The sequence below is a fragment of the Corvus moneduloides genome, chromosome 2, assembly GCF_009650955.1.
Source record: "Corvus moneduloides isolate bCorMon1 chromosome 2, bCorMon1.pri, whole genome shotgun sequence".
In the NCBI taxonomy this organism is placed as follows: Eukaryota; Metazoa; Chordata; class Aves; order Passeriformes; family Corvidae; genus Corvus; species Corvus moneduloides.
The window spans coordinates 71,311,903-71,429,525 of NC_045477.1; the positions used below are offsets into that span (position 1 = coordinate 71,311,903).

Here is a 117,623-nt window from a genome sequence, read left to right on the forward strand (position 1 = left end):
GAAAGTGGGTTTGCAGCATAGATAAGCTTCACTGAAGAAGACAGACTGCCTATGATCTCAGACCAAGAGACTTAAACTAGATTTTTATCTATTTCTGGACTTAGAAGTCTGATCTTATGAAAGCTGTCATGTATTTAAATGTCAGGCCCCTGCTACCATAAGCATTTTTACTCCTTGTGTTGATGTTCTAGTGAGATTTCTTCCTCGAAAAATTAGATTATTCCACCATGAGTCACTCAAGAACCTGGAGAGTGTAAAATATTTAGTATGAGCATGATTAGCTCTGTATACAACAATGGAAACATGAAGGTGAACTGCACACAAATTATTTAAATTGTTTTAAGGTAAGTATAAGGTATCAGCATTTTCTTAGTTAGAAACTAACAGAGACTGTATTTACATAATTTGTCTTGATTATAAATCTTCCTACAAGGCTCTGGGAAATGGTACTGAACCATCTTTAGAGATGTTTTCACTGTCTTAGTATTGGGAGGTATAGTAGACAGTGTGAGGGTGTTCAGACAAGGTATAGCCTAGATAAGGACTATACTTTGTTTTAGCCTTTATTGAGGCTTTTAAAGATCTATTATCAAGAACTATCAAGACTAGCATATCCAAATAATTAACTATTTCTTCATTTCATATTCACAGTTAATCCAAATGGAACAATACTGAATTGTGATGGTATGAAGTATATGCATTTGTAACTAGGATTGAATGGCACCTGTGAAGCCTGTTTTGTTCTACTGATTTTCTTTGTAAACATGTTTTGGCTAAATTCCAATGGCAGATTTTTAAATAAACAAGATCTTTCCTTAAATAATGACATCATAATTAGGATCTTATGCAGAACATGGTAGTGTTTCAATTCTGATATTCTTTTTGCACCTAACATCTATGTAGAGTTACTAATATTTTTTTGGTGTTGACCCTTGCCTGTGAAGTAGAAACTAGTAAAATAAAATGCAAAACCTGACAAATTATCTACAGACTACTTTCATTAGTAAAGTTTCAAGCTTAACATTTGACAGATCACTGACTTTTCTGATTTTTAGAATATGACATAAAGAAAATGATGGTCAATTTTCTATTGTTTGTTTGGTTTTTTTTTGTTCTGTATCAACTCTCTGCCACTGCATTTTGTGAAAGATCTGAAGAGAAAATAAGTTTTGTTTCTTTACAAGGAAAATATTCTATATATATTCTAAATATAAGCATAACTATTATGTGTGTAGAAATAATACTTGTAAGTAATAGTCAGTGCCATGGACAATTGAGACCATGTATTGTCCCAAGACTTTCCCAGCTCCTAACAAGAACTGAGTGAAATTTGATGATACAAGAGCTCTTTAAAAATCATGCTACCCAGAACTTACATGATGTCTCTGTCTTTAAGCTCCCTAATTGAGATACTAGACTGTGAGATCACTAAACTCTTAGAGAAACCTAAACATTCAAGCATTTTAGTCAGACTTAATCTATGCAAATTGTACTGGGACATGCACAAAGCTCAGAGTTTTCATTCTCAAAAAACACAATGGGCACAGCAGTGCCTTTTTTTTCACTGTAGGCTCATCACAGCAACACATACAAAAGAAATGGGAAACCTGAGCTTGTATCTTCTCTAGCCTGAGGTGATTCATATGCACATATGTCCTTTCATGAGGACACCTTCACCCCTGTCAGAATGTCTTCGTTTGTCTGGGGAGTGGGGCCTCCATTCTTCTTGAAACCAGGATATATTGCAGCCAAAAATGCGAAAGGTGTAGAAGATGACAACTCAGTAATCCAGGGGCTGGGGTTTTCAACTGAGCGGATGTGGAGGGACCCGTGCAGTTTTTTAATCAAGGACCTATCTAAAGGAAACAGCACTGGTTGTTAAGTTCTTATGAAAAAGACAAGTTTCCTATCTAGTTAGCTGCTTACTCTGTAAGAAGAGTCAGATTTTCTAGGTCCCTAGTGGCCATAGCTGTCTAATCTGCAGTATGGAAGACATCTTTTTTGTGTGTCTTTATATGTCTTTTCACTTCTATGAAAGCTGCTTATTCCCATCAGCTGCACAGCACCCATCACACCCCTGGCACCCTGAGTAATTCCAGTTGATCAAGGTACTTAATTGCTAGGCAGTGTCATGCCAAAGCATCTCTGATCTCAGTCACACAAGGGAAAAAACATGGGCCTTCTACATCTTAAAGGCTCCATCTGAAAGGTTAATACACAGAGTAGAGACACACATTGTTAGTAGAAAGATCTGGACTGTGAATCCCATATAGACGCATGGGATTTCATGCACAAAAGAGCAGGGTTTAAAATATGCAGCTTTTTTTAGGGTAGCTGTTCACTGCTCTAAATTCAGGCAACTCTTCCTGCACTCTGCATGGAGGTCTGAGCTCTGTTCTACTTAAGGGTGACCTACTGCACTGAAGCCCTGCCCCTGAATCTAACCCTATTCCCCTTTCCCCTACGTAGTATAATCGTCCTTTAAAAGGAGGTAGTAGAAGCACAGAATCAGCCAGGCCTGTCCGCTGCCCGAAACTATTTCTAACTGCCTTTTAAAAGTCAACAGGAGTTTCCATTGGCAGTTATCAATTTCTCAGATGTTACTATTTTTAAAAAATCTCAGATGAGATAAAAAAAGGACAGGGAATCTTAAAACATTTCATAGAATTTACCAGTGAAGGGTTTCTAGCTGTTTAGAGTTAGACAACAGGCTTAAATGGAACTGAGCACTAGGAAAACTACAAAACAAAAATCTGTAAGGTTGAATACATGAAACTTTTCAAGTGCACTGCTATTTGCAGTAATATTATTACTACTAATAATGCAGTATGTGTGCACTGTATTTGGTGATGGATGAAAAAAAAACCCCCATGAATAAGTTAAAATTATTACCTAGGAAATTAATTTGTGCCACACTATGGATAACTTGTAAATTAGCAGCAAAATGAAGACATCTTTTATCTCTCTAAATTTTTATCTAGTAGTTGGATTTCACAAGTTTAGTCTGGTTCTGGCACCTCTCTCAATGCAGCCAATTCTGTCCCTATTCCTTAGATTGAAAGAAGTGGTTGATTGTGTTATCCCTATGAGCAGTAGGCTGAATAACAAAGATTAAAGGGCACATGATTGTGTTCTTGCCAATGATAACAAAAGAATAGTGGCATGTTGCCACCTTCTATCGTTATAAGCCTGCCTGTGATTCTCCCATCTGTGGCTTTGAAAGAGGAATTTTACCTTTAGTTAATGCACAAGGTAACTTTTCGTGGACTCATTCAGTAGTACCAAACAATAATGATTAATGTATTCCAGAAGTTGCTTTATTTTCTTTCCTTAAAATTACTGGTATTTTCTTAGAATTTTAATCAGTTTAAATACAACATCCTGTTGATAAGAGATTGAGCTGCTTTAACTGGAATGTAGTGCAAAGGAGACGTGATTGGCTGCTGTAATCTGATCAAAGCAGGTGGAATTTTCTAAGATCCTGTGGAGACTACAGCAGGTAAAAGACTGTAAGACTGTATGTATAAAATATGTTGATACTTGCAATAATTCTGCCTCTATCCAGCTTGAATTAATTTGAATTCTCTCATGCCGTACCTAGAGAATAATTTCCACATTTTATGAGATGGGACACAGGAGATTAGGGTGCTCTTGGCATGAAATGATACACACATTCCTGGTGTGATATGTACTTTGTAAAGTTCATTAGGAGAAAGGTGCCATGTTGATATCAAATTAACATCTGATGATCCAAGTATCACCCTGTGAAATGAGTTGATATTTCTGTCTGCTATAAATAAAGGTTTGTGTGTTCAGTTAAACATTTTTGTTGCATAAAAAACCGGTTTTTTTTCTTTCTAATAGTTTTATTTTATTAATATATTCTTGGTGATATTGATTTATATTTATATTTATATTTATCTATATTTATATTTATATTTACTGTCTTAAGCAATTAAATTTCAGATGAAATTACTTTTTTTCTGTTGTTTATTTATAAGTGTCAAAACTTTCATAAGTGTATCAGTCAAGGTTAGCCAAGCTACTGCCAAATTTTCTGACTTGCAATTCATGATTGTCTATGATGTTGGCAACTCAAATCATAAGATGTCATTTTTGTTTCCTAATTAAAGTCTCAGAAGTAACAAGTAGTTGCTGCCCACAAATTAGTTTGCTCACACATGCTTTACTGCACTTGTGACGAGAGGACATGTCATACATACAAATATCCATTCTAACAAGAAATCCTTCATGAAAAGCATCATGAACAGTGAACCATGAGATGAAAGCTTGACTGAGCAAAACATCTGTTGGTGAGTGCCTTCTAAGTGCTTGAAAATTATTTGACAGAGCCAAGCATCCACTGTGAGAGCTAATTTGCAAGAAATGTGGTAAAATGTAAATAAGATTGCAGTTTAATATGGAACTTGCAAAGAGACTGCTCTTCAGTAAACAATGAGAGTGAGCAGAATAAATAGGCCTATCTTCAGGAACCCGAGCAAAGCAAGAACTTTGGTTAAATATTTACTTTTCTATGTAATTTTTTGAATGAGTTACCATTTACCTGTTAAAGTCTCAAATTGTAAAACGTGTCTATCCATCGGGATTTGAGCTCTTTGCTACCATTTTCTGATTAGATAAGGGAGTCATCCCTAAATCTAAAAAATTTGTTGTGCTAATATTACTAAATAATTCCCTTTCACCTTTTATTTACGGAGCTCCTAGCTACAAGGAGATTTTAAAGAAAACTAGAATCCAACAACGTTAAGATAAATTATTTCCTATTACATCTTGTAGTTGAATGGACCAGAAAATACAGTTACTAAGTATCACTCTACAACTTATGTCTGTTTTGTTATTCTATGTACAGGGCATATTCCTGCTAGGCTGGGAACATCAATATTTAAGTAACAACTTCAATAATTCTCTTGGAACAATCATTGCATGAGCAGTTAGAAGCACAAGGTGTGGGAGGCAGTTCTTAAGTACCCAACTGGGGTGAGAAAATGTCAAAGAGCTCAGCTGGGAGATTTGTGGGGTCCCTTAGGCAGTTCAAACCTGTACCTCCCCTCTTAGGATAAGACTCACAACACCCATCTAGAAGAGTGAGCAGACCTGTATCCCATCATAATCCCTGATGCTGGGCCAGAATTACCTTGCTGGTTAAGGACTTGCATTAGGAATCCTTGTATTAGGAGTTTAGTGACAACGCTGAAGTTTAGGAAGAGAGCATGTTTCAGAGTACATCTTTACAGCATCACCATTCCCATAGCTGCTTCCTCTGATTAATTAGATAGCAGGACTTCATTAATGACTTAGCAGCAGGGTACCTTGTACCTTTCTCTAGGAACCACATTAATAATGAAAAAAATGCAGAAGTTACATATATAAAATGATACGTATTTCTATTTTACGTTTCAAATCTCTGAAAATCTGATGCCAAGTTTCAGGAGAGAAGCTGAATCATGTTATTGAAATAAGACTTGCTGCATGTGGCCTCCCCATATCAAATAAAACAAACCCAAATGAAAATATAAAAATAGTAGCTTATATTAATGAATCTTATTTATGTTCATTTATGTTTAGTGAGAGTTTTGCATGAAGTGCAGCTAAAAAGCTGATCTTCTTGAATGGAAATCATTAGTCCTACAGAGGAGAAAAAGAGGAAGGAGGATCTTTTAAAGTGACAGCTGATTTCTGCAATCTGTTAATGATTCCCTTGGAGAGTTTTTGAAAGCATCCTGGAGACAAATTAATAAAAATTACAGCATCAATAGTTTTCTCTGGAAAGGCACTGTTGCTGCAAAATTCCTTGTTCCAGGCAGAGTGGGAGGTGTAATTTGCAAGCACTGTTACTCCCTGCAACCTGAGACCACATAATGTGGACCACATTAGCTGAGAGAGAATGCCCACATCCCTGTGTACAGAGCTCATATGTCAGCAATTACTTCATTGCCAGTCCATTCAAGTTTGGAACATAAATAAATAAGCAGCTGTGATATCTGTGCTTTATTCAAGCTTCCAACTAGAGGCCACCCTGCTAAGCATCCTTGATGGAGCTGAGTGAACCAGCGTGAGGGTAACAAAATGAAAATTCTGATATAATGAAAAAGTAAGATTATTTTTCATGCTCAGATTTATTACAAAGCATTTGTAAGATGTTTCAAAGACCACTGCTTAAATCTAATTAATAAAAAACTATAAGAATACAAAGACTGAGGTCTTTGGGTAAAAAGTGAGGGAAAAAAAAAAAGGCGTATCTTTGTTGAATACATTCTGGGATATTTAACTTCTGGAAGTTTAATGAATAGATAATTGTCACATCTTGTTCTTATCCATCTTCCTGAAAGGTACTGTAGTCTAAAAACTCATCTGCCCATCACTTGGGGAAATGAATTTTCATCTTTATTTCATCTAGTTTGTCAGAATTTGCCCTGTGGGTTTGTTACAAAGTTTTCCACCATTAATAATGAAACAATTGCATGATATTTTTTTTTCTGGGAAGTTTCTGACATGATGTTTATGCAACAAAATCACCTTGAATTATTATAGCGTGTGGGCAAGGTAACCTAAATAATTTCCTATTTATTTTCAGCATCTTCTTCAATACTTGCAGATGCCTTTCTGTCAGTGCTCTGCATTCTGTTCCACAGCAAAAATTTAAGACATTTGAGTGCCCAATTTAAAATATTTTCATGTCGAGCCTGACAAACCTAGTTTTAAAGCTCAGCTGAAATGTTCTGCATAGACCTAAAGATCTGTTTGGGTTGTGAGATCATGTTGAACTGCATAGTTGAAGCAGACGTTCTTACAAAAATGGTCATTTGTGCACTTGTATTTTGTACCATAACTGGTCCATGTAGCTTAACCTGTCTTTCCCATTTTCAGCGGGCCTTGATGAAACCCATGTAAAGATTCCTCCTCATTTTCAGCTAGCAATTTGCATTTAAAACTTATGTAAAATATAATAACTATTTTTCTTTTTTTCATCAATTCAACGCAGACAGTAAGTAAGACAGAGAACTTTGTGATTGTAAGTGGGAGACAAGAACATCCATAGGATTAATCTATAAACCAACTAACCATCTATCCATAATTTCTCTCCTAACATGTAGGTCATACTATTAAACACTTTGCTTATGTTTTCAGTTCCAAGCTCTAATTCAACAGATTACTGCACTTTTAAGAAGTTATCAGTAAATTTGAAATATATTTTAAATATGCAAGTTCTGAGTTGCCTTGGGATTTCAATATTCATATTGAGACTCAAAATGGAAATTATTTCAAATACTTAATTTAGCTCTATGAATATTTTAAAGACTGATTTAATGCGTCGGTTGTAACACAGTGCCTAAAGACTGTTTACAAATGAGTGAAGTTAAATAAGATGGTCTCTGTATTTTCATTCAAAGTTATTTTAAAACATAGGTAATTTCTGTGGAGTACCACATGGAGCTTTTTAGCTTATGTTTTGTTAATTATAGCATATATATATATATATATATATATATATATATATGTTTTTAAGGAATACAAATTACTTAGCGTTTATTATTTTCTTAACAGAGTAAACCAATGAATCATGGCCTGTATCTACATGAGGCTCTTGTGTGCTGTTTCAACCAAAAATGAGCACAGAAGCACAGACAGTAGCCATATAAAATATTATAAATAATCATCCATACAAAAATATTTAAATACTTTTTGACATTAACATGTTAGTAAAAGACACAGGAATTGGGGAAATTATTTTACAGTTTTTACTATGAAGGCCTCAATCATTCTCCCAGGTTGCTACTCATGCTGTCAATAAACTCATGTTTATCTGTCACAGAAATTGTTAAAATTACAGTCCCAAGACTTTCTTTCAGAACTGAAATAATGGCATATAATTACTGTGATTGATAGACTTATATAATGAAATAAGAAACAGAAATCTAAAGCAAGAGTTCTGAATTGTAAATATCATATAAATTATTATGAATTACAATTATAATAAATAATAATCCAAGTATTTGACTTTTTTATCTGCACAGCTGTAAATGCTATCAATCATGATGGCATTCACGTACAGCTGTGAACGCAAGGAAGGAAATTATGATCAACCACAAAACATGGGCTCTTCCAGCTGCTGAGCAGAGAAATGGCTGTATGGTACTTCTATGAACTTGACCCTGCATGTGACAGCACTGTACTGAGTACGGCTCTGGTACTGCCTGGCTTTCCTCTCTTGGGCCAGCAAATGCTCTCCCAGAAAACACATGGGAATAAAATGGTTTGTTTTAGGTTGTGAAAACTGTCACCATGCCTGTCAACAAGGAGGATGCTCTCAGCTAACTCGCCCTACCCTAGCACCTCCTTTGAGTCCCATGGGATTCTCCTTTCTTTGCTCATAAAATAAACCTGATAATTTTCCATGCTGTTTATTTTGTTCTTAGTTGAAAAGTTCTGAAACCATGAGAGTACTGCATTTTTAAAGTGTGAAAGTAAAAGCATGAATCCAAGCAGTCCTACAGCAGGCATTTCAAAATGAACCAGACTTCCAAAAGTTTTGTGTCATACCTACCAACCTGACGTGGATGCAGCATGTGCTATAAAGCATCTAAAATGGCAGTACATGTTAATGATTGCAGGTTCAGTACCAAATTCTCTTTTTCTGAGGGAAAGCATGTCTTCAAAACTGGGTTCTAAAAACTGGCATACATAGTGCAAATGCATATTCTTGCTGCAATTGAAAGAAAAAAAGAAAACAAGACATAGCCAGTAAACTTCGTCTTTTAAAGTAACAATGATAACACACTTACTTGCTTAATTAACCTTGAGACATAAAAAAGGGAGAACTAATAGCTATAACACAAGATTTGTTTTTAGAAAATCATTCTGATTAATATCCCATTTCCAAATTCTGACCAACTCTTCATCTTTTCTGACCAAAATTCAGTCATATAGTAGGTTAAAAATAGTAATGGAGATTTTCAAACCTACAAACCATTTCAAACATGAGTGATTTAAACCTTGATAGTCTCATATCAAACTCTGATTTCCTCTGCCTTTTTATTTGTACTCCAATGAGAGAAAACATGGAGTGTAGCAAAATTAATTGAACCAGTATTGAATATTTTCTTGGTATTAACTGGAGAGCATACCTAAGTACAAATATGGTATTTTTTTACTCTAATTTAGATAAATACTAGGACAGTATCGTTGCAAGTAAGCCATACATATAATAAATCATAGATGATGAGCAGATCTGTGTGTCTGCCTTTTTCTTCTTTTCATTTGCATCAAATTTTCTTGTACCTCATCATATTCAGGATGCCCCGTTCTGAAATTAATACAATTGAAATCTTGTCAGCTTTTTCAGAGATAAGTATGTATCATGCCCCTCCACCATAAAGCAATTTCAAAGAAAATCTTCCCAATTTTTTTAAACGCAGGTGTACTATTGCATATATCTAAATGCCTACACATTTCTTCTTACTCTGTACACTTTTCTCAAACCATCTGATTAGAAATGGTTTCCATTTAAGATGCATTACATCTAGCAGAATTTATTACCTTACTTAGAGGCCCTAAAAAATGGGTTCTCCTGTCCTTTGCATATCTGCTAACATACGACTCATATATCAAAAGAGCTTTAGGAGTAGTTCCAACAAACATAATGAATCAGGCTTCTCTTAAAATTTAGTTGAAAATATCTCCTTTCCTACTGCAGAGGGCTAGAAGAAGGAAAGGAAATCATTCTTTTTGCAGTAACCCAGAAGGTTTGCCATCCACCCAACCTGTGTGACTCTGATTCAATGGTGCATTTGAAGGAGGTAAAATCTACTAGTTTCACGGCAATGTCTTAACAGCAGGCTCTATCCTGCCCCATGTGAAACCTGAAAGCAGTTCAAAGCTTTAGGAAGCAAGAAAATAGCAGAGAAAGTAACACTACAACACAGAAATGCCAAGAATAATCACTGAAGGTTCGAAATCTGGTATTGTGCTCTAAGGCTGACATGATTTTACTTTTAGCAGTCAGGTAAGTCTGAGTCTTGCTGAGTAGTGACAGTGGTGTCACTAAAAGTGCCATCACTTTGAAAAGTCATTTGCAGTCATGCAGAGTTCATTGAAATAAATAATGTGAACCTATATTTTTGAGAAAACCTTATGCAGATCAAAAGACCCTGAGCTTGACCAGTGGGATTTTAGATCTCTTTTAGTTAAGTCTAGACACTTGCCTGCTTAGCATGCTGGCTGTTTTCAGTTCCATTCTGAGATATCTCCCTTTACTGTGACAATGCAGATCATTCTCAGGAGACATTTTATTACATCACATCACTTCATCACATGACTTTTAGGCCTCTAAGTTCCTTCTATGGATTAGTCTTAAACCTGATCTGATCTTCTCTGACCTTTTTATGTGAATTATTTTATGCAAAACGGAAGTTAAGCATCATTCTAAGAGGAACAAAATTGCTTTTTGCTATTATATTTCAAATATATTCTGTCATTGTATCGACAATCACTTAAAGCAACAAAATCCAAGCTCTTTCTAAAAACATATGCATATATTTCAATATAAGGCAAGACAGGCTGTGCTGAACAGATGTGCCATGATATTGCTGTCAGAGATTCTGAGCTATGGGCTAAATGAAGCCTCATCGAAGGACCTCAGTAATGAAACTTTTTCCTGCTTCATTTTCTACTGAAAATGCATTTGTGAGGAGGGGAAACTCTGTACCTTTATTCACAAATATTTGGTTTTTGAACTTGTGAGTTATGGGATTTCTGAAATTATCATTAAGGGTTTGAGAGCATGACCTGTGTGCTCTCCACAGCTCTGTCAGATGTGCTTTATGTTGGTCATTCAACAACCAATGGAGAGAATTCTACTTCACAGGATCATAAAATGGTTTGGGTTGGAAGGGACCTTAAATCCAAGCCCTCTGCTACAGAGAGGGACAACTTTCACTAGACCAGGTTGCTCGGAGTCCCATCCAACCTGGCCTTGAATAACTCCGGGGATGGGGCATTCATAACTTCTCTGAGGAATCTGTTCCAGTGCCTCACCACCCACACAGCAAAAAATTTCTTCCTCTTATCTACTCTAAACCTACTCTCTTTCAGTTTAAAGCCATTTTCCCTTGCTCTGTCACAGCAAGCCCTTGTAAAAAGTCTCTCTCCATCTTTCTCATAGGCTCTCTTCAGGTACTGATAGGCCTCAGTTAAGTCACCCTGAAGCCTTCTCTTCTCCAGGCTGAACAATCCAAATTGTCTCAGCCTCTCCTCATAGGAGAGGTGCTCCATCTCGCTAAACATCTTGGTGGCCCTCCCCTGGACCCACTCCATCAGGTCCATGTCCTTCCTGTGCTGGGGACTTTGCTGGATCATGTCAAACCTCTAACCCACCAGCCCCCTCCCAAGTCCTTCTCAGCAGGGCTGCTCTCCATCTGTTCATCCCCCAGCCTGTGTTGGTACTGGGGGTTGCCCCAGCCCAGGTGCAGCACCTTGCACTTGTTCTTATTGAACCTCATGAGATCCCCATGGGCTCAGTTCTGGAGTTTGTCCAGGTCCCTCTGAATGCCATCCCATCCCATCCCTCAGGTGTGCCAACTGCACTGCTCAGCCTGGCGTCATCTGCAAATTTGCTGAGGGTGCACTTGAACTCCTTGTCTATGTCATTAATGAAGATATTAAACAGGTTTAAACAGTATGGCACCACTTTTCACTGACATCCATCAGGACACTGAGCAGTTCACCACCACCCTCTAAATGCAATGTATTACTATCCAAGATCCTTACAATCTAGTTACTATCAAATGCAGTGCAGGTTGGCCATACATTTGTAAAGTCAATTGCTTGGGCCTATACTGAATATTAGTTAAGTTCAGCACTTTTTTAATCCTCTCAGCCATTCCAGACCTCTAGCAATCCTATGATTAAAGAACGAATACATTGAAATTAATGTTTCATTTGCATTCCATTTTACCTGCAAAACATTTATTGCAATACAGTAAAGACTTGCTTGGGTATCTTACAGAGTTAAGCATGTCTTTGTTCTAGCAAGTAATTTGTGACATTGTAATATTTCTTTGAAATATCACCAGGCAAATAATTTATTTTTCAGTTAACTCTATTACCTCATTTATAAGCCTTTGTCTGTACCATGACCTTGTAGTAAGTGTGGTTGACTGCTGTCTGTTGTCAATCCAAACAGTTCTCTGAAGAGTAAAAGCAAGTGTCTAATTTGCACCTCACTATTTATTAATCTGCTGTATTATTGTGTCGTACGTCTTTCTGAAGTTTGTTATGTGTTGTGGTCTAACCCCAGCTGGCAGCTCACCCCCATACAGCTGCTCACTCACTGCCCCACCAGCAGGATGGGGGAGAGAACTGAAGGAGTAAAAGTGAGAAAACTCATGGGTTGAGATAAAGACAGTTTAACAGGTAAAGCAGAAGCTGCACAGGCAAGGAAAGCAAAGCAAGGAATTCATTCACCCCCTCCCATGGGCAGGCAGGTGTTCAGCCCTCCCCAGGGAAGCTGGGCTCCACCACACGAAATGGTGACTTGGGAAGACAAATGCCATCACTCCAAATGCCCCCCTTTTTCTTCTTTTCCCCCAGCTTTATATGCTGAACATGACACCAGACAGTAAGGGATATCCCTTGGGTCAGTTGGGATCAGCTGTCCCAGCTCTGTCCCCTCCCAACATCTCATGCACCCCCAGCCTCCTCCCTGATGGTGAGGAGCAGAGGCAGCCTTGGCTCTGTGTAAGCACTGCCCAGCACCAACTAAAACATCACGTTATCAATTTTGTTTCCATTAGAAATCCAAAATATAGCCCCATACCAGCTGCTATGAAGAAAATGAACTCTATCCCATCCAAAACCAGCACAATATATTAAACACAAAACTGAAATCCCAATTTCACCATATTTGTTATGCCTCCCTTAAGGAGCTTCTGACTTTTTAAAGCCAGATCACATTTTTGATTTTGCAATTGAAATATAAATTCATCCAGGGTATTTCTTGCTGCAAAATCAGAATTGCCGAATAATTTATTGTTTCTTCCTACCTTTTTTACTAAATTTGATCAGGATTTGGCATCCTAGATTCCTATCTTCTAAGGCACCTCTCCCTCAAATGAGTCTTACTGCCAATATAGGACAATGCAATGGTAAAGCCAAAGCCAGAATGTTTGTACTGGCAAGACATTAAACAAATCAACAACATTAAAGCCTCAAGAAATAAGACCTGAAGTATTTACTCAGAAAAATGTGCCAACTTTTGAGCTTTTACTCCTCAATCAGAATTGCGTAGGTGTAGGTGGCACATATCCAGGAGTACTGACTTCTGTAGAATCAGAGTAGGCAAAGGCAGCTGTAAGCCTGCTGTCCAAACACTCAGTAAAGCACCTGCAGTTTCTGAGGGCTACATAAATATGCTGCTTCTAATGAGCTCCATTTTTCAAAAAAAATTTAGTTTCAGAAGGCTGAACATTTTCATATAAGCAGCAAAGACTCACACAGTGATCCTTGCTACAGAGTTAGAAGTGCTTAAAATAGACCATGGGGGTTTTTTTAAATAGAATTTTGAGACACTATAAATGCAGACAAATGGATCATATTTTCTTAAAATCAGTTTCAACATTTACTTGTGCTCTGCTAAGCTGTATCTTTTTCCTGGTTTTCCTCATTTTTTAGTTTCTCTTTGCAACTCAACACCTTGGCATGACATATAACTTCATGATATATTACTGTTTTCCTTTCATAATAATTTTCAGAGATACATAATGTCAATTTTAATATTTGTAAAATAAAAATAAAGAAATAATAACATTGACTTAATGGGGTTTATTTGGGTATGGTTTTTTTTTGTAGAAAGGTAAAACATAGGTTTGTGACAGATCAAATAAATAATCAAAGAGAAGCTCTGGAAAGATTCAGCATAGTTGTGAAGGTAAAGGTATGCACTGTACAACTAGGAATAATTTGGTTCAAGATAAGGTGAGGCTACTGATAAACACAGGAACAGTCTCCTATACTGGATTTTTCAAATAATTTAAATAAAAGCAACAGTAATCTCTCAGCAATGCCCCATCCAAAATAACTAATATATATATATTAAAATGACAGGTTGCAGATTAAAATTAAATTTCAGATCAAAAATGTTCTTGGTTACAGATGTATTGTTATTGAGTAATTTATTTAACTTGCTGAAGACATTCTACTGAAAGCAGCTATAAAGTGGTTTCACAGGATAGTTGCATCAGCTGTAAGATAATGTGAAACTTCCCATGTTACCTGTTAAATACCAGTGTCTCTCCCTCAGCATGACAGTGGGGTTGAGATGTGAGAAAAAGCTTGTCCACATGAGGTAAAATAGACATAAAACCACATTGCAAACAGAAAGCTCAGGGATTCAACTAATGGAACAGATTCTCTATGAGAAAGTTTTTCTGTCTAGTTTGAGATATAATTATGCATCAATATATATTGGTATATTAAAAATTGCAGAGCACTTGCTGTTCCACTTCCATCCCAATTATTCTATGGAAGCTGAGTATGTTTGTGGTAGAGAGCAGCCTAGGAGACACAATCAGGGAGTAAAATTAGAGCCTCATTGTGCTAAACAACCAACAGATGAATCAAGCTGACAATTGAGAGGCGACTATTTGCATTTGAAAACAGAGTGAAATGAATTTGCTACACTGAGGTCTTAATCTTTCTACTTCTAATCCTGCAGGTAACTTAATTCAAGTCAATGGCATCACTTGCCTGAGTAAAACAAGCAGTATTGAGTTCCTCCTCAGTGCTGTGCATTAATTAAATGAGAGGCAGAGAGCATTAAACAGACATACAACAGGCTTGCCTTCAACTCCTTTGTGTTTGCCTGAGAGGAAGATGGACACTCAGAATTGCTGTTTTTCCTTTCAAAGGGCAGATTGTGCATGCTGTTCTTTTTATATTTTAGTCTTTCATTAGGGAATAATGAAAGACACTGCACTTTCCTCTACAAGGCTTGTTTGCACAGGAAAATTCACTAGTGCATTTATGGTGGGATATAATCAGACCAGCGTAACAACCCATTGTTAATACTGCTATGCCAGAATAGTTACCCCAGAAATGTCTCCATTTTAGACAGCACCTTTGTTCTGAAAGTATGAACATATGATATGTGGCTGCACTGCTACGCCTACAGAAGTCTTTACCCACTGCCTGGGATTATTTCCTATGTATTTTAAGTGTCTTCCTGCATACTGGTTGATGATCTTGTTGAAATACTCAATTCTGTATTTACACAAAGAGCTTCAACAATTGCCATGAAATACCCTCTAGTTGAACTTATCACAGGCACCCAAAATGCCTCCTGCCAATATAATTCAAGGATTAATCCCCATCCAACAGGGAATTTGGAGTTGCATATGCCCACCATATAATCAGGGCAATTATATGACCAGCCTTGACTTCTCTCCACAGTGATGCTTGTTAGACCTTTGCTCCCTTATCTCCAAAGCCACCACTTCACTTCTGGCTAAGGACCAGAACTAACTCAAATCTTGTGGCAGTGACAAGTTTTTCCAGAGAAGCAGGTTCCGAGGAAGGTGGTAGGATCCCGTGGGGATAAGAGAGGAGAAAGAAAGGTCTGTAAGGCTCTAAGGAAATGACACGCAGGACCAATAGACAGCAAGAGAAAAGGGGTATGAGATGCTGTGAAAAGGAAACTCCCTCATTCCTCTCTATGGCCACTGCTCTCTTTCAGACTTTTTTCATTCCTGTGGTGGTCTGGACAACCATGTTGCTTGCCTTTTTTTACCCTCCAGGGTTTCTCAAATTGTAGAAAAAAAGCAAAAGAGGCAAAGTTATTCCATGGAAGAAGGAAAGGATGTAAAGCACAGCAAAGCCAGAATGACAGCATATGGTTGCAGGCATATATTCCTCAGGTGGAACAGAAGACTGTATGGGAAGAGACAAAATTTTTCAGGGTAAAACAGCTCCATAATCATCTCAGGAACAGACAAAACAACCCATCTTGCCATAAAATAGCTGCAGGATAACATATCCTGGAAAGCAGCTTGGTGGAGAAGGACCTGGGGGCCCTGGTGGACAGCAAGCTGTCCATGAGCCAGCACTGTGCTCTTGTGGCCAAGAAGGCCAAAGGTATCCTGGGGTGCATTAGGAAGAGCTTTGCCAGAAGGATGACGGAGGTGATCCTGCCCCTCTACTCAGTCCTGGTGAGGCACATCTGGAGTGCTGTCTCCATTTTGTGGCTCCCTGGTACAAGAAAGACAAGGAATGAGGAGAGGATCCAGTGGAGGGTTATTTTAGAGGATTGGAGTATCTCTGTTGTGAGAGATCTGGGCCTGTTTAGCCTGAAGAGATGACTGAGGGGGGGATCTTATCAATGCATACAAATATCTTAAGGGCAAGGCTTGAAAAGACGGGGCCAGGTTCTTTTCAGTGGTACCATGACAGGACAAGGGGCAAGGGGTGAAACTGAAACACAGGAAGTTCCATCTGAATATGAGGAAAAATTTCTTTACTTTGAGGGTGACAGAGCAGTGGAACAGACTGCCCAGAGAGGTTATGGAGTCTCTTTCTCTGGAGACATATAAACCAACTCCTGGTCACAATTGTGTTCAGCCTGCTCTAGGTAAACCTGCTTTAGCAGGGAGTTGGACCAGATGAACTCCAGAGGTCCCTTCAGCCCCAACCAGGGCTTGAAGTATTCTGAGATACAGGAGAGCCAGTACCCGACCCTACTTGAAACCACAGGGCAAGAACTTCAAATGCAATGATAACAAGTGAAAAGGGAAAAGAAGAAGAAAAGAGCAGCACCTTACCTCACCCTTTTTTATCTTCCCTACTCAATAATTTTCTCCATGTTAATTTTTCCACTACATCTGCAAAGCCAACAGAATATCTCCAAGGCAAGGTTCACACCTGCCATCACCATGATTCTCCCTTTTACTAGCTCCCATTAAATCTCAGGTTAGGCACAAGGGGAAGAGGAAATCAGAACCGTCAGTAACTGTTTCTGGGCTGTTTCCTTATCAGAGATGTAAATTTCATCATATGAGCCTACATGTAATATTTTTTATTAATTTTCAATGTTATAGTAATTAGGTTTAAAACAGCAAGCTGGGACACTCAGTGCTGTTATCCAATGCGATGTCTCAGCAATGTAATTCTAACAAAAGGCAAAGCGAGAGGTATTGTGAGTCATTTTAAGTTGTCCTTGAATAGGAGAGGAAATAAACCACAGATTTTTTTTGTCTTGCCTTTTTTGTAGTAAACAGCAGAGCAAATGTTCTTCTAACCTAAATGGGAATATAAAACGAGTGCTGTATCATAGCAACAGCCAAAGGTTTGTCTCAATATTTGAATGATTATGAACATCCTTGTTAAGTGTGTAGTATACTGCTATGTCATAAGGAAAACCTAGTAAATTACTGCTATAAAAGTGAGCTGTTGAAGCTGAGTATCTTAGATTCCTTAATGATGGTATTTATTTAGCTCTGCAAGAGTGAATTCTTATTCCCAGGCATCCTTTTTAATGACAAGACAGATCATAAGAAGACAAATAATAAGTCCTGATATACTGGGAGTAAAAACTCTCAGATGTATTTTGAAATCATGCTTCACAGTTTTCAAATCAATGTACAAAGTAACCTTTTTCAGGAATAAGTTTTCATGTCTGCTGTTCAAACTGGGTGAATTGTTAACATGCTGTAATGGGGAAAGCTTGTTTTATTGAAGTTTGTGGCAAAAATAGCATTTTTTTAGTGTTTCATCTGCATTTGTGCAGAGCAGGGGTTCTGTGGTAGGTTGGATTTTGTTTTTTGGATGATTTTTTGCATCAGGTTACTTAAGTCTATTTTGTCCAGTTCTTAAATATTGTGTGTTGTAACCAAGCAACGCAACTAATGTTTTGAAAATCACCTAACTAGGCACTTACACCAGGGCTGCATTCACAGAAAAATGTGCTGTTACAAAATGTGCCTTGCAAAGACACTGCTGGCCAGGGAAATCATTCCCTAGCACCATGGGATGAGAGCACCATGCACACCAGGAGAGGTATTTCTGTGCTGATGTGTCTGTGTGTGCATGTGTGTACAGAATCAGGGCTTTTGAGAGGGAAGCATAAAACCTCATCAAGTCAGATAAAGAGCTACTACAGCTGGTCTATAAGACACACGGGGGAAAGACATCTTAAAAAAGACAGTACTGTGACCCTGGGTTGCGTGAAGTACTTGCATTAATCTAGGATCCAGAATAAGGAACCTAACTGGACAGCAGGCTTCATTTGTGTACTGACAATCCCTGTCACAAGTTAGTTGTTTTATTCAAGGTAAAAAATATTCAGCAGGAAGAATTGAGAGTATTCCCTCTTTCCAGGACAACCTTCTCACTGCCTGAAAAATGGAAATGGTTATGAGGGACACGGAGAGTGCTGCTGAAATCACCTAACATGGCTCATTACCCTCCAGGTATATTTTAAAAAACAGGAATGATTTTTGAGATGTGCCTTTAGTCTGTAGGAACCAGTAAATATTTCCCAGTGATGAATCCTGACTGGAAACAGCCACTTGTTCCAGCTGTGACCACACCTCTGCTTGTTCAACTCGAAGAACTGCCAAACAAGGGTATTGTTCTTCAGTGGGAAGTGTGGAAGAAGAAGAAGCACCCTCATTCTTTAGCAACCTAACCAATTTTTCCCTAAGACTTCATGACAAGTGGTACTCTGACTAGTTAGGGCTTGGCAGCACCCCCATGGTTAGCCCATGAACACCAGCGTAGGAAGGAAACATCATCGCACTTTGGCGCAGCGTGCCAGTCTCTAAATTCTCATCTATGAATGTGTCTGTTTTGTGAAATACTGATTGCTGGCTTTGGGGATTTATTGGCCTTGGCATGAACGGGCTGCTCAGGGTTGGCTTTCTCTGTGGCAAAACATTTTGGGCTAAATCTGTCCCATGTAGAGCATGCGGAATAGGCACTGCTCAGGCAGCATGGACAGCGGGGGTCCATGGGTGTGCAGTAGGACTTCAATAGAACTTTGGTCCTTCTGTCTTTTTAAAATATAGTACTGGGGCTCCTAAAGTGCTTTGAAAATTGTATAACTTCCCCTAAGAAAGGAAAGACTTTAAATAAGGCTCCAGATTTCTGATTTTTTTTTTTTGAGCTACATTATTTTGATCTGATTCTAAACTAAAACATATTGATTTTGCTAATGATGTGGGCCAAAGTCATCTACTATGCTCCTTTATAGAAGCTCTGACAAATACAGAGAAAATGTAGGGAAAGATAATAGAAAGGCTAAATAGGATATGCATGGCATATCTTAATTTTACTACAAGCTGGGCTAATTAACACTAATTCCTTTTAATGAAAGGATGATAAATAAAGTGATATTCAAGCTCTTGTCTCTTATCCTTTCCTTGCTTCAATGCTGGTATTACTCTATTGTCTTTCTCCCCTAATTTCCATAAGTGTAAGAGAAGAATCTGGCCCTTTCATTTTAAGGAAGAAATCCTTGAAATCAGAACTCTGCTCTGGCACTGAAAACCAGTGTAGAATACGAAAGACAACAACTTCCCTGAGCTGGCTTCTGGAGGTACCTGAAGGTGTCATTCCCCTTGGAAACAGCTTGTCTGCACTGCAACATTACTTCTTTTGGAAAAATGGGCATGTTCATTTTTCCTGAACATGAAAATTTGACATGTTTGTGTCAAGTTTCTTCTTCCTGTAACCATCCTCTCCCCTCCAATTGCTATTGTAGAGGTAGACTTTTCTTTAAATTAAAATGAGACTTTCAGAGTGCCCTTCTATTGTATAGTAGCAATGGATTATGGCCTGTAGTCCTTTGTTGTTGAAACACATGCTTTCAGCTGAGAAGATGCATTTTTCTTATCCTTGGTCACTCTTCCCAGCCACTTTGAAATCTAAGAAATGATGCAGCAGATGCTGAGCTGAAAACTAGAAGACATATATAATTTAAGTGTCAGCCGCCTGGTATTTATTGTTCTTTTAGTTCACTATGATAGAAGACTGCAGCTGTGCAAATTAAAATAGAAATCTTAAAAAGATCACAATTTTTATTTCTTTTTTTTCCCAGCTATTTAAAAAAAAAATCAAAACTATATATTCTTTGTCAATTAAAATCAATATATATTTTACTATACCTTTTTACGTGTTAATTTTGTTGTTGCCAGGGGCAACTACAGAAGAAATAAACACAAATAGCCAGTGCGTTCCATGCTTCTTTTCTATTTGTTACTGTGTCATGGGCAAAACAATTGGGAGGATAAACTCATCATCATAATTTTGCTCTGTTAAATTGGCCAATTTCTGGTTCTATTCACAACAGCCTCAACAGATTCCAGGGAGACAAAAGGGCTGGGCTACATTCTACCTTGTCTCCACACGGGAATTTTGGAATGAGGTGGGGTTTTGTAGTTGATGACATCAACTATATACCAACACAATAATCACCTGTATTGTTTAGCCATTAGCTATTGCTTAGGAATGTTTTAAAAATTAAAATACTGGACACCATTGCTATGAGGGTTTTCTTGGAACTCACCCTTCTGTATAAGGAGTCAAACATAAAGGAGTCAAAATAAATAATTTGGCTGTGCTACAGCTAAACAGTCTGTATGTTGTCTAAGGGAAGCTTCCTATATTGTTATGTACTTTGGTGATTGCATTTCTTTCAATCTGTTCTCCTAAAACTGTTACAATCACTACCCCATTTGGTTTCAGTGTCACAACTCAGTGTTACAGCTCGAGAGAGACAGTCCAAGAAATGATGGTTTACAAAGCTGAAAATTCATTTGAATGTTCACCAAAAATTACTTTGTAGCCTTTTCACTTGCTGCTTTCCTGTTTCAGATTCTGTTTTAGGGTACAATCCAACCTGAATGCATTAAGGACAGACTATTTTCCCCACTCAATTCACCTTTTCAAATTTTGAGCACAGACTCCACTCCAGAAATGAGCAGCCCAACAGTATTTTTTACTAATCTAAGAAAAGGCAATGCCTGAAGCAGCTGCAAAGATCAATGAGGGAGCTTTGGAGAGATAACTAACATAAAAATTTCAACTATGGAAAGGAATGAAGCTATTGAAGAGGGAAAAACTCAGACTAAGGAACCAGAGACCTCTAAAACAAAGGTTCAGCTCCAATTCCATTGAAAATACATTAAAGTAATCATGATTTTTCTGTAGGCTACAAAGAAAGCTTAGGTTTCAGTCTGCTACTTTGTAGATAAAAGTCACTCCTCCATATATAAATAATCAAATATCTTAAGAAAGGTGAATATTTTGCAATATTTTGGCATTCTCCCTCCTCCATGTGTAGATTGATTTTTCCCACCTTTTTTTGACCCATCACCTGATAGTGTCTCGTTTTATCCATTGGATGGATAAGAGATAATACTGCTGTGATGGTTAATCACTTGCAGTCAAGGATAAAAATATTACAGTGGAGCTGGATGAGTTAAATTTAATGGGTGTGTAACTGACAGGCATGTACAGGACAAGCACTTTTATTACGAACTTCTCAGTGCCACTCAGTTCACAGTGTGCTCCACAAATATTGGCAAGGAAATATGTCATGTGCCAGGGAATGAGTAATAGAGATTTGTGTGAAATATGGATGCCAGAGAATGTCTAATTATAGCTCATGAAAGACAAAACAATAACCAATAACAAACCCCAACAGACTCATTCCCTCAAACCAAAAGTGGATTAATGATTTTTGCAGACAACTGACAATACTAATAGTCACCGCAATTCCTATGTGGTCAAGAACCCATGGGTAAAGAAGTGGCCTAAATCTGTGGAAAAGAGGTTCTTGTCATGACAGAATGCAGGATGAAATCATCTTTACTTGTGCAAAAGGCATTCCAGCATCTTAAATATAAAACTGTGTGTTAAGCTATGTTGGAATCCGGGAAGGAGCAGCTTTTCCCCAACTAAAAAAAAAAAATCTGACTTGTACTTCCAACGTTCAAAATAAGGCAGCAGATGGAGTTGCTAGGAGACAGAAGGCAAAGAACAAGAGCCTGAATGTGCTCTAGTGTCTCTACACAATAGCAAAGAGTATATGAAATGAGCTGGAGCTTTAGATCTCACCATCAGCTAGGACTGTTACAAGTGATGAAATGCAGTCGTTGCACTAACCAGGTAAATGTTAAATCTGAACAATTTTAATAAGAGGATCTATGAGAATTATATTATGTGATATTTAATGCTGCTCTGCAGGCAATCCTTGTAACCACCGAATTACAGTATAATTCAGGTAGGAGGGACCTTGGGAGATCTAGCTCAACCTCCTGCTTAAATCATGACCAGCTCTGAGGTCAGACCAGGATGCTCAGGGATTTATCCAGTCATCTCTTCCATGAATGGAGATGGCATAACCCCTCTGCACAACCTGCTCCTCCTGACAGCACTCATGGGAGGAAAGGCTTTCCTCATATCCTCTCTGAACCACTCTGGTATTAATTTGTGCCTGCTGCCTCTCAGCCTCACACCTCTCACCATGGCTCCCTCTCTTTACCGACAACCCTGCAGATACTGGCAGCTTCTGTCATGTCCCTCCAGAGACATCTCTTCTCCTCACTGAACAAGCCCCAATCCCACAGACTCTCTTCATGGGACAAATGGCCCAGTCACAATCATCCTGGCTGCCTCTGCTGAACTTATCCCTGTTTTACTGCTGCTTCCTGTGATGCCATGAAGATTTTTTGCCTTTTCTTCTATAACCCTGTTATACCTTTTTACAACTTCTGTATTCCTAGTGCTTTTTCCCTACATTCTTGGACTTGTTTGTCAAGCTGAGAGACTAAACATTTTAGAAGCTTCGTAGCTAGGGATCAGTGTGCCCCAGACACCAAGGTCCTCTCCAGAACACATTCTGTAAACTAAGATAGAACCATCCAGGGGAAGGCTCCCTGGGGAGGGGGGCTCACTTGAGCCTCTAATTGGGGAATCTTTGATAGATATGCTAATTAGTAAAACCTGTAAGGTTATAACCGATGTTGGGGGGGGGACACACAGAGATAGACTCGGCGGGGTGCATCTCGATGCATATGACCTGGACGTGTACACCTAAGGATCCTTAAAATAAATACCAAGGTAAAATCCCTTGTCCCCTTCTAACCATGTATGACTCTTGATTTTAAGACCAGGAAAAGGCATCACCTCTACTGAAGGCCTGAAACAGGACACTATTATTCATGTGACCTAAGAAGTGCTGGCTCTTCTCTTGTTAATACAATTTCGGATGATGTCAGCCATCTTTGGCATCTTTTGCCAAGGTGCACCACTGGCTTGTGTGTGACTCATGCCTAATTTTGAACCCACCAATACAGGAGGTCAGCAATAGCCTTCTGCCACTCCAAGGATTTTTGTTGACTAGACAATATAGGTGCAAGGTAATAGTGCAAGGTAGAAAGAGTAATAGGGTCATGTGCAGTGTTGAAGAAATGTGAAGTGAAAGTAAGGGCTGGCTGAGAAGTTGTCTCGGGAAAGATGAAATGGATGAGGAATGAAAGAAGTGTCAGTAGACTTTGATTGTAGGACACTTCAAGCAAGAAAGATTTAGTAATAAATAATTTTCTTGTAGAAGAATCCCAGGCAGTTTGACCACCACTGGATAAGAAACCGTCATGAAATGGGCTTTGTAAAATAGATTAGAGAACGAGTTTAGAACAAAGATATTAAAATATCCATTGAATGCTTGAGTTCTTCATCTACTTCTTTATGATAATTATAATAATTGTTGAAAAAAAAGAAAAAAATCTATCCAGTTATAGAAAAATACTTATATTTAATAATATAAGAAGAAAAGAGTTTATCAATTATAGTATTATGAGGTCATCAGATTTTGAGACAGATGTCTGTAGAACAAAGAAATATGGTGAGCAATACCTAAGTCAGTACTTAATTGGTTCTATGAGTGGAGAAAAATTGCTAAAGAAAAATGTTTGCTGGAAAAAAACACTGGGTAAAAGGAATAAAGTAGTATAGTTCTATGTGAATTTCAATAAACTACTTGAATAACTATCATTTATTGCTTTAAATATTTATTCCAAAAACAATTTGCAATGAATTGTCACTTAACTTGGAAAATAACTCATGAAACTACAAAGACCGCCACTTTTGAGCAATTTATTGAATGTAGATGTCTACTAGTCCTCCATAGAGTTCAGAGTTATCATCTAATCATAGTTGTTAACAATCAAAAAAATTTCCCAAACCTTAAACTATATGTTTGTGTTCTTATGCAATAGGGTGTTGCACATAATCACAGAGCTGACATAAAGAAGGGCAAAAACCCCACCCTAATTAAAAATAAAAGCAGATAAAAATAACAGAATTGTTTACAGATCCTAAAAAATGCAGGTAATAAGGCATTTGGACAGAACCACAAGAAGGACAGAAAATAGAAACAGGCACTGGGGTGAAAGTACACAATGAATCAGGGAGGAGTCACCAAACAAGAAAAAGTTGGCTGTACATGCAGGAGTCTGTACAGAGCATGAAGCCCTGGGGCAATGCTGGTTAACCAAACCTGATCTACAGCATTCAGCACAGGCTCTATCAGTGGTTAAAATAAAAGAAACAGACAACACCTCCCACAAAAAATAGGCAAGTAAGTAAAGTAAGTAGGGCATTCAGTGCATGATTGGCTGATACTAATTCTCAAGCTGAGACTTAGCAGGAAATGAGCTTCAAATAAGCTTCAGTAGTTGGCATAATCAGACTTTTATCAGTTGCAACTTCTCTGGGTTTGGCTTGCACACAACCGCTGTCTGAAAGGATCCAACAGGGAAAGGATGATTGTATCTGTTCTGGTCCCACCACCTGCTCTAAGGATGGATTCCCACTTCTCCAGTCAGCGAATTGTGTTCTACAACTTGATGCATGCCCCCTCGAGCAGCCTGGCCCTATCTATAGCACTTGGATATCACAGATGCAGCAATTATCCCTTGCAGCCACTTACTCCCAGGCATCTTAAACACTGGTGTATTTGTGCAGGATGCCAAGGGTGTGTTTGCATAAGGAGTTATGTATTATGACAGCTCGCTGCCTGCTAGGAAGGAGTTTGAAGGCTGAGCCAGGTGTAGGTGATGGGAACTGGCTTGCTTCTGCCCATAATGCTTATTGGAGCAGGCCATGAGATGGTTTTATCATTGAGTCAGTTCCAGGTTTTAGCTGGGTGGATACTAAGTCGCTCCATGAAGGATCCAGCATGTGCACGTGGGCAATAGGAGCAGGCCCAACTGACAGCTCAGATGTACCCAGAACTCATATTTGCCAGGTACTTTAACTCAGTCTTACCACCTGGCAACCCTTCAGAGTGAAAACAGGCACATCTCATCAAGGAAAACAAATGTTCACAGTCTTCACTGCAGTATGGAAACCTTCTTTCTCCTAATTTTCAAGTCTCCTCATCTCATCCAGAGTACTATAAATATTTACAAGGTTTTCCCATGTGCCTACAGAATGTAAATACCGAACTCGCAGAGAAATAATTTAACAAGATTCAGACCCAGGACATGCCTTTTTAATATCAGTATAAAAATAGCTGATAATATTCCCAATCTTACTATCCAGGGACATTATACCTGTGGCAAAATTTCTAGGATGAAATTATATAAGAAAAAACATGAACTGAGTGGTGAGACCACTCTGCAGTGTCAGTGTGCTTTGTGGACAGAACAAGCTCCCTGAGTGCTCAACACTCAGGTTGAAGGTTCACCAAGTTAGATCTGAGGGGAAGAACAAGGCTCTGCACCTTCTTTGTGTCTTGGCTGAAGGAAAGGAAGGAGGGAGCAGAATGCAAAGGATGGACTAAAACTTCCCTCAGTGCACTGCGGTTCAAGAGTTCCTTGATGCCTTTGCAGCTGTGCAAAGGTGGTGTAGGTTTTCCATTACTCTCCTGAGGGTAACAGTGGTTCTCTGCAGTGAGCTGGCATTTAAAGCCAGACTGACTGGCACTTCATGGTATGGCACCACCAAGCCAAGTACAGCATCTGAATTGGCACAGTGTGTGCTCTGTGAGACTTTCTGTGCCTTGCTTCTTTTTACAAAGCCTTTTTCTACTTGTGATGCACTGCTAAAAGTCTCTTCCTGAAGACAGTTCTTTTCCTTCAGAGTGGGACACTCTTCATTTTAAAGGTTGAAATCATAACATGGAGTTGTTCTGTTTGCTTTTTTTTTAATAATTTCAGCACATGCACATGCATTAAAAAACTAAGACTCAGATCACTATGCTGAGGGAGAGCTCAACCCCACCTTCTCAACATCCTGGATAAATCCTTTCTCTACCAGGCTACTTCGGGTTCAAATGCTCCTTGCTTCTGTTTCTGGAGCCGTGCCACTATACGATGCTGCCAGTTGTTCGTTTCTCTGTGTGACTCGTAGCCTCATGGTTAGATTACCTTTTCAGAGAAGGCAGATGTGGATTCGAGCCTCCATCAGGTTCAGGAGAAAAGGAGGAATACATCCCAGGTCCTGGTGAGTGTCCTATTATTTGTATAATTTGACACAGAGTGGGTAACACCTTCATCATGTTTGCCTTTGGAAGTACATAAAAAAAATTACAAAGTTCATTTGCTGTTTTTATGGAACCTCACTTTATTGCAGTTTGTCTTATTTTTAGATCAAGTACTGAATTGGGGTCTTTGTGGAGGTGAAGCAGATGGAAGGAATCAGGTTGGTGTGATGCTTGGGATATGTATGGGAAGTCAATCCTCATAAAGCAAATTAAAACCAAACAAGGTGATTGGTGAGTCTATGTGATTTTGGGGGTAGGGAGCATAAAGCAGACTTGCTCTTGCAGCATTGGATACAGAGCCACAAATTTGTTCCCAATACTGCTTCCAGCCCGGGCCCTCTTAGGTAGAAAGAAAACGGATCAGTTCTGAAGGATGTCTCTGTTCGCCTTTCATTTCATATGCACATCTCTGGTGTGTCTGTGGCACTTGGCACACTGTAGTCTTTCATCATTCCACAACTTGGCTTCCTGTGGTGTGAAATCATTAGCTGACAAACTTGCCAGGATTAGCTCTGCTCTGCGATGCAGTGGGGAGACGTCCCTGTAGAGTTGAGTTCAAAAGCAGTGCTGCCACCTAGACAGCAGATGCCATGTCAAGCGGCACTGGCAAACTAGGATATGGACTTTTCTCTCCTCTGACCATCTTAGCACAACACTCAAGATATCTCTATTATATTGTCCATTTCTTGTGATCTTGCTGGAAACAAAATCTACATTCCTTAAATTTGTGTATTGTATATGTTGTTGTCATGAGTTGTTATATGGGTGTGGCAGTTTAATGAAGATGTGGTGAGGAGGTAATGGGTGAAACAACTATTTCATAAGGCAGTAAGAAATGCTGTAAGATGATCTTCTGTCTTTCATTGGAATCTAGTGTGTTATTTATCAGTGAAAATACCATTGCAGAACAGGTTCATACAGGAAATGAAACTTCAGTGAAAGTAGATGTCAGATAAAATCAACATTCAATTTAGCTCACTCTGTGTAAAAGGAAAATATCCACAGGCTCAGGGACATGCAAAATCTTTTCTGGTTTGGGGCTTAAATTAACACCTAACTGAAATGGCTGTCAATATGCTTTAGTGATTCAGTGTACCAAAACTAAATTTATCTTCTAATTAAATGAAATAGTCAAAACCTAGCATTTAACTTGTCTTAATGAATTCCTAAAGAAGGGGCAGTGTTTAATAGCCTCTTCTGACTTAGTTGTGGTAAGAATGATAAAGGAAAGGAATTTAAAACTAGTGACTCTAAATGAGGGTTTTTTTTCATTTATAAGTGCAATTGAAGTAATCCTTATTTGTTTCAAAGTAATTTTGAAGGTGATGGAAACAGGTTTTTAACCATGCCAATTGGATAATCTCAAAAAGGGGTAATGATATAAAATTACCACTCCCTCCTCCAACACAAAGCAATTATTAAAATTTGTTAGCCTGACTGCTTGGGATTTCATGTGACTTCTTACTGCAGAGGCAGTGAACCTTACCAGCAAATTCCAATTAATAAAGAGGGCTTATTTTTGCTGCTGTACTTGATGGTCAGCTTTGTCTAAAGATAGAAAATCCATTTGAAAAGATTATAAAGCATGGTGGTTCAGTAGATGTGCACTTGCTCCTTTCCACTGAGCTTGATTAGCCTTTTATACCTCACAATAGTTTGTCTAAAAAAATTGGCAAATTTGAGGGAGTTTAGCATTTTGCATTTACAACAAAAGCCCTTGATATGGAAAGCCCATCTTGATTTGCTGTAATGCCAATAGCTCCCAAAGCCATGAAATATAGTTGACCAAGATACAAAGGAACACAAAAATTCTTGAAAATATTGAACACACCTGCAAACACTGAGGAATAATAAAAAAAAAAACCATTGGACATTTAATGTCAAAAATGTGCTGGGAGGAGCCTATTTCTCCCCTCTTCTCTGAACAGCACATCCATTCATTCCATCTGCTTTCCTCCCTACTCAAATCAACATTATTGCCCTACAGGATATAAGCTGTTTTTTCACCTCTCTAGGTCTCTTGGCCATTCCACAAGTGATACTAGTGTTAGGAGTCATACTGATTTCATCCCAGTCCTAGTAGTAAACACCACAGCTTTTGTCTCATCAACATATGGAATACAAAGGGTTTCCCTGTGCTTACATATTCAGCATTGCCAGGATCCATGCTTCAATCGTCTCTGGCCAGCTGGCATGGACTAGTCTTGTTCTTACGACTGAAGGCTCATAAACAAGCTTGCTACACCCCAGCTATTTATTGGGAAATAGTGCATGGCTTTTTTAAACTCTGGGCCTATGTTTAGGATTTGTTTGGGAACTGGTCAGGGCCTGAACCATACCAGGGATTGTTTCACTTCTTTAACAAGAGAAGGCAAAATCACAATGTCAGCATCGGTCAGCCAACAGAGACATAACCAGGTGGACATTTTAAGATCTTCCTGGATCTCTTTCTGGATCCACAGTCTCCTCTGGAGCTGGTGGGGCACCTACTTGTGGGGAATCTTAATTTCTCTCCTCCCAGCACAGGCAGTGGCAGTACAAGTGCAGAGGGGACCCCTCAAAAAATACTTCTTCAGTATCCTTGTCCTGTCTGTGAAAAAGGGAGCCTGGCTTTTGTTGTACAGGTACAGTGTTGCTTCTTTTGTACAGACAGTGGCTTTATTGTCTGTCCCTTTTGGGAAATCAAAAATTTCCCAGGGGTCAGAGACTGAAAATTTTTATTCAGCAGGGAAAACAGCACAGCAGAGGGGTTAAATTTTAGAAGATTCATTTCAACTAACACCTTTGAAAATCTGGCAAAATCGTATGTGTTTTCTAGTAAAAGATACTATTTCCTTTATTTCAGAAAGAGCAGGTTAACAGCCTGATATTTCCAACCCAATGCAAAGAGACCCTTAAGAGAGCTGAGGTGGCACTTTACTTAAGTCCCACGCAAATCTGACTCTCTGAGATTTATTTCTGTCAACTGACAGCCACAAACTCCAAATCGTGAAACTGAAGTGTAAAAAAAAATCTCTTTCCTGTATTGCAGAATAGATTGCATAATATTAAGCTTTCAAGATTTCTATTCCTAATTTTATTGTAGCCTTTTTTTTTTTTTAAGTTTTTGTCACACAGCAAGAAGGGCAGAGTTGCCACATCCTTGCATCTTGTGATGAGGTATGTAGGTCAGCTGAGTCCTAGTGTGAAAAAGAAAACAAAGCATTTCTAGTTTATGCCAAACACTTCTCCTAATTGTAGTACATTTAATTCATCATGGGCCTGTCAGATTTCAGGCAATAGAATAAACGGGCTTTCAGAGATGCTGATGGCTCCAAGTGCGACCCTTTTTTTATTGAAACAGTTTTTAGTTCTGTTTGTTTGTTACAGAGTATTTTCCTCAGTGTTGTTTTTATGCTGAACTGAGACTTGGCTATGTTCTCCTTTGGAATGTTACACTGTCATGTAAGGTCAAAAGGGAAAATGCCAGTCGGTGTTTCCCAGTGATTGTACACATGTAACATTATGTCCTTTCACTGAACTCAGTTTTTATTTCTGAGAAATAACTGTTATTTTAGCTTGCACCACCGCAGATATTATTAGTCATAAACATATGCAGCTGCTTATGTCTTATGCTCCATAGTCAAAGAAAAATACCTATTAACCTTGTCATAAAATATTATCAATTCTAACTTTTCAGAACCAATCTTCCTTCCTTCCTTCCTTCCTTCCTTCCTGCCTTCCTTCCTGCCTTCCTGCCTTCCTCCCTGCCTGCCTGCCTTTCTTCCTGCCTTCCTCCCTCCCTTCCTCCTCTCATATCGGATTTTTTCTGGGGGGATGGGCAGATAGGGAGGAGTGTAATAGCAAGGCCTAGACCTTGGACAAAGCTTTGGCAGTGACTGCCTGTATAACTGGTTCAAGTAGAGCTCTCTCATGCCTTTTGCTTCTAAAATAGAGATGAAAAATTTTACTTTTATCTGTAAATTCTTTAAGGAGTATCTGTATACAAATCTATTATTGCCTCTGCTAGAATGCCTCCAAGTAGTGTTTAGAAGCTTTTAGAAGAGAGGATTGGATCAATTCATTCTTTGACTTATTTTGAATCTCAGCCTTTTGAATGACAGAAATGCAATGCCCATTACCTTGGAGATGGACACATCTGCAAATCTGTTAAGTAACAGAGTACTGCTTGCACAAGCTGTAATTTAAAGGTTGAAAAACCTTGCATCATCCCTGAAATATAAAACCACAGATACTCAGTTTTCCAACACTGCATTTTACAAAGATCTGAGCCAACTCCTTAAGCAAGCCCTTATGTAGTCCTGCTCAGTCCTTTTGAAGGGAAACTCAGTGTATCTTCTTTATTTCAGTATTAATTTGTCTGAATAGAGACAAATTAAAAACTAAGAATATATCTCTCTTGTTCTGTTTGATTACTGGAATGTCAGTAGGAAAGGAATCTTCTTCATTACAAAATAATCTCCCTTTCACACATGACCTAGTCTGAGCACATTTTTAACCACTTTGCACTTTCCTGGTGCTATATTGCCATAGGTCTCTAGCTGCAACAGCCTGTTGGTTTATATCAGAGGTGAGATGTCATAGGACTCTAACTCCCTATGATAATTGTGAGGGTTTTAATTCTTTCTGAAATGTCCTTTAAATCCTATTAGAGAGGGAGGTCCAGCTACAAAATCGAATCACACATCTCAATTCTTGACAAATGATCTTGGCGTGATTACTCTTGGCATTCATTTACTGTAGGAATGTCATTAACCACAAATACAGGAGGCTTATTTTTTTTATTATGTTAAGGTACTATGTTTATACCAAGCAAACCCACCAGTGAGTTTCAGTGAAGCGCAATGCACTCGGGATGGGCAGGTATGGCCCAGTAAATAGCCCTGTATACACGCCAGCTCTGGTCCTACAAGCAATAGGTCTGTGTTAGCATGGCAATGGCCCAGGGTAAGTACTGCTACCTCTGAGGAAGGGCTAATTCCCCTAAGTGTAGTGCTACATTGACACTGCATTATATTGCAATTAGTCTAAACCAAGCTGAAATACATTTACACAGTGATGCATTTCAGATACATGCACACCCAGATACATGCAGTAGATAGAAACTGCTCATCTCCAAAAGTGTAGTTACACTACAGTGTTGGTGAGCCTTGTGTTTATCCCAGGTTCCAACACCTTGTATTGCAGACAGACTTGTCTGATGTGGAGTAGAGTGGTTCTTGCTGGGGGTGGGGGATATAACTGAGAACTGCTTTGCACTGGAGTACACATTATATAAAATGGATATAGTCCTGTCTATACCCCAGCCCTGCAATACAGGAGCCTTCATGCTTTGGCTGGGGTAAGGAAGACAGATAAACCATGTCCACCCCACATTATAAAAACACTATCCTTTGTTTGAAAGATTCCTGGATCAAACACCCATTTCTGCATGATGTGGCCATTTCAATTTTCCCTCCTTTGCTAAAAATAATCAATTTTTTATTTAGGTACCAGTGCGAGGTGGGTGGTTAGAAATATCTTGATTATTGAACAACTTGCAAATGGAATACAAATAACTTTCATTGATTTGGATGGCAAAAGCTAGGCCTCTGACTTCCGAAATTTAGCTTAAAACTGGAAATCAGCTCCCTTGTTGCTACATTTTGCAGTGAAGTCATAATTGTGCGTTTGACATTAGTCTGTTGCCATGGATAGTAGGAATCAGGGTAGGATGTGATGACATTAAAAGGTCACTTCAATCTCTAATAGCTGTGGTTCTGGAAATGACTAATGGCATTGTGCAGCTACAAATGTAGAGCTGGAGCAACATGATGAACTGTAACTGACTTGTATAAGCATAAATACCTCTGAGACTTAGAAGAAAGGATGACAGAACCCTATTAAAAAGCGAATGGACTTTTTTATTTTGTTCCTTTCTGAGAGAGATTGCATACCTGGTCATTGGAGAGCGTCATTTCATTGGTACAAAAATGTAACAGCAAAATGGGTGTATCAATAAATGTTATTTCTGGTATAAATCTATGATTGTATTTAAACAATTAACTCTAGGTAATTATTTACAGGGGATTTACTTGGACTTGGATTCTCAGCTGATCACAGGAAATAAGGGAAAATGTTTATTTTCAGAAGGAGATATTTGAAGTGTCTAACTGAAACCACGGAGTTCCTGCTTGATTTGGAACAGTTGGGCTTGATCTGGCAGAAGAACATGACCGAGTAATTCTGAATTGTTAACACAGTCCTGGCGGTTATGTCAGAAAATCTTTAGGGGAGGGGAAGGAGATGGAGCACAGATTTCTACTACAGCAAAAACTATTAAAACCAAAAGAAACAGAATATGAAAATCCTAAAGGCTATTTTGTAGAACTTCTGTGATGCTCTAATATAAACTTTTTATTTACTCATGCAGTTCATCAGGAAATAAAAAAAAAATTATTTAAAAAAACCCCCAAATACAAAGTCTTCCCACCATCCCTCTCCCTTATGTTTTATATTTTCTTCTACTTCCTTTCCCTTCCCTTCTCTTCCCTTTCTCCCTCCTTTGCTTCCTCCCTTCTTTCCTTTCTTCCCTAAATTTTAAAAGTGAGGGCATTCTAGATCTGTCTTTCTATTAAGCTGGCTGTTTCAGCACTTAGTTGTGTAACCATTTTCTATCTGTGATGTGTTTATTAACTATCCAGTGTTGCCACATGTTTCATTGCACATTTTGCATTCCTGAGAACTGTTTGTAGATGGTTTCCTGTGTTTGCAAATCTGGGCAGTCCAGCACAAGCTGCCATTCACTGCTGCTGAGAAAATGTGGTATCTCCTGGCCATTTGCAGAGGCAGTTGCTCTTTGCCTGCAGCAGGAGAATAACCAAAGGAAGTAAATCCTTTCTTTAATCTCAAGTGCAGAGGTAACTTTTCTCCAATAAAAAGTTTCCTTCTGAGGGTGCAGAACTGCACCACTGGAGCATCTGTCTTGTGTCTTGGCACATGCTAGACATGATCAAAGCAGCAGCTTTTGTTTAAAGAAATAGAAAAGTAGGGTTGCAGAACATCCAGAGATGGGTATATCACCACAAAGCAAGGAAGAATTGCAAGAGCCAAACTATATTAAATGGGCTTTTTTTGGCAGTTTGCTAGTGTGCAAAATAACAAGTTATATCAGGGGACACGGTTGTGGAACAGTTTAGTCAACAGATATTCTCCCCATTTTTCTCCTCCCACAAATTCCTTGTATAGATTTTGGGCATGTCGATTTTTTTTTTGGCATCCATTTTTCAGTTCTGTAGATAATCAGTCCAGACCTTAAAATAATGTTGCTATTTTCCATGACAATGAGAAGAAGCATTTTTTTACCAATATTTTTTGTTACTCGTGAGACAAATTTAAACTCTGCTATTAAATGACAATGAATAAACCTAGGCATCTGTTCATAAGAAAAAAACTCTCAAAATGAAGCAGATTTCATTCATACTAGTTCTACTTTTATGCAAACATAACATTGAATCAAGCAAAGCATTTCCATAGTATTTCTTTAAACCATTAATTAATTTTATATCATCAGTACAGAGAAGGCAGACATTCTTTCTCAATACACAAATAATCATTGAAATACATATTTTAGGCACCTGTTTTTTTTCTGGAACTTGAGCTCTCAAGTGTTGCATGTGAGTAATTATCAGTATCGGTGATCTCCACATGATTTTTTAATGCCTTGCTAAAAAGCGCTGATGTAACTGCCCAGAACCGTTTTCCTTTTTATACAGGGAGAAGAAAATCCCAAGCACTGTCATCATCAGCTGGCTTGTGTCCAGTAATTCCAATAATTTAAGTGATCAAGAACTGGGCATTAACTTCTCTTATATGTCAGGAGAGCAGGTAATAAAACACAACCAATCAGTCAAAGTGTAGCAGCTCTTTACTCTGTACTCGTGGGAGGAGAGGGTGAGATCACTGGCTCTGCGAAGCTGAAGTAAGTGACCAGCTGACTTCTTTGTTTGCTCGCCTGCGTGCTCTCCTCTGGCAAAGCAAGAGACAGGCACTGCTCCCCGCTACTTCAGGAATAAGGGGCTTTCCCATGGAGCCCCTCTGCACAATGAAGCTCAGAGATCTGGTGACAGTTTGTGTCTCCATAATTTCATTTTTTCTTACACCACACCTGAAGAAAGAAACAGGTTAATTAATGAGAAGAGTGATGCACAGCTTTAATTCTCATTGTTATGACTCTGAGCAAGGCCCCACGAGAACACTGAAGTAATTATGTTACATTTCCTTCTGGTTTAGCTACCAGGCCTGGATTTGTTCATAGAAGATTTTACAAGAATTTTTTTGCCGTCTTTAAGACTGGCATTCACCCTTTATGTCTTGGAATAGTTTAGAATGTGTCATTTCAATTCTGAAGAACAGATTCAGGCATTTATTGCTAAGAGACCTCTTATGAAAGAAACGATCGTACCTCCTGGGAGTTTTAAAATTTTTTCTCTTCAAGTTTAATGTGTCCATACTGCATTGTAATGGGCTACTTGATTTTGTGATTTCTTATTCAGGACCCAAAGCAGTCTATTTCAATTTATACATAATATGCATCTTTATAATTTGAGTTCAGTCTTCTTTAGAGCCATAGAAGGCACAGTACAGTAGGTTAACACAAAATGCGATGAACTGAATTCTTAAAATACAAGCCACACTTCTATATATTGTGTGTAATAAGACAGGATTTCCTTTTTCTTGTGCCAAATACGCTCTCATTTAAAGCACAGCTATGAGAAGATGTGTTATCAGTCAAAATTCAGCTTGGTTTTGGATTGTTAATCTAAAAAGAATCAAAATGAATTAATCTAAATAAAACAATGAAAGAGGAGTTGTGTCTACTTGTAACTGGAAGTCTGTTGTGATTTCCTCAGTACTTTGAGGAAAACACCAGTCAAGGAGGATTCCTCAATTGCTCCCTTCATTTCAGATAGAAAGGAAAATATGTTAAAGTATGTCCAGATAGAAACTGCAGAGAGGGGCTTAATACACTGTGGTTACTCAGAATTAAGATTAAAATGCTGCTTGATAGCCCCTGGCTTTTTTTAGTAGCAATTATTCTGAGTGCATGATAATACTTGTAAGTGACTGTGTGTGCTTTAAGCTCTTCACTCCTTGATATGCTCTTGAACTTGTGCCATTTTGGAAGGGCACTAAATCAAAGGTTTTGATGTGGTGAGACAGGACTGACGTTATAAAATTAACATGTCCTGATTACTACCCAAGAAACACAGACTCCCAGACAGTGTACGCTTTTAGAGTTACACTCATCGTTAACCGACATTAAATACACGCTTGTCTTATTAAAATGCTATTAGGGCTGTGACTTAATGATTCACTGTGATTTTACGATAGCCTGTGCTAAATATTTTAAGAAATTTTTAGTTATTAACTAGTTCAGTAGAAAAGGATTGTATTGGCCTAATATATTATTGTATAAGCGGTGTTTTCAGTACTGTTCACTGAGTATTGTCAGATACTGGTCTATTTGGTTGTATAATATCACTATGGTTTATCATATCCAAGACTCATTAATAATAAAGTCATTCAGTCCATTAATCCATTTAAATAACCTAAGAGAAATTTGATGTAGAGACTGAATTAAACACAAGTATGGTCATGCACATGCACACCTGTGTATACAGAGCTCATAATGAATTACTTTCAGAACATTTTAGTTACAAAGATGGAGACCAGCATCCAAAAGCTAAGCAAGACATATAGATAAACTATTTTGCTTTAGGTAAGTCTTCAACTTCTAAAAGTGTCTTACAAGCAGCTCTGCATCTAAGATGCTTACATTTTAATCAAGTGCTGTCAAACTTTTTGATGACTAAGAGAGAGATTACACTATAGCTGTTTACTCAAAGAATCCAATGGCAAATAAATTTTACAGTGTTAAAGGATGATGGAAATGATCTGAGAACCATTTGAGAATTCTTTCATGCGCTGCCAGTTTGATGGCCTAATTTGAGTAATGAGCAAATTTTGCTATGCCTTGTATATGGATTCTGCAAATACCTGGGTTTCAGATTTAGCATCACTGCAAGAATCCAGGTTTCTATTATCTGTGATAAATGTATATTACACTGTCAGATAAATTATATTATCCACTTTATCTTAAAAAAATGCATTCTAATACAAACAAAATTCAGAGTGGTTATTGGCTTTTATAGGATGCCAGTGGCCTTTATAGAATGCCAGAGCAAAGATCAAAAGGTTCTTTTGTGATCCTAAAATATTATAGGAAAAAATGCACAGATTCATAAATGGATAAGTAGATGATATAAGTAGCCACTTATGGAGGAATCCTGACATTGCTGGAGTCAGTCTTCTTCTTTCTTTCCGTCTTCATTTATCTTTGAACTTTCTTAACAAAAATTTTGAAAACTGTGTTTATGTCTGTGTGTTCAGCTTACTGGAGACAGCGGGATAAGGCAGAGACTGCAAAGAATATAGCCAGGTATGTCTGCTTCTGTCTGTGACCAGCTTACTTCTAAACATTTGAAATACAAATTCCCGATGTCCTCTCCTGCAAAAGCACAGTAGCAGTTTGTCTGTTGAACGTGTTCCTTTAACATTTCATATATGCAATTCCATTTTCACTGTGTCAATTAGCTTCAGTGAATGAATACAGCATAGTGCTGGTCAGCTGCTGTGAGGAATGACACAACTCTTGGTTCTTAATTAAAATAATTAAGAACAATTTATTAGAAGGACAATCAGTAAAAAAAAATTGCAAGTACAAAATAATTAGGGATCCAAGAGAATTAAAGCCAAAAAACTGTGTCCGCAGAGATTAAAGACTGGTCGGCCGAACCAGCTCAAAGTCCTCAATGCAGAGAACCTGCAATGCTGGGGTGAGTTCAGTTAATCAGAAGTCAAGGTAATTAACATTGTCTCTGCAGAGAAATAAAGGCCTGTGCTCCCAGCATTGGGCTTCCCCAGCACCTAGTCTGAGGTGAATGGCACCTCTGATCTGGTTTCCAGCAGTTTTATAGAGTCTGAGTCCCGCCCATGACTGCCCACTGCCCAGCCTCCATGGTCTTGGATGATTGGTGGAGTCTTGAGGTGAGGTAATCTCAGTCTGCCAATGGCTCGCTGTTGTCTAGGGGAAAGATGTTATCGGCTCCAAAGGTGGGAAAAGCCCTCATTAAAATTCCAGGTTGCCATGATGCTGAGTTGTAGGCCAACGGCCAGGTTCTAAAAATAGCTCTCTGTCAGTTAGAAGATCTGCTTTTTGGCAAAGTTCAAAACTCACTTAAAACTTACAAAGGTTAAGAACACTTGGTAAAAGGTCTAAAACTGGGTTATAAATATTTCAGAGAACTCTTAAAAACGGGCTAATTAACTTGGACACATACAGGAATTAAGACATTGTGGGTTTTTACACTTTTTAGGGACTAAAGAGGGAAACAAACTTGTGGAACTTTTATTAACAAGGGATTTTTAAGGAGGAATCATGTAAAACACTAATCAGGGGAATAACTTGGGAACTTAATAACTCTCAGCTGGGTTGAGGGTAATTTGAATAAGCAATAACTAAACAATTAACAATTAAAAGTTAAAACACTTAATATGCAAAGACTAACACTCAATCTGATATATGACACCTGGTTAAAATCCAGTCTGTCTGCAGAAGATATTCTACGCTGCCAAGACTTGTGTGATATGTGTGATATTAAACGCAGGAAAGCAATTGCTATCCTCCTGATGTGTATCATAAAGACATACTTGAAAGAACTCAGCTGAATAACTCTTGCTTTACAGCAGTTATTCACCCAGAAAAAAAAATTAAATGTGTGAATATTCCAGATTACAGTATTAGTTGGAATTTTACTTGATCAAAACAAAGTAGAATATAAAGGCAGCCTATTTGAGGAAAGAGTGGAAACAAGACAGGGAAATTTATCATGAGGGGTTTTCTGGTAGAGGAGACTGGCTCTAGATGGAGAAGATTTAAAGAAGTGGACAGAACAGCACAATGGAGAGGAAAAAAATGGGTTCTGTGGGAAGTCTCCTCCAAAATCTGCACTGTCTTGAGGTAATGCCATTATTCTGTTGAGATTGATGAGATTTTTCTCTTGGCTTTACAGCAGCCAGGATCTCACTCCTGATGCTTATCACTCATGCTTGACCTTTCAGGCAAGGAAGTCATTGCAATTTACAGTACCTCAAAAAAGAACCTTTGCCATATGACTATTGGGCTGAGTATGAAGACAGTCTTTATGTGTCAGAAAGGCAGAGATATACTTAATTCACCTGAAGTGCATCAAAGTCAGATTTCTGTATCAGATCACTCTGTTTACAGAGCAGGAGGAAAGCTGGGCATGTCTGGATTTATCCCACATGTTGACTCACAGCTATCCTATTGAGAGCCAAAACCACTCCTAGTAACACTTCCAGTCACTAACAGCAACTGCCAGCCAGCAAAAGTAGATAACAAGAGGTAAACTTTCAGTCTGCTTTAGCCTGAAACTTGAATCTTGGTGGAAAAGGGATTTTATCTGTTGGAAGTAGTAACTGGAGGCACATCAGGCATCCTCTATTCAGTGGTCAAGTCTTCAAAGGATTTGAGAGCAGTGGAAGTTCTTGCATCTGGAAAGCTCTCCTGAGCTACACTCTTCAGTGCCAAAATTGGTAAGTCCATGTTGTAGCAATAAGCTTACCTGAGGAACTTGAAATGGGAATTAAATTGAAATTAAAAAAAGAAACATCTGTGCTTGACTTGCAGTGTTTTCCATATAATCTCTGTTTAATTTACAAGTAGAATTTCTCCTGTACTCCTGCCATGTGTAATGTGGGCTCTGATTATCCTGAAAAGTCTTTCTTCTTATTTCAGCACCATCAAGAAACTCTTCAGTCATGTAGCTAGACTACTAAAAAGTTCCATTGACACAAAATCCAGTGCCTAAATACTTAGCAGAGTTGGAATAATAGGATAAATTGAATGCATGCCAGTATCTTCTGACACAATTTCAAGCAGAGATGTTATTGAACCTCTTAAGGATGTGTTTAACAATACCTGTATTCATCACCTTTTAATTGTAAATGAAGTATGAGTGACACTGTTTTATTATATTGCAAGGAGATTTTCATGCTATTTAACATGTGTCTTCTCCTCTAAAAGATGACCATAATTATAAGGATTGGGATGACCACCTCATAAGGGAAAAAGGACTAAGCTAGACACTACTTGTCCTATGGAATTTATTTATTTTTTAAACAATTTTCAAAAATCTTTGCAGAAATATATAGTATCCCACTGATAGGTTTAATTTATTGGCAACTGGCACTGAATTCCTCAAAACCTTTCCACCACCAAAGGTTTTACTTTACAATTGCATTTATATCTTGGCCTATCTAACCTTCATCGTACATATCATGCACAAACTTCCTTCAGGAATGTGGACAGTAGGTTTATGCACCTATCTGATACTGGGTCTTTGAGCTGAGCTTAGCATATGTTCCTACTGAATTTAGAAATTGTGCTTGTAGTCATTAATTCTAACTAATTGAATATATTTACCCAGTAGATAGAAAGTTATATTTTCTTGGATCTGGAACAATAGTCTAAGTTACCCCCAAGCTTCAACAGGTTTCAAGTTTGGTTCAGATTTTGACTTGCATTCCACCAGAATGAATACTTGCTCTGGCATCTGAGCTGATTGACTAAATCACCTCAGGCAGTTGAAATCTACTTCAATTCGTAAAATTGGCCTGAGATATGAATGTCTGTCCTCTCCTCGGTTACAAAGTGGGCATAGATGTGAACTTGGGCAAACATGCATAATGAAATTGAACAACTTATTGGTAATCAACAATGTTTTAGCTAAAAAAAAAAAATAGAAGAATTTAGAAGAAATGAAAATGTTGCAGGAAACAGGGTAGCAGTCACAAATGAAACAGCATGCCATGAGCTCTAAATAAAACTAAAGACGTCCCTTGATATTGTATCAGCTTCTTAACCCAGACCTTTCAAGCTCTGCAGACAGTACTGAAAGGGTGAGGGATGCCTAGGTCAGACTCTTTTGAAGCTGCATAAATCATGACTATATCCTATCAAATGGATGGTCTTACACCATTGATCATTTCTTGGAAGTAAGATGAGAAGGCCTGGATGTCCCACCCTGACCATGAATGCTTGGACCAGCACTGCTGTTGTGTGTCTCACTTCTGCTTTGTGATTTCCAATGTAATGCCACATAATTCCTCCTCATTTCTGTGGGCTTTTGCTGGAGTTGCATTCTGCATATGGACTTTTCTGGAGCAAATTTTTCCACAAGCAACATAATATGGCTACCATCCAAAGCTAAATATCATTCCAGTTCTCTTTCCTGAGATGAAAAAAAAAAAAAAAAAAAAAAAAAAGAATTATGATAAACAGGCTCCTAGTACTGGGTGATGAAAGGAGCAAAATTAGGGTAACTTTTCTAGCTCTGATTTTCTTTTTGCATAAGCAAGTGAAAGAAAAACATTACATTTCTATTTTCACTATTTTATTTGCTTAGAATCTGTAACAAGGAAATGGCAGCAGACAAAAGCAGCATTATATGTTCAACATAAAATTTTGCAAAACTGCAATAGAAATAGAGGGAAGATTGCTATGTGTCTAATTCAGGTACTAATTTTCATGGAAATATTTGAAGAATAGCCAACAGAAATGTATCCAAGCACTCTGAATAAAGGTATCCCAAAATTTAAATCAAGAAAATTAAAAATCAATTTTAAGAAGACTAAGGATAAAATTTTCTCTTATTCTTGTGTGAAAGAAGTGAGAATGATAGAAGTCCCCCAACAAAATGAAGTGTATTTTAGCTGCCATTCCTCCTTTCTGGGATCTCAGTCGTGTGTGTTGAGAAAAGCTCTTCCATTTGTTGTGCTGAAGGGTTGCTAACTGTCTTATTTTCATTGCTCTGTTTCCACCTAGTGCTCAAAGTGCACATTGCACCAAGCTGTACGTATGTTCTAGAATCCAGAACTGCAAATCGGTGTCGCTCTCTGTTTTCAGGGAATCTGCAGTACAAATAAGCAAGTGTAAGATTAATTATCACTTTCATAAAAAGCACCAGTTCCCAGAATAAAGCGTATCAGGTGTCTCCATGGTCTTTGCTGCACGATCTGTTCAGAAACAAGAGTGTCGGTTATTTGGTTTTACTCTTAGAATCCCTCTTGTGGATGCATTTTTTGTGGTAGTTCTCTTGTTAACTGAAGACAAATGAATGCATGTGAATAAAAAGGAACACCCATAGTAACTGAGAGACACTCATTACTCTCACAGGCACAAGTGTGTGCTCAGGATGAAGTGTAGAAAGGGATAGCTAAGACACCTGGAAGCTCTGAGGTGGACTATCATCCAGATACTTTCCTCATATAGCTCAGGTTATAAAATACCTTTCACATTTTATAACAATCATAGCATTTTGGTAACACAACTGGAGGATTCAAAAACTTGATTGTACCGCAGGATGAAAAAAAGGAGAGATTTTGTAATGGACTATGAAATTTGTATTTTTTTCAGGAGGTTGAAAAGAGCTAAAGACACAACTTGTGGATTTACCTTGCCAAATGTAGCAAGAGGCTTATGGACAGATACAGGCATACACAGACAGGACAAGTGATGTTTTTAATTGCTTTCAGCTTCTGAGACAAAATTTTTATGGTATATAGACTTATAAATATCAAAATAGCTAAATAACACTCAGTTGTACCACAGGCGCCATCTGAAAAACACAGTATGGTTATTTCTCCTGGTGTCTGATGTGTAGGAAGATGGAACCTCCTGTTCCACAATTTGTAGTTTGAACATTTTCTTTAGGAAAATGATGTGAGCTCCTGCTTTTCCCTTGTGCTTTCTCTTTGAGCGTGTGCAAAATATGAACAAGTTAATGCCCAGACTAAGAAACTGCAATGTCCTTGGCTTAGGAGAGTGTAATAATCGCTGGTCTACCAGGTAGGAGCAGCACAACTGTGGCCACCTTTTCCTGGATAAAAGCAGGGTAGCAATCACAAATGAAGCAACTTGTCATAAACTCTGAATAAAACAAGACAGACCTCTTTGAACTACACCACCTGTGATAACATTTATTTTATAATAAAGCTTCTGCAGCTTCTCTGGTTTATTAAGTGCCCCGCACTGACTGCTGCATTAGGCCACCCTGAAAACCTGTATTGGACCAAACTCCACCCGGATATTGGTCACCCAGTTTAGATGTGAGGCAGATACCAAGCCATGCAGATACCTCTACAGAGGCATATGTGTATGTCAGTAGGGAACCCCGAATACAATGGCCTGCCTATGGAATTTACATTTTTCTAGGTAGAGGCAACAGGTGGGCTGAAGTTTTTTTACAGTTCTAGTTTTAGATTTAAATTTCATTTTACAGATCAATTTTTTTAACCTTTCAAGAGACTAAGAGCATAGGACTGTATAGGTCAGCATTTTCTAGCAGAACCTCCTTGTTAAAATACTGTATTTTTTTTACCACTTTGAACATTGCTATGAACTCTGAGCTACAGAATGGCTCAAGCCTACACCAGTTTTTGTTATGCAACCTTCTTGCTTGAATAGTAAAATCAAAATTTATTTACAGTCAAATTCTCCTTATTCGTGAAATAATATTAATTAAATGGTGCTTTTGATGGATAATGAATGGGTAGGTGTAAGTGAACAGCATTATTTTATTATACTATCTGTTGCTACCTGAGCTCCCCATTCCTGAAAGAGAGTTTCCTGCATTGAAGCATAGATTTGGTTTGATTTGAGTCCATAAATCAGCTGGCAGGAAATGTAAACTAGGGAAGGGATTGCTGTGGATCTAACTCTACAGTACAGAAAGCAGTCCTTGAAGAGGGCAGGGTCTGTCTGTGGGGTCTGTGAGAAAGTCCCACCCATCTGGAAACAGCTGCTCTTGTCTTGGATCATGGTAAGGTGAGAGGCTGTTTTATTCTCTACGGTTGCCCAGACAGGTGAAGACTATCTGAGTCTTTGTATTATTTCAGACAGTGTGCCTTTCCAAGGGGATGGAACATAGGACTTTGTTACAAGAGAAAAAAGTACTGCCTGTGTCTGAAAGCAACTATAAACTGTTGCAAGCAGAATAATTTTTTTTTTTAAAGTATGGGAAGCCTCAGTATTATCCAATATAATTAAAATTAGTACATTTACTTCTAAATAATTATTTTTAATAATATGTTTAGTATTTCTTGTCTTATCATCCTTCAAGGAACTGCTCTTGGCAAAATAAAAACTTATTTCCTTGGAGGACTGTATTTATGTAAATACTTAATAGATTGTGATGAAATTAAATTAGTACTGTGTATCCTCTTCAGACTTGTCTATATAGTCCTGTCCTGTGATCTTTGCACTAATGAGTGTTTGGATGAGAATATGTGGGGGTTTTTTTGGGAGAGAGTGTGGAAAATTAAATCAACTAAATAAATTATCACACTTAAAAGTGAGGGGTAACTCTGCTTCAATATTTGTAACGTTTCACTGGCAATATCATAGTTTGAATCACTCTTTTTTCTTGCAAAGGCTGTCAGGAAGAAGGGCACTTCTGCTTTTAATGTTTTCCTTTATAGAGGCATGGACACACTAGATTAGACCCACACACCATCCAGGCCAGTAATTTGTTTCTGACAGAGCCCAGAGGGAGATGCCTCAGAGGAAGGTGCAAGGACCTGCAGTCAGAAGCAAGGGCACTGCTGTCCTTCTAATATTAAAGTAGTAAATCTGTCCATGCAGCTTGAGCAGCCTCCTGAAGATTCTAGTGGTGCCAGAAATAATGAATAAACCCTTCACAGATTTTTCTGTCTATTGCACTGAGTGATTCTGAACTATGGCAGTGGTTCTCAAGTCTGATCCTTCTTTGAAGCTCCAGTGTAACAAAATGGAATGGCTGCTGTGACTTGGAGGCACTGCATGGGGCTGGGAGGCAGGGGCTACAACAGCAGGGGCAGATACCAATCCAAGACCTATAACCATTCACAGCTGAACATGCCTAAGCATGTTTACTGAAAATCCCTATCTGCTGAGAGAGGTGAGCGGATATTTCCTTGTGACTGTTACAAGGGAGTAATCTAACCTCTTGTGTTGGTGCTGCTTTGTCACAATTTCAGAACTTGCAGTTGTCTTGGTCTTACTCTCAAGTTACTCCCTGAATATATGGGTAGGACTTTCAAAGGTCTCAACGATAAAATTAAAGAAGTTTGAGGGAGGTCAGACATAACCAGAGGATATGTGACCTCACCACGCCAGTGACGTGTCTGCCACTTACACTCAAAGCTGAGTCAGGCCATCTCTGCCTGCTTTAAATAATGCATGGAGCCAGAGATCCCTGATTATGGAGCCACCTGAAATTCCCTTTCCCTTTGTGCAGTCACCTAGGAGTGGTCAGTGCAGAATTACTGAGGGCAGGGATTGTCTTACATCTGGCTTGCAGGTGCCTTATTCTGAGCTCTGTCCATCTGGAACCTGAGACAGGTGTGTGTTCACCACTGTTTCCTCAAAGTACTGACTGAGGACCACTCCATTAATTACAAATTGATGAGAAAGTAATACAGGGGACATGTGGCCACCTTGGGATCAGAGACTCTGCATGAATAACCCAGGGGCCAGAACTGGGACTCCTCCTGGTTGTATGATGGCACACTTTTCAGGACAACGATAGAGAAAGCTTGCCATGTGGAACTGTAATTTTGTACATGACCATATTTAAGCTCAGTAAACTAATATTTATATTACACATACATTAAATTTACTGTAGAATTAAAACACATAAAGTAGTGCTTCAAGTTTCACTCATCTGCATACTATCTATGAAGTCTGCTTCTACTGTGTGGTCATATATTTACCTGAATGCATATTCTGTACCTTGTTGATAAATCAAAGCAGTTGAGTATTTTACCTTCCATAGTACTACTGCTAATGAGATACAGTACATCTGTACTCAGATTAGCTTGGATGTTCATCACTGAGCAACATCTCTAGTATTTACACAAAACTACAAGTGATTAAATACCTCAGTGGAAATATTGCAATATAACATGCCTATTTATTATGTTCCTCTCCTTTGCTTCTAATACATATTTATGCTTATATTTAAACATCTTCCTGTATATGAATTTTGGAATTTGGGCTTCTAATATACTTTCTTTCTGCAAACTTTTTAGTAGTAATTTCTGTCACAACAGAAGAATGAAAATAAATCAGTACATTTTAGTAATTACAAGAAATTATTTAGAAGGCAGAAATGGAGATGGTTTACATTTCATTGACTTTATAATTATAGAGTTGCCAATGTATGGGTGATCACCTCCTTCCTTCTTGTTTGTTATTAAATGAAGGGTTCAAGGAAGCCCTTAATTTTTTTCTACATGGTTGTCAGAGGTGGGATGTGGCAAGAATAGGAGAAAATGAGGAAGGAAACAGGTTAATGCTGTCACATGAAAAGAAATGTATATAATTAAAGAGAGAAAGCACGGGCTTCTTTTCAAAGTTATTAATTCTGTCTTGGTCTTCCCTCTGGGGTAGTAGCAATTTATATGGTGTACATGCAGCTTAGGGAGAAGAGAAATTGTCTTTCATCACAAGAAGCAGGACGGTCTGTGCTTTAGATGGTTGAATCTAATCTAGTAAAGCCACTAGTGCTGTGTGCCAGGGCTTAGTACTGGGGCTAAAGCTGTTCTCCATATTCATTAGTGATCTGGGCAAAGGAGCACAGTGCACCTTCAGCAGGTTCGCAGATGATACAAACTGGGCAGACTGGCTGGTGTGCCATGTGGTTGTGCCCCATTCAGAGTGACTGTGACAAGCTGGAGAACAGGGCAGGGAGGAATCTCCTCAACTTCAACTGTAAAGGCAAACCCTTATATCTGTGGAGGAAGAACCCCAAGCACCAGTACATGCTGGGGGCCCACTGGCTGAAAAGTTGCTTTGCTTAAAAGGTCCTTGGAGTGAAAGTTGTCAGGAAATGGAAAACCAGATGACCGTGAGCTACTAACACACCTTTCATGGCAAAAAAGGGCAGCAGCTTCCTGGGCTACATTAGTAAGAGCATTGCCAGCAAGATGAAGAGGATCCTTTCTCTCTCAGCACGGGTGAGGCCACATCTGGAATACTGTGTCCGGTTCTGGATTACCCAGTAAAAAAATGATACGGTTTACTGCAGCAAGTCCAGTGCAGTGATGATTAAAGTACTGAAGCACATCTGAAGACTTTGGAGGTCAGATGGCTTCTTTAAAACCTAAAGCGATAATAGTTCCTGTCATTCAAATCCTCAAATTTTACCCTTCTCAGCAGTGTCTGAAAGATATCAAAGACCATTGATATGAAAACAAATGTTGATATCAGAAAAAGTTACTCCATATGGAAAAGGACATGAATTGGTAATAATTAGCAAATTACCCATATATACCAAATGATGTTTTTACTAACCTTTCCCATATGTATGCATGCAGAGATCTGAACAACGTGTGATTTGTAGATGAGAGAAAAGCTAATGCAGTACTTCAAGAAACTTTGGAGACCTTCAGAAGGGCCATAGATGGTTTCTTCTAAGTGTTAGAAAGTCCTTTTAATTGAAATCCTGTGGGAGACCTCTTGTGTTAAAAACACTGTAGCTGTTAGGGCAGTGAAATTACTAATAACTATCACGAATAACAATATGACTGAATTTACAGAGAGGTTAAAATACTGGTTTTAAGGTGTTAATTGTCCTTTTGTTTCAATAGTTGTTAAATTAAGGTGTTAACTTGAAAGAGCTGGTTTCCTGTCTGATATAAACCACCCAAACACACTGTGGCAATGGAATGTTCTTGGCCTACCTTGAATATTTTTTTTCTCCACATGCTTTACTTCATTTCTTTTGATTATGAGAGTTGCAGTTAATTAAATCTTGATGTTTGGTGATCTGACCAAGGCTAAGGGATTGGAGAGCATGGCCAAGGGCAGGACAGGCCAGGAACAACTGTTACTTTTGGTGGAAATGTAGTACTAGATTAGTTTAAACTGATAAAGAAACCGCACCCTTGCTGTTCACTGCAAAACCTATTGTCAACACCCATTTACTGGATCACTGCACTGTACAGTTAGATAAATGACAGAGATACTGATTCAGGACAATCTCTGTGGTGTTCCCTGAACATGTAGTCCCTGCAGTGAGGAGGCTGACCTTGCAAAACCCTGAGAAACAATTGTATTGAGAGGCTATAACTGCACTTACCCCCATGCATGAACTTCTGAGTGTTGCTTGTTTGTGGCATTGTCTTCAAATCACTTGGTTCCCTTGTTTGCAACTCAGCAACCCTCTTTTCTTATCCTCTGTGTTTGCCTTTATTTGCTCCTTCTGCAGCATAATTCAGATGTTAATCTGAGTGTTTTTCTGTCCAAACACAAGCCATGTGGATGGAATAGCTGACATGCCATGCATTGTTCATGGCATAGTTCTCATGCAACATCACTGCTCATCCTGTCTCTCTTCATTTGATTGCAGTTTTTCTAAAGAGTACAATTTCCAGGCAAAGAATTTTCTATTTTTTACACAAACATGTCTACCACTGCTTAAAACCAGTGGGATACATTAACCTTCATTTACAAGGATACTGTTCTTGAAACCCTTTGTGAACACTGCCATGGAGGATTTGCTTTGTCAGTATATGAAATCAGACTGATTTTTGACTTTTGAGATCCTTTCCTGCTTACTTCCATTTTCTCTTTGACATATTTTTCCTTCATTCTTATTTCAAAATGCCTTCAGTTACTTTGATACCTGCTTCCAAGTATCAGTGTCTCTCTGCTCTCTGTCTTCCAAAGAGCAGCACTTGCATGTCTGAACTCCACTCTGCCTTTTCATAGACTAAATGTTGTTCTGGCAAACAGTGATCTGTGTGCATGTCATGGCGCTCCCTTATTACCTTTGGAAGGGGGAATTTAAAAGATATATTTACTCAAATAACTAAATACTGAAGAGGCTTCCTGGGAAGAGGTCATGACATGAGGCCTGCCAGAGTTCAAGAAATGTTTGGACAATGCACTCAGGCGCAGGGTGTGGTTCTTGAGGATGTCCCATGCAGGGCCAGGAGCTGGACTCAATGATCCTGTTGTTCCCCTCCCAGTCAGGATATTCTATGATTCTACTGGACCTTTTGGCATTGAATGTTTTTATTTTACAAAATTTTGAATAGCACTGTAAGTACTATAGCATAATGCCACAGGAGAGATAAATAAAATTAACAGATTTACCAGATTTAGGAAGAAAAATTGTTTTCAAAATGTTGCCTAGAGAATAAGGTTGAATCCTTCCAAACAAAGACTTCAGTGTTGTTTGCAATAATGGCAAATAGTTGTTCATATATACAGAATTTTGTATATATATTCCTCTCAGCTATACTAATCAAGGTATTGAAATGGATATTCCAGACATCTCTTGTGAAATCTGTTCAAGAAATTTTGCTCTCATTTTCAGCTAGAATTATCTGTAGTTCCAGTAGGATATGCAGAAAAAGGAAATACCTACTAGGTCTCCCAGGCTCAAAACCAGTGCTATGTGTATAAAAGATTTAAAATTACATCCATGCTCCATGCAAAACTTCTGAGAAAAAAAAAAGATTCGGGTTCAAAATCATGTGACTTTTCCAAGGTTCCTGGGAACTTCCAGCCCGGACTTTATACTGGGGAGTGAGTTTCAGACCTTGAAGTGGTGGTCCCAGCAACACTAGCAAATAACTATTGTACAACTCTGAGAAGAGAAATTGTTTGATCCAGAAGCTGCTTGTCCTCACCACAGCTATTTTTTGCAGAAACCCACAAGATTTTACTGGCTGAATTCAATGGCTTGTGTATTGAGCTCTCCAAGGAGTGCAAAGAACAGCAGTTCTGGCAGTTTCATTTCCCCTCTGATGGCAAAAATAAATAAAAAAGAGAGAGCAACACTGTGACACATAACTGCTACACTGGATTTTGTGGTATTGTTTAAACAGAGAGTCAGTGTGCAGCTCAGCTGTTTGTAACCACAGAAACAGAAAATGTTATTTGGAAGGAGGGGGGATGTACACCAAACCTATTATGTCTCAAACCTGACAGTGTTTCTTTAAAATGTTCTTAAACCTGTTTAACACACCCCGACTTTTCACCACTCCCTGGGAACATGCACCACTTACAGCAACTTGTAAATCAAGAAAAACCAAACCCAGCAATTTATTCTCCAGTGTGCACTGGATATTTTCACACACCCAGCTTGGCCATATAATTAAGTTACAACAAAGCTCACTAGCTCGGATCTTTCTGCTTCAACCTAAAATGAGTTCAGCACTGTGAGTTTAGAAGTCTCAAATATTCTGGAGCAGAATTGCATACTTAAAAATTGTATTAAGAAAACTAAGAAAATATTTAGAATTCGAAGGTTGTGATTTATGCACAACGCTATGAGGTTCTGTTCACAGATTCATAGAAGATGCCAAAACTCATTTATATTGTTTTATCTGAAGGTCAGGGATCTGAACAGAGTGAATATAGCACCTACAAGTAAAGCAGTTAAACCCCAAAATTCAAGACTTGCTGTTGCTATAGCTAGAGGGTTCAAATACAGAAAAACATGACATATTCTTTCTAAGAATAAAAGGAATATTTCATTTGTACCCATAAGTGAAAGGGATGGAACTGTCAGGAAAGCACTGTTTTTTTGGTTTTTTTTTTCTCTCTTCTCTCATCTTATAATTTCTCTGTGTGGCAGACTCCTACATGGCCAGATTATAGTTTTCTAGTCACATTTTTTGTGTAAGTGGCCACAGTGCAGCAGGGGAGCACATTTTTATAGATGTAGTACTGTTGAGGCTGCAGAATGAGCTTTGCAGCTTGAATTTTGTCCAGACAGAGGGGAAAAAAATCTGTATCCTCGTTTCCTTTTCCTTTTAATTTGACAAGAAGCCATTGCTTTCCGCAAGAGGAAAAAATTATTTGAAATCCTGCCATTACATGGAATTCATCTGACATGTATAGGTATCTACACTGTAGATGCCTAGATCTGACTTGTCATTTTTAGACTTCCTTTCATAACAGTGGAGAGAAATAGCAACTTCCACAGCCCAAGCCTCTGACCTACTTTAATCTGTATTTGTGTGAGATTACATTAGGGGTGTTTTGAGTGATAAATTTAGAGATAAGAGCCTAGCTTTTGATGTAGCCTAGCTTTTTTTTGCTAAATAGGACCTATGATGGAAAGTCTCACCCACCTCTGAGGAAACAAGTGTTTGAAAATAGATGTCACTGGTTTGGCGTCTCCTTCATTGAGTAGAATTCAAATTATTTACTTACACATTAATTGGCGTTTAGCTCTCTCAGGCTAATAGCCTGCATGGAGACCCAGAGCAGCCTACACCTGAAATTACTGGGTTCTTCACATTATGCTCTTACTGCACCATGGCAGGATCTGGTACCTGAGGAACTTATTTGGGCCTCTGTGATTACATCCAGATAATTATAATACTTCTGTTCTGATCCTTTCCCTTGTAATATCATCCAAATTTTTTAAAAATCATCCCGTTTCAAAGCCCAGCCTTGTTTTCATTTCACTTAAAAACAGCAACAAAAAGAAATGAAAAAAACTTCAGTTAAATTCTTCTTCATGTACTGAACATTAAAACTCATGTAAAAGTTTTTTCTGCCAACATTCTTTCCAAAGTACTCACAATTTGGAAAACAATTTTTAGAAGAATGTAATTTATTCAAAATAAAATGGAAGGAGAAGTTGATATTTAAAATGTACTAACTTCCACACCATTGCAACTGTCTATTGGCCAGTTTATAATAAGGGAAAAGTATTTTGAAAAGGCAAGAAGAAAGCTCAGTGGTTTCTTCAGCTTCTCAGCTCATAAGGCCCTGTTTGCAGATGTGTTAATTTAGGAAATGTATTCTCCTTTCCTTCACATAGTTTGTGATTGAAATATGCACCTGAATTTTATTCCTTGGAAGATGCTTGGAAATGCACTAAACCTTCTACTTCTGTGGATAAAGGAGAACAACAAGACAGCTGAATTCTTTTCCAGGGAAGCTGGAAGGGGAATGTGGAGGGCTGATGCCATTTCTGTGATACCATTTTCAATTTTACTCCTGCAGATGACATACATTTCAACACATATCATAAATCTGCTTTGCTATTTTTTCTGTTATTTGAACAGGTGAGCAATTTTATTGGATTGCAAAGGTATTTATTAGTAAGGAAAGGGTCTTAAACATGTACTAACAAAGTAAAATTCTCTCCATGTTTACATATATGCATACTCTCCACATTTGTCCTGTAAATAGAGAAGAAAGTCATTCTGAAGAAAGTGACAATGCTGAATGACTCTCAGCTCAGGGGCTGAATGAAAACCCCTTCACTAAGGCTTATTTCAATACCTAACAAATCAACATTCCACAGAAAAATGGTATCACTTTGATTGTATTGCTAATTGTTTGCATTATCATCAAAGAATTAGGAAATAATTTTAATGCAATTTTAGTTATGTGCCTTATACAAATTTTGTTCATAGGGTCATAACATGACAGTGGCAGTCCTTGGTCAGCCCAGTACTCTGTCTCCAACTCTCTGTTGCCAAAAGCGAATCTTCAGGAAAGAGTGGAAGAGCAGGGAAAGCGTTTAAGTTGCTTTCCCTAAGTGTCCTTACAGTCTCTATCAATTTGCTTGTCAGGCTCTTCTTTAGCCCAATGGAGTTTCTGCTTGTTTAGTAGCTATCAACATATTTCTTTTCCACAAGCTTGTGTCTCACTGAGTTATTTGATGTATGGGTACACACACATGCCTATGTAAGTACGTACATGCCTACACATACACACACGTACACATTTTTAAGTTCAACCCCATCCTTTCTGATTCCCATTTTTGGTCTTTGTCTTATTTTTGCAGTTATTGATTTTAGAACACATTTTCTAACAACTCTTCTAAAATAAGCTGTTTTGTGCTAATTATACCACAGCCAGCATCTTCCAGGAACAGGGAAAACCCTTCCTTTCTTCCATGCCATATTCAGCTTTGATGTGGATAGAGAACAGGATCTGGATAGAGAATAGGATCACAATCTGTAATGTTTGGCTAGCATGCACAGCAGTTAAGTGTGCTGATAACAACAGTATGGAATGTACGTGTCAAAGGAAGATTTAATTAAATAGGTAGGATATTGTTTCATTGGGTTGTTTTGATTGGTATGAAATTTCCATGTAGGTTTTCAAATGACAATCAAGTTCTCAGACAACTAATTTGATCCAAATAATAAAAGAAAGAATTTCAAGAGAAGACTGCTTAGCCCTAGCGGAAAATCCAAGCACAATACCAGGGCAAGGAGAAGAAAACCAGTCTATCAGATAAGTGTAATGTGAACTTCCTCACATGGATATCATTCTGTGGGGCAGATAAACCTCCTTATGTCTGCCATAAAAAAGTACAGCCTGTGGGGGTTGTCTCCTATGTATTTACAGCGCCCAAGACCAATTAAATGCTGTAAGAAAATTTCTGACAAGGAGCAGGAAAAAACTTTCCTCCTTTTAACATTGCCTCTTCTAATGTCTTTTAAAGACAGGGTTTTTCCTGAGATCAGCACTGTTTGTTCTTTCCCAGAGCTCTCTCACTGGGGATTTGATAGAAATATTACAAAGTTATTCTTTAATGAAGAAAGCACATCTAGTCATAATTCTCACACTCCCTCTACTACTATTGGGCGTAATTTGATTGTCATTTCTTTAGCCACCTGTGTGAATGTTCTTTGTCAATTCAGATACTGGTAACAAATTAACTATTTGTCAACAAATAGTTGTTTTTTTAAGCTATTTGTCAATAACATAATCTACAAAACTGGCTACAGCCATTCAGCTGGTACCACACAGATGTCATTTGACTTAGATTTTCAGCACAATTTTCCTTAAATAACTGATTTCATCAGTAACCAATAAAACTAGTAACTGTGTTCTTTAGCTAGGGCAGTAATGGCAGTGGTGTAAGACCAAAACCCTAAAGTTTAGCATGTTATTGGCCAGACTTTCAGGGACTTCTGAAATGTATTTCACTTATTTGCAGACTAAAGAGCTATTCAAATTGTGGGAAAATCAGGCCCGCTAACATTGAAGACTGTGTATCTCCATGAAATGTATTGGCACCTGCTATGAACAGAAGACACTGCTCAGACATCTTCTGTGGCAACTAGATGATGTGAAAAGGTTTAGACATTTTGCATACTATTTATGGCATTTTTTCTTCCTCCTTTAGTTTATGAACTTTGCCACACCCTTCAGGAGAACAATGGGCTGCAAATATGTCTGCATTGTGACTAAGGTTTTCTTAGCATTCAAAAAATGCATATGAAAAAGCTCTGACAGTGCTCCTTCCTGTATTCAGAAAGGTGTGGTTAAAAGATTGCATGCCTTACTTTAACCAGTCGAATGGTCTTCCCCAGTAACAGCAACCTACAATAACTAAAGGAAATGGCTTGGCTGGCAAAAGTTAATCCATAAAACACAACATTATCTCTGGTACATTGCTGTACTCACTCTGACAGTAACTTAATCTAGTGAAAGTGTTTTTAAGTTCTTCTGCCTCTGCACAAAAGCTGTTGCTACATAGTATTAAAAAATAACTCTCATGCCTGCCTATTTTAATCATCCAAGTGATGAAATACTGAGAAGTTACAACATAAAAAGAAAAATGAGAACTCCATACATAATATCTAAATATTAATTTCGCCAATGGTGAGGCCAGTATTTGTATACCATAGTAGAAGGACTGTAGCATTATTTTCTCTCTAGTGAATATTTAAACTGTCAGGAGGTAGAAAACTCCAGGTAATTGTGTTCCCTCACCCAAAAAATGATAGCTCAGTGGTTAGGGTAGCCTGCTGGTAAAAGTAGGCTGTTGTCAAAAGGAGGAATGATTTGAACTTGGGTTTAGTCTTAGCCTAAGTGACCTTTCCAACTGGCAAGGTATTGCTTTCTTGTTCTGTTCTTTGAATGAGTGAAGTGTGTTTAAGGAGTTAAAAGAGCACAGCTGCCTGTCTCAGCATTGTAAGACCACCGAAGAAACTTGCCATAAGATAAGCCACCACAGTGGGCACAGAAGGGAGGAATTTGAGACAGGAAGGCCCTAATTCCAGGCCTGGCAGAGGCAGTATCTGGTTAGCACATCCTGGTTAATGGATCTGGACAAAAATTCTCACCATGGCAAACTGTGTGAAAAAAGCAATAGTTCATATGCATATCACTGGTCAAACAAAAGTCACCCCAATTATGGGACAGATGGCATCTGCAACCAACAATGGCCACCAAGGCCCCCCAGATATGTCTCCGTAGATACCTGGAACTTGGGCTGTATAAAGGTGGCACTATTGTCTGAGTATTGAAGGATAAATTACTTGTCTGTAGAACTTGCTAAAGTTTAGGGCTTGACATACTTCAGTGATCTCAGGCCTCGGGGGAGCTTAACAAAGCTTGTGAAGAAAAATGTATCACTGATCGTGGACAAAAAGAATGCAGAGTTTACAGGCTACAAGGACATTTGGCAGAACTTCCAAGATAAGAAGGAACTAATAAATGCAATTCATGTGGGGCGATCACGACCACCGACTCACAATCCACTGACCCAAGAAACCCACCACATGAAAAGAAGAGAAAGACTGAGTATGCAGACTAAATAGCTCTAGAGTTGAGGGAATCATTTAACCAACAGAAGATAGAATACTAACTAATAAGAGATGTATAAATGAAAATTTTGAACAAGCCCGGGACGCCCATCTCTCTCTCTCTCTCTATCTCTCTCTCTCTCTCTATCTCTTCCCTCTTTTCTATTTCTTTCTATCTTTCTACCTCACACTCAGTTTAAAAATAAATCTGTATTATTGACCTGGGCATATGGTCTCTCTCATTTGTACCTAAACTTGGGCAGAGGCATCTCTTAATCATCGAATTTTAACAGCATGAGCCTTGCATGTGGATTAAGCAGAGGAATCATTTTTGAGCATGAAGGAAAGAACAAAGTTGTTACAAAGGACGCCAGGCACTTGGCACTGCCAGTAGTTGCCCTTTGCAAGGCAGCCCAGGACATTGCTTATCTACCTTTAAAACCCATATCCTAGTAGGAGCAAGGAAGCCCATGAAGAAAGGGGCTTTCCATCTCACATTAGGTCATTAGTATATTTTATTTTGAGGTGTCTATCTAGGAGCAGGAGGACTAGAATCTTCAGGGAAAATTATAATGTTATAATAACCTGCCCATGGAAAAAAGGCATACTTCTATTTCTCCCTCTGCTCTGTGTTGCAGTCATGAATGCTGCTAGGATTCCTACAGCCATTTTTAACCTGGTTCTGAGTCACATATACCTCTTGGTAAGGGTGTACCCACAGGCAATATATTCTCTTGGTTAATTATTTTGACCAGAGTGAAAAGCAACCCTGTATAAAGAGGTAGCACAGGTCCCAACCATCAGCTTATTTTATGTAGGGCTGGACTGGGAATTTAGGGAGGAGCAGGCCTTGTGTTAGTCACCTTCAAGAGGAAGGTGTCACCCTATGCATGAGCATCACTTCCTTTTCTATTCGCTGCAATGGGTTCTTTTTTTGCACAAGAGGCCCCTTCCCTTTTGACTTAATGTATTAGAACTGCTGCCTACATATATAGGTGATCTTAGACTAAGCTTAAGCGAGAAAAATGTACAGGTGGCATAGATGTGCAACGCACCTCCCAGATAAAGATTACATTAACTAGCTGTGTTGGTCTGCTAAATGCTGCCTTGAAGCTGGACACTATCCACTGCCAGCACCTATCTATATGTTTCAGTGTTTATTTGTAGTCATTTTTGACACGAGATCTATTGAACATAATTAACTTTGGAGAAATCAGGGCCAATGAAAAGGACCATATTGGTGAACTAAGTAGGAGTAGGATATGGGCCTAAGCAACATCCTCTGTTTGTCCATATTATTATCATGCACAGTCCTTGACAAAGTATTGTTCATGCCAATTATCTGTCTCTGAAAAAAGACTTGGGCATGAACAGATCCCTCTGTTACAAGCTCTGGACTGCTTTCAGTAGGAGTGTGGATGAGGCCACACAGGTTTTTTTGAAAAGCAGCTTTAGTGATATAGGTACAGAACATGATGTGCTGCTTGTCCTCAGGCCAGATACTGGGTTTTGGTATGTTTCATTTAATAGCATAAATGTAGCTGCTTTATCCTGTCTTGAATGAAAAAAAATTGAACATTACTTGCTAGACTGCCTTCAATCTTCTGGACATACCAGTTATTGAATCTTATAACCCATAACACTGTAGTTAACCAATCCTACCTGGAAAGTCTGAAGTATTACAGGACTTCTCTTTTGGAGGACTGAGTGTATGAAAAAATGTATTCAGTAATGTATTCCTCCCTTTTTGGGAGGAGTCACAGAATCATATTTGTCCAAAAAGTTGTCTTGTGAGTCACTGCTCATTCCCAACTCTCTGTTGTGAATCTATGTGAAAGCTTGATAGAGCTAGGCTACATTATTTTATTTTCATGATGCCGTCTTAGAAACCTTAATAAAGATGTGGAGGTAGCACAATATTTTGCGGTATGTTTTGTACTGAAAAATGGAAAACCAACAAAAATTGACAAGAAAATCATGTAGAGGAAAATGCATTTTACTAGCAATCAAGGGACATAGACTTTTTAGAAAAGTGTATGAGCTGAAGCTAAGAACACTGAACACAATCATCTTGTTCAGAAAACGATGTGAGTTGGGGAGTATGATAATTTATTGCCACTGTAGGGTGCTATAAACATTTGACTTTAATAACACTGAATAAGCCATCCAAATCTAAATTATGGCACTTCTGAAATACTTATGTTCAGTTTTCTCCCAGTGCTACACTATTTTAAAAGTCAACATCCCCTACTGGCAGTTTCTTAGCAGACATGGTGAGAATTCCTTGGATGGCAAATAAGCCTCCATTGTTGATGAGGTATTTAAAAAGAGCCTGCTTGAAATGTCCTCCAAACTGTGTTAAAAATCTAAGCTGCAAGAGACAGTGGCCTCTGATTACTGATCACTAATTTGTCCCTATTGCTGGTTATTAATAAATGATAAAGAGGATTTAACGTTGGGAGGAATTCTAAGATATTTCTTTCTTTCTATCATAAATCATGACAGGCCACACACTCTCTAAAATCAAGCTATCAGAATGATTTTGATGGGGTTATATCCAGTTATATAAGCCTAGGATATTGCCATTTATGTTAGTATCTTTTTTCAGAGAACTTCCTCTTTTTCTTGAGAGAATGATAAGCAAAAGCAGAGCATTTACTTAAGTCCCAGGAAGCAGATTATTGATAGATAGATATGAAACTAGTTACTGTCAGCTACAAGGCACCTTACTGGTTGAACTAAAAAGAAAAATTTGAAAAATCCTTGAAATGTGATAAATCAATAGTAGTACATGACCCAGTGCAATGATTAGCTGAATTACGTGCTTCAATTGATAGTCATTGGTTGTCAATACAACTTGCTTGTATTTTTGCATTGCTCTTTTCTGACACTATGGAAAAATCTGTGTCTAGACTACTGTCTGTCTGTGCTTCAGCTTGGATGTTTTCTTAAGAGCAAGAAAGGTAGTAAGGGCAATACAACTAAGTTCTGAAATAGTCTGAGAAATTAAATTTCACTATATTTCACTTCTGTTCTTCCTTCAATTAAATACGGACCTTATACTAGAGAATTACAAGAAAGCTGAAACCTGACAGCAGAACAGTTCACACACTCTGACCATTGCTGGATTTGTGAGTGTTACTTGTTATACTGAGATCCAGAGGCAAAGTCTGAGTTCCTCTGAATTTCTGAAAGCTGAATTTCTTCAGAGTATGGGAAGTTTTTTCATGGAAAATAGTTATGGGTCATTTTCACTGTATGAAACATGTTTATGCTGAAACTGTTTGATTTCTGATACACAGCACTGCATCATATATTCTTTATTCATTATGAACAATGCTTGCATGTGGTTACAATACAGAAAATGAGACAGAATGTTTAGTAGTAAGTCAGATTTGCTTTAGTCTAAAAAGAGTTTAAATGTTTTTTTCCAGCTTTGAAAAATTAAGTAATCAGCATAGCTAACACCAAAAATTCACCAACCAATGAATATACTGGTTGTTGCAGACCAGTCAGTAAAAGACAGCTGGCCTGCTTTATTCCTAGGCTGAGGTCAGTACCACTGCTGGAATTCCACATGTATGCATTTTCCTGTAGACTGTCTATTCTGTCACACCAGACGCCAAAGCCTCAGCAAGGACTGCCTTAGAATAAGCCTTGGGCTTATTTTGGGTAGCAGAACTGGCTTGCTCTGCCCCATAGTTTCTTTTCTGTGTTCAAAGGCCATAACTACAGGAAAATACCAATTTAATTTCTCCAGACTGTATTGTTTGCATCTCTATTTGTGTTTCTCAAACACTTTGGCTAAAGAAGGCAGTGCTGTGAGACAAGCGTATCTCTGATTTAGAAGTGGAACTTGTCTGATTGAACGTAAAACAACAACAAATTCATACCATATAACACCTGAATTGTGAAAGAAAAATGTTTCAAAAAACAAAATATTCCTAATCTCAGGTGTTATTATAAATCAAAGCTAGATGTCCACTTCAAGTTCAAGTGTATGTAGATTTTTTAAAGCTAATTCCCATTTAATGCTAGTTCTTCATTTCTTATGAGGAAAGAAAGACATCTGTTTCATATGAGAGGCAACTAAATTCTCAATATGTCTATAAAGAGATGTATTCACAAAAGTTTCTTCTTTTAAGATAAACACGTAGTACCTGAAAGTCCCAGGACTGCTGTAAGTATTTTTGACTTTAAGAGACACAGAATTTGAGATGTACAAAATCTAGAAGTGTTTGCTTTCTCGTATTCCTTAATGCTGAGATTTGTGGTACTTAATAGTTTATACGTGGTATTTTCTTTGCTGCTCTGCTTCGTCAGCTGTATTTTATCAGATAGAACCGATGGGTAGAGAATAGCTTCATGCTACTAAGTACCACGCCTATGAAAATGTAAACATCAACAAAAATACAGATTATTACTAAGTTAATTCGTGTCAGTTTGCTTTGTTTGCGTTCAAAGAAATTCTTAATTTTCACAAAAGACAAGGTTGCCCAGCATCTTGCTAAATGACCTCTTACACATTTCATTACAAAAGTTCCCCAAATATAAAATAAGGTGGACTTGTATAAGATACATTAAAACCAGCTTCTGTATCTTAAACAGAAGCATGGAGCTGTATACAGTATTGCTATAAGAAAAGTATAGATTTCATACTACTGTATTTACTAATAGTAAGGCAGCTCTTAGCCTATAGACAAACTTATTTGCAGCCATTTTAAAGAAAGAAAAGTGAACACAAGTTCTCCCCTCCTTTGTTTATTGCTGGCAGTACTGACAGAGAATGCAAATACGCAGAGATAAGAGAGACTTGCAACAAAATCTCCTGTGGGAGGGATTTCCCCCCAGATCTTTTGCCTCTGCCTACATACTCAAATGGTGAAAATATTTAATGCAGATCAGATCCCAGTGTGTGTTCCCGACTTAACACTTCTGCAGAACTTTTCTCTGTTGAAATATGATGTTACTTCGTGTTTGCCCATGTAAATACCTGCAACTCTGTAGCTGAGAGGCAGCCCTATATCTCTGCAACACGTATTTCAGTAGAAAATCCAAATGACTGTAGTATATTTTTCCAAATGGTAATTGCTTGGTTTTCTGTTTCAAGGTCTGTGAAGGCAGTTCATTTTGTGAAACCCAACCCTACTGCACTTGAAAAGAACAGCAAGCACAGAAAGATAACAACTCACCCGTTCTCTTAATTGATCTGGTATTTCTACAGGGTGCCACCCTTTTCCACACCTCCTACCTCCTCCTTAAGTGACTCAGCCTCTGAAGGAGAAACCTCCTTACTTTTCAGGCAGCTGGATGGGGAAGAACAGTTCAGCTCTCAGTCTGCTTTGATCGTGCTTCCTCCAGGTTGACTAACCACACTGAGCCACGCTAGGACACTGACTTCTACCATACCTGGGTAAGGACGTTTATTATTCTGGTTTTATATACCATGGAGGGAAGCTCCTACATTTTCAGACGTTCTGTGATTTCTTAATGTCCAGTTTATGATGCCACTTCAAAGGATCTGATTTTCAAGAAGTATGGAGAACTTTACTATGAAATTGCAGCTCTGAAAATTTTACAGTTTAGGTGTTTAGAGTCCCTGGACATTTCTGACGACTTCTGTCAATGCCATCTTAATTTCTTCATTGTTTATATTATATTCCTAATTGTATTTTATTCTAGTGATAATTTGCTGTTGATAAACTCGCTGTTCAGACCACTTTTCATGAATGGCTGTTTTAATGTAATTTTTGCTCTTTGATTCATTTTATTGTTTATTTATTTTCATTATTTGGAATTTTTATCCCAAATTAATGAGTATTTGCTCCTTTCTTATTTTCTTGAATTTTCTTTAAGTTTATTACTTTGGAAAAAAACCCCAAAACAACAGTTTCCTTTAATTTTCACCTTTGCAAAAATACCCATTCTACTTTAATACAAGGACTTACCTATACAATGACCGGAACCCATGTATAAACAGGAAGGGTTGTTCATCAGAGATCGAGTGAATTGAATGACAGAGCTGAATAAAGAAAATTAAAATTATCACCCCCTTTTCTACACTCTATTGAAAAAAACCCTAGCATTTAAAACTGATCACGTATTTCTAATTTGAAAATACACACAAATTTGGATTGTGACTTAGCTGATTTTACATTAGTGACAGTTCCAAAGCTTCTTTCAAAACAGAATCTCCTCTGCCCACATCTTGAAAAACCAGTTTTGAGAGCTCTTTCAGCTACAAATACATGAATGATTGCTGTCATACATTCATGTGTTTTCTAGTCCTACCTTGCCTATTTTCTCTTTTACAGAAATACACGTTATTTCTGTTTTCTGTCTGAACTATTTTCTGTGTTATTAATTCTGTGGGCAAAACAGTAGAGTAAAATATTCATTTAAACACAAGGTATTATTTCCAGAAGTTCATAAATGTATTATATGTCTATTGCTCTGATATGTAACTCTTGGAAAAAAAAAAAATCTGTCTAGGAACATATTTCTGTGATTCTTTAATGTCTGTAAAATAAATGTAGTAATTTTTAAATGTAGTTTTCAATAAAAGGACAAAAATACTAACTAATTGCCAAACAAACAGAATCATGTTACTTGTGGAAATTGTGTAGGGAAGAAATTAGAGCATCAGTTATACATATAGATCTGCACCTGACAGCAAGGATCTTTAAGGCTATTTGAAGAGATCATATTCTTGTCTGTAATAACAAGTTTGGATGTGTGAAGGATTGTACAGCCTTGAATGGTTCTGACTGTGGTGGTGATTTGCAAAACAGCCTTTATCTACAATCAGTAAATTCTTATTTGCATGTAAGTATAGGTAGGCCCATCTGACAGCCCAGTCACAGCACTATTGTTGTCTGAGGATTGAAAGGATGGATATGGACAACAGAAAAATTGGTATTGACTTCCAAACCAGAAAGATTTTACCTCACACACTTACAGGTGCCTGTGTAGAAGAACAGCTGCAATGATGTGTGTCCCTGGTGCCTTAGTTACAGGGCTTGGAAATCTTTATCCTGTATCGAGCCAGAATTACTTTATTCAGTTGCTTGCTCACACTTACTATATTCAAGAGAAATGATGGAGAAAATAATGAAGTTTGCTGACTTGAAAGTTGTTAACTGAAAGCAGGGAGATACTGTTCTGTGTTTCCTAACTGTGATTAAAACCAAATGTGCTTTTCTTCAAACCGTCATGTTACCTACATTCAGCTCACCTAAATGAAAGATAAGCCACATATAGAATTAACATTAAGAGTTACAAAACAAAAAGTAGAGCTGAAGTAAATCTTCAGTTCTAATGGAATAATTCTAAAATTTGAGCTCTGGTTACTCACAAAATACTGACTATTCATCTTACTTCAGAGCAGAACAGTTCTTCAAGAAGATGAAATTTTGGTGGCAAGCTTCGTATTTAGGATAAAGAAAGAACAAAGTATAAACCTATTTTCTTTTTCACATGGCAAATATTAGATGCTTTCAAAAAGCTGAAACTTGAAGGACATGTAGCAAACAGTAGCCAGCAAGCTGTGGCTGTGTAGAGCCACATATGAAACCTGTTTGTTCCAGCTGGTGTTTCATGTGGACATACCAATCTCAGCAACTTCTCTACAATTCAGGCTGGTTTAGCAATACACCACAAGAAGTTGGATGACAGGAAAATTCTGAAACATTCCTTTTTTAAAATTAGTTGTTCAGCTACCACTTTTTGTGTCACCCAGTTCATTAATAATAGCGGGAAATTTGACATTTTAGGCATTTGCATTTCGCAATGCTTTATATAAAAAAGCTCAGCATAAAAATAAATATTTTGACTTTTCAGAGAAGAAGGTGTATCTCTCTCGGCACTCCTTCAACATTTACTATGTTGAATTCCTTATTATACAGTGTGATGATAATGCAGAGGCCTCCTGCCTCTAAGCTGTGTAAATTAATATTGCTTATTAAAAGAAAAATACATATCAACTGACTAGTTATTAATAAGGTCCTAATCACTGTCATAGCTTCAAGCCAAAGCACAAAGATGTTTTTTGGTTGGAACTAGTTCAGTCTGATGAGGAAAACATGAACCTTACAGGAAATGCTTCTATTATTATGTATTTTTTTAAATACAGCAATGCATATGTGTGAAGCCTAATCACATAGACAGCTACAGCCAAGAGCAGGAGAAGGAAGGCAAAAGGACTGTGATGGAGGAATGGGTGTGTTCAGATGATCTGAAAACTAGAAGGTCTGGCTTTCAGAATTTAAGGCAGGCCTGAGACTGCTGATCAGTCACTACAGGAGATGAAAAGGAGATGTAGATGTGTAAATATAGGTATCTGCGATGAAAACAGTGTTGGAGACTTGTGCTGCTTTTGGAGTAATTGCTTGCCAGATGGACTGGCAAGAAATTAGATGGACTTTTGACTTTCCCTGAAGTCATGTCTGAAGTTTTTTTCTGAATTTCTTTGGGATTATGTTTGGATTTCCCCCAGAATGTTTGAGGGTCTGAATCTAGGACTGGCATGTCTTAAAACCATTTGGGAGCTGCTCACTGGACTGGCCAGGGCAGTTTTAATTTTTGCTTAGAGTTTCCTGACGCTGTTTTTAAATTCAAATTACACTGGAGTTGCATTCCTGTTTGTTTTTGTTTTGCATTCCAGCTGAGTTGTTTTGCTTCAGTGGTTGAGATCTTATTAAGAATGTCTGAACATAATTTACTATTACTACAGCATAGTATAGAAAGCTCTAACTCTGCTTCGCACAATTTCATTTGCCAAGTTAAAAACTTTTTTTTATCTCCCTATGGTCTGAAGATGAGTGTTCACTGACCTGTGTGAATAATGTGACAGTTCCAGATCTTTATGAGCTGATATTTTTAAACTAATGTGATCCTCATAATCTCTTGTCCACTCCCCTTTTCAAATACACAGATACACACACGGTTCAGACTAGGGAAGACCTAGTAAAAATGCTTTGATGAGCTGTATTCTGCCTCTTTATTCAAGATTCGTTTCATTTCTAAGATCCTAAAATTTAAATCTTACTCTGATGATTCTCCATTGTCTGTGCTACAGATTAAAGTAAGATTTTTTTTTTTTAAATTTGCATTTTAAATTTTAATGAATTAATCTTCGATATGCAACTTGAAAGCTCAGAGGCAAGAAGCAAGCCTTAAGGACAAAATGGCAGTATTTTGTAGGACTAAAATGCCTGGGTTTAAAATTTCGGAATCCCTGGCACATTTTCAGTGCTGATTGTAAAAGGGAGTGTACCTGTTTCTAATATTTACTTAGGCATATTACTTTTGCATTGGGAGACTATGCAGCAGTTTATTCTGAATGCTCTACACATGTGCAACAGAAATATTTTTTGCCCTAAAAACATTAAAAAATGAATATAGGATCAGAAAAAACACAGTTTTAATTAAATGTTTGAGGATGAAAGAAGCACACTTGCTGGACCCTCTCATAGATACAAGAAGAGTTGCAAACCTCTTTATAGTCACTTTTTATTTGGTTTAATTTTCACAAAAGAAGTCTCCTTTTTCAAAGTTTTATGATTCATTTCCCTTAGCAAATGGCTTTAGAAGTACTTAATAGAAAATAAATGCAAAATCCTTTTATACAAACTACTACTTCTTCTTGAGATGAAGAAGTGCCAGTTCCCAGTGCTTGTAAAATATACTGAAATATCAAACCTTCGATCATCCTGGGACTGACTACATCAGATGTCCAGCTGTACCTAAGCTGAAAAAGTAAATCAGAGACCTCTCTATCATCCTGGGATGATGGAGTTCAGGAAAATTTTAGTATCAGGATTGCTTGATAACCTAGCTGAACAGTTTCTAGGGAATTCAGTTCACATATGCTTAAAAGCTTATATAAGTATTTTTAAAAGGTATTTTATAACCTATTGCAAAATAACTAAGGCTCACCATAGCCCCAAGCATATTTTTATTGTGTGGGAACCAGCTCCAGCAGTCACATGTTTTCTACACACACTGTGCCAATGCCTGCTTGATACCAACAACTAAGGTAAAAAAAAAAAAAGGAATGAGGGTAGGAGCCTTTCAAAATGCCAGAATTTTAAACTCTAATGAATATTTGGAATTTCACAACTGCTTAAGATACATGCAGACTTTTGGACTCCAATATTAGTTTTGTATTTATATTTTTACTTTCTAAAAAATCTGTAGTTATTTACATCCAGATTTTGGGTTACTGCTTCTTTTTGTTTGTTTGCTTGTTTGTTAGTGTTGGGGTGTTTTTTGGGTGCCTTTTTTTGTTTTTTTTTTTTGGGGGGGGTGTGTTGGAAATTTTTTGTTTGTTTGTGTTTTTAACATCATAAGCTTTTTTTAGTAATTGTTTGGCAGTAAAAGCATAGAAAAGAAAAATCTGCTCTAGTGCAATCCTCTGTGGCATCCACAATGTTTTATTGTCAGTATAAGCATTATTCTTAAGCTTTTGCCAGAGTCCAAAATCATCTTCACTTTCCATCAGTAAAGAAAGAGCCACAAACTCCAGTGTCAATCTACTCTATTTTAGGTGTGTGAGCAATACACTTTACGTCTGCAAAAAGAAAAAAATGTTCTCTGTGTCATCCAGAGAACCAGGAATGTTTCTGATTTATAAGGACTGCTTCTGTCACAGAAACAGTTTTCTGGTGCTTCTGTAAATTTTAGCATCCTGACAGTGGAACTGGTTGTGAGCTTTCCAGCACAACATTGTTTTCTTGGAAAATGCTGCTTTACAAGAAGGAATCCATTTACTAAAGAGGGTCAGTTTTGGCCAAACTCTTAAGTCAATGTTAGCATTTGGGGCTTTTTTTTAACTTAAGGGAGAATTTTCTGTCATCAAAATGTCATTATGTTCTGCTTGATGCTTTCTCTAGGAAAGCTGGTATTCACAATCCAGTTTCAAAGCAAAACATGAAATCTTTTGAGTGGCTCAAGTCCCAAATAATAAATTTTTTTATTAATTATCAGTCTTGGAGGCTTTTAACCTGATTTGCGGTAAGGGAAGAAGTCAGTGACTGGAAAACTGTTGCAGAGCAGCAGAACTGCTTCTGTCTTGACCCCCTGTGATATCTGCTGGCCACAATCTGTGAGACCAAGAAGCAGGGCTGGATGAGTTCACCTGTGCTCCAGGTGCTGTGCCAGGGACTGATACCATCTCCCTGTTAAGCTCATCACCTCAACCCATTCTTCAGTACTCTGTCTTGCCCGCTGAAGGCTCTTACCACACCAAGTGTTCTTGGAAGAGCTCCCAACAGGGAAGGGGCAGTGTGACAAGGCAGAGGGGCAGGGCAGGAATGCACACAGTCATCACCAGGCAGGCAAAAGCCACCACCGTGCCCCAGATTCAGCCTGAGAAGGGCTGCTGCTGGCCGTAAGCCATTCCACCCTGTCAGGCTAAACTTGTGCAAGGAGGTGATTGAAGCAGACAACAAAGTTGATCTGTCTTTGGGGCTGATTCCTGGTATCGCTGTCAACCCTCACTTCCTTTTTTTGTCACGTTTTCTTTTAGATTCCCGCAGAAGGACAACATCCTACAGAGCAAATGTCAGCCTTCAGCATACGAAAACAGTCTCCTAATCAAAGCGGTAATACTGAGTCTCCTCCATTTCCTGCTCCCGGGGCACTTGGAGGCTGAGGCACGGCCTCCCTCCTGTCCAGGCCTCGCCATGGCCCTGGCACAGCTCCCTCACAGGGGAGGAGGGTGATTCGGGCCACTGCGACCCGTTTCAGATGCCAAACTATTGGTGTTGTGCACAAAATGAGGCTGGCAGGGATTCAGACCAGAACATCCCACTGGGCAGCGGAGTGTGGTCGAGTGGGGAGCTGGGTGGTGCGGGGCAAGGTGGTGTGGTTGTCATGGAGAACTCACAGGAGCAAGGGGCTGCAAGGGCAGTGGGAAGATCCACTGGTCTCAGCGCCGTCTCTTTGACTTGCACAGGGAAAACGAGGAGAAATTGAGGAAATCTAGAATGGGGGAAGGGGAGAGAAAAGCTGTTTAGTCATTGTCTGATGGGATGGTTTGCTCCTCTAGAGGAATAAAACTAGAGGACTGCTGGAATTTGCTTTCTGTACAGAGAAATGTCCAGAGGCAAACTAGAAACATGATGAAATTTTCCATTTCCCTGAACCTCAAAAATATTTCTGTAGACTGAAAGGTTTTTGAGATGCATGAGGACCTGGTTTGGGTGGGATATACCAGGCTTACAAAATTGGTGTTGCTACTTCAGGGAGCTGCTTGGCTCTGCTGTATTGAGGACATAAATTTTTATTGTCAAATTGAGACAGGGATGAGCTGCATCTGCCTGTGCTCATGTGACCTAATCTGTTGTATCAGATCTATGTTTAATTTTTTAGCTGAAGCTTGGGAGAAAATTCATAGGCCAGAAACGAGTACTCTTCTGCAAGCCCAGGGCCTCAGGCATTAGCAGAGTGCTTGCAATGTTTCTTGAGAAGAAAACAATATCTATTCCTTGTCTACCACCTTTATAAGAGGTTTCATGAGACCTTCTTTGCACTTAGCAGTTTAAAAAACCATGATATCTGAGAAATCCGAGTGATTTTTGGGTAGGTGATATCAGTTTTCCTAAAGTACTATTGGTAAAAAAGACAATATGGCACATGTACAGTTAATTTTAATAGTTGGATATATACCAAGTACTTCTTGATTATACAGAAATGCTTATGTGATGTTCATATTACTGAAGAATTTTTCTTCAAGATTCAGAGGAGGTAATGGCTGATAGTAGAGCAGAGAGTAAAATATATTGCAGACAGTTGAAAGCATCTTTGGCTAAAACTATTAGGATGAAAAAAATGCTGGAATAATTTCCCCCCCTTTAGCTGCCATCAAGTATCCTTGCTGAAGAGAAGCTTTCTCTTTGGCATGCATAAACTTGAGCTCACGTTTTTCCTACTTCTGAAAAACTAACTTTTCCTTTGTTTTTTTTTTTAACAATACAAATAATTGTACCAAATTAAAAATCTTTAAATATTTATGAGAAATGAGAAAAGGTACACATTTTTAGAGAAAATGCAGTTTATATGGTCTTGTTTTCTAATTAAAACTATCTCCATTCTTGACAGTGACCATGAGACAAAGTTATTGTTTAAAGTGGTGAAGGTCTTTCCTCTTTTCAGTTTGCAAGAAGTGTTTATTTTAATAGATAATCTAATGAACCACTGGAGCTATTCAGACAAGCCTGGGATGCCTTCATTTTTTTTTAAGTCTTTAAAGTCAGATTTGAATAAATATTTTTAAGAGAAGAGCTAGCTCAATAGGCAGTGAACAGGCTGATGCAGAAGTCATGCAGTGAGGATAGATTAGTTTTTGTTAATCTACCATGAATGTCAGCTCATTCTTACAAGCAACATTTTTCATGTCCCTGGTCATTTGTCAAATGGCTGGATCTATGCTGCTTAAAAAGAAGAAAGGCAAACCTGGGCATCAAGGCCAAAAGATGGAAGCACACATGCGTGCTATCACAGCCATGGCTTCTAAAACATTTATCACTTTTCTAGCACCTCAGTCTTGGAGAGAGCAAGTCCAACACAGAACCAGAGAACATTTGCAACTAGGCAGACGTCAGTGATGAGTCCAAACCTTTCATTCCTTCTCTTTCACTTGGCAGTATAGGGAATTGAAACAGGCACAGTTAGAATTACAGACAGATATATATATACATTCTTAGACTGAATTTTATCTTTGTACATCAGTGTCTACTTTTACAAGAAAAATGTATTTAAAAATTCACTGTTGGCCATTGTCGCTTAAGATAAATGTTTTGGTGCTCTATTATGATTTGGTCTTCCACTCACTGTAGCCATTTGTCATTTTTTAATGTTATCACTATGGGTGAAGTTCTTGTATTAAAAGCAAGAAGTACATTTTCTTATAAATCAGAGCAGAATGCCAAAACACAGCTCTGACTAATGACGTATTACTGACTGAATGTGTTTTCTGTGGAGTGTGTTCTTTCTACACACAATTTTTACAGTCTAATTACTGCACACCAGATAGTGATGTCTTCTGAAATTTGGTGTCTCCTTTTGCGTGAATCTTCAGAGTGTGAGGAATTAATGGAGAAAACGGTGAGGGTCTTTAGAGGAAAACACAAGATCCTCTGTATTTTTCAATTTTTTTGATTAATTGGTTGTATTAACAAGGATTTTACATATTTAATTTTTCACCTTCTCTTCTCTGGATAAAATTTGGGGCAAATATAGAAATTAAAAAATGGAATTCATATTTGCTCTGAACTTCTAGCTTTTCATTTTAATAGGTCATGTTAAAATATCACATCAATATTTCTTCTCACCTCAAATAAGCTGACGATATGAAACTCAGGTAAACTGAGAATACTGAACAATAGTTGTTGCATATTTTTGCTAGCAAAAGGGGCCAAAATCCTCATGAAACAAACCAAAGGAGATAAATGTCAGCTTTCTAATACAGGGAAGAATCCATATTCTCCAAAATCAAGTGAAAATCATATTGTTACTTCCCTAGTACACTAAATATCAGCCTTGTTGGACAATGATATTTTAGGATGTTTTCAGAAGTAAATAAGTCTTCCGTGTTTGTTCAGCATGTCAGTCTGTCTCTCCCAACAACCTTTGAAACCATACACCAATTTTAGTTAAATTTGATGTAAAGGTATAAATCTTAAAGGTATTGCTTTTATTAAAGTTCAGTAAAACTAAGTAACTGACTAGAAGAGAAATTCTGTTCATTTAGCCTTTCAGGAAAAAGCTTTAGAGGGAGTCTGACTCTTTGTGAAACATGAAAATCCACATATTTTGGGCTGGTTGTAATTGGAGAGCCATGTGGTCAACTCAAGATTAGCCTTCCTTCAAAATTTGCATCTTGTCACACATCTGCAAATACAAAACCCACAGACAACACCACAGGAAATTTGGTGTCAGGATTCATTAGTTTGACTTTCCTGGGATTACTGTGGTATGCAAATTTCATAATTCCTTTATCAGATCTGTGATATGTGTTTTCATTAGAAATAGGCAAAGCAGTTTAATATTAAGGATGAAACTGAATTTAGTTTACTATGCTGGGCTTCTGCAGGCCCTTCAAAGTTGAAGCCACAACCTTTTTAAGAAGCAATCTGCACTAAATAGGTTATGATAACTGAAAATTCAATCTGTATTAAACTTTTATGTATTTCAACCTATGTAATAGTACTTTAGGTTTCCAAAGTTTTTCCACATGTTAATTTTCACGACATTTCTCTGCATTTGCAGATAAGAAGAGCCCCTCTGTTGCAATTAAAAGCAGACAACAGGCTACTCATGATATTAATAAACGACGGACCCTTTTGCAAGATAACAGCTGGATAAAGAAGAGGCCTGAGGAGGAAAGGTAAGAAAAATATGAAATGCATTTCTTCCATATTTAGTTCAGTATGCCATGTACCTTTGCATGGAGCATCTACTTTTGCATGGATGGTATCAACCAGAACTAGGGGAATTCAATCAAATAACTCTTATTTATTTATCTTGATGAGGTATTGGTTGCCTTTTGGAAGTATTAGTTTGCTGAATATTCACTGACTGTTTTTCATTGGGACTTTTGAGTGCTGAGTATTTGATAAGGTTTTGCTCTACAAGTAAAATCCCACATTTCACGTATCTAGGTTGCAAGACTATGATCTGACTTTTTATAAGCAAGAAGATTATAAATCTGGGCAAGTTCTTTTAAGGAGCTTAAGTCAGAATCAGTTTAAATTTAATGTAAACTAGGACTTAAATTACAGCAGAAACAATGTCTTGAGACTATGTTATCATTATCTGGCCCATGAGCAGCATGTAGGAAGAGATAATTCTTACTGCAAAATGTCTGGAGTCTTCTACTGCAGAGTTCTGCAGCTGGTGCAATTACAGTGGTAGTGGACAGCTGTGAAATCTGATTGAAGACAGAAATCTTTTGCCAAGAAAAAGTGATCTCTTTTTAACACTCACTGTTTTTCTTTTGCTTGAAGTGCTGATGAAAACTACGGAAGGGCTGTCCTTAACCAATACAAATCCCAAGATAGCCTACACAGGTATGGTAGAGTATCTGTACGCCTTTCTAATGATACCAAAGAAAACTTGGTATCCATTTACTATATCCTGTATATAGCAAGAGCTTGCTTTGTTCAGTTTTAGTCTATTCATATTTTCACTGTAAATCAGACTCCAGTGTCAATAATTGATCACTGCAGTGGATCCAGGGTTAGATCTGTTGACACCTGGATGGTCTAAAACCCTGTATGATACTTTATCTGAGACATAAATACTGTTTTATTAATGATGAGTTTTTTAATATAACCAGTGACCAAAGTGGCATTTCTAAATTTTTTATTCCAGCAGTAGCACAAATGAAAAGGAAGATCAGAAAGCTGTACTTGGACGATACAGATCTGATACCACCTTGGACAGGTAGGGCTTTTATTCTGGATGTATTGTGTGTTGTGATTGTCATACCTGTGAGAGGTCTTAAAAATGAAAGCATGAATGAAGTCAGTGTTTTTTTTAAAGTTTTTGTATTCATTAAGCATCTAAGTAAAAGACTTTGAATGATTTTTGCATGAATTTTCAATGAGACAAATGAAAATATGATTTGAGAAAAGGTTCTTTTGATATCATCTTCTTTTTTTGTACCTGTTTCTGTATATTCCTTTCCTCATAAATGTAAGTATCTTTCCACAGATGATAACCACTCCTCCCCAATTTCCTCCTTTTCAAACTCAAAACCAAAGTCATTATCTCCAACAGCTAAGCACAACATGGCTAAACCCATAGTTCTTTGCAAATACTGTGATCAGTACCAATATTGGAGTCGTGGTTGTCATACAGGTGCTTAATTTGAATGTTCTGTTCAGCCTTGACCTCTGCTGGGTGAAGGCATGACCATGCTTGTGTTTGTAGATTCTTTGTGTTGCATCTTCAAAATCCAGCCACCATTAACATCTGCTATCCAGAACATGCTGAGGCTGTGAGATCCAGCACTTAAACGCACACTGTGGGAAAAGTGCACTTTGTTTAGTTGGGTTTTAGCACTGTGCTATTTCATTTCATGATCCTTACTTCTCTTGTAAGAAACAATGCAAAATTGTTACATAAAATGTACCTTCTCCGCAGGAGTTTGAAAAAGAATAGGCTAGAGACCTGTGCACTATCGTCACCCTGCCTGTCCGACAGCCAGTGAATGCTGCTGTATTTGTTCAATCATCATGAGGAAGCCACTCTATAACTTCAATTCACCTGTTGCTCTTCTCTGTATATTTTCTATTTCTATATTAGTCTTTTTGGTCTGGGAATCGAAATCTCCATGTAGCTATTTAAGATGGGTGCACACCTTGTATGTACACAGAGGAGTAATAACAATGATTTCTATTTCATTTGCAATTCTTCCCCTTGTACTTCATAACACTGAGTTTGCTCTTTTGAGTCCTGCTAAGAATTGAGTTTTAATTTTCACAACATTATCTATATAATTCCAAGATTTCTTTTCCGTGTGATAATTGCTGGTTCAGAGATCAATTGTTTCTCTTGGCAGGCATTACTTTGCATCTAAGAAAAGTGAATGTCATCTGCCATTTTAGAAATCTGACATGTTAGCAGATGACTTCTGAAAAGCTTTGCCATTTGTTTTGACTACCATTAAGTAATAACATTGGCAAGCAACATCATCTCACTCTCCTCTTTTCCAGATAATTCATGAACACATGGAAGAACATAGGTCTTGTACATATCTCTCCTTCCACTCTGGAAACTTGCCATTTATTTCAAAGTTTTGTTTCCTATATTTTAAGCAGTTATTTCTCTATTTCCCATGGGAGATCAGTTTACTTAAGAGCTCTTGAAACTGACTTCTGTGAAGCTTTTTGGAAATTGAAGTAGCATATATCAGCTGTGTCACACTTACTCACATGGCCACTCACTTCAAAACAATTTTAAAATTTGATTTTCATGCCTCAAACCCTGATTACTAATTTAGAAGTCACAGGACAATTCCAGTTTCTACAGTGTCACTGAGGAACACTGGTTTTTTGTACTCGATATCTTTTTGGTTTATGCTGAGATACTAAAGTATCTGAATTATTTGAGGTTGTAAGCTGACTATCTTTGTGTTTTCATATACACAAATATCTAACATAAAGGGTTCTTAATATGCAACTGATGACAGAGTATACCAAAAAAGGAATTTAGGTGTAAATATAGACTTCTGAAAACTAATGCGGAACATGCCATAAAGGGAGTGAATAATGATGCTTCTGCCTTGAAATTACCACAGTGAGGAAGCTGCAGTCAAGTTGTTTATATTCCTCAGTCATCAATAGTCTTTACAAAACCGGAATACAGCCATTCCAGGATTAATTTGTGCACACCTATCGCCAGCAGGCAGTTTTATAAGGGATGACCACATGTTCTGCAACTCCTCAAATTTGCGACCTAAGATATAAAAGGCTGTGGTGATGTATCTTCTCTTAGTACCTTTTTTGTAGTTGAATTTGGTACTTCTGCTTCCTCTGTGAAGGACGTTCTCCACTTGGTATAATTCTCTTATTTTCTTATAAATTATTCCTGACAAGCATAGCCATATGCTGGAAGTCTCCAAGCTTAGAACTGACCAGTTTGCAGAACACCTATATGGTTTATCTGCCTGTGTGGAAAAAACACTTCGGTTTTTTTGTAGAAAAGCCCTGAAGGACTGCTCCTAGTAGATGCTTCTAGAGACGAATTACCTTGGTACTGGAGATCTCTCAGATCTGTTTACAGCAATTACAAGTCATCTTGTGTTTACAGTATTATGTCATGTTGCTTATATGGAAAATCATTTCTGCCTAGATAAATTTCTGGAAAATGACCTTCTTCTATCCTGCAAATGGTCCTAGGGAGTTACCTGTTTTCAAACTGGATACTAGAACATCTTTTCACAATTCTGCTGTGCATGTCTTCTGGCCAGTAGTATTCCAATAGGAATACTGTAGTATTCCAAGAGGAAAGGATTTAAGGAATCTGGCTCTATCTAGATAAATATATATTCAATATCTAATTTTCAAAATGACAAAATAATAATTGAAATATGAATTAATAAAATCTTTGAGGACTATAGGAATAATTTTGAGCTCTTCATTGCATGTGTAAATGTGCAAATAATAACATATCTAAAAGCCATATTATGTGCAGCTTTTTGCTTCTTGGATACTGCTATAACCATGTCAAAAAAGGTATTTTTTGATATGAATTTTGCCTAACCCAATGGCTACAAAATTTGAACACCATTTTCCATTTTAAAAATCTGGGAGAGATGTTGCAGATAACTACATGGAATTTCACCATTGGCTGCAAGCACAAGAAAGTGCTAAACATATTAAGTTGTTTTCAGAAAGCCATAGATTGATGGCAGTAGATGCACGTGTACTTGTACTGGCATGTAGATCTACACTATTTCCAACTAAGACAGCAACTGCATTGTGCAGATGATCACAGACAGCCTTTCTGGATGGGTGGAAAAAAATTATTTATCCTTTTATTTCTCACTCATTATTAGCAACTAACCAAACATTTGACGAAAGGTGGGAGAAAATTTACAAGTCAGGTAGTGATGAAAATTACATTGCTATTTTTCCATGTACTAAGTCCAGAATAGCTTCCAGAAACACTTAAGTCCTAACTGCATCTAGAGCAATTAGATCTGGATAGATGGGACTGAAGCAAATGACATATTTTCATTGTTTATTTATTATTTATTAATAATCTAATACTTTGGAATGATAGAAGTTACTAGGAAAGGATCAGAGAGCAAACCAGAAACCGCTGCAGTGTGTGGTATGAACCTGCTTTCCACGTCTTGAACACTGCATGCATCATTTCACTTATGTGAAGAAACTACAATAGAAACAGGAGAAGAAATTAAAGAGGGAAGTGAGAAAGGATGGAATAACTCTCATGTAAAATGTCTGAAAAGACAAAAATTCCTCAGCTTGGGAAAGAATAATATAGGGAAACGGTAATGGAAGAATATTTTCTGCTTGTTGCACTGCTAGAATGAGGAGATACTCTATAAATGTTTGGATAATGAATTAAGGGGGAAAAAAAGCTATAGAAGAGAGAGAGAGAAAGAAAGAAAAGGGAGAAAAACCATTTATTTTTCCTTTAATGCATACATTAATTATAGGAGTCACTAGCACAGGACACTGTGGAGGCCAGAAATTTAAATTGGTTCAGATAAACACTACATGTTTAAATGGCCCACTGATCCAGGGGTGTCTGTTGTAGACAATGTTGTGGGTGTGAACAGAGGGTATTATTTGATTCCTTATCAGAAGCTTGAAAGTTATACAAGGAGAAGTTAACATAATACTTACCTTTCTTCCACTTTTTATTTAAAGCTTCTGCTACACTGGGCAGCAAGGGAGTAGGATGCCAGATAGAACCTTTAAGGCTTTAAAATGAGAAAATACAAAACTATGTAAAGCATTGTGCTGGAATTTTGAAAACATGTGATGAAATGTGAAAGAAATGCTGGTTCATTGGCGAGCGGGGAATGAGAAGGAACGCTCGGGTTTGCATCTGCAGCAATGCCAGCAGGTTTAGCGAGACCTCTAGTGATCTTCCCTGCAACTGTAGCTGCTGTCACAGTCACGAGCTGCCCTGACAGGAGAGGATTCTTTGCAAAATTGCAGTTAAGATTTGCAAAAGACACAGAGCACACGCTGGTGCAGATTGTGTCCCAGGATTCCCTGGAAGGCTTTTCATTCAACTGTATTCTGTGCTGCTTGAAGGCAGGATACAAAATGTTTTATATGTAACATCAGATTATAGTTCTAGGATTAATTATTTTGCATCTGTAGCTTCAGTTTATGGATGGGAATAGATAAAAAAAATACATGTAAGTTGTAGCTCAGGATGTGTTTCAGCTGATTGAATCAAATATTTAAGACAACCCTGTCAGCTTAGTATTTATCCTCTATTTCAATGTACATCACTTTATATTTAAGCTTTTCAGAGTCCCCCTGTTCTTACTAAAGAATATTCCATATATAGGAAGAAATCTGGAATAAAAGAAGAACCTAACTGCTTCAGCTATGATAGCTACATGGTGCATTTCTGTGAAAATTTTGAAGGGTTTTAGGCGGTAACTGTAGAATCCATAAAGGGCTTGAAAAATCATGTGTTTGTTTCTTCATGTAAATTTCATGGCTTAATGAAATCAGTTCAAGCACAAATAATCTAAGTTTGTTGATAGAAGTTATTCCCGTAGGTCAGCACCATGCCTTGCTAGGGATTTTGCACCAGATTATTTTCACATCACATGGATCTATGAAATCTGTAAATAAAACAAGACCGTTGCATCTCTCCAGGGATGGTGAGGCAGAGGAAAAGGCAATAGCTCTGTGTGTGCTGCTTGACTGAACATTGCTTTCTTTCTAGTATTCTGACCTAATTCAAAGGAGTTGTAATAAATGTTTAGCAACAGTGAAGTTTAATGCAGTATTATTGTTTGAACATCATCTTTGAAAACTCTTTTTTAGTGAGCTACTTAGAGTCTTCAGGTAATAATGCACTAAAGTGATATAATTTCAGCTTCTGTTCTCTACCTATTTTGATACTGGGATATTTTTAATCAGTACACAGGCCAAAATGATACTCTGTCTTTTGATTTTATTGAAAATGGATTTTAAAAAAATTTAGAGTGTGTGTTATAAATAATTTCTGTGTTTCCAACAGAATTCCAGCTGGAAATGATACTGATAAAATAAATAAGTCCCCAACTCTCAATCATAAGCAAAACAACAGGTACGAATTTCAGAAACGTTATAATCTAACTATTATGTATTATAATTTATCATGTATTATTTACCATGCATTATCATCTAAGTGTTATATACTATCATAACTTTAGAATTCATGTACATTCCAAGATTATATTGAGAAATTATTTGTATTGGATATGGCCTAGTGTAGGCTTCATTTGGCCACGTGACCTCTGGAATGTAGGCATATATCTAGATTATCACAGGCTCTTTTTATAGCTGGTGAGGAGAAAAACATGTTTTCTTTAGAATAAGAGGAATTTTGCTTGAAGAAGCCTATTTCTCCACACAGATTAAAAGGGAGACTAGTTCAGATTACACATTTACTCAGCATAATGATTATTTAATAATTTTACAGTATTTTAAATACAAAAAAGAAGAGAATAAGAGTATTTTGAAAAGTGTGGGTATGTTTTAGAGCTCTAGATTTCTCTGCATAAAATCTACCAAATACAACACATAGTTCTGAGGAAGGATACATGAAAAAAATCTATTTAATGCTTTCAGTGGAAAATGCCATTGTACATTGCCAGTGGAAAACTTGAGAACCAAAACATAAAAAAAATTTTTTTGATAGGATAGATTATTTTTCCAGTGGAAACCTTTTCTTTTGTCAGAAGGCCAGTCTTTTGTTTAAAACAGTTTTAATTTAAAGCAAGTTAGCACAACATTGTTGATACGTTGTTAAAAAAGTTGCTATGATTTGGAGGTGGCCACTTATACAGGTAATATGATTCCACAACACTGAAAAATTATTTTCTAAAAAACTTACACTTATTACCTGATTGCTTCCCTTCATTTAAGAAGGGAAGTCAGAAGAACTCAGCCACCATATGTGTAAATGCAAAGGGACAAATGCATCGCTTTGTGCCTTCATCAATGTCAGTAGAGTTCTGTCAGTACTAAATTACACAGATCATAGTTGCTAGAGAGCACAGCAATTACAAGTCATCTTGTGGAGAGTTGTGATATTACTCTGAAGAGCAAATCAGTATCTCTGGCATTTACAGTTCAACGGAGGTCACTCAAATTATAATTTTGCACCATTATGTTGTAAATCATAGTGATGATGACACATGAAGCCTCATATAAATTGGATTTTATGGGGTTTGTTCTGGAGATGGTTTTTTAACAGACCAACAATTAGTTCTGAAGTGGGACTTGAGAGACTTAAATTGTATATATTTTTTCCTGCCAGAGAGCAAAATGATTTGTAAAGTGCTATTCTTCAATTACTGTTATTATGAATTGCCAATTACTATCATTAAGAATTGCAGAGGATAAGACAATAACTTTTTGATAAATTTTATGACAAATTACTGGCTTGGATTTTATATAGGTTAGTTTTACAAACATATAGCATAAAGCATTTTATTTGAGCAAGAAACATAAAATATAAAGTATGAAAATGAAAGATATTATTATTATAGTGTTTGGAGACTAAAGTGTAGGTACAGAAGTCAATATTCTAAGAAGTCAGAAATTTGGACGTCAAGTAAAAATGCAGCTGTCTAAACATCAGAACCCTTTAAGGTCTCCCACATCTTGTGTCCTTTGAGGTATATAAACATAGTTATAGCATTTACCATACACATTTGTATCATTCTGATAGCAGAAACCGATTTCTTGTAATTTATTTTTTTTATAATTTAAAATTATACTCTTGTTCAAGATTAACTCACTAAGTATATTTCCTTAACAGACAGTCTTGGGCTCCTAATGCAGCATCCACAAACACTGCAGCTACTTCTCCAATCAAGAAAAAAAGGTATTCATTACCACCACTGCTTGGTTGCCAGAGGGTATATAGCACTGTATTAAGCCTCAGTAATATATCACAATTACATTAAAAAATTACCAACTTCCTCCTCCAGCACACTCAAACTCCTCAGCAGACTTCAAGAATTAAACTTTTACATCCTCTGTCTTTTTCCATGGGATTTAAAAGTTTTATCTCTGTAGACCCAGTTTTGTGAGCCCGGTGGACATGGCACAATGGCTAACTCTTGGCTGCAGCTCCTAACTCAGCTGGTGTACTCATTTTCAATGTCCAGATTTAAAGCACTGTAGCTCACTGTAATTGTGAAATCTCTGATGCCAAACTTGACCCTGTACTGTTGCAGTGCATATGAATCACGCAGTTTTCTGAACAACACACAGCTACCTTTAAAAATCTGGATTTCAGATAGCATTATCTGGGCAAAAATAAAAACAGGGTGTAGAACTAAGTACATTTTTAATTTAAAATGTACTGCTGGTGATAGCCATATTTTTCTGCATCCTTCCCAGCTGCAAATTCTGTTCATTTGTGATATTTTATTTCATATTTCATGCATAAAAAATGTGATCAGTAGAATAATGAATGTAGAAATTAAAATGTCATCGTATTTAAATTAACATATAGACCTGTTTGTTTGGTGGAAGTTTATGGTGTTTTCAATCCAGGCTCTTGAAAGATATGGAAGGCCATCAATGAATTGTACTGCTTCTGGTGTAATTGTTTTTACTTCACAAACAATTGCTGGATTGATAGTTTTGAGGGTAAAAAAAAAAACACAGTAAGAAAAAGGAACTGAAAGTGCTTGTGCTGTTTATGTGACCTCTAATAGCCTGATTGTATTTCTTGTGTTGGTAATTGACACGCTTTCCTTTGTGCATTTTATCTGGTTGTTCTTTACATGAATGATCCATTTATTTGTACCACTCAGATTGCAGAAAAAACCACCTAGACTCACATTTTTCACAACAAATAAAATTACTGTAGTATTTCCTATTCCATTCAGTTTTCTGTAAAAAATGGTCTAAAAAGTATCAACATGCAGTCTTTGAAAATACTGATAATTTAAGAAAAGTTCCAGGTATTTTTATATACTTCTTTTCTAATATTCACAGTATGCTGTTCAGCCCCAGAGCATTAAAATAACACTGAAAATTTTGTTTATTAAAATGTACAGGCAGTCTTGGATGCCTCCCCCAGTTTCGAGTAGTAAGACCCCGACAGAAGCAGAGGAAAGCAAACGGTGTGTATCAGTGATCGCTGGTTGTTTCCTAACTCTTGGCTAGAGCTAATTTTGGGAGCAAGAAGGCAGGGCAGTTCTTTGATCTACTGAGTTTGATGCATAGGATGCCCTGCAAAGAGCTCTTGTTTGGTGCTCTTTGCAGCCTGATGCCCAGCATTGACTAGGGCCTGAGTATATGAAGTGCCAGAAACTTGAGGTTACATTAAGTGGTCCCAAATTTTTTCTGTCACACATGCATTCTTTCTCCATGGTTTCACTTTGACAATTCCAGTTAATTCTCCTCAAGGCAAACATGTTGTAGAGAGACTGGCCATAAGGGCAGGGATCTGTTGCTGCCGTTTGGGTTCACGGTCAGGCTCTTGGCCCTTTTGGGTATCAGCATGAGCAAAACCTCAAAATCTACTAAGTTCCCTGTCAGCAAAGTATCCAAGAAATAGTTTAGAACAAAAAATCAGACTAAAGTTACTTGCAGATGCATGTTTAATGTTTATTTCTGAAGTCATGGTTGTTTCCTGGCAGAATAGAAAGAGAACAGGGAATGTTTCTTGTGCTCTTACCTAAAAGCAGAATATGGATGGTGTCAAATACTAATAAATAAACCTTCATGATATTCTCTGCTAATGTCCACTATTTGCTGCAGCATGGCCTTCTGCTTCCCTAGTTTTAATCTGGGAAGTTTCCAGCGTGAGCCTCATGTGCAGCAATGATGAAAATTAAATGAAACAGAAATGAATGGATATGCTGTGATGTTAGGTACAAGCCTTGGTAGACTATTGCCCAGGGAATTTATGGGATGTATGGCACTGGAAGACTTAAAACCAAGTTTAGCAATTATTTTAAATCTTATTCTGTGTTTACTACCCTCTATCTGTTTGGCCAAGATTCACTCTCCACCCAGCAGAAAGATGGCTCTTAGATGTTAAAGTTTATTTTCTTTGAAGTCAGTCTTTATTAGATGTTCTCAATGTGCCAACTGAGAAGAATTTATCTGGCTTCATTTCAGTATCTTGCTAAGATGATGGTAATTTTGAAAGAATAGGATAATGCTCTACATGGCATCCACCCAGCTTCCAATAGCAAGCTGGAATTCCTTTATTCTTCTCAACACTAATTATCCAGTTACTCCTCCAGTCTCACAGTTCAGAGAAGACTGAAAACAGGCATATTCTTTCTGAAGCTCTTATGACTCTTCCTGGATCCTCTAACAATGCTGTCATCAAGAACAGCTGGTAAAAAGTGATGGGCATTTAATGATTACTTGGTTTATGTTTTAAAAGTCCTTTGAAGATGTGAAAGCTATTTAAAATTGTGAATATTACTGTAACTAAAAATAGTTATCAAAGGAAAGCCTTTTACTTGCCTGTGAGTTTCAGGAAATAAAGTGCCATGCATAGATGCTAATAAGCACAGTTTCTAAAGGTCACTACCAGTCTTAAAGACTGAGCAAAGAGCTATGTCAGCTATGTCTTTTCTTCAAATTTGAGAATGGCTGACTGATCTGCTATCCTCAGGAAGGGAGTCCAGCAATCCAATACGTGGGCTTTCTTGGTCAGGGTTAGTTATATACTTTTGTGATTCTGAGATGTGATTCTAGTCTTCCATAGTTAAACATGATATATAAACTTCCAGAGTTCTTTGGAACTCTGGAACTCAGTTCCCACTTGATTAAACACACTTTACAGAACACTTAAAGAAATTGCAGTTGGAGCTAAGATTATAAGCAGCTCACTGTATTTGAGTTTTACGGTTGTGAATTGTGTGCTGAAAACAAAACACTATTAATCAAAGTGATTAACTGGAGAATGTTAACTGAAGATTTATTGTCTTAGTAACATAAAGAATATAGTTTGAATTTAGTATTATGCTACTTGAGTTAAAAACATATTCTGCCTTTTAAAGAAAAAAAAATTATCTTGGAAGGAAGGGAAAGTAAAAGTAATTGCTGTTGATTGATCTAAATCTTGCAAAGTGCTTCAATACTTGCATTTTGCTACTTGCTTTCTGAAATGTTTACTCTTCTTTCTCTAGAACCTCTTCAGAAAATTCAGAGGCTCCAACAACGTATGTCTGTCTTACTTTGCTTCTTAGTAGATTTAGAAATGTACCACACTCCTTTGCATAAGCCTTGATTATTATTTTACATTTATTTATAATACAAACTATATATAATTCACCTGTGAGGGTTCCTCTATAGATGACATGCAGAAGTGCATGAAGAAGATTTCCTTCCTGCCAGAAATGCAATTATTTGCATATATATTAGAACATTTCATTGGATATTTACTCAAATTGAAAAAACATTAAACTGCATAAATGTTAAAAACTACCTCGCAATTTTAGTTCCAAAGTTATATATGTTGCTAATGCAAATACTCTTTTATATGCAACTGATACTCTAAAGTCTGTGAGAGAGTGTGAGCTACATGAAGAAAAAGTGTTAAATCAAGAAGCTCTGCACGTGGAAAGGCTTGTAATAGAAGCATTAACTTAAGATGAATTGATGGAAAGTACTCTAAACTTATTCAAGTGTCTGAAAAGGTTGCTCTAATTTTAGAAAATAAATTTATTAAATTCATTAATTAAATGTACATTTCACATGGTCTAAATTAAGAAAAGGTTACTTAACCAACCTGCGATTTCATGACTTATAATTAAGACAGCTATGCAACATGTCATGCTTTAGTTGCCATACGAACAGAAAAATTCTGTAAAAGGAGCAGGTAACCCTCATCAACTCTATCTGCCACCTTCTCCCTTTCTTATAATTATTCATAATTTTAGTATTCCTGTAGTGATCAATTTGATTGTTCACATAAACAAAGAAAAATAGGAAACTGTAAATGTTTGCTTATTTAGCTTTTAAAAAACCAGTGCTTTGCTAGTTAAATAAAAGTTTTGTCTTTATAGATAAGATTTGTTTATCAGGTAAGAGAAAAGGTTTTTCAACTTTTTTTACTGCTAAAGTAATTTTTGAACAGTAAAGAAACTCCACTTTATTACTATATCCATACTAGCAAAACAGCTAGTCTTGGCATATTAGTTTTCCAAAAAGCTCAGTTGATGTGGTAATCTAGTGAACTAAAGCATTACATTTCTTGTTTTATATATGTATAATTCTTTATACACATATTATATGTATTTTTTTATAGTATTTAAAGAAAAAAAACCCAGAAAAAATTCTCAAAGACAATGCAAACTCACTGTGGTTACACCTGAAAGAAATATAGTATCTACAGTAATAAATCATTTAAGTGATACAATGTGTTTTCAAGTATCTTCTTGTGCCTTAAGTATGTTTTCACCATTCCTGTTGCAGGGCTGCCCTTTCATCAGAACAGGTGACCCGTCAGAAATCAAAGTCTGATGTGGACGATCAGGCTACAGCAAGGTAACGGACAGTATAATCAAAACAATGTTTTGATAAGAACTGATTAATGTGATATTAAGTACTCAATTTGCTTTATTTCTATATTTGATGGCTCGTTTGGACATGGTGTTTGATTAATGCAGGACTTACCCAGTCCTAATGAATGGCCTAGAAGTACAGACTCTGAGTTCCCTCTCATTGACTTGCTAAGTTATCTCAGATGTTTCATTTTTTAATCTTTTAGTCTATCCAGTCTGCATCTTAAAAAGCAGCATATAGGTAGTTGCTGCAAATGTTTGGAAAGAGAAAAATCGGGGTAGTATGGATTATACAGTGTATTTTCTTTGCTCTTCAAGACATTGTGGGTGAAGTAGTAACTACACTTTATTATATATATAAAAAACCCCCAACTGTAGTGTTAGCATTTTGAATGGTGAAAACCCAACATCTGCCCTTTAGGATGACAAAATTAGTATGTTTCAACAGATGGACTTGTTTTTGAGGGATGAGTTAGATGGCATATGTACTAATCTTTGAAAGTCTGCAGAATACCATAAAAATCATTGGTGGAAAAGATACAGAAATTTTAAAATTTTTTTAACTAAAATTTCAGCAAATTGTAAGGTTCTGTGCTGACAGAGATGTTATCTTTTTCAAAGTAATCAGCAATAACTACCCCATCCCTGGAAGTGTTACAGGCCAGGTTGGATAGGGCTCTAAGCAACCTGGTCTAGTTGAAGATGCACCTGCCCATGGGAAAGGGATTGGAACGGGATGATTTTTAAGGTCCCTTCCAACCCAAGGGCATTCTATGACTTTATGATTCTATAAACAAAAAATTTTACTCTGTGTCCTTGACCAGAGTAAAAAGCCTGAATATGCAATTAAAAATTGAATTAAATTAGAAACAGATTTCTAGATATGCACTGAGAATTAAAATAGCTCATTTGCAGTTTCTATGTGGAAATATTAAATGGAGCAGACATTAAAATTAAATTAGCTAATTTTATTTAATTTGATACATAAAGTTCAGTTTTGTGAGGTCTGAAGTTCCAGTCTATACTATTTTGAATCCTGTTCCCCTCCCCCAAAGTCCTCAAAATGTAAAACCAGTACAAAATGACTAAGAAAGCATCCAAAAGATGTCTGACAGTGTAATCCCTAGGAAAAGGGGGAAAAAAAGCAATGTTTCAGAGAAACATTTTCCTGTCAACAAATGTGACAGATCTTAGAGAATTAAATACGCCCAGTATTAACTAGGGAAGTCACGGCCATTCTTCACTGCTAGGGGCTTGTTAAGGTCTGACTTAATCCTCACCCTCAATCAGTTCACATTCATCATCCCCTGGTTGCTCTCATTACCATATCAAGCTCTGTATTCCTGTCCCTTCATTGGTGAAGAGCTGGAGGAATATTTTACTGGTCTACAAGTTTCTATGGCAACACTGCACTGCTATTTGTGTCAGTATATAAACTGTAAGTAGTCTGTAATCTTAGTGGGCAAAATTTAGGCCTCTCTACTGCTGCTATAATTCCTTTACATTTGGCTGGTGCTTCAGATGTCATCCATCTGCTGCTGATGGGTTAGCTTCACAAAACTACAGATTTTTGTTACGTTTTCGCTAACCAGAAATGTGTTAATCAGCTGCCAGCAAAAGTTCCCTTTTGCTATTAAAGATTTCACATAAATACTACATTTTTGGCAAAAATGGTTGTGTCATACAGGGTAAGTAAACAGTTACATGAAGAGTCTACATAGTAACATCAGTTAGTATTAGAATATGATTTTAAATTGCATCCTTTAGTTACCTATATTTTTACTTGGAGTAGAAAGATTTTCAGGTCATGCTTTTAAAGTCAAACTTAACTGATTACTTGTCTTTCATTCAGGATTCTGATAGGGATGTTAAAGGAATAATGAATTAATTTCAGTATAAAATAAGTGGAAAACGGCAATTGGCTTTCTAACAAACTGGTCAGTGATAAACACAAATCTTTCAGAAGGGATTAACCTGGAAAGGATGTCAGATACTCTCTTTTGGCTAAAATTGTAAAAAAAAAAACCAAACCCAATTATTGTTTTTCTTTTAAGGACAACAGTTAGATCTGGCATCCAAACACAGAGTGTGTGTGTATATGTATACCTATCTCACCTCTGAAGCATGGACATATGGACCTTCACCTGTTGGATATGATTAAGAGAATGGAATAGGCATCTCATGATGGAATAGGGCATCTATAGATACTCTAGGCAGCATAAGTAGGCTAGGACACAGAAAAAGTAAAGATAACTACTGCCTAATAATTGTGCATCTTTCAGAGCATAACAGGTCAAATCAGCTCTCTTGGTATCTCACAAATGCAGCAGCAGATGAGCACTACACTGGATACGTACAGAGACATTTTTCTGATTTCCTCAATGGGGGGGGCCTTTTATTCATTGCTTATCAAGTCGTTTTTGTGCTTTTTTCCACATCAGTGAAGATGGGAGATTCGCACACTGCATTTTTCCATTCCATAATTGTAGTAACTATTAAATGCAGGTGTTTAAAAACTGGCATTTTTAAAAGGACAGTATTCTGCAGAAAATCACGTTAAACCACTTCAAACATTCTGAGGGTGTTTTACACAGTTTCAGTCAGGCTTTCATTAATGATTACAGTTAGTATTAAAAACATCTGTGTTTCTATAAAAAGGCTTTTATAATGGGGTTCACTTGTATTGAACTACACATCGTTACAGAAAGTAATGGTATTTGGCATAGTGAGCAACATTTACCAGGGCATTTACAAAGTTATTACCACCAAAGGATGCAGAATAATCAAAAAGCCATATTTCCATAAGTTCATAAACTGCAGAACTAATGAATTTATCTTTTATTTTTCATAGATATATCAGAATTAATTCATGTTAGACATACCTGAGGAAAAGCTTTTGAGGGGATAGTAACAGGGGCTATACAAGAGATTAGAGACAGATCTCACTCAGCTCTTAAGGCATCTGTAGTGAGATTGGTACCAGGGAAAGACTATTAGTCTGTAGGGGCAAAGGGCGTATTGCAGAAACGCTTACATAAGTATGTCTTTTTTGGTATGCCAGCTACAGAAGTTATCTTGAAGAAAGTATTTCAGCTGTATATTTGCAAGTATGTGGGTGAGAGAGCAAATTCTAGGGAACAGAAGGGACTAGAATAAATTTTTCTGGCATAATTAAGAGAATCCTATATTCTGTACGTGTTTTTCCCCTAGTGTACAGTGTGACTCACTATTATTACTCCTGTCAGGTAGTAGAAAATTCAGACAATGCTGTAAATCTGTGTTTACTATGCTCCTTTTTAATGATACTCCTATTTGACCCAAGATGTGTTCCCAGCTCTCATTGCAACAGATTGTGAAAGAACAACACATTAATTATCTGTGCTTAAACTAACTATTGTAATATGATCTCACATTTCCATGTCTATCAACATTCGGGAACTTTGAAAGTGGAAAAAATACTAGATCCAGGGTTTTTTTTTTAAGTCATTAAAAAAAAAAAAAATAGTGAATTACGATTGACTTGGAATTTTCCAAACCAACGGAATTAAAACCATGATGTCAGGTCTCCTAAATGACCATTAATTGACAAAACTTTTCTTGTTCTAGAGCTACGTAAAGCACAAAACTGAAAGAACATGTAGGTGCATTTTGCAACATTGGCTAGTTATGTGTTCTTGTTAGACTGCCATCCCTGGAAGTATACAAGGCCAGGTTGGATGGAGCTCTGAGCAACCTGGTCTAGTGAAAGTTGTCCCTGCCCATGGCACAGGGGTTGGAACTGGATGATCTTTTAGGTCCAGCCCAAACCATTCTATGGGTCTATGAGATAGGCGATTCCAAAGAGCCACTAGAAATATTCAAAGGAATTCTCTTAGGTGGGACTAAAGTTTAGATGGCAAAAATTTAAGGCATGGCTCCTGCCTGAGTAATTTCTGTGTGAATATTCTTTTGGGATGTCTTCTATTTGCTCTGACTTTTTAGCTAGACCATCTGGAGACCTCTAAAATTTTCTGGAGCACACCTGTGTGCCTCAAAAATCGTTGGAAGCAAGGATACTGAACAGAACTCATATAAGCACACCCATCATTCACTAGCTTGCTTTTGCTACAATGACAATTGTTTCTTTATGGTAAAGTGAAGTGGCTTTACACTTTCTAAATTGCTTTTGATAGTATAAATCAATACAGTAATTTTTAATTTTTTAAAATTTTTTTATTTCAGCAGAAGGCCCTTCCAAGTGACAGGCTCCTTCTGTCTCTCAATTTTGATAGATTTGGCATTCACTGTAATGCTGGTTTGCAGCTTTTCTGCCTGTGGATACAAATGATTCACTGTTGCACAGCTTCTGTGAAGAGATTCAAGCACATTATTCCTAACTGAAATGTTAATACAGTGTTTCCAGGGTCATACGTATCCTTCCAGAAAAATGGAATAAGTTGTCTTTTTCCAGTGATCTTTCCCAGTCTATCTCCTATAAAACATTCTGATCAACAGCTTCTTCCTCTGTATTTAACTCCAAAATCCTCTGGGCTAAGCATTACACTGGTTTTGGCACAGTATAAATTGGCTTTCACAGTTGACTGCATTGCTCTTCTGTTCCCTACCCTCAGAGGTTATTGATGAAAGGTCTGAGTGAGGGCTCCTGGCACTGATTAGTGAGCATAACAATGTGGAAGGAAATACACCCTGCTCCAGGATAAATGCCAGTCTTTCCTCAAAAAATTCCTTTATTCATTCTCAGTTATACTGGTCAAAACCTGATACAAGGACAGTAAAACAGCCATAACATCAGATCAAAATTCAGCTGGGCCCATGATGTTAAACTTTACCCAGTAAGATGCCTGACACATTTAATATACTCTAGACCAACTCTTTTAGTTCAGAGTTGGAAGGTCCACTTGGCAATTGGTTGTTTTTGTCTTGTCCTGTGCTGACATGACTAGTTCAGAAATGTCCTTATGGTTTTAGCCAGACTTTCTTAGTGAGGTCTTTGTGTATTCCATCATGTAAGAAGAAGAAGCTGTCGATCGGAATTCTTTGTAGGTCAAGTGGGAGAGATCACTGAGGAAAGGACATCAGATGCAACTTTTTTGGTATCACATTTGAAAATGTTCTATGTATCTTATTATCTATTAGAAAAAGAGAGTCCTCTCAGTAGTTTTTATAATTCTGGTCAGTGCTTTTAATCAGAAAACCAATGCAGTTCTGTTAAAAACACTGTGCATGACTCCTTTAACAGAGCTGCTTCTGGATTGCTCATGATTATGTTGATGATGACAGAGTGACTAGATTCAAAACCTCACTGAGTATGCCTGGATTTGACATCAAGTGGCCCAGTCATTAAAGGCATTCCAGCAAGTCTGAAATATGCATGGTCCTTCAGACTTCTAGTACATATTATAACACTTACAATATTGGTGCTTGGGTATTATGTCAACTGTTGGTGTATCAGCAAAGATGGATGATGAAATTCTAGGCAACAAGGCAAGAATGCCTTCAAGAATTAGGGAATATTTGAAACTGGATAGAAGCTCAGGACTTTAACAGATTAGGTAAATATTCACTGAATAATGAGGCAGTCGTGGGCTCATACTCTACTACCTCATCCTTGAGGTTCAAGAGCTTAGCTGGGGTCTGTTTAAAATTTCGTTATTCACTCCCACAATTTCACTTCAGCACTAAGGACAGTCAGAAAAATGTGATCAAACTTTTTAAGATCTATTTTTATTGATGCTTTCTTCATTGCCTTCAGAATTTGAGAATACAAATATTAGAAAGATTTTCATTGCTTTCTCTAAAGAATAACATCACTAAAGCTTTTTTGCCAGTGTGATTCATGTTTCCTGCTTCTATGCCATTGGAACTTTACCTGAATGTTTTCAAGATTAAAAAAAAAAACCCCAAGAAATCAGAAAGAACTATGAGATGTGCATGAATGTGTGGATCGGATTCATTTGTGTTTTCCATTTTGATGGTGATCTGACTTGGCACCAGTTACACCAGAATTTCAGAACCACTATCCACTGAAATAAGTGAGATTCACAATAATCACAAGCATAAATCACAGAACAGAAGGACTGAAAAGTAGTAGATCTCTATCTCAAGCTGAGTTAGAAATCAAATGCAGACTGAAAAGCAAAGCGAAATGTAGACAATTCAATTTCTCTAACTTTTTGATACAGAGCGTAAAAGGAAAAAAAAAAATCACACTTTGTGATTATATATGACATTCATTTTTCTACTTTTAAAGATTGCTTACTGAAAATGTCCACAGATCTTTCTTACATTAAATCAACAAAGGCATGAGGTATCTAACGTTAATAGAATCAGGTATTGCCAAAGACACTGTTCCATAAAGAAGGAACATTTGCTGATATTGATATAGGATCAGAGATATTAAGCTTTTGAAATTTAGCTGATTTCTGAAGAGCTTGTCACACAAGCCTTATATAATTTCCCTTTCTGTTTGTGTCTGAGAGGCATAGGGGTCCAAGATATAGGAGAATAGGAATTCCTGGTTAAACTGAGCCATAAATTTTGCATGCAGCCTGCCTTGACAGCTTTTTTTAAACCTACTTTACTTACGTTTTTTGCTAGTCTTTTATTCTGCTGGACTGTCTTCATTAGTTGTCAGATTTCTAATCCTATTTTACACAAGCAGCTAGAGGCAAAATAGCAGACAGCAGCAGCAAAGTTCCTGGCTGACAAGCCTATAGCATGAGGCCCTCAGTGGCCCAGTTGCACATGTGTTTTTCTATCCTTCAGGGAGGGGCTTAATTTGGATTCACAATGCTATTTTGAGCATTTTTCTGCAAATATGTTGTTAAAGTCAGAATAGGCTTTTTTTTTTCAGCAGGTGGTCACTTACAAACAGAAAAGTAAATTAATCAATAGAATTGTCTTCCATACTTTAACAATAACAACAAGCGTACCTAGGTCTTAATCCAAATCTTAATGTTTCTATTTTATAAATTAATTAATTTTCTCCAGTACCTGAGATCCTTTTGTACAATATGTGATACAAAATTTTCTGTACTGCCATTCCAAATATTTTTATGTAGAATACAAAAATACATGTTAGTTATTCTGAGTTAGGTGCTCCTAAAAACTTCCAGTCATGTTCTGAGTTTTTTATTAAAATATTTCATCCTATTGAATTGTGAGCAAACTATATATTCTCCTCCTGGCAGGCTGTCTGACCTACCTCATTCTCATCCATTTCAAAAACATTCACCCTAGGCAGAGTGTTCACAGGATTTAATGGCTGTCTCAGAAAATACTATACTTGGAGGTGGCATCCTTTGGAATGACCTATGAAAAATGTCAACATCCATTACAGGCCACCTACCATATTTGAAAGATATTTCCCCTATATTGTCTAAATTGCTTTGTATAGAAGTTTTATGCTGCTGTTTTCCATCATCATCTATGTTTTAAAAAGTTGTTGACAAATGTAAGAAGTATGAATTCAATTCAGCCAGCCTTGGACACCAAAACAGTTTATTTTTTCAAGTGAAAATTATACTTGCAACTGGAAATCCTTCTCCACAGGAGCCTTTCACTGCATCTGATACTCTTGATACTCAAAAAGCTTTTTTAATGTATGAATATAGGTTAGTGTTTTTCTACTTTAATACTTGTCACCTCTTTTAGAAGTATTAAAAATGATCTAAGTTATATTGTTGATTTTTAACACAGTAACAACTCTCAAATGAAACCTAACCTGTAATTCCGTTTAGGTTCTGTAATGCAGATCTACTCTAATTTTTAATGTGAGGCTGGATTATGTTCTAATACCAACACTGGTTGATAGCACTGTGTGCTAATGCTAAAGTAAACGTAGCTTTGCTAACAGAGATTTAAAAAGTCAGCAAAAGTATGCCACGAGCACAATCAGATAAATTCTGAGTTATGCACCCTGTCATGCAGTTTTTCCTACCTTACATTTTGTCCTTTTATAAATAACAGCTCTTTAACTTTAGTTGCTAATAACCTGAACTATGCTCGAACCAGTAGCTTGCAGTAGTGTATCCTATGTCCTCTGCTTTTCACTAAGGCAGCCACCTCAAGGCAAAGAACTTGCTGGATGTCAGTCCTGGTTACTTGCTGCAGTCATGTCAGGATGTTTCATGAGGGTGAAAGTTTGAGAAATGTTACCAGTACAACAAATTAGTATCTTCCAAGGTTCTCTTTTACAGAACTTTTGTTTCATATGAGCCATAACCTTTAGCTGAACAGGTCAGTCTGCTTGTATTTTTGTGTGGAAATCTGCAGCTGCAATTGTTTCTGTTCACTTATTAGGAACCTTCAGAGTTCATGTTCTGTGAATCAGGCTGTAGATGATAAGGAGTGCACTAGTAGCCTCACCTAGGTAACAAGTAAAATCTTCCCTGCAAGCCAGTCAGTGCACTGGGGTGCTCAAAGCACCGACAAGAACAAAATAACGTGGCAGGAAGTAACAAAATGCTGTCAGCTGCAAAGTCATGATGATTTAAAGATTACAGAGGGGAACCCACTCATCTATCCTTTGAGTTGCACCAAGGATTAATGTGGGCCAGTACATGCATTTCTGAAGGAATAGGTCTTAAATTACTGGAAATTTCTTTCCCCCAGTATTTCCAATCAGGCAGTAGGTCAAGTTTGAACTATTTTAGATAACTCCTCATTATTTTTTTGAAAACTGTGCGAAGTGAACAAAGCAATTTAAGGTAAAGGAAATCTGAAGTTACGTGGAAAGAGTGTTAAAATACATGTGAAAACTTAAAAAGAACATGTTTTAGAACCAGAATCTTTCCTGCTCATCTCAAAGGAGCTTCTTCCCCCCGCTTTTGACAGAAAGTTGCTGCCTACAAGAACAAATACATGGGTGATATAACTTTTCAGTGTTCTAAAATAAATCTCTACAGCATTATTCATTCAATTATGTAGTATTTGATACTACAAAGATTAAGACAGAAAGTTCTAGTATTTGGGCCTTGTTGTGGGAGCATATTTTATCTGCGTTGTATTGGACTGTTTTGGTAAGAAGGCTTCTTCGAGTAATGTATCTAATTCTGAGAGAAATACTCACAGAAATTATTAAAAATTACAAAACTTAAAATTGAAAAAAAGTGAACAGAATATTTTATATCTACACTATGAGTAAAAATTTCAAATATATCTCTATTACTGAGCTAAATCTCATTAAAAGCATATTGGAATGTGGTTCTCCAAATGCTTAACACGCCTTTGACAATCAGACATAGGAAAGTACAGACACAGTGGCCTGCAGGGCACAGCTTTGCTACTGTCAGAGCTTTTCCATTGCTCCACGCTGGGAAAGTCGGCAGACGTCAGCAGAAAGGCTACTGATAACTGTGCTGAGTAAACTGCATATAAGCCTGTGATTGCAGCCGGAATGAATAGGAGCCCCAGATCTGCTTTCTATGTTTTGGGTGAATATACAATGCTGAGGCTGATGTATATGTGCAGGTTGCACAGCACATAAAGATCATAACTGAGATAGCTGCAATTTCAAAGCTTCAGTAGACTTTGTAGAAGACTTTAAATGAACATTTAAAATACCTCTAAGAACAGAAATGAATGGAGGATGCAAGAGACAAGAATAATAATGCTTATTTTACTCAAGCCAGACACATGCACAACTGTTTTTTTTGGCTTTTTTTAAATAAAAGTCACAAAAATATCAATTAAGTAACTACCTGAGCTCTTATTTACACTTACTATAATTTTAGTGTTGCTACCTTCACGTAGGGAGGAAGCAACTTGCCATCCAGTTCACCAAGGAAAGGATATTTTTGGATAACTGCAAGGCTTCCGTTTCTGAAGGAATACTCTGAAAAGTGATAAATCTGTGATGATATAAAGAGAATTTCCAAAACTATATAATTTATTAATGACTGGTATGGAATTCTAGCTAAATGACAGTAGACTCTCTTTACGCTGAACTGTTTAATTCCTAAACAAATGGAGATCTTGATAATCTTATCAAAGAGAGCCCCAAATCTGATAAACATGATCAAGAAGAAACCTGAAAGGCTACCTTTATCTTTCATGGAGATGTTGTTTCATGACAGAGCAGGTCAGAATAAAAAGTCAGTAAAGAAACATACTGCTATTCATAAGGAAACATAAAGAACATTGTTGATTGCCAGGTTATAGAACAGGTCCTATAGGAGGTCATATAATCAAAGGCATCGTTCTTTCCCCATTGCTTGCTTTTGAGAAGTAAACTTACCATTTTTTGTAGCGAGTTAATGTTATTAGATGCTAGCTTTTTAAGCAAAGCTGCTGGAAAAATTTCAGTAGAGGAGTTTGCATTTTGAAAATGCATTTTCACAGAAATGAAATGCTTTACAGAAATGTTAACACCAGTACAATCCTTCGAAGGAAAATAAAGGTACTCAAAGAAACACTCCATGTTTTGCCTTGATACTACTAAAAGTTCAAAAGTTCATTTAAAAAGTATGAAATACCTTAATTTAAATTTCTGTTTTTAATAGTTGCATTACATTAATATATTTTTAGTATTAGTATATTGAAAAAGGGAAAATTAATTTACCAGACAGATCTAATTCAAGGAAGATTTTTTTTCTTACATCAGATAGTAATGATAAATCACATTCTATCTCTTGTGTGGAAGTGCAAGAATCAGTGGGTGTAACTAGATCTCAGCATCCCTCAGTTTAAACATTAAATTTCTTGTGAGAAGGGAGAGTTTATTTGGGAAGGACCTGGTCTAGACAGCCTACCAAATAGACAAAAGAACTTTTTTTTTAATTTATACAGAAAGACCTAGACCATAATTACTTTTTAGTTAAGATACGATTCACTCACATATTGGCAGTACTTGGTTCATTGTACTATGTGGTTAAGATTTTTTGTTATATCATAACATCTTAGAGGTCAGGCACTCTTTGAAGTTGTCCACAATGCAAGTTCAGCAGGAATTATCCTTTTTGACATAAGTACTAGGTGTAATTTCTTGCTTCCAAAACATAATTTGGTGCTTTTATTCCAGAAAGAGTATGTGCTTAATGTGCATATGGTGGGCATATTTCTGTATCTATACCTTTGAATTACTAAAATGATGGTCATCAGTTCAATTTTTTCTTTCACAAAAAATTTGTCAATTATAACTTTTTCTAAAATGAGTATTTAATTTGACTAATTGACAGCTGGCTATACTAATTGTAATTTGATCTGGGTTTTGTTCTATCTCTGAAGGAACCAAGACCTCGATAACCTCAGCAAAGAGAATCCAAGTTCTTTCACAAGTGACAAGGAGTAAGTCTTCAAAGTTCCTCAGGCCGTACTTTTCTAAGGCAGTGAGTAGTTTGCAACTATGAGAATGTCAGGAAAGGTAATGTTGCTAATCTGTAAAAAGTTTATAGATTAATAAATAGCATTCCTTATACAGAAAGATGAATATAAAAATACAGATTAATTCACTGGCATGTGCACTACCAGCTGAACAAGTACTACCTGTGGCAAACTTTCATACATGCCCTATGTGCTCCCACAATTAAACAGTTGCTGAAATATTCTGATACGGTTAGAGAAGGGGCAGTAAACAAAATACTGTAGAACTCATGGATGGTAAGTGTTGCCCAGCAAGATGTAACAAAGCATTTCAATCAGCAAGGGAAGTGATCCATAGAGAACAGCTTGAACTTTCTTTTCTGAATAGTGTGTCAGTTCAATGAGTTTCAAGCCAAGTTTCTGGAGGTCTGCAAGCAGCCCTCCAGCACAGAGAAAGGGATGAACTGGGGGGGTACTGTGCTACTAAGAGCTGTGTAATATTTGTCATACTGAGCACTCATATTCTACAGATAAATTTCAAGAACCGTGTTCTAAACAGTAACAGCACATAAATGTTGCCAACCTGTGCCCATCTATTTTGCAGTAGACAATCTTACATATATGCATACATGTACATATAGATGTACACTTAGCACTAAACTCTGACTTAAGTATCTTTTTTTTTTAAACGTTCATTCACAGAGAACTTATTAGGATAGAGTCCAAGGCTTTGAGACACTACTGAATTTTAGGAGTATCCAAAATTTTAAGCCTATCATGGATTGAAGTGACCAAATAATGAATTTCACAGAGCTAACTTGGCCTTTTGTTTTGCTCTCTACTTCTATTCAAAGAGAATAATGGGGCTTTTCTTACAGTAGTTACGGTGTTTTTCATAAGTCATTCCATTCTCTGATTCATTGAACCATTTTAAAATAGTAAGGAAAACAGAAGAAAACCCTACCCTCTAGTTTAACTGTATTTATGAAATCAAAGAAAATGTTTCCTTTGTGTAAAATATGTGAATCTTCAGATACTAACATTTTCAACATACAGACATGATCAGTGCATTCATTGTTACACAGAGGTAATTTCTTGTCATTCCAGACACAAAATTTTGGACATTTGGCCATATATTTAGGTGTTACCTTAAGAAGCTAAAGTTTCTTAGTTTAAATAAAAAATCATTTTTTCAAATAAATGATGCAAACATGGATTAAGTAGCTTGGAATCTGCGAATTAATTCCAAATTCTTTGAAAGTTCATGTTTCTTCTTCACTGTCTTCATTGGCAAAGAACAATCTTAAACCATGGCATTGATACAATTTTAGAAAGCATTTTTATTTTCTTGGATATACTAGATAATACTTTTTATAAATAAATAAATAGTACAGAACTTTATCTTGCTAGGGGAAAATTACAAACATTTTTTCTTCAATAACATAAGTGTTTGCAAATTTTGAACATAAAATTAACTAACAATTTACTTTTTTCTTTTAAATGGGTGCATAAATATATTTCTTTCTTTTACGACATTTTATCCCTTCCTAGACAGGGGGAATATCTTAACAGTTCTATTTGGATTTCTTTCAGAGGAAAAGACCTTCCTGATTTTACTGGAAAAAATACTGCTGATCAGGAAAATAAGAGGCAAGCCTGTCATAATCTTTCCCTTATACACTTATAAAATATTTATGGTTGATTGGATATTAGCATTAATAGGTACTGTTCCATAAAAATCTTTAGATTTTTATTTGTTTTCAAATGAGAACCACAGTGACCTTTTTTCAAACTTAAACGATTTGTCAATGGGTAATATCTTTTATTATAGAGCATTTAATATGCAATATTAATGTAAAATTATATTTTATATACATATGTTGACATATGAAATGTGTTATATTAAATAAGCTTTTTGTGGAGCCAATGATTGATGAGTTATTGGTATAAATGTGGCCATATAGACCTAGAGATTGTATACAACCCTAGATAACAGCAGTTGGAAGAGGGATTTGGGCTGGATATGGTAACAAAGCAAGGGACACACTTTGGCAGCCATTTCCATAGCTCATGGTACTGTTGTCTGAACTGCATCAAAGTCTGTTTCTCAAGTTAAAATGACAGAGCCACAGTCAGTTTGGAAGATGTAGGCAGGACCTTCACCTGTAGTGTGGCACCACAATGTGACACAGTGGTCATAAGCTGAAACAAGACATTCTGACTGGAGTTATGGATGGCTGTCCAGCAGTGGAGCAGCTTGCTTGGAGAGGTGGTGCCATCTCTCTCCTTGAAGGTTCTCCAGACCCAACTAGATGAATACCTGAGAAACCTGGTCTGACCTCAGTGCTGCCCCTGCTTGGAGCAGAAGGTTGGACTAGAGAGCTCCTGAAGTCCCTGAATTCCCGCCTGAATTATCCTGCAATACTATAATGGACTTGACATTTTTGAGTCATTTGTAATTCTTTTGCAGTGTCACATTGGAAAGAAAATGAAAAATATTAAAGCCTGAAGAGACGACTACTCATTGTAGTCAGGAGTCTTACCTGAGAAATGCATACAATTTTTTCTTCTTCAATGTAAATAATTCAGTCCATTTAATATGTTTAGATTAAATTAAATACTTCTATTAATTCTGAAGTTTTTCTCACTTTCAGAGAGGAGGACCATGGTGATCACACTGAAGTGAAGTCTGCTGATGACCAAAGTAAAAAGTGGTGAGACTCAATTCATAGTTCTCTCTAAAGATTAATGATCAAATATCAAGACATGTAGCTGTTTAGGAGTATCAGAAAATGTGAATTCCTAATATAAGCAAACAGAATTTGCCCAATGTGAGATATTTCATTATTTCTAAATTGTTTATTTTTATAAATAATAAATAATTTATAATTGATTATTTCTAAAATGTGCCTGATTAACCAAATATAACAATAAAGCTGCATGTATTTTGATAAGAAATGACTCAAGCCTATAATCTTTCATGGAGAATGAAAATGACTAGTGACAAGATCCTCCTAAGTATTTTTGTGTTTATCTAAGTGTTCTGTGAATTCAGCTGCTGGCATCTCAAACAAATATAAGTAAATGAATTCCCAGTATAAAAGCTTTACTGCTACTAAATTTCATTATTTACAAAAGGTAGGATCCATTTTGGTCAATTAAAGTGATATTAGTATTATGTTTTTAGGTACCAATCTGATGGTATCTTTTTTGAGTCTTCCATTTAGTTTTATATGCACATGAAGAGGAAGAAAATAACTATCTGTATACATAGGCAGTTTTACTATTTTTTATTAGAAAGTATTTTTATCCCAGCAGTTCCACTTGACAGTCTGACCAGGGAAGCATCTCCAGTGAAAGAGTTTCTTTCAGTTCTGACAGGGGCCTGCTCCATCAGGAGTTGGGCACAATGGAGGTGCTGCTTCTTGCAGCACTGCTCTGCATATAAAGCACAACAAGCACTGAGCGAGGGGCGTTCAGCAGAGCCTCAGTTCTTGGCAGGCTCACTGAAATAATCAAGCTGCAGCCCACACATCCAGAGTTAAGGCATATAATGATCATGTTGTTCCAGAATATAACCTTTGGCAGAACCAAACAAGAGCAGCCTTTGTCTGAGCTGCTTTGTAAAATCATCAAAAACATTATTAGCACGTATACCTTAAATCCCATAATTTGTATGACAAGGTCTATTTTTATGTTTGTTTGCCTGACATGTTTTGTGGCGGGGAAAACTGCAGGAGGCAAGGTTTCTCTTGCTTGATCGTAGTCCTGCTTTTTGAAACAAGTCTACATATCTGTTTAGTTGGTCATTTCTAAAAACATAACTGTAGAATATCCAACAAAAGAAAATTTGGAACTAAAATATAGTAAGCCTAAGAATACAACATTATGGAATACTGAAAAGAAAATGTGGAATGCTATCAACGACTGAGACATTATTGCGCAGTTGAAAACCCCAGTGGGCACTTTGAGGAAACTAGAGTTCAATTAAAGTTAGATGAAGTTTCCAATATGAATATATATCAATATATCAGCATAAACTGGAAGACTTAAAATTACAGGTCAGTGACTGCATTATTTTTCACCAGCAACAATTTAACAAAAATAAGATAAATTTCTTTTACCAACAATTTAACAAAAATAAGATAAATTTCTTTTACCTACTTGTTCTAGTCCAAGCTTCTGCATTCATGACTTAGTGTAAATTAAAACTATGTAGCTGAAAATGATTTCCAAAAAGTGTTTCTTTTCTTGTTGTGTGGATTCTTTTTTATTTTAGGATAATTGAGAAAGCATATGAAAACCCTCCAAGGGCTCCAAATAATCTCCCAGAAACAAACTGCTCTAGTAACAGTGAAAGAAGGACCAGGTACTGTGAACAATGAATTAAGTAGCGTAATGTCTAAAGTGCCATTTCTTGGAAAAAAATTAATAAAAAACTTTTTTATGCAAGAAATTTAGGGTATACTTGGAAGCTCACATTGGTCTCTGGAAACATGCCGGCCCCTTTCCAAATCTGCTTCCAGGATCCCAGGCACAGAAGGTCACAAATCCTAACTCTAGTGCACAGAGTGGGGAGCACAAGACACACCCTGAGTAGCTCTAGAAATGTAGCTGAAACATAAAATTTAGGACAGCAGCTAGGCCAGAATTCTTATATAATCAATAGAAAAAAGGCATTTCCTGAATGCTCTTATTTCTTATGAACTTGTTTCTTTGTGAGACTGTAAGGAAAACATTACACTCTTCACTCAAGTGCCTTATTAAGTTCTTAAACCTTTATGGGACAAATCTGAACCCATGTATCATCAACCTAATCACTGAAACTGTGGCATGGGATTCTGACTTTTGACCAAGATCAAACTATTTTAAAAAACATTTTTCTTGCAATGCTCATGCTCTAGCTGGATTCTGCCTCTACAAACCCACATACTGCAAATCTGAGTGAAAAATGTGACGTAGGGATATTTAATAGAACTAGTTGAACACCAGGTCTGTTGGTAACAGGAAATAATTGAAATAAAAGAAATTATATCTTTTTCTTTAAGGTCAAAATTACTTTCAAGAAATATGACAACAAAAAACACAACATATAGTTCTGGAATGAAAGACCATTTTGGATTAGGAAAACCTCTCTTCTGTATCAATCCACTCATCTATATGGATTAATTAGGTGTTAATGTAGGAAAGATTGTTTAAAGACATAACCTATACGTTGTATTGCTGTATAACAGTTGCGAACTGCCTGAGTCAGGGCTGATGACTCAGCAGGGAGAGGAGAAATCTTCTACTGAGCCTTACTGACAGGGAAAGTAAAAGTCACAGTCTGGTACTTTATGGAACCTATGGTCAGTGTCCCCATCCTTAACCTTATGCACACCTGATCCTTACTGTGGATATAAATGGGCCCGGAATCTTTAATCTCTGATATTCTTACATTTGCTGTAGGAGGTTAGAGTACAATTGAAATTTGTGTATTCTGAAAATTCGCCATGACCTTGAAGGAAAATCCCATAAACTGACTGAGAATAAAAGCAAAGCCAAAGAGCATACAATTTAAAATGAAAAATGAATATTCAACAGGAAAATTATTTAGCATTTTTCAGAATTTTGCACACATACAGGCTCTGAGTTATAATATTCTCTTTATCTTTGAAAGTCAAAATAGAGAACAGTAATAGAAGAATGGCAGGGCAAAGTGCTGAAATTTGCAATGTTACCTTACAGTTGACAGAATGTATACCCTCTACCTGAAGTTCTAATCCAAATTTAATTCATGAAAACTTATTAAATGAATGGTCTTTGTAGGTTATTCTTTCAGGTTTTATGCAGTAGGTTTATTGTTACAGAGGGTTTATTGTTAAGTAGGTTGCTGTATGAACAAGTCACACCATAGCAAGTAAAGGAGTGACTGATACGAACGGAAAGAAGGGACGTGATCAGATGCACAGTTCTCAGGCTATACTGGGACTCGGTTTTCACTTGGTGTCTCGTCAAGCTGTCAGACGATGCATTTATTTAAATGTTCTCAGTTTTCTTACTATTTCAGTTGACAAGGTTAGAAAATGATGCTTTGGAAATATTTTTGCTGTAGCTTCAGCATTTTTTGTTTTATACACTCCAGTTATGGTTTTTTTTCCTAAGCTGTGGTTATATATATGTTTGTGTATTTCAACCATAATACCCCAGTCAGTTAGTAAAGTCCAAGGGATGCTCTTCTCTGTAGGAGGACACTCAAGGAAAGTATTTTTCTCTATACAACTTCCCGTAACATAGTGTTACTTTCAGGCATGCAGCATGCAGATACCCATATTAAATTGAGTGTGCAATGCCTGAGATTCTGCAGTTAAATACAACAAGTTAAATAGAAGATTTGGGAAAAATAAGCTTAACAACAAAAAAAGAAGCACAGGCTCATACTTTACAGGAGTAGAGAAATTATACGCCTATGCCACTTTTCACTGTAGCAAGAAACTTTAGGCAATTGCACGACCAGTATACCCCACCCTGTGACATGTGTTGTGCACATTCTTGGTCAAGAGAATTTCTCAGCCAGAGAAACCCTTTCAAAAGGTGATCACTTAGCTTTAGTTTGCATTCCTACTTAGTAAGCTTACTTTCATCTCACCTGAAATGTAAATGACATCAAATGTTCATTTGATGAGATACATCCTCTGTGGTGAGCAAACCCAGGTTTGTTACATTCTGATTAAATAAAAAGCCTATTTTTATGTTCTATGAAACATTAATAAAACGTTTATCATTTCAGCTTATCAGTAACTGTGCAATTTAAAGACTTTTCTGGTGTTGCACAGAAATCAAATAAGACATGTACTTTACAAAATACAGGTATGTAGAAAAGAGTATCTGAGCTTCATAAGACCTTACACATGTTATCAATCTGTTATATTTCCCTGAAAAAAACCCAGTGTTTGGTAAATACATGATTATAAACAATTGCTCCTAACATTGCAGAACATTATTCTAGAGTGATATGAATCATGTAATAATTACTATATACCTTAAGAATTTCTGGAGAATAGGATAAATAAATCAATTGAGAAATCTTCAAAACATGTATGGCAATATTACTTCTTCAACTGTCGCATATATGTCCATCCCTTCCATGGAAACAAAACTGACATTTAAGTAACTTGGAAATGGGACTTTTAGAAATGGAAGATTTAACTTCCCTGATAATTAAAGTCAGTATGTTCCTTTCTACTCTGATATAAGGAACAATACAGTTACTGTAGTGAACACAAATCACACATTGAACAGCCTGTGCTACAAAAGACTCTCTCTCTAATTCTAGGGACATGTTGTAATTTTGTTTGGCTGTTTGACAGCTCTTTGAGGACAAGTGAAAGAAGCAGAGGAAAATGAAAAAATGTAGTCTGTCACCATTTTCTGATATGTATCATTTAGGCTGAGATATCAGTACAGGAAACCCAATACTGTTATGCAAATTCTGCTCAATGGGCTTGTGGATTTAATTTTGAAATGTTAAGAATCATTCAAAAATAGACCACAGTCTAAGGACGCTACATTACTAATATTACTATATTACTAATTTACACTTTTTATTTGATATCTTATTCTTGATGGTTGTAAAAAAAACCAGAAAAAGAACTCATCACAAAGTATGATTTTTTTTTTACAAGCATGTTGTCTTAGTTTATTTTGCATATTAACATCAGTGTAGTGAAACCTTTAAGAAAATGTAGTACTATATAGTGATTGCTATGCACTCTCTGCTTCACAGCAAATCATCATATGGTGCCTATGAAGAAAATATAACTGGAAATACTATCAAAACTGTTTATTCTACTTCTGATCGGTAAGTACACATTAATAACATCATAGAGTACCAAAGGACACCGACATTTACATAAGCATTCAAGTCTTCAGACAAAAGAGCGCAGTGGAAGTCACCATCATGAGACAGCTTTTCATACAAAGCTCTCTTTCAGTGAGATCTTGCCATCAAATCATTACCACAGTTCAGCAGCCTAATATTATGTTAGGCTTGTCACAGCTGACATTTTAAAATATCTATAGAAACAAGAACCAATGCCTTAAGTGACAGACTTGGCTTTGTGATTCTGTAGGTTTCTATCTCAGGCAGCTGCTTACTCTGCAAAATTTCCTTCCTTTGTAAGGATGGTCTCTGTAACGACCAAATTTATGTACAAATGTGGAGGAATAAGTTCACATGACAGTGCTGTTGAAAACTATTTTCACACCAGTAAGATTCAGGATATTTGCTCAGTCTGTTATAACTTACCTCATGGGGAAAAATAAGTAAAATTAAACCTGGAAATACCAAATCAGAAAATCTTGTATGCTTTCCAACATAAGGATGAGGAACTCTGGGGATGATTAAATATTAGTACAGTGGTTTGTCTCTGACAGGAAAGGAGCAAGACCCATTGATTTTGTAATGCTAAACCAACACCAACAGTTATATCCAGATAAAGCAGAGAGTAATGCCACCATCACAGGAGCATGTGTATGACACCTGTCAACTAGAATGGAAAAAATACAGAAATGACATTTTTCCACTAATGGCCATTGTACAGTTATACAAATGTCTTTCCCACGCAGTGTGCTAACCTTATCAATTTTCTGCTTGAGATTTCAATAGCAGCTCTTTTTCTGACAGCTGATGTTATATTATACACACAGGAGTATAATTGGAAAAGATATATGTACATACTGCAGGAAGCCCTTGGGCATAGATGCCAAAATGATCTTAGATGCCTTGCAAATTTACTGTCACTCGACTTGCTTCAAGGTAAGAAGATTTCACCTGCTACCAAGAAATATAATTCGATTGTAATACCTGCATTATAGTACACATATAATAAGAGATTATTTAGGCCTTAGGCCTTCTCCACCTGTGAGAATAAGAAGGCTTGAGACTGGAGGAGAAGGTTAATGTAGGAAATACTAATCTCTCCATTTCCCACTCTTCCCTACACAATCCCTTCCTTTTTCTTTCTTTCTATTGCCCGGTCTCCTTCTCCCTCTCCTCTCCTTCCCCTTGCCTCTCCTCCCTTGCAACCATAAGCAGGATAAAGGATGCAGCTGAATGTATTCTTAGAGTCCTACATGTTTTCAAGCCTTCAAGTCTGATACAATGAATTATATCAACTTACACTTTCTTCATATTGTAAAATTTTATTCAGTTTTTAATGAAATTTTGTAAATGTTCTTCATCGACATCTAAAACAGTCTTAATTATTAAAAAGTAGGCAATTTTTTCCTATTTCCATTAGGAATGAAAGCACAAAATAAAATTTTTTTTGTTTGCAATTCCAAACCCTAAGCCTCAGCCTAAAATTTGCTCTTAAGCTTTTCTCAGGGTATGCCTGGCAGTGCTCAGTCCCATAGTCTGTCTTCTTTCTGCCTCATTTGTCCTATTTCTGCTTGCATCTACACACAGAGTTTGTTGTTCTAACAAACAATACTTGGCAAAATCACTGCATTAGCATAGCTCATATTTCTGCCCAGTCCTGCACAGCTTTTACTTCTGCTTCTGACAGCAGTTCTCATCCCTATTTACCACATGAAAAGTAACACAAATCAGAATACAGCAGTAACGTTGCACTTCGCATGTATGAAGCTGCACGTGCTTTTTGTTTACTGTGGATTTTCTGAGGTCTGTGAGCACTAGAAAAGCAATTTCTTCATGGGAACCACTATGTAATACCTCCTCCATACTATTATTACAAGTAAATATAAACGCCGGTCTGCTTCCATCTTCTTTAGACAGATCAACCCACATAAAGAAGAATGGGCTTTTCATTAGTTAGGAATAGTAACATGTTGGCAGTAGCTGAATTATCTGTTAAATATTTATGCTTATTTTTTAAACTATACATTTTTTTGTTACCTACTATCAACTGGGGACCTGTCTGGCCAGGAATATTCAGCTTAATTTTTGTATAACTAAAAACTTATGAAAGCATTGGCAAAAAAATTAGACGATTGATGTAGGTCTGTGGTTGATGCTTGTAGTTATGTATTTAGCTAAGTAGTGCAATTTGTCATCATTAATATTCATTTAGTTCCTTACAAATACCCTGTGTCCATTAGAGATTTGCACACAGCTGACAGCAGTACACCATCTTCATTTCCTTTTAAAGGTATATACCAAAAGCGTAAAAATTCTAGCTAATATTGGTGATCAAAGCTTTGAAGACATGGCCATCCTTTTGCTGATTTGAACAAAGAAATATAAGATGAGTGAAGACAGCAGTTTGTTTCAATAGCACCATAATACTAATGCTGATTTTTACTTACGAGTGGATAAAATAGCCGAAGAAACCAGAATTTACTGTTCTTTTATTAGATTTAAATACATACATAAATAAATAATATTATCTGGGTATCAAGATCCTAGTTTCTGTATCAAATTACCATGCTCCTTGATCCATTGTAGGCTTTCTTCGTGATCTTGGTAAGGCAGCCTCTGTGTGTATCTGTGCATTTTCATATGTGAAACATGAGCAATGCTCCTCGACCTCAAAAACTAGCTTTTTTTGAGGCATTTGTGAAAGCAGTGTCCAGATACTGCAAGAATGGGAGACCTGGTTAACTGTTAAGATAAAGCGACATAAAATATTTTGAAATAAGCAGGTTTAGATTCTTTAAGAGCTACTCTGAGTTGGATCTTTATGTGTGATCTTGCTTCTTTTACTCAGTGAAGAAAGAAAAGGATCTCAAAATGTTGATTCATCTTCTTGTAGGATAAACCCCTAAGCTAAGAAAGAGCAAGTACCCTTTGGAATTTCTGAGTAAAGGACAGGATTATTGAGTATAATGAGTACCTAGGCAACCAGTTGAGACATTGGTATCTGATTTTTTAGATGTCTAAAGATGAGACAGTCAGATACCTAACTTCCTGTTCTCTGAAACTACTCTTTCAGAGATCATTTTTTATCCTGTAGTACTAATAACCCCTATTCTGGTCTGGGGCTGCTTGTTTCCTAAAGGAAAGCATGCTGGGTATGAGTATTAGAGAAATTTTTCATGTTACTTTTTCTTCATTCTTTGACTGGTGTGTTGAAGTGCGAAGTATGTAAGAGACCTCTGGAAGATCTAAAAGCTGGAGACAGCATTTGGATTTACAAACAAACTGTGCACTGTGAGCCTTGCTATTCCAAAGTTAAAGGTAAGGCACAAGACATAAAATACTGAATGTAGGAAAAACAATTTAGTGAACTTCATTCAGATGACTTCAATATATGACAACACAGCTGTTGCTTTTGCTCATTTGTGCGAACTTAAACTTTTTCAAAGTATACAGTTCAGTAAGTCTGGGTGCTTAGGATGATATCCAACCCCAGGACCTAGACACGATTATGTTGTATCTGTGAGGGAGATCTTGGTCTCATTGCAAGTTCATCTCTTCAGGTGTCACTGCAGAGTTGTACCTATGCAATCAGTAGAGACACCTGGAGTGAGGCAACAGCACCTTGCCCTGGAAGTGAGAATAAATTGCAAGGCCATGTGAGAATCAGATTGTTCTATTGAAATGAATAAGACAGGGTTCAGAGGTATTTTCACCTAGTGGAGTAATTGTGACCAGTAGAGAGAAGATACAAAATCCATGAAATCATAACAAAAATATTGCACTGTGATTGTGATTCTTAACTTTGTGAGGAGCAAAGTGAGCAAAAAAATGTGCAAGGCAGGGAAAAATAAACATTTTGTTTTATTAATTTTTCTAGAAGTTGCTAGATTTTAAGTCTTCTCCCTTCATGGCAATCATTATTTCATAATACAATAAATCAGTACCTCTGTACCAAATTAAGGCAAACAGAGATGTAGATGAAATGCTCTGATAAGCTGGTTTTCAACTATGTAACTCTGAGATAAGATCATGTTAACTAACTAAAATTATATTAAAAATTTGTTTTCTGAAAATAGTTTGTATTATTAAGCCATTGCAAAATCTGATGGGAATGGCGAATTTTGCAGCTAATCAGATTAGAAAGTTAATAAGGCATGGTAACAGTTATAACACTGTAGAAAGACATACCAAGGGTCTGTATACTAAGCATAATAAATTGACATGTCCTATTTTATGAAATTACAAGATAAACAGTCGTACTTCAGTAGACATTCTAAAAAAGAAAAAAAAATTCTAAAGTTTCCTTGTAGGACATTTAGAGTATACTGCTTTGCTTGGCATCTCTGACCAATCTTTTCTCTCTTGCAGAAAAATGGATCTACTAATTTTGACATACAGAACGCATGATGAAGAAGTTACTGTTGTTTAGTTAATTGTACTGGCCTGTTAATTCAAAACACTGTGGGAAATTATTCACTTTTACTTCTGGGAGTTTTCTAAATGAAGTCCTACTGCATGGTTATCAAAGGAATTAATTTAACGAGAATTTAGATGCACTTTCATACACACATTGCAGGAAGCAAAACAAGATATTGGTCAGTATATTTATCAGATCTGTGAAATCACAAAATCGTACGTAAAATCAATGATAAATTACTGAAATTTTCTGAATGTCAGGACACTCCTACATATTTTGAAGGGGCTTCATACATGTTTTGAAGGGTATGTATTTTCTTTTGTGAAAACATCTCTCCTCCAATATAAAGATCTGTTGGCTTACTATAGCATGACCGTACGGGATTCATCTTGTCAAGATTATCTATTTAGAAGTCAGCAATTCAGTTTAAACTAGTGTTTTCATGAAGAGGGATGTGGGTTCATACTCCACCTTCAAGGAGAGACATCAACCTCCAGAGGAAGGTTCCTCTCAAGTAACTTAAATTATAAGTTTGAAATGAAACAAATTATCTTGGGAAAATGCATCTCTATTACTGCAGGAGGATTCTAGACAAAAATTGATAGAGGGTTTTAAGTAGAACAACCCCACTCCATGTTTGTAATTTTGGTAACTATTTTATCATTTTTTTAAGAAGTGCACACTTAATAGTTGACATGAAATAATGAAATACATACTTTGCATGACATTATGCTGTATTTGTCTTTCCTACTTTATTAAATTGACTATCTAAACACTTTGGATGGATTCATCTCGCCTAAATTTATATATCTACAGTGTAGACTTTTGTTTCTGAGTAACTTGATCTATTCTGTCTTATATAGAGAAGCAGACATTTTTAGGAAGCAATTCAATTGGTCAGATTGCAAACGTCCATTTTACTGTGACGTTAACCCTGTATGAATGTACATCTTACTTCCACAGTTTGCAAAGGAACCTGGAATGAAGAGCTCAGATTTCTAGACATCTACACTAGGTCAGATACACTCCTTCCTTTGAGACTACAGTGAAAGTATTTTCCTTTTGGAGAGTATATGTGTATACAAGTATAGAAATCAAAAGAAGAATTCATGCTTTGTTGTAATATGTTGCCGAAAATAATCAATAGTTCAGTAGCTTACTGGACAGGCGAAGGTATTGACTACTAGTCTTTGTCATGAGATGCTTAGAAGATTATGGTTATTCAGAACTGATTTTTCTGCCTTACATCTCAGTTTAAAAGGACTTCCTGGATATGACCATGACAGAGTTAGTGTTTGGAGGCTACTGGACCTAGGCAAGAGCTTAGAAGCATGTGAAGTATTAAAGCCATAGATTAATAATGGTGAGTGGCTGTCCCAGTCAAATTCTCTCTCCATGACTGCACATTTCATAGTGGAGGCAGGAGGTATGGATGTCAGTGTAATTTAAACCATTGGGCCTGCAGCTGGATAAGGATGTAATCGATCTTGTCTGGCTTAAAGGATGTTCAGACTGATTATGCAATGGAGACATGAGACAGTAGATATTTTGTTTTGTTAATTTTATGAATACCTTATGAATTAATGTCAATAGCTCAAATAAATCTGTAGTTATTGATATTTTTTTTCTGGTGTGTGTCTCTTGCTGATGACATATCCTAGTTAAACTGTATTTGTTATAACCCTGTGTTTTACCAGGAAACAATGATATTTGCACAACAATGTGAAAAAAGTAGTGGCAAAATTTTAATGTCACAAATTCGGTCCTTTTGAGAGACCAACAGTTATTGCTAAAGCCCAGTTACAATAGAAGATGTTAGACATTCATTTGAGCCAGCACATTAGAATCTAGGACTTCCTAGTGTTTGAGGGGATGAGAGATTTTAGTTCACTCCCCTAGAGACCAGGAGCTCTGGATGAAAATATCTGCTACTTAAATGCTCACTGACAGAGAAGTAGCAATAAGAAACAATAAATAATAATTCTGTGCTCATTAAGTCATTTTACCATGTGGTTTTTTGTTAGTTTTTATTGTATGTTGTAAATTGGCTAAGAAGAAACACCAGGTTTGTGATTTACCATATAAAATCTGGCATAGCAGTACTCATTAAGAAAAATCATATTAACATCTCAATACCAATGTATCAAAACTTAAATGTTTTTTGTCCTTTTTGCATATCATTAGTCTGTGGTGTTTCATTTCCCTTTGACTAGTCCTTCCATGAAACAATTCAAATGAAGAGTTTGCTGGCAGCTGTTTTAATGAACGTGTTATTTTCAATAATGCATTAAATTAGACTGAAAAGCTGTATTGAGAGATGATGTACTAAATTATGTGGGGGTTTGTGATTCATCAGGCCCATTTTTTTCAGTGTGTAATGGATACTTCATTTTACAAAGCTGGGGCATTGCTCTACCAGGAGGGGAATCAGCAATCAGAGGAAAGGAGTGAAATAATGCATATAATGCAAATTGATGCATTTAAATATGTAGATTGCTTCAAAGCTACTGATATTTACAAGAACAAGGAATGTCATAAGAACATCTTTGCTGTGTTAATATATTCTGTTGTATCCTATGTAGGTTCTCAGAGAACACTCAGCCTGAGCATCCCTCCCTATCAGTGCTTGACACAGGGTGACAAACATCTGTAACACTGTCCTCTCATCCTCTTCCTCTTGAAATAAACATCCCTGTCAGTTTGACAAGACGTACTCTCTGTTACTTCACAGTCTCCTTAGCTAGGCTTGTAAAGAACATCAAATGGATCTCGCATTTATTCCGTAGGTCACCTCTATTCCTTGCTTCTTTCCATAGGGATGTGTATAGTGTTGGGATAGCTTCAGGTGTTCAGTATGTTTATTCAGAACAATAAGGTCAGAACTCTGCTACTCCACTTGCCTTCCCTGATATTTGGTATTTTAACACAATCCTGTTGTTTAGAATTAAAAATACCCACTTTCTTGGTTGGTTTTACTTTCTGACCATACTTGCATATTGCTCATTGTAGCTACTCTGATACACCAGGAGGTGCTTTCAGTCTAGTTGACACCAGATTACAAGGGACAAATGTCTCCTTTTCTTCCTTCTGCTGCACCAAAACACCTCATTTTTCTTCACAGCAGCAGAGACATCCATCATTCCATAAAGCCAAAACATAAAGAGACCTAATATTTAGGTAGGTTTGATGTGCCGAAGTCTGAATAGCTCTGTTTAGCTGCTTAATTGATGCAGAACAACTGAGTTCTTAAACTGATAAGGTATTTCTTTCTTTGACTTCAAAAGCCTTCTGTTTTGCGCTTTGCCTGCTCTGAGCAACTCGGCTCTAATATCCTACACCAGTAAAACTAGGACTTACAAACATTCCTTGCATTTCAGGGAGAAGAATCTGCAGATACTCTCAAAATATGTTTGGCACAATCATACCTTCTTGGACATCGCAGTAACTACCACCTTTTAAAACCTTGGAGATGGTGTTCTCCTCGGAACATGTGAACTGGGCCCAGAAATTGGGTGTGCCAACTTCAATTTCTCCCCCAACATACCTAAGCAGGTTGTGTAACACAGTAGAACAGCTGGGTGTGTGGGATAAACAAGATGTTCCCGGCAGTCTTTTTGCCATGTTCCCTGCCCAGTGCAGCATGGATCCTTATGGCTCATGTTCCACTGGATAGCCACACTGCTTGCACATTCATTACATGCTTATTGATAACTCAGGAATGACTACTGAATAAAAAATACATAGTCCTGGGAGCAAAAACCAAATCCTGGAACTTCACCATCTCATCCAAGTGGTCTAATTCATAATGAAAAGCCATATGAATGATTAGAGGGGTTGTCTACACTCAGATTTGGCTTGAGTAGGACAGTGAGGGAGTGGAATTTTGAGGGGGATTTCTTCTCAAGACTATTACTAATACATCTTCATATGATGATCTCTTCTTAGTCTCGGTATCTTCTTTGTCTTTCCAGCCTCTGAGCTCTTTTGGACAGGAGCTCTCTCCTGTTTCTGCAGTGTCCAGCATGGCAGTGGCCTCTGGGTGGTACTGCTGTACCTATATGAGTGATCCAAGAAAAATTCAGTTTACCTCCCTTTCCAAGCAAGCTGCTTGAAAATGGCATATTTTTTCATGGGGTTTTATAAGTGTGTCAGTTATAAATTGACAACGACAGTCTTGTAGGCTGTGCCAGGACTTGAAAGCGACTGTTTTTGTCCTGTTAGAATCAATATCTGAATATAATCATGCCAAAAGCACTTGTCTGAGTCTTGGCATTACTGTGCAGTCATCAGACATCTGTTTAGGGAGCTTAGACAGCTATTGTGGTCAAAACAATTGGCAGCCAACATTTTAAAACTACCTACTCAGGAAAAAAGAAGACACAATCAGTTCTGAAAAGAAAGGACAAAATTTTTCTGGCATTCAAGCCATTTTTCCACATGTTCAAATACTAAAAGAAGCAGAAAAGAGAGAAAATATTATGAAAAAGATGAAAGTATTATGCAAATAAGTCAATTAAGGAATTTTTAAATTAATAGTGTTGTTGTAAATAATGGTACCATTGAAATTAATAGTCGAACTTGACTGTAAGATGAACATTCCAGAAAACATTGGTCTGTCTTCATATTTTCTGGTTCCTCCAGGGAGTTTCCACCCATGGAACTTTGAATTATATTATCCCTGTATGTAGCTCAAATCTTGGAATTAAGAATGAGAACCCAGCTAACCATATTTGTAACATTGTAATTTCAAATAGCCAAATATTTAAACAATACTTGGGATATCTACAGAAGTATATGACTGATCATGCATTTGGACACTGTTTTTATCTGTTTTCACAATTGAGAATGCATTTGAGCATTGACTTTATCCGTTTGCCCAAGTGATATACGTGAAAGTAACAGTAAAGCCTTTTGTAGCAAAACACCAGTTTTCTCACAGCAGAATTCTGTCTGGGAACAAGCATACCAATTTTGACATGACTGACATCTGCAGAAAGCTGCAGGAGGAAAGCCAGGAAGGAACAGTATTTCTTCTGCCTCTTCCACTCTAGTGAGAGATGTCCCAGATACCCAGTCAGAGGAGGGCACATACTTGGAGAACTGTGGTTTCTGGGATTTCATTCGGAGACCACCTTAAAAACTCCCCTGCCTTCTAATTCAGAATCAGAATCTCCTCAGTAGGAACATAAATGAAACAGGGACCGAAGATAGTAGGGGCTTTGCTTCCCATAATGAAATTGGAACAAACACAAGGAAAAGATCTAGCTAAGAAGAATACACTCTTTTTGTAATACCACAATTCATACACCCTTCATCAATCCAGTGAATGTACTCAAGAAATACCTTTGCTGTACTGCATTTCTTCTATTTCCAGATTGCCCCAGAAAGGGCTGATTTTAGACCAGCCCTCCCCCAGCCCTGGAAGTGTTTCTGACACTGACTGCACATCTCCAGGACGGACAAAAGGGACCCAGAGGGAGAAAGACTGATAGATCCATCACCACCTGTGATAGAGCCCTCACTGCCTGGACCCAGGAGTTCTGGTATTTTTATCTCAGTTTTATGCCAGTCTAGTGATGTTACAGGGAAGATCTTGAGTACCCTACAAGTTATACAGTTTATGGAACAGAGGGTCTAGAAAAAAGTTTGGACTAAGGTCTTCTAACTGTACCTAAATTACCGTCTAGGTATCTCAGCCATTTTATCGTATCTTTTGTGATTGAGTGGGTTATAGATAGTGCAAGGACACGTTTTTACGTGCTAGGCTTTTTTTTTTTTTATTCCATCTGAGAGTAAAAAAATAAGATAAAAATAAATTACACGGGCTTTTCTGGATATTCAGCAAAGATTCTTGCTTGGCCAAACTGAAACTGGATGAAAGTTCAGTTACTTATTTTTAAACCATTCCCTATCTAAAAATCTAACACACCCACTTTGACTCAAGAAAAGCCTTTCAAGCAACTGCAAATTTTCTTTTGACGTGGTGCCACTCAGATGTGCTATCTCAAGCACAATTCTCAATTACTGCTGGACTGAGGGGTTTTTGTATTATTTAATTTTTCCTACATACATCACATAACCAAAGCTAAGCATATTGCTGTTTATTTTTTTAAGATGATAACTTCTGAACCACTTTGCAACATCATAAAGCCTTCAGTCTGTTTGTGTATACTTACTAATATTTTGCAAACTGTAAAAATCACTTATGTATCCACATGATGGACTTGCTGACATGGATCATAATTTTTTCCCCCTTTTTTGCAAAGTTGATGAATTTCTTGAATCTCTTTCCCCTACTATATGCAAATAGACAAAAGTAAAGATGACAGAAGATGAGGAAAAGGAACAAAAAAAGGAAAAAATAATAATCAGGATTAGTTGAACCCTTTAGTATATTCACGTCATCATGAAATACGGCATTTTTCCTGAATCAACTGCCACTGTTCCCTGAAAGTAAGTCAAGCTGAAATCTGGAGTCTTGGTAGAAGGTGTGTCATGGATTTTTAGCCTCCTGGAGAGAAGCTGCATTTCTTTCATTGCGATCTTCAGTACTTCACATTCAAACAGCCTTTCAAAAACTTTACTCCTACATTATCAGCTCATTTATTAACAACCTTGAACACCACATCTCCCCCTCAACCTCCTCTTTCTTACTCATCAGTGGTAAACTAAATTATACTCTCCAATATACTTGTATACTGGAGACAATGTAAATATTCAAACTTCTTTGAAAGTCTAATTAGTCTTTGTTATCGATGAAGACTCATTAGGAAGAAACCCATCCTGATTTGCAAGATTCAGGCTGATGCTTTCAGTTTATAAGAAAGGGAAGGAATGGGAAGGGGGGGAGGGAGGGCTAAAGCATTTGAAAGTCAGAGTGATTTGATAACAATCAAATAACAACCCATTGAACATGAGCTGTCATGGATAACTCTGTCTAGATGGATCTACAAACTAACAGACCCTAAGCTTAATTCATAGACAGTATCTTTGGATACCATAAGCACTGGTTTTCTGGAGCAATTTGAGGTCACTGAAATGATGACATTTTGGATTTGTTCCTATAGTAAATCCATTCTAATGGTGATTACAATGTACTTCAATTTAATATTAATTAAATAAAGAAAAAGCCTGAAGGAACCATGGTAGTTCAGAGAAGGAAACAGTATAAAAAAAGAGAAAGTCAATTAGCCTGAAATTAGCAACAGCTAGGAAGTCAAAATGTTTGCAAGAGACATTGAGAATGAAGAATCCATGTTGTAATGTCAGGAAAATGTTTAATTGCTCAAATAATGCAGAGTAAATGTATAACTTTAACAACACAAAATTGCTAAGTCTAGGTAGTACCTATGCAAAAACTCTATGGCAGCTCAAGTGTGACATTGTTGAAGTTCTCACATTTACTCTACTGTTCAAAGCAGGATTGATGCCAAATTGGAAGCATCGGCTGGGACACCAGCCTTAAAAAAAAACCATGAAAACTGCTCTGGGGAACTACATTTCAGTTAGTCTTGTTCTTTTATCAAACCAATTTGTAAAAATTAGAATAAATAACAGAATACAGAAGCATCGGGATATGTATGACACATTGGAGGAGAGTCCACACAGATTTTTTAAAGCAGGTCATGCTCATGAATATATGAGTGTTTCCAAAGAAGCCAATATGTTTTTGGTGAAGCTGATTTCTTTAACTAAGAACATTTGGCTTTATAAGAAAACATGGAGTGAGAATAGAAAGAAAACAATGGGTTAGAAAATTCCGTTTTAGTTATGGAGCGAGACAGGAAACAATGGGAGCTTTGGCCCGACTTCTGCGGGGATAAGGCTATATAAATTAGGGCTTGTCAGCTGGGAAGAGAAGTATCTGAGTTTTATATAGCCATGAATGACAAAGAGAAGCTGAATAGAGAATGATTAATCATTCTGTCTTTCTCAGAAAACCAGAACTAAGGGACACCCAATTAAATTACTAAGCAGCAGATTTAAAGTAGATAATAAGAAGTAGTTTTCCTAACAATACATTATTAAATTGCAGCTCTAATTGCCACAGGGTGTTGTAGAGCCCTAATGTTTAAACGGTTTCAAAATGGGTCTCAGCAAATGGAGTATTATTACACATTGGTCGCTATCAAAATTAAATGATCCAGATGTCCTGATTCAATGACTTCTGAAAGATGGAAAATATCCCTCAATATTTTTCTCATTTCTGAGATATTTTTCTTACAAAGCTACTATCAGCCCTTGCTAAAGGCAGAATACTGGATAGGATGGACTTCTGCTAGCATGACAGTGGCTCTATTTTTATAAAACCACTTTTACAGTCATTTTTCAGACTGGAACTGCACTTTAAAATAATCTCACTAGACTTGGAGTTTACTGTCCGTGCTCTGACCTTATTGTTACACATCTTTTGCATAGCCCAGACTGGATTACTGCAATTAATTCTTTACTAGCTTGCCTGAAGGGCAGATCCAGCCTGCAGCTATTGCAGAATAAAGCAACAAGCTTATTACCAGAAAAGAGCAGATGGGATTTGTGAACTTCCTGCTTCTTTGTTCTCTGCATTGGCAGCCTATTAGAAACTACACTGATTCAGAAATTCCTACTATAGGATACTGTGTAAGTAGCATCCTATAGTATATTTCTACTGATTTGGGGCATATGACTTCTCAAGTCCAGGAGTAACAGGTTTCATGGGCACATTAGGATGTTTGGGGTTGGTGTTAAAAACATTTTATCAATGCCTTAAAAAAAGAATGGAACCTTCAAGTCTTCAGTGTGGTTTGTAAAGCGCTGATGAAGTTCTGGGTTGATCAAACTCATCAGCTATTGCTGGGATACTGAATGGAAATCATTTACAATTTACAAAAAATGTCAATACTGGGAGGAGTATAATTTCTGTTTAAAAACCCAAACAATTAGGTTAACTATTTAAATGACTAGTATGCTCAAATCATCTTCCCACTAGACAAACAGACCTGCATGAAAACCATGGGACAGTGTATTCATCAACACACATTTTACCTGCCAGCAATTCTGTGTGAAGCTATATTATTAGTGGAATTATGTGTTAATGAAATTACAAGTACACTTAAAATAGAGCAACAAATACAACACAGTCAAATGCATTTTTACCCTTTACTAAATCCACTTGTACAGAAAATGCCTGGAAAAAAGACAGGGTCTCTCCCACTGACTGTGAGCATGGTAGCTGAAGCATGCGCAACTTTAAGCTGCTTTCTACCCATCCTACTGGGTATCAGGCTTAAAGCAGTCCCAGTCAAATAACAGCCAATCTCTGGATCGTTTTCTTGGCAATGAGATGTCTATGATCAATTCATTTGTCTGGAAGAGCATTTGTACCCATGCTAAGGCACGATGCCTGGTCCTAAGATTTTTCTCTTTGACAACTGAGTTCTGAAATGAATGACTGCATGCAACATTTGTGTAGGTGGCACAAACAGTAGAGGGCATTTGAAAATTTGCAACTACCTGTACTCATAACTGAGGACAAGCATTCCCATGGTGACTCTTCAGATCCTGTGCTGCGATGCTACATGCTCTACCGTGTCTTCAAATGTGGCTCCTGATGTATCTTCAAATTGGTGTCTGCATCAAGATATTTTTAATGATGCAATATCCAGTCCACACACATTCCTGTTCTGACAACTTAAAACTTCAGATACCCATTTACTGGGTTTTTTTGCCAGTCCACTAAATGACTTCGCATCCTTAGTTCATATTTTAAAAAAATTAATTCCTCCATTTTGAATCTCTTCTGAGTGTTTCACAGAATCATCAAGGTTGGAAGAGACCTTCAAGACCATCTAGTCCACCATCAATCTGGCACCACTATAATCACTCCTAAATATCCCCAACTGCCACATCCAGACACCTCTTGCATGCTTCCAGAGACAGTGACTCCACCACCTACGTGGGCAGCTTATTGCAGTGCCTAACTACTCTTTCAGTGGAAAAAAAAATTTATGATCTATAACTGAACCTCTACTGCCTCGTTGCATCCTCCAGCACTGATATTATCATAAACTTCTTGGCTTCTTTTTTTAGTCTATACTAGTGATCTATAATAAACTCAATATTACATATGCTGCCAATTCATCTTTTTGTATCATTTTGCAATCTTACTGGATTAACAGTGCACTTCTATGAATCAAGGCTAGTACCATTATTAGTGATGACAAACTGAGAGATATGCATTTTGCCTGGGACTAAACATGTAGAAGATCAGTTCTTTTTCACTTGTGGGAATAAAGATTACACCTATCTGTAGTAGTAAAAACTGGATTCTGTTACTCACTCTAATAAAACATGGCAGAATTAAGGCCAGATGGTTTTTACACTCTCAACATTTTTCCCCTTCTCCCTTCCAAAGGAACAGAGGAGACACAATTGAAGTTTTGGATTAAGTACTGTCTGGTTGCAAAGTAGTACACTGGGAGCTGTATTTACTCTCTTCATTGACAGAAGTTACATCATCTGGAAGTCAATGCTTTGTGCTCCGTTCTAGCTTCCCTTCTAGTCATTCTTATGG

The 117,623-nt window shown here is 37.2% G+C and overlaps 1 protein-coding gene across 6 annotated transcripts; it reads left to right on the plus strand.

Moving 5' to 3' along the window:
• Positions 1-38,976: 38,976 nt before the first annotated feature.
• On the plus strand, positions 38,977-108,695 carry SCEL (sciellin). Of its 6 annotated transcripts, none has more exons than XM_032100000.1 (19): positions 38,977-39,214; positions 60,462-60,650; positions 66,765-66,840; positions 70,508-70,625; positions 71,245-71,307; positions 71,612-71,683; positions 76,982-77,050; positions 78,770-78,835; positions 80,022-80,087; positions 82,116-82,148; positions 83,404-83,475; positions 94,719-94,778; positions 96,387-96,443; positions 97,448-97,507; positions 99,073-99,162; positions 102,559-102,633; positions 103,482-103,590; positions 105,870-105,972; positions 107,023-108,695. In XM_032100000.1, the coding sequence occupies exons 3-19, from the start codon at positions 66,798-66,800 to the stop codon at positions 107,037-107,039; spliced, it is 1,173 nt and encodes a 390-aa protein (XP_031955891.1). In that variant the 5' UTR covers positions 38,977-39,214; positions 60,462-60,650; positions 66,765-66,797; the 3' UTR covers positions 107,040-108,695. The 6 variants fall into 6 exon arrangements, with proteins under 6 accessions (XP_031955891.1, XP_031955893.1, XP_031955892.1 ...); XM_032100002.1 differs by having other exon boundaries at positions 71,615-71,683; XM_032100001.1 differs by having other exon boundaries at positions 60,540-60,650.
• Positions 108,696-117,623: the final 8,928 nt, after the last annotated feature.

Coding starts and splice junctions, on each gene's coding strand:
- SCEL (XM_032100000.1), top strand. CDS start 66,798: ATGTCAGCCTTCAGCATACGAAAACAGTCTCCTAATCAAAGCG. Junction 70,626..71,244: donor AAGAGGCCTGAGGAGGAAAG/GTAAGAAAAATA, acceptor TTTTGCTTGAAG/TGCTGATGAAAACTACGGAA. Junction 94,779..96,386: donor TCTTTCACAAGTGACAAGGA/GTAAGTCTTCAA, acceptor GATTTCTTTCAG/AGGAAAAGACCTTCCTGATT.